At 41.4% G+C, this 121,444-nt stretch overlaps 3 protein-coding genes across 3 annotated transcripts; 1 reads left to right on the plus strand and 2 right to left on the minus strand.

Annotated features, from left to right (window-relative positions):
- Positions 1 to 1,631: 1,631 nt before the first annotated feature.
- RAB1A (RAB1A, member RAS oncogene family) lies at positions 1,632 to 35,284 on the minus strand. The gene is made up of 6 exons (XM_060784383.2): positions 35,052 to 35,284; positions 14,821 to 14,893; positions 12,666 to 12,761; positions 7,418 to 7,513; positions 3,850 to 3,981; positions 1,632 to 3,630 (listed from the first exon to the last, which is right to left on the minus strand). The coding sequence occupies exons 1-6, from the start codon at positions 35,072 to 35,074 to the stop codon at positions 3,433 to 3,435; spliced, it is 618 nt and encodes a 205-aa protein (XP_060640366.1). The 5' UTR covers positions 35,075 to 35,284; the 3' UTR covers positions 1,632 to 3,432.
- A 12,109-nt stretch (positions 35,285 to 47,393) lies between these two features.
- On the minus strand, positions 47,394 to 66,571 carry LOC132780641 (N(4)-(Beta-N-acetylglucosaminyl)-L-asparaginase-like). The gene is made up of 10 exons (XM_067469619.1): positions 66,361 to 66,571; positions 62,601 to 62,739; positions 61,509 to 61,665; positions 58,925 to 58,970; positions 55,584 to 55,622; positions 54,740 to 54,828; positions 53,388 to 53,403; positions 50,282 to 50,349; positions 48,754 to 48,858; positions 47,394 to 47,698 (listed from the first exon to the last, which is right to left on the minus strand). The coding sequence occupies exons 1-10, from the start codon at positions 66,470 to 66,472 to the stop codon at positions 47,609 to 47,611; spliced, it is 861 nt and encodes a 286-aa protein (XP_067325720.1). The 5' UTR covers positions 66,473 to 66,571; the 3' UTR covers positions 47,394 to 47,608.
- A 12-nt stretch (positions 66,572 to 66,583) lies between these two features.
- ACTR2 (actin related protein 2) lies at positions 66,584 to 95,801 on the plus strand. Its single transcript, XM_060784364.2, has 9 exons — positions 66,584 to 66,723; positions 73,051 to 73,161; positions 76,761 to 76,976; positions 80,682 to 80,754; positions 84,384 to 84,520; positions 86,917 to 87,066; positions 87,524 to 87,669; positions 90,648 to 90,780; positions 94,457 to 95,801. Exons 1-9 carry the CDS (start codon positions 66,676 to 66,678, stop codon positions 94,625 to 94,627), a joined length of 1,185 nt encoding a protein of 394 aa, XP_060640347.1. The 5' UTR covers positions 66,584 to 66,675; the 3' UTR covers positions 94,628 to 95,801.
- The last annotated feature ends 25,643 nt before the right edge of the window (positions 95,802 to 121,444 follow it).

A 121,444-nucleotide genomic window follows, 5' to 3' on the forward strand; every position in this document is an offset into this window, starting at 1 on the left:
GATTCTGGCCATGAAAGCCTTCGGCAATACAAACTACTACTGTTTAGCTGAAAGTGTGGCAGTAATCCTGATCCTAGGGCTGTCTGAAACAGGAGATGTGAGCTAGAAGTAGGACCCTCGTTCCACACATCTTAGTAATTTCAGGAAAATAGCTAGAAATGTGTAAGATCTGAAACATGTTTTACAACACTGACAAATTATGGAATTGTTTACACGCTCGGCTTTAGAAGACTTCAAGGCTCAGTTGGGTAAACATTTGTCTATAAACTAGATCAGTTCTTTTTCTGTCTTTTCTCTCTTACTCATAGGCTGGGTCCCAAGTTCTTGGAAACCTGTCCAAGTTAGAACTGCCTCCATAAGTCTGGTGGAAAGGAATTTTATGTACATTAAACAGTAACTAGCAAAGTATAATGTTTATGTAAATGAGAATACTAGGGTTGTATGGTTTCTATCAATTTCTGCTGCATAAGATTTCCAAGAAGTGAAATAGTTATTTGGAATACTGTGCTCAATAAATTTCCTTAGACCAGGGGTGCTCAAACCTTTTAAACCGGGGGCCAGTTCACTGTCCCTCAGACTGTTGGAGGGCCGGACTATATTGTTGTTGTTTTTTTTAAAAAAATCAATAAAAAATTCCTCTGCACATTGCACATATCTTATTTTGCTGTGTGGAAGGGCCCTTAGAGGGGGTTCTTTCTAGCCCTCTTTAGGCAGTAATTCCAGGAGCAGAGAATGGGAAATCTTCCTATTTCTAGTCTGAATAAAATCTGGCTACCAGTATTAAAAAAAACCTCTAAAATTATAACTGTAAATAAAGAACAACACTCAAACACAGGGGAACTCCAGACAAGAAACAATAAGGGCCAGCTAATCACCTCTCAACAAAGGATTCTCCCTAAAAACTGTCAGGCTATGAAATGGTAATCAAGGTGGCCAATTGAAACATTCATACCTACCTCCAACAGACAAGAGTTCTTTCTCCCACCATGGATCTTTCACAATTTTCCTAGTTAAAGGGTTTCCTCTGACATGAAGTCCAGTCGTGTATGACTCTGGGGTGTGGTGCTCATCTGCATTTCTAAGTCGAAGAGCCGGCGTTGTCCGTAGACACCTCCAAGGTCATGTGGCCGGCATGACTGCAAGGAGCGCCGGGGCAGCCTCCCTTGGCTGGCTCACACTGCCCATCGGGCCTGACGGATAGCGTAAGCCTGCCAAGGGAGGAGCAGCCCCACGCAGCCTCCTCGCATGTAAAGCACCTCATGAGGTGCTTTATGCATGAGTAGGCCACGCGGAGCAGCTGCCCTTGGCTGGCTCATGCTGCCCATCGGGCCTGACGGATAGTGTGAGCCAGCCAAGGAAGGGGCACTGTGGGGGGGGGGGGGGGGAGGCGCTCCTCCTCCGTGTGTCGGATAAGTGTCCTTGGCGGGCCGGAAGTGGCCCGCGAGCCGTAGTTTGGGGACCCCTGCCTTAGAGACTTCCTCTTTTATCCAGAGTACCAGTAGTTTCAGAAAGGTCGAAAAATCCTTGAAATTTACCTTTGAATTTTCCAAGGCTGGATTCCTACACAAGATTCATTTTGATCTACACTACAACTCTAAAAGAATGTTATAAATTGACCCACTGAGCATATCTCATTATGAAGTACACTTTATTGTGAAGGTCAAGAGAGCAAATTCCAAGTTTCAATAATTTCAATCTTCTGACAACAATAAGACTTAAGATACTATGTATTCCAGCTGTGGATGCAAATAATTAAAAGTTCATCCCCTGAGAGGGATGGCATTTCCATTTTAGTTATTTTTGCCAATGCACTTGCCTCTAAACATCTAAGTGGTGCATTTTTCAGTCACATTTAGGTATTTTCTTACAAAAAAAACCCTCAATGGCAGTTTGAAATGAATATATTTTGTAAATAAGATTCTTTAATCAGGTCGGTAACTTTAAAATCCAGACATCAGGCACTAGTGGATTAGTTTCTCTGTAGAAAAAGTTCTACATGTGGTCAATAAGTCAAAGCCGCCATTTCTTCACAAACTCACATTTTGTAATTAAAAGTTTCCTCCCTGCAGAGTTACATTGATCTTCTGATCCGTTACCGTACTGCCAACTCCCGTTAACGTCTTTGCACCTTTTTGTGCATAACCAAGCCAACCAATAAATTGCACTAAGTTTTATTAAAGTCAACAGTATTTGATTGTGAGAGAATGGAAGGAACATTATTTAGAAAAGACATAACATACCATCAGTGTTAACATCACCTTGTTAGTTTGAAGTCATTCATATGTTAGGAAAATACTGCTTTCCTCTATGACAGAGCAAGAGACACAAGTTATTTCTAAATGATCGCATTTAGAAACAGACTCAGACACACTTAGGATTGAAGGAGGGGAATATTGTACAATTAGAGGGATTATAATTCTACAAATTGTGTTCCGAGTATAGCATACATGCCAGAAACACGGTGAGAATGAAATCATCGAGGCCATACCTGCTAGTTATTCATTTGCTGGGATGGGAGGGTATGGTCCAGGAAAACAGTTCTAAAGTGCCATTTCTGCACACAAAAAGGGTTCATTGGGGGCACAATGCAAGCCTTTCCCCTTTCGCCAAAAGAATTAAGACAATACTTATCACCATACAGTTGGATATTACTTCCAGTAAGTACAATATTTATTAAACATTTCTTCTGTTTGTTACATATTGTGCAACAAATTACAATATTCCGCAGCCACAAATTATATGTAGAGTATAAAGAAAAACCAGGATCTGGGATCCAAAGAGCTACTATGGGGTTGCAACTTCCCTCTAAAGGGCAACCCTACTCCCTTTGAAATGTTCCTTCGATTCAGAAGAGATCTACCATGGAGGGGCTGTTCAAGCAGAACTCAAACCCACCTTGGATGCCCAGAACATAGCTCTTTGGATCCTGCCCAGAATGCAATCTTTCCAATTATAACTCTACGAGGAACTAGCAAATTAGATCTTACATAGAACATCTTATGGAACTTTATGCATGAGAAAAAGTGACAGACACAGTTGTGCTGTTGAATACAAAAAATTGCTAAACTTCATCTTCAGAAGACTAAACCTGACATCTAAACATGCCATTATGACCAAACCAAAAAAAAAATATTCCAAGTTTAACCAACCACAGGAAACAATCTGGTATAAGAAAAGAAAAAAGCAACAAAGATTACACGCATTTATAAACCAGCACACAAAAAGGTTTAACACATTTCTGAAAATGAAGTTAGCTTTATTGAGTCGGGGGGGAATAAAAAAGTCAGTATTGACCATTTACAATCTCTGACCTTTGTGGAGACGATAAGAATCTGTTTGTAGTGCAGCTACATACAGTACAATTCAGGCAATTTTTTTCAGTTGGGTTCAGATTTCAAACTCACTGTTGAGAAACAAATGGTCAGGAGAGTTTTAGCAGCAACCTCCACTAGACTGCTTGACTGGAGTGCTCTGGATTTTGACATTGGATTTCTCTGCACCGCCGGCTGTTGCTCCAGGACCCATTCGTTTTTTGATCTCAGCAGCCATGGTCATGAAAGACTGTTCTACATTTGTTGCGTTCTTTGCACTGGTTTCCAAAAATGGAATCCCAAGCGAATCTGCAAATTCCTGTAGAAAAAACCATAGCACTGTTATTCACATTATCCCCAAAAAGAATGAGAATGAACCTGTTTAGCTACATACATGCACCAATGCCACCATTATTTTGATTATGTCTCCTTCACATGCCTTATATACTAACAATTGCAACTGTACACCAATCACATATTCAAGAAGCTAGAGGTTTTTGGTTTTTTTTGTTATTTTAAAACAGGTCAATGGACATACCTTTGCTGTTGTATAGTCTACTACTTTCTTTGTGGTCAGATCACACTTGTTCCCTACCAACAACTTGTTGACATTTTCACTGGCATAACGATCTATTTCTTGCAGCCACTGTTTTACGTTATTGAAAGACTCCTAGAAGAAGAAGAAAAAGATAAAATAACTTAAATCTTGCTTTTATTAAATTGTAACAGTTACTTTAGTGCACATGGCCCACGGGATGACTCCATCCTGCTATGTCATTTTGTGAGGCCCTCCAGATGCAGGAGTACTTCTCCTTTTCTCATCATTAGACATCATGACAAGAGCTGATGGGAGTTGTGATACAGTCACATCTGGAAGGGTTTGTTTTGTTTAGTCAGGAAAGGGGTTTGAATTTCAGTACAAGGCTTGTGAATATGATGACTTCAATAATAATAATATTTATTTATTTATTTATACCCCGCTACCTCACCCGCCTCATAGGAAACCTGCTACAAAACAGGAGCTTTTTTGTTGAGTTCCAGGGCCAGAGAAGCAGATGGCGGAAACAGAAGAACGGCCTGCCTCAGGGGAGCGTGTTTGCTCCATCCATGTTCAACATCTACACAAATGACCAGCCACTGCCAGAAGGGACAGAGAGTTTCATCTATGCTGATGATCGTGCCATTACTGCTCAAGCAGGGAGCTTTGAGATGGCTGAACAGAAGCTCTCTGAAGCTCTAGGTGCTCTTACTGCCTATTACAGGGAAAACCAGCTGATCCCTAACCCATCTAAAACACAGACATGCGCCTTTCACCTTAAGAACAGACAAGCATCCCGAGCTCTGAGGATTACCTGGGAAGGAATCCCACTGGAGCATTGCAGCGCACCCAAATACCTGGGAGTCACTTTGGACCGTGCTCTGACCTACAAGAAGCACTGCCTGAACATCAAACAAAAAGTGGGCGCTAGAAACAACATCATACGAAAGCTGACTGGCACAACCTGGGGATCACAACCAGACACAGTTAAGACATCTGCCCTTGCGCTATGCTACTCTGCTGCTGAGTATGCATGCCCAGTGTGGAACACATCTCATCACACTAAAACAGTGGATGTGGCTCTTAATGAGACATGCCGCATTATCACGGGGTGTCTGCGCCCTACACCACTGGAGAAATTAAACTGCTTAGCCGGTATTGCACCACCTGACATCCGCCGGGAAGTAGCAGCCAATAGTGAAAGGACCAAGGCATTGACATCTCCAGCTCATCCCCTGTTTGGGTATCAGCCAGCACGTCAACGACTTAAATCAAGACATAGTTTTCTTAGATCTACAGAGACACTCGTTGGAACACCCCAGCAAGGGAGAGTCCAAAAGTGGCAGGCCCAAACCCAGCACCTCAATTCATGGGTGATACCAGATGAGAGACTCCCCCCTGGGCACTCAGAAGACTGGGCGACTTGGAAGGCGCTGAACAGATTGTGCTCTGGCACCACGAGATGCAGAGCCAATCTTAAGAAATGGGGCTACAGGGTGGAATCCTCGGCATGCGAGTGCGGAGAAGAACAAACCAGAGGCCACCTGCTGCAATGCAACCTGAGCCCTGCCACATGCACGATGGAGGACCTTCTTGCGGCAACCCCAGAGGCACTCCAAGTGGCCAGATACTGGTCAAAGGACATTTAACCAAATACCAAATTTACAAAATCTGTGTGGTTTTTTTTCTTTCTTTTTCTTTTTTTTTCTTTTTAATCTCTGTGTTTGTTTTGCTCTGTTAGAATTGTAATACAATGGTTGCTGATGACACGATAAATAAATAAACCCCGCTACCATCTCCCCAAGGGACTCGGTGCGGCTTACATGAGGCCGAGCCCACAATACAACAGCAGTAAGAGGTGTATTTACGATTTGAAGTAAGAGGTGTATTTACGATTTGAACCACTTACCCTTTTTATTCATAAATATTTCGTAATGCTCGGAACTCTCCCAAGGTTATTTTAATTTTCACAAGCATTAAGCAACTTTTGTAAAGTTTTGCTTCCCTTCCCGGGCGATGCAAAAGGAGGGATGAGGTGGGCATGCCTAAGCACAGCCATTGTTGTAGTTTGTGAAGGGAAGGCCCCCAATGGTAGAGGCTCTGTTGTTACACTACATTTCCCACACTGCCTTGCTGCGCATTAGCCAAATGGCCGAGCAGCAGGCTCCTCCTCCTCCTTTTCTGCATTACCAGCTGGATCCTCCCTCCGGAGCTTGGCATTCAAACTGAGTTTTCATCACTCCCCCCCCCCCCTTCTCACCCCAATCTCAAGGTTTGGAAACTGGGAGTTAAGCCAGGCAGGAGGCAGCCTCCATTCAACAGGATCAAGCCAATGCTGGGTTTAAAAAAAAAGGAAAGGGGGAAGGCAGGAGAAAATGGGGAAGGAGAAAGGAGATGGTGCTTTCTGTCATAACCCTAGGATCCCATAACACTGAACTGTGGCATGGCTGCATCTAATCCAGGCCTGGGCAAACTTTGGCCCCTCCAGGTGTTTTAGATTTCCACTCCCATTATTCCTAACAGCCTGAAGCCCACCCGGCAGTGGGAGCCATGTGGCACCTGAGGGAGCATTGCTGCCTCCTCCTCCTCCTCAGCATTGACAGCCGAGGCAGGCCTGGAGTGGAAGAGCCTCTCGGTCAGGAGTGGCCTGAGTGGAAGAGCCCCTGAAGTTTCCCCAGTGCCAGAGCTATTTTTTCATACTGCGCATGCGTATCTGCCATTAACGAAGCTATTTCGGAAGTTTCGGAAAGTTTTGAAAAAATCATTATTTTTAAAGGAAGTGACTTTAGAATCAGACCGAAATGAGTTTTGAACCATTTTTTTTTGATCAAACAAGCCTATTGACAACTGGAAAACTGCCAGACAAATTAAAGCAGAAAGCTGGGATTTATTTATTTCATGTCAAAAGAATTGCATAAATTTGTCAATTTGTGGAGGGAAGAAACACACGTCCAAGTTAAGATGTTGTAAAACAATGCCTTTTTACAACAAGATTTTTTTTAATTGCTTTGTATTAGTATTTGTATTTTGCTTTGTATTGTAATTGTTATTGCTTGTATTGATGTATTGCGGGCTCGGCCTCATGTAAGTCGCACCGAGTCCCTTGGGAGATGGTAGCGGGGTATAAATAAAGTTTTATTATATTATATTATTATTAAAGCAATGCAAAAAGCTGGGATAGAGTCCCACTATAATGAAGCCACTTTCTTGCTTCCACACAAGGATAGGTAAAGGTAAAGGTTGTCCCCTGACATTAAGTCCAGTAGTGTCTGACTCTGGGGTGTGGTGCTCATCTCCATTTCTAAGCCGAAGAGCCAGCGTTGTCCATAGACACCTCCAAGTTCATGTGGCCAGCATGACCGCATGGAGCGCCGTTACCTTCCCGCCAGAGCGGTACCTATTGATCCATTCACATTTGCATGTTTTCGAACTGCTAGGTTGGCAGAAGCTAGGGCTGAAAGCGGATATCTGATAGCTATGCACAGAAATAGTTTTCTCTAGGACTTGCTCGTAAGTCAGAAATCATTCTGGACACACATGATTCCCTCAAATATACATAAGCACTCACCTGATCTGTAACATCATACACAACTATGATGCCATGAGCTCCTCTGTAGTAACTAGAAGTGATTGTTCGAAATCTCTCCTGTCCTGCTGTATCCCACTACAAAAACAAAAGGGCAACTTAGGAAAGAACTTATAAGTTTGCATTTGTTCAAAGATGCTACTTATTCTATCCTGAAACCTCTGGGCAGACTGAAGTTCTCCAGCATGATTAATGATTCAAGCAATGTTTTATGGACTGCTGTAGATTACCTGCTATAGAAAATACAACAAACCAAACTTAAAAGCAAATTAGGAGTTGTATGAAATGCCCTGGGGTAAAAAGTGAAATCCAAATTCTACCGATCTCACTTTCAATATACTATAATGCCATATGTTGGCAGTGGTGTCAAACTTGTGGCTTTCGTGGTATTCTGGACTTCAGCTTCCAGAATTCCTGACTATTCTACACGTTGCTAGGGCTTCTGGGAGTTGGAGTCCCAAATACCTGGAGGGGTACAAGTTTGACAACTCTGCTTTTGGATAAGAGCTAGATAGGCCCCTTGAAGGACTATAAGAAAGTCAGAGAAAAAACGATCACTGTTACTTTTTTTTTCTTTATTAAAAAACACTCATCTTGCCAGCAAAACAGTTAAGTTTCTCCTCAAAACTCAACTTCTGTCCTTGAAACACCCAGGTATTTCCCTTCCCAACTTATGAATGAGAAGCATCACAACTGATAGGACTGTTCCATCTTCAGTTCTACTGACAATTATACAGAAGCTAGTTTGTGGAAGTTTCCTTACATTCTATGGATTAGAAGAGAGATGCATCAAGCAGAACACTGCAGGTTGGAGAGAGTGTGTGTGAAGACAATCTCCAGTTATTTTTTATCCTCCCTGCTCATGAAGATTTGCTCTAGAACAGTGGTTCTCAACCTGTGGGTCCCAGGTGTTTTGATCTACATTTCCCAGAAATCTCAGCCAGTTTACCAGCTGTTAGGATCTCTGCGAGTTGATGGCCAAAACATCTGGAGACCCAAAGGTAGACAACCACTGCTCTATATCCTCCAAAATCACTTTTTAAAAAAAGTCTGGAGGAGCAACTAATAAAAATACCACTACCCCACCCTGCAGGGACACTCTTCTGGATCCTCGTTCTGTATGCCAACAATGGAAATAAATTTTCTGTGCCATCTGCCTAAGTTGGCACAGGTTGTTAACAGGAGCGGCGCTCAGGGAGCACAAAACCTCCTTGTTGCGCCAGCTCCATTGGCTGCCAGTTTGCTACCGGGCCCAATTCAAAGTGCTGGCTTTGGTCTATAAAGCCCTAAACGGTTCTGGCCCAACTTACCTGTCCGAACGTATCTCCCCTTATGAACCACTGAGGACTTTAAGATCATCTGGGGAGGCCCTGCTCTCGGTCCCACCTTCGTCACAAGCACGTTTGGTGGGGACGAGAGACAGGGCTTTCTCAGTGGTGGCCCCTCGGCTATGGAATGCCCTCTCTATGGAGATCAGATCTGCTTCCTCCCTCTTGACGTTTCGGAAGCAAGTTAAAACGTGGCTATTCGAGCAAGCGTTTACAAATACAGAGTAGCTAATATAGGAAATCGAATGACCTGACAATGGAATTGGACAATGCTTGAGAATAATGAGACACTGATGATGTTGCTTTTATTGCTTTTGTGATGTCTTATACTGTCTAATGTTTTTTATCTATTATGTTTTATGTATACTGATTTGTTGGAAACCGCCTTGTGTCGCTAATTGGCTGAGAAAGGCGGTATACAAATACAGTAAATAAATAAATAGGGCTTCTTAAATTTTCCCCACTACAACCCCTTTCTGCCTGAGAAATTTTTAAGCAACCCCAGGTATTTTATAAGTACAGAAAATAAAATAGGCATAAAAACCAAACATTTACTGATATTAAATAAGCAATTTGGAAGGCTTGCTTTTTTCCCTTTTTTATGAAACATTTTCTGCAGAGTTAACTTTAAATACTGCACGTTCTTGCAACCAAGATTCATATCAATGTCCTAAAACAACCATTAGGTGTATTGTTGCCAAATTTTTCACAACCCCAACATTGTGCTAAGGCAGTGTTTCTCAACCTGGGGGTCAGGACCCCTGTGGGAGTCGCGAGGGGGTGTCAGAGGGGTCGCCAAAGACCATCAGGATACACAGTATTTTCTGCTGGTCATGGGAGTTCCGTGTAGGAAGTCTGGCCCAATTCTATCATTGGTGGGGTTCAGAATGCTCTCTGATTGTAGGTGAACTATAAATCCCAGCAACCACAACTCCCAAATGTCAAGGTTTATTTTCCCCAAACTTCACCAGTGTTCACATTTGGGCATATTGAGTATTTGTGCCAAGTTTAGTCCAGATCTATCATTGTTTGAGTCCACAGTGCTTTCTGGAGATAGGTGAACTACAACTCCCAAACTCAAGGCCAATGCTCACCTAACCCTTTCATTATTTTGTGTTGGTCATGGGCAGTGTGCCAAGTTTGAGTCAATTCCATCTCTGGTGGAGTTCAGAATGCACTTTGATTGTAGGTGAACTATAAATTTCAGCAACTACAACTCTCAAGGTCCACAGAATGAAAATACATCCCACCTATCTGATATTTACATGATGATTCATAAGAGTAGCAAAAGTCCAGCAATGAAGTAGCAATGAAAATAATTTTAGGGTTGGGGGGCACCACAACATGAGGAACTGTATTAAGGGGTTGCGGCGTTAGGAAGGTTGAGAACCACTGTGCTAAGAGGTTGGGGCCCATAGTTTAAGGAGAAGAGGTCTAGAGCAGCCAATCTCACCTACACTGCAGAAAGGATTACTATAACCCATTCAGAAAGCAGAATTCATTTTAATACCATCGAATACTACTACAGAAGCTTGATCAACATCGACTCACTGGCATAGTAGTCTAAAGTATCAATATTGGCTCTTAAAAATGGACGCTGAGAAATAAAAAAGTCATCAGTATTTACACTGTGACTAGCAAGTATGGCTGTGACAGGAAATGAAGCAATCTTAGCCTGAGCCATTCAAAGAGTATAAATTAGAAGTTGGGGAACGACTTTCAAGGGACAATACAAATTAGTGATTTAGAAATTAACTGGTTGAAATTATATAACCATTCAAAGCGGCATTGTAGGCAAGCAACAGTCCCACCATAAAGTTACTTTCCTCTGTCTGATGTTATCCACAGATGCAAGTTCTCCATCTTTTCATGTTTTTTTTTAGTTTGCTTCTCCTTCAGTAGTATCAGAACCATACTTGGCTTTTACCAAACTCAGATTAATGGAGTCTGTTAACTGCAATATGTAATCACTCTCCTCATTTAGTGCATGTTCCAAACATGGAGTATATGCACTATATGTTCCTGGCAATTGGCCAACTGTTTAAGATAGTGGTTCTCAATCTGTGGGTCCCCAAGTGTTTTGCCCTTCAACTCCCACAAATCCTATATCACCAATTGGGAGGCCCCTCCCTCCCTCTGGCACCAACTGCTGCTCTGGCCAGAGTGAAGACAGAGGAGAGCAGAAGACATTTCCATCTTGTCTTTACTAATAATATAATATAGTATAGTATTATATATATATATATATATATATATATATATATATATATATATATAATATTATAATGTAATACAATATAATACTAGTAATAATATAATATAATTATATATTTATTACATGTAATATTACTAATAATATTACAATATAATGATACTGTGCAATATAGTAATATATAATACTGATATTGTACTATGCTAATAATATAATATATTGTATTAATATATATCTTGTAAGCCGCTCTGAGCCCCCTTCAGGGTGAGAAGGGTGGCATATAAATGCTGTAAATAAATAAATAACCTGTGCTGGATGGGGTCGCACTCCCCTTGAAGGCGCAGGTTCGCAGCTTGGGTGTGACCCTGGACTCATCGCTGAGCCTGGAGCCCCAGATTTCGGCGGTGACCAGGGGAGCATTTGCACAGCTTAGGCTCGTGTGCCAGCTGCACCCGTATCTTGGGAAGTCTGACTTGGCCACGGTAGTCCACGCTCTGGTTACATCCCGTTTAGACTACTGCAACGCTCTCTATGTGGGGTTGCCTTTGAAGATGGCCCGGAAACTTCAACTAGTCCAACGTGCGGCAGCCATGATACTAACAGGAGCAGGTCGCAGGGAGCATACAACCCCCTTGTTGTACCAGCTTCACTGGCTGCCGATTTGCTACCGAGATCTTCCGGGGAGGCCCTGCTCTCGGTCCCGCCTTTGTCACAAGCACGTTTGGCGGGGACGAGAGACAGGGCCTTCTCAGTGGTGGCCCCTCGGCTGTGGAACGCCCTGCCCACGGACATCAGATTGGCTCCCTCATTGATGGTATTCAGGAGAAGAGTGAAGACTTGGTTATTCAAACAGGCGTTTGAATAAAAAGTGCAATGAATTTTAGGAAATGGAACTACGACTGACGAGTTTGGATCATGATTCTAGTTATGAGACGCCAATTGATTGATTGTCTATGATTGTTAATTGCTTAACTTGTTTCTGTGTTAATCTGTTTTTAATTACCTGTTGATACCGCATTGAATTTTTGCATTGATTGTTCGCTTTGTTTGTGCTTGACTGTTGTAAACCGCTATGAGTCGCCTTAGGGCTGAGAATGGCGGTATACAAGTGAAGTAAATAAATAATAAATCAATCAATAACAGCTGGTAAACTGGTTGGGATTTCTGGGAATTGTAGGACAAAACACCTGGGGACCCACAGGTTGAGAACCAATGGTTTAAGAGATATTATCTTAATAAAAATGCATTGATGAAAAGAGTTAGACAAATGAGAATGGAAATACAACCCCTTCCCTGGAAGAAAAAGTCTAGCAGTGTTTACTGTGTGCTTCTTTGCAAGTTTTCCTTCCACTCCTCTCTAAGATACTTTAAAACTAGGCTATTTTACCATGGTATCAAGTACAATGCCTACACAGAATTTGAGTTTCTGATCTCAAAGGCCAAAACCTTAATTATATACCAGTGGCAGGTAATTGGTGGCCTAGGTCTTTCAACACTTGTCTTCAAACCCCAGACTTTGTTTTCATTAAATTCGTACAAAGGGCCATTGTTCCTTACAGCTAACTTTAGTAGAAGCAGAGCAACCAGACCATTTGTCCAATTTCTGCAACAACATAGTTCACAGATTTATAGGGCAGCATCTGTTTGTCATATTCTTCGAGATTTACCAAGCAAGGCAGCTCATACTTACTATTTGAAGCTTGATCGTCTTTCCATCTAACTCTATAGTTCTGATTTTAAAGTCCACACCAATTGTGCTGATGTAGCTTTCTGTGTATGTATCATCCTAGAAAAAAAGCAAAAAAAAAAGTAGCATTATGCCAAAGAGCATGAATAGGAAGAAGGGAGCCTGGCCCTTGACAAGAAAGATTAACAGATCATGCCATTAAGGAAACCTGCGCTCTGACGCCATCCATGCACATGGAAAGTGTGTTGCAACTCTATAGGTCATCAGAATTATCAACAGGCATCCTACATACATACAGGGCCGACTTCCCCACCTTGTCCCGGCAGCCTTTGTAGGGCTCCCAGGGCCACAAAGCCCTGCGGAGGCTATGGAGCCCTGCGGAGGCCCAGGGCAGCCCTACAAAAGCTGTCAGGGCGATGTGGGGAAGCTGGTCCTGGCCAATCCAGTGGCAGGGCCTGCCACTAGTTGGCCAGTCAGCCAAGTGGCGGGAAACTTCCCGCTGTGTAGGGGGCTTGTGGGAAAAGAAGCCCCCTACAAGCAGCATGGCCAGTGGGAGGGCGCCCACCACCACAACGGTCCTTGCCTGGTAAGTCTTTTGGCTAAGAAAAAAAAGAAGAAGAAGAAGCCATAATTAAAGCCATCTACTGCCCAGTAAGTCTTTTGGCTAAGTTGGGCAAGGCATTTCTGATTTTAAAACCACAAAATGTATAAAAATAAAAATATTAATTCTAAACCCTAACCACTAAACAGTGAGTCCGCGGAAAGCGAACCGCGAAACAGTAAGGGAACACTGTATTAACCCAAATACAGTTCATTAACCTCTTCACCATAAGCAGATATACAGGCGGTTCCCAAGTTATAAACAAGGTAGGTTCTGTAGATTTGTTTTTAAATTGAATTTGTATGTAAGTTGGAACTGGTACATTTTATAAGTGTAAATCCTGTCTAAGATAGAGAAGATATATAACGTTGGATAGTATGTATGTTTTGCTGCCCGTGCCCCTGTTCAGATTTCACCTCAATTTATGTCCCTGTAATAATTGGATTTTGAAAAAATTGTTTTTTTGTGGAAACAAGGATTGGTGATAAAGCTTCAGTGAAGACACCTTTTTCCCATTATAACTCTTAATTTCCATTCAGAGAGTTAAATTATCTCACTTCCTGTTGCCTCAGTCCTGTTCTTAACTATGAGTTGTTTGCAAGTCGGATGTTTGTCATTCAGGGACTGCCTGTATATCCTGCCCACAGAATCAATCCCAACAACACTTAGTTCACCTTCTGAACTCGATTTAACTTGTTTTTGAATTAATTGTGGATGGGATAAGCTACAAATACAGTATAAGAAAAGTAATGTATTATCAGCTGAGTGAATAACCTATATTGACTATATCAGGGGTCCTCAAACTAAGGCCCGGGGGCCGAATACGGCCCTCCAAGGTCATTTACCCAGCCCTTGCTCAGGGTCAACCTAAGTCTGAAATTACTTGAAAACACACAACAACAACAACAACAACAACAACAACAACAATCCTATCTCATCACCCAAAAGCAGGTCCACACTTCCCACTGAAATACTAAGTTTATATTTATTAAAATTGTTCTTCATTTTAATTGTTGTATTGTTTTTAAGTCTTTTTTTTTTTTTTGCACTACAAATAAGATATGTGCAGTGCGCATAGGAATCCATTCATGTTTTTATCAAATTATAATCTGGCCCTCCAACAGTTTGAGGGACTGTGACCTGGCCCTCTGTTTAAAAAGTTTGAGGACCCCTGGACTATATCTTAACTCCTAATACAGAGCAGAATGTTTCAATAGCTGTTATTTCAAGTTACGAACAGCTGAAGTTATTTTTTGCGAAGTCTTAGCACTTCACAATATTCATCACCATTTTAATCAGAAAACAATGCCTAGATGAATTAAACTTCAATCTGGACTGACAGGCAAACATTTGCCAAGAAACATGTTCTTAGCTATGTGAAAGATATCTACACATCTTACGATGTCACCATGAGACTATCATTCTTGAGTCAGTACTCTGAAATTTTAATCAGATTAAGAATTATTAGCAGGGGAAAAACGGAATCCAGAGCACTCAAATATTAATTTTCAAAAAAGTTCATAATCAGTAAGAACTTGAAAATGCATGAGAACTTACTGCAAACCTAAGAAGAAGGCATGATTTTCCAACACCGGAGTCTCCAATAAGAAGCAACTTGAATAAATAGTCACTGCAAAAAAAAAGAAGAAGCCATAATTAAAGCCATCTACTGTAAAAGGTACAGAAACTGTTACTTCATAATGAATATACTTCTATACCAAATAGGTACTGTGATTTCTTTTGTTCAAGTATGCTAGAGTCTGTACAAATGAGCATTGTATGTGAAATACTGGCTTCCTGCAATGTGTTGTTTTGCGACAAATCAGAAAAAAGACTACACAAAAGGTTGGTAAAATCATTTTCTAATGCTAGGTAATATTAGGACATTGTCAGCAGTATGTTTGTCCATACAGGTTGGGTGTCCCTCACCTGAAATGTTTGGGACTAGACATTTCTCATGTTTTGGAGTATCTGTACTTGCTTATGTTTATATGTCTCCCACCATTTCACAGGTCCATGAGTCTTTCTACGGCCTTTTTTTTTTGTCGTGTCAGGAGAGACTTGAGAATCTGCAAGTCACTTCTGGTGTGAGAGAATTGGCCGTCTACAAGGATGTTGCCCAGGGGATGCCCGGATGATTAGATGTTTTATCATCCTTGTGGGAGGCTTCTCTCATGTCCCCACATGAGGAGTTGCAGCTGGTAGAGGGAGCTCATCTGCCTCTCCCCGGATTCGAACCTGCAACCTGTCGGTCTTCAGTCCTGCCGGCACAGGGGTTTAAACCACTGCGCCACTGGGGGCTCCTTCTGCGGCCCAGCATTTCATTCATAACTCCTGCTATCCATGAGAATGTGTGTGTGTGTGTGTGGGGGGGGGGGGGCTTGTTATGAGATACAACTATAAGGGACCCTATATGATAGATATGGCAGCACCAGCCAGCTACTTCAGAGTCAGAGAAGGGAGAGAAGGGAAAGCAGAGATGGGAAAGGAGAGAAATAGGAAAAAGAGAAACGGATAGGACAAAAGGAGAAAAAAACAAACAAACCAAAAACCAGATCTCCATAATGAAGGCCCCTTCCACATAGCTGAATAAAATCTCACATTTTCTGGAATATATGGCAGTGTGGACTCAGATAATCCAGTTCAAAGCAGATATTGTGGGATTTTCTGCCTTGATATTCCGGGTTTAATTTATTTATTTACTGTATTTATATTCCACCTTTCTCACCCCTGGGGGGGACTCAAGGCTGAGTAGAAAGGCCCCAAGAGAGGCCATGGCAAGAACACTCAAGAGAAAAGAGGGGAACAGAGGGGGGCATCCTAAATCTCTTCAACCCACCTCACACAAACTCAGGGAAAAAACAAGGTAAACAAAAAGCAGATCACACACCCACCAACAACCCCTATCCCACCCCCCATGGGAAAACACAAAAGGGGAAAAGAATGGAGGAGAACTAAGAGGTGAAGAGGAAGAGAAGAAGGAAAGTGGGGAAGAGAAAAAAGGGGGAGACTGAACTTTACTAGCATCAACCCACACCTTCTGCCATTTCACAGTTCAGTCTTTTTTCAGCCTCATGTAAGATTGGAGGGAGACTGAAGGTGTGATCCGAGTACTGCAGCGATTGCCCAAAGAACAGAAGCAGGTGGCTGACATAAAAATAGGTTTTTGTATTTTCAGATAAGAAAACTTCAATATGCACCTGTTTTGTGCATCCGTTTAATGCAATTCATTTAATGCAAATACATTCATTTAATATAAATATATTTCAGTTATAAGCAATCTTGTTATAGGATACTATGTTTCCAAAATAAGAGGCAGTTCTTTTATTCATAAATATAGTATAGGTGCCAATGATTCAATGTTGGGATTTCCCAGAAAAATGAGAGATTTGATTTCCCAGAAAAATGAGAGATTTTTTTCAACCCACAAAAAGAAAATTGAAAGCTAATGTAAAATGTCATCAGAGTTTAAACAAAAACACTATTTAAGAATTGTGGATTGTCAGTAATTTGGGAAACACATTTCCTATTTGCTTAAGGACCAGTGTAGAGCTGGTTTCAGATTCATGTTTACACTTGTGTTTTGATCCTTATCTACACCCAGAGGCAGACTACTGATGTCATGTAATGGTATCTGGACCTTACTCCTATGTGATTAGATGCAGCATTACACAAAGCAAGTTAAAGCACATAGTTCTGAATCTCTAAAATGTCCTAGCAAAATTAACCAATCCAAGCCTTTTAAACTCTATGTTTTAATGCCTGCTATAGTATACAATGAAGCCAGTATACTAAACCAAAGGTTCTAGCCTCAGGTGACCATAAATTCCTTCGAATAGCTCAACATAAACTAAATGCTTATGATGGAAACACTTTGTGTAAGCAACACTAAAATCCTAAACTTATTACTTGGACTGAATTCTATGTAAATAAATAGGATTTATTTCCAATTAGTTTAGAATTAAAATGCAAGAATAAGAGGAATTAGAACACTAAGCCAGGAAAAAGATCCAAATGATATTTGATTCTCACTTTGTTGCTTAGTTCATAGTATTTCAAGAAGAAGAGATAAAATAGGGTTTAGTTGCACCAACCTCCATGAGTATTATCTACTGATATCAACTTTTGGGAAATATGGACAAGATCCTGAGTCACATTCATAACAGTGGACATGTAATAATGAATGCTCTAAGGAAGTCGTTCCCAATCTGTCTTCCTAGGGTTCTGCATTTTTAAAAAACTTTTTTAAAAGTTCATGCCAGAGAAATTGGAATTCAATGCACCCACTGAATAACTATTGAGTAGGACTGATGATATCACACTGGCAACAATGATCTGCATAGTCAAAGCGATGGTATTCCCCGTAGTCACCTATGGGTGTGAGAGCTAGACCTTAGGAAAGGCTGAACGAAGGAAGATAGATGCTTTTGAACTGTGGTGCTGGAGGAAAGTGCTGAGAGGGCCTTGGACTGCGAGAAGATCCAACCAGTCCATACTTCAGGAAATAAAGCCCAACTGCTCATTGGAGGGAAGAACAGTAGAGACCAAGATGAAGTACTTTGGCCACATCATGAGAAGAAAGGAAAGCTTAGAGAAGACAATGATGCTGGGGAAAATGGAAGGAAAAAGGAAGTGGCACCGACCAAGGGCAAGATGGATGAATGGCATCCTTGAAGTGACTGGACTGACCTTGAAGGAGCTGGGGGTTATGATGGCCGTCAGGGAGCTCTGGCGTGGGCTGGTCCATGAGGTCATGAAGAGTTGGAAACGACTGAACGAATGAACAACAACAAGGACTGATGAACATATAGCTGCCAGTAGCTAGAAATTTGAGCAATGCTCCTTTTTATGTTCACCTAATGATGTGAATCAGTTTTTTTTTAGCTTATGCTTACACCAAAAACAAATTTAGGAGTAAGCCAGATGCCACTCAACATTTACCTATTCAGCTGTCAAACATAAAGTCTAATTTCAAAACTATTTTAGGTATCAACACGAAATAATTTCATTCCTCACTTTAGGAAGGAGACCAATATGTTTGTGGTTACATCCAGCATTTTCTTGTACCAAATAAAGTTTTGTGGTTATATTTAAAATGTTTTCTCTTTATTTTTAAACCTACTGCATTATACAAAGCACTCGGGCAATAGGAGTAAATGAAAGAAAGCATTTTGTGAGTTCACAACACTTAGGACAGAGTGAGGGTTCCATGGGAAAAATCAGGGGCAGAGTTTAGGTGGGGGGGGGGGGGGGGAGAGGAGGAGACTTCCCAGGGACTCAATGGCTGAAAAAGCCTGGGAATCTCTGACTTAAGGAATATGACAGAGCCAGCCCCCTCTTTGTTGCACCATGGAGACTTAAGAACAGAAGGAGCTAACTGCACCATTCTGAAGGACCTCCCCCCGCCCAACTCTGCTGCAGACCTCCATTGTACAAAGCGGTTGCCTGAAGGTTAAGACAGGATGAGTGGCATTCATTATAGTGGCAATAGTGCTTTAAGCATGAACTCATAGTATAGGTGACTGTATGGGTCTAGTCTTTGAATCTCTAAAGGCAAAACAGGACACTGCTCAAACTAAACCAAAGGTATTTCAAATGAAACCAGGCTGGTTGGATTTATTATTATACTAGCTGTCCCGCCACGCGTTGCTGTGGCCCAGTCTGGTGATCTGGAAAATAAAGTAATGAGAAAGTGTTGGTTTCTAATATATGTAATTCCTTTATGCTTGTGAGTAAACAGTATTTCGTGTTGTTTCTTTGTCAGTGTTGATGTGGAGAGTGTCTGGTTTGCCTACTCTGTAATATGCAACATATCATAGTCCTTCTGTAAGGGTCTCTTTCAAATCTATGATACTATATCTCTCTGTGTGTGAGAGAATCATATCTATCTATCTATATTTATGACTGGATGGTTCTTTGTCAGGAGGGCTCTGATTACATTTTCTTGCCCGGTGAAGAGAGTTGGATTGGATGGCCTTAAGTATTTTCTGTTGGTCATGGGGGTTCTGTGTGGGAAATTAGTCCCAATTCTGCCGTTTGGGGGATTCAGAATGCTATTTAATTTTAGGTGAACTATAAATCCCAATAACTACAAATCCCAAATGTCAAGGTATATTTCCCTTAATCTCCATCTGTGTTCATATTTGGGCATATGGAATATTCGTGCCAAGTTTGGTCTAGATCCATCATTGTTTGAGTCCACAGTGCTCTCTGGATGTGGGTGAACTACAATTCCCAAACTCAAGGTCAATGCCCACCAAACCCTTCCAGTTTTTTTACATGTCCAAAAGGCTATAGAGTTTAGATTCTATTGTTAAACGTCAAATCAAATTCTTGAGGAGATTGTTGGTCATGGGAGCCCTGCGTGCTAAGTTTGGTTCAATTCCATCGTTGGTGGGGTTCAGAATGTTCTTTGATTGTAGGTGAACTATAAATCCCAGAAACTACAACTCCCAAATGACAAAATCAATTTTTTAAGTGAAGGACATACATTGGGTTGTTGGGTGTCTTGTGTCCAAATTTGGTGTCAATTCGTCCAGTGGTTTTTGGGTTCTGTGAATACCACAAACGAACATTACATTTTTATTTATATAGACTTTTATTGTCCTCTTAAAAAATATTTAAGCATTACTTCATATGATTATTTAAGAGCCACATTGAAAGTTTTTTCTTAGTCACATCGCTGCATTTTTTTAATTGTTAAAGTTTGGTCATGGGCAGCCTACAGCAATCTTTTAGCACACAGCTATTGTTGCTAAAAGAGAGCTGAATTATAAGATTAAAAGCTAAGCTTAATGCTACGGCCCTACGCACACTTTCCTGGGAGTAGGCATCATTAATTACAGCAGGTTTTATTTCCAACAAGCCCATGATTGTTCCTTAAGTTTGCCTCTTTGTTTTCCTACGTTGATTTTTGTCCCTTCTTGCTTTTGTTGTACCCCATATTAAACTGGAAGCTATCTAAAGGGAAATTAAAAATATTCTCTAACGTGCAATGCACATTAATGACACTGCTATTACATTTTACAAAGTCCTGACAGTTCATAGTCACTATTTCATTACATTTAGCACTCACATTATTTGTTATTTGAACAAGGAGCCAAAAACCCCTGCCATATTTTTACATGTCCAAGAAGCTATAGGGTTTAGTTCAGGGGTCCTCAAACTTTTTAAAGAGAGGGCCAGGTAACAGGCCCTCAAACAATTGGGGGGCCGGATTATAATTTGAAAAAAACTTGAATGAATTTCTATGCACACTGCACATATCTTATTTGTAGTGCAAAAAACACTTTAAAACAATACAATAATTAAAATGAAGAACAATTTTAACAAATATAAACTTATTAGTATTTCAATGGGAAGTGTGGGCCTGCTTTTGGCTGATGAGATAGGATTGTTGTTGTTTGCTGTTTGCTGTTTGTTGTTTGCTTTCAAGTCATTTCAGACTTAGGTTGACCCTGGGCGAGGGCTGGGTAAATGACCTTGGAGGGCCGTATCCGGCCCCTGGACCTTAGTTTGAGGACCCCTGGTTTAGATTCTATTGTTAAATGTCAAATCAATTGCTTGAGGAGATTGTGATATGGGAAAGAGGGAGGGGAATCTATTGTTCACAATGGTAATAAAAGAGAAGCCACTGGTTTGCCCAATCCTTTGGGTGTGTCTAAGTAAATAACTAAGTCCATTCTATGTCAAATAAAGTGGCTGCACACACGGATCTCAAGCTTACTATGATGCATGAAAAATTCACTACATTTTGGGCAATTTACTCAGAGTTTTGTTTAAATTAGCAGTCATAACTAACACCATATTTTTCTTTCTGGGGAGTATTTAGCCATTCAAAATTGCAAAGTTAATCTTTTGTTTCACCATTATGGCAGATCAGATGAAATTCTCATTGATTTGTACTCAATAGGGGGAGCACACCACAAAACGGTAACAGCATATCACAAAACAATGTAATAATGCTAAAAATGTAAATTACAGCTCCAGATGAGAAACGTCTTGAGATGCAACTGACCAAATTTAAGCACTTTTGTCTTTAATCTATATCTGGAGTATTAAGCACCTACATGAATGCACTTTCTTATAATTTAACCTTAGATCATCAATACAAGTGTATGAGGACCATCCTAAATTGACCATTAATTTTGGTATTTTATACTTTCTTTCAAAAGAGAGCAGACAATACCACAGAAACAATATAAACATAAAGAACACTAGCCGTTCCCTGCCACGCATTGCTGTGGCCCAATCTGTGTATATGTGTTTTGTGTGTATATATGTGGATTTGCACATGCGTTGTAATGTACTTTTTAATTTTTTGGCTTTTTAAGTCTCTTCTGCTGTGTTTTTCAGTGTTTTTATGAGTGATGGACACTCATTGGCATGATAGGTGTAGTGTGCCTAAATTTGGTGTCAATTCGTCCAGTGGTTTTTGAATTCTGTTAATCCCACAAACGAACATTACATTTTTATTTATATAGATGGGAGATTTTTATGTAGGGCAGTGCCACAATGCACCAAAATTCAGACGCAACATCACAATAAACAATGTAACATTTAAAACAAAACAAAAAGCCAGGCAAGCGTTTTGAACTAAAAGCAGACTGAAGAATAAACTTTTATATTAATGAACTTAAGTACCTTTTGCATAAAAGAGATGGGGAAGGAGCCTAATACGCATCTGATGGAAGAGAGGCTCACAGATGAAGGGCCTGAAAAGGCTTAACATTTGGGTCCATTGATATTGTTGCCATAGTTGCAAAGAGGACCACTTCAACTGATCTTAGGGCATTGGCAGGTGCACATAAGTTCCTTCAAAAAAACTGTCCCAAAACTATTTAAAGCCAATGGCAGCAATTTAAAACTGGGTCTGAAAATGAAATGGCAACCATAGCGGTAGAGAATACTTGATGTTTGCTCCAATTACAGGCATATCTCTATTAACAAAGATGCTCCTTTTTTAAATAAAAAACTTTTATGCTCCCTGCCTTCTTTTACTACTGGTCTTCTGACTAGCTGGATTTTTTTTAAAGCATCTTCATAAGAAGAATAGTGAGGGAGGGTTGGAATAACACATATTTCTGGTGTTAGGTTACAACTGAGTACTTGCATTAAATAAAGCAATAATGCTTCAGCTGGAAAGAATCATATTCTACCCTGACTAACCCTGCTGTAGTTGTGTGTGCCTCTCTGCAACAGGCAAGGCAAACAGCATACTTACTCAGCATGGATGAACAGGGGAATAGAGATAAAAGTGGAAAGCAGATATTTTTCAGCATGTTGCAAAAATCTCCATCTCAAAATACTCACTGAAAATTATCCCCTCTCACCCTGACCCCACCTATACTGACAATTTAATGCAATTTCAAACCAATATTGAGGGAAGTGGCTTCAGTTACATAGGAGATTCCAGAAACCGTTTGAGGCGCTGATGGTGATTACACAAAACACAGAGCACTGATGCGCATTAAAGGTTGTCTTTTGTGCACTTTTGTAACAGTTTACTCCTTGGTTGTTGCAGTATGGAGCCCGCTTTGAACTGCATTAAATGAGCAGTTTAGTAAGTACCTGTTTTAACTAAAGCTGATTTAAATATCATACAGGCACCCCCAAAATCAGTCAGAAAAGTAATCTACCACCACTTTTTGGGGACATCTTGCAGAACATTGTGCCACCATATTATTCCCCCCCCCCCTTTCCCTATGGGAATATATAAGATATCATGGTTAATGATATCAAAAACTATTGAAAATTAACTAGGTTGTACTTTCTCTAGCCATTCAGTTCCTCCCGTAAGTTAGGGAGACCACAGTTCTTTTGTTTCCAGAACCAGGTAAGGAACCAGACTAGAACAACTTTAGTTAATAAGTGTCATCTAAGAATGCCTGGAGCTACAGAGCCTTTGGTTTCTCCATGATTTTTTCATGAATGGGGAGACACGTATCAAATATCAGAGGATCTAGGAATTAGTTTCTTAATAGCTTTCCATGTAATATATATATATTCCCTCTTCCTCAAATATTTAAAAATACTTTCTAAATTATTTGTATTACATTGAATTTGACAACGCCAACAATGTCCGTTGTAAAGCAATGGTGTATGTATATATGTATATACACACAGACATATCACCTGACAGATAATACTGAAATGAATTAAATGACATAATTAGAAGCAGAAGATGGAAAAGCTCAATTCTTTTTGCTAAAACAAGACCAGAAGCAACTTATATCATGGACTATGAAATAAACCAACAATCATTTCAAAATACAAGCTGAAGAGCATCCCCATCTATCTATCTATCTATCTATCTATCTATCTATCTATCTATAAATGCTCTGTGTGTAATGAGTGCCTTAAAAACAAAAAATTACAGGACCAAGTGACCCCAAATTTGGCAACAAAATTCCTCACAATCCAAGGAGTGACCATCACTGGAAAAAACCCCCCCACAAAAACACCTCCCCTGCCCTCCCCTCACGCTGAGGACACAGCCAGCAAGGTCACCTTACTTCCCCTTCCCCTTTGCAGTCCTTGGAAGGTGAGGCGGGAGAAGGGACCTAATGGGCAAGGGAGAGTGGTGGCAGGGTGGCTCATATGCCGTGGTGTCACAAGGAAGAGGAGGGCTCCGAAGCAGCAATGGCGGCAAATGCTACTGCTCTCTGCATGTCTATCAGCCCCTAATTAACACTAAGGCAAGGGATCAAAGGGCAGAGGCTAAGGAGAAGGAGAGAGAGATGGTGGAAAGGAAAAGAGAAAGAGGAAGGCCACACTCTGTGCATACACTCTGACTCTGTCTCCCACACACACACTCCCACAACACAAGGGAAGGAGGAATGTGCCATGATGGGGGTGATAGGGACACACGAAACTGACATTGCTTGGAAAGGAGACCCAAAGACCATCCAGTCCAACCTCATTTGGCAGTAAAAGGAAGACACCCTCAAAGCCCTCACAACAGATGGCCAACCAGTCGGAAGGGAGCCCTAAAGGCCATCCAGTCCAACCCCTTCCTTCCTTCCCTTCTTCCCTTTCTCTACTTCCCTTCCTTGTTCTTCCTTTACTTCTTTCCCTCCCTCCCTTTCCTTTTCTCTATCACTTCTCCCTCCCTTTCTTTCTTTCCCTCCCTTTTTTCCTTACTTTTTCTCCTCCCCTCGCCAGCATCATCCTCCTTTATTAAATCTACAATGTAGATGCACCCAAAGTCACCCCTTCCACACTGCCATGTAAAATCCAGATTATCTACTTAGGACTGAATTATATGGCAGTGTAGACACATGCACATACACACACACACACATATATGTGGATGGATGTTTAATCACTGGTTGGTGATACATATACACACACAATACTTTATATATTATTATTATATATACTGCTATATAATACATACATATTATAATATATATATATATATATATATATATTATTGTTATATATATATATATGTTACTATATTAAATAGACTCAGAATAGAGTTAGAAGGGACTCTGCCATGGTATTGGGGGAGAACAGACAGGAAGGAAGGAGAGAAGAAAGTAGGGAGGGAAAAAGGGAAGGAATGAAGGAGGGAAAGGGAGAAGGAAGGAAGGAAGGGAGGAAAGAAAGAAAGAAAGGGGTACCGAAGGAAAGAAGTATAGAAAGTAGTAAGGAAAGAAAAAGGGAAGGGAAGGCAGGAAAGAGGTAAAGAGGGAAGGAAGGAGAAAAGGAAATAAAAAGTGAAAGAAGGTAGGAAACAGGGAGGGAAGAAAGGAGACCAAGGAAGAAGTAGAGAAAGAGGGAGGGAAGGAGAGAAGGAAGGATGAAACTCAAAGAGCAAAAGGAAAGAGGTAGAGAAGGAAGAAAGGAGAGAAAGGGGGAGGGGAAGAAAAAAGGGGGAAGGAATAGGTAGGTAGCTCTCTTTCATAATAGTCCAGATATCTACCTCTACTTCGAAAACTCTTACTATAGGCCACAGCAACGCGTGGCAGGGCACAGCTAGTAGAATATAAAGATATTGTGACTATTAAAGCCTAATCGAATGAAAGCCAGAAATATCTGGGTTGAAGCCTGGGGCATTGTCTGAGAAGAATGCAAACATACACTATTTGAAACCAAAAAGCAATGAGAAGCTTCAGTAGGTGACAAAAGAAACTCTTCAATTAAGGACAGATAAGAAACAACAAGAAAACATGACACAAATAGGAGTCAGAATACTGGATGCAAAGTGTCCAGTGACTCGTAGACAGTAACAACGTAAACAACTATAATACTCAACAAAGAGTAAAAGAAGATAACAAAAAGGAATAATAAGATACCTCATATTCAAAATATGAGAAATCAAAAGGAAATACAAACCAAGATGCAATGCTTAATGATCAGCAGGTGAACATATTAAATGACCCAGTAGAAATAAAAAGATGATAGAAACAAAACATGGCAGAACTACATAAAACAGACAAAGGGATGACAGATTTGTTGAGGGAAGAGTCATATGAAAATAAGCCTTACATTTTATAAAGTGAAGTGGAAGCTGTACTAAAAACACTTTAGAAGAAATAAATTATCAGGACCAGATGGCATACCCACAGAGCTGACTCAAGCAAGACAATTTAGGCCCTATATATACTGTCATATAATGCAGTTTCAAACTGCATTGTATAGTCAGTATAGACTCATATAATGCACTTCAATGCAGTTAAACTGCATTATATGACTCAGGACTAAAGGGTATTATTAGGACAAAATATGGAATTATTTCCAATTGGCAAAAGGGGGGGGGGGGGATTTTATCCTGCTATCTTCTTAGCTTGTTTGCTGAACGTATACATAAAGCAGTATTAGACTTGGGAGGAATGAGGTGTAAACATTAGATTTAACTATTTAAAATATGCGGATTACACCATATTACTGGGGAGCAGAGACAAAGATTTGGAACAGTAACTGAAGCAAGTCAAGGTAGAAAGTACAAAGGCAGGTTTACAATTGAATGTTAAGAATCTAAAAATAATGAGAAGGGGTTATTAATATAATTTTAAAGCACATAATAAAGAGATTGGATCAGTTCACATTTTCTATACTTTGTTTCAGTCATGAGTCAGAATGGAAACTGCAATCAAGAAACAAGATGTAGATTAGACCTGGAGGGACAGCTATGAAGGAACTAGAGAAGACCCTGAAGTGTCAAGATATAACATTGAATACTAATGCTAGGATTGCCCATGGCTCTATATTCTCAATTCCTATATAAGGTTATGAAAGCTGGATAGTGGAGAAAACTTGGAAGCTTCTATAGATATTGCAAACTTCTGAAAAGATAAATAAATAGCTCCTACAGCAAATTAGGCCTGAACTATTCCTAGAAGTCAATGTGACTAAACTCAGAATGTCATACTTTGGCCATATCACAAGATGATTGACTTAAAAATATATAACAATGCTTGGTAAGGTAGAAAGCAGTAGGGAAATAGACACACACACATGCCGCATCAAGGAAGCTAGGGACCTCATCACACTAGAGAATGAATCCACTTTAAATCTGGTTGCAGCTTCCTGCAGGATTCTGGGGTTTGTAGATTAGTGAGGAGCCTTTAACAGCCTCTCTAAACTACCATACCCAGAATTCTGCAGGAGACAGAAACCGGATTTTAAGTGGATTCATTCTCTAGTGTGATGAAGTAGTAGGACCCTGAGTATGCAAGACCTGAGCAGGGCTGTTGATAAGGTCTCTCATGAAGATCTCTCCTTTGTGGAGTTATAATAAGTCAAAGTAGATTTGATTGCAATTAATAACAGCAACTACACAGAGCACCTGGCATATGGGATCTTGATGCCATATATTTTAAAATGTAAAACTGGGTAGTCAAAATTAGATTATATAACTCTATGCTGGCATTTCCTAAAATAACACTACCCCACTAAATCTTTAGATTTTTAAATTTAGCTCATACTGATGCCTTCTTAAAAAGACAAAGCCAGTTTTCTGTCTCAATATATATCACTGGTTAGTGCCATAACAAGTCAGCCATTTCTAAACTCCATTTTACTGCAGTTCTATATTTCATTTGGAAACAGACCAAAAGTTCTATCAACAAATCCTTTGTTCAGGGTGAGGCAACATAACTTCCTTTTTTCAAAACTTAATAAAATCCATTGTATGAATCAGAATTTTTTTTTATTTTTTTTATAATGTAGGCGCATACCTAAAGTTTTGTTTTATGTACTTTTGAAGATCAAATTAGGTAGGTGACGTTGCCATTCTCCATACACTGAGTAAACCGATTTCTGGCGTTTGTCATGACTCTTACCAGCATAGCAGGCGTTATGTTGGCAATTTCTTCCTGGATGTTGGTTTTCAAATCTTGTAGGGTCCTTGGATGGTTCACATAAACATGGGATTTCAAAAAACCCCACAGAAAAAAATCGCAAGGGGCCAAATCTGGAGAGCAGGCCAGCCACTCCAAATCTGCTCGAAAAGTAGGTCTCAACGGCAAAAGCACGCTCCTCACTGTTCCAACGAAGGATGGCGACTGAACTGTGTCAGGCAAAACTTTATACTCCCGCCTCTCGAACGAGACCACAAACGCTCCGCTACGTCTTCAACCAACTGAATGGCTCACATTTTACAAAAGGAAGTTATGCTGCCTCACCCTGTATATCAAAACTAGTTACAATTCTTTCCAATGCGTGTTATTGAGGGAATTATGTATTTTCTTTCATACCTCTTATTTAGGATGCTGGAAATGAATATAAACCTGATTTTGAATATACTAGTGCCATAAATAAAACTCATGCGGAAATTAGATTTATTGTTCTAGAGTGGCAAAGAGCAAATGTTATCAAGAGATAGCACAAGATCTCTGACAGCTGTCAGCACTGTGCTTAGGGGAAGAACTCAAAGGGTGCAAAGGGCAAAAAAGTTGCTAATCAATTAGAAACCTTTTTAACAGCTAAAGATCAACATTCCTCATTCTTGGCGGCTGCCTTATAGTTTCAGTTTGCACTTCTTAGAAGTGTATCACTGCAATGCAGCTAGATTGCAAAATCGGTGTAAGCCCAGAAAACATTTTGTAAGAATCATGTGTTGAACACATGACCCTCAGCTAAGGGAAGGGTGGATATTCACATTATGCTCCAATCGTAATTGGTTGGAGAGTAAGTTAGATCAACTGTCAGAATGAGGCCAGACTTCACTTTATCCTTTAGAGCTTAAACATTTGGGAAACGAAATAAGCTCTAGTGAATTTTGACACAGAAGAGAAGGATTAACTGGGAAATAAGCTTATAAAACCGAATTTTGCAAAACAGGCCCGCTATATACTCAATCATTTCTTAGTATAATAGACAAAATATTATTAACTTTTCATGGTGTTATAAAATCTTCTTCCCATCTGTGACATTCGCAGTTTGTAACTCAAATGCACAGAAAACACTACACAAGGGTTGTGTTTTTCTTCTTTTTTCATGTGACTTCAGTTTTGTTACATTTTGCAGCATGGTTCCATAGTAATAACAGCAGTCTCAAGAAAGCTAGATTGACCCCCTTCCTTGCTGTCCTGGTGGCAGAGTAAAACCTTTCTTTTCACGCAGGCTTTGGAAGAAGAAAGTTTTTAAGACTAAGACAGAGGTGCTGTGAAGTGTTTTCATTATGTTAATAAGAGTTAATAGTTTTAACTGTTTGCTTTTAGTGCTTTCGTGTATTAATCACTATTTTAGTGTTTGTATTGTTTTTAGGTTTTAAGTTGTATATTGTATTGTTTTTAGTGTTAGTTGCTTTGGATCTACTTTTAGAGATAAAGTGGGATTGAAAGAAGAGGAGGTGGAAGAAGAAGAAGACAACGACATAGTAATGGTAGTATAGTAAATTAGTAATAGTTTCAACGTTGGAATACAACTCTAAAGAGGTTCAAATCTCCTCTTGGCCACAGAAACCTACTGGGTGATCATGAGCAAGTCACACTCTCAACCTTAGATGAAGGCAAAAACCATGAAAATATTGCTAAGGAACCCTATGATAGGGTTACCATAAGCCAGAAACAACTTGGAGAATACAACAAAAAGTTTTAAAACAAGAAACCATTACTTCACTAAACGGGCCGTCCCTTTGCAATTCACACCTGAGTGCCATGGATACAATACTGACTCCTTTTGTACAAATATTGCCTGTAAAGCAAGTTTTTCTGTTTTACTAGGTCAAGTGTTCTAAAAAAAACCTACTCCTTGCGGTCATTGCTGTGTCTTTTTAAGAACAGCTCAAAACTGGCCATATGTCTCAATATTTTTTCCCTGTCTCTCCTTTTCCCAAATTCGAAAAAACATGGTATTTTCTGATGCCATCCAGTCAAATATCTCAGGCTCCCTTTGCAGGACAAATTTCTCAAGGAAGGAAGCTCTATACTGTTGCTGTCAAATTAAAAGAACAACTATAAGGCAACAAGAAGGTTGGAGAGAGAAACAAGCTAAAATGACAGAACTAGGCAAGGGACTGAGAGCACAGATGGGTGTACAGAGACTTCTAGATCAGAAAAGAGAAAGAAATTAGTCTTATGGGTGCATTAAGAAGTTATCAGAAAAATGTAATGTTCCACTCATGAGTAGATATAATCAAAAGATGTGGGTGCTGACTTGCAACTGAGAAAACACACACAGCAAAGATGGAAAAATAAATGCTATTAAGAAACAGTTAAAAGAGATAGAAATTCAATGTGACCTGCAGTGGTCTAAGAAGAGAGTGGCTGCATGCCAAGGTCATATAGTAAAAAAAGGGGAATAAATTAAAATAAAAAACAAGTTAAATAATTGGAATGGAGAAACTGAAAACTCTAGGGGGCTGGACAGTGATCACAATGTATATTCAAATCATTGACTTATGGCCCAACCTCTTTCAAAAAACTGTTGTGAAAATTACAAAAAAAGGGAACCATGTATCCTGCCCAAGATCCATAGACACATGGACTTTTATTTTAAAAAAAGACAGACACTCTTTTCCATACATAGTATCATGATGTAGTAGATCTCTCCTTTGATCTGGGCTTTAGCTGCACGCTGCTATATGCACAGGTATTCCCCAAAGTACAAATAAGACGTGCAGTCTATTTTCTAGTAAGAATACAAAGCCTGACAATTTGTGTGTCAGGGTTTGAGAATGCATGTACAGACTATCCCCAAGTTATGAAGAGGATAACTTTTGTGGGGTTGCTAGGTTGTTGTACGTTTTTTCAGGCTATTTTTGTGGGTTTGTTTTTAAGCTGAATTTGTTTGTAAGTCGGAGCAGGTACATTTTTAAATGTAAGTACAGCCTTATCTATATATGTTTTGGATAGCATAGGGAAGGGTTAACACTATCTGTGGTGTTTGTTTTGCCATCTGTACCCCTGTTCGGTTTTCACCTCACTTTCTGTCCCTGTGAGAAATGGACTGTGAAAAACTTGACTTGTTATGGAAACAAGGATTGGTGAGAAAGCCCCAGTGGAGACACCTTTTCCCCATGATAACTCTTTCAGGAGTGAATTTCCCTTCCTAGAGGTAGATTTCTGTCACTTTCTGTTGTCTCACCCCCCCCCCCGCCCCCAAATTCTTAGCAATGTTTGTAACTCAGAGACAGCCTGTATTTGCATTTCCCTCAGCAAAACAATGAATGTCAATGAAGCAATGCTTCACTCACTGATGTGTTATCTTCTTCAAAAGGACAGTTTCTTTTGTTCCCAAAAAATACCGCTTTCAGAAAAGCACCACTTACATATAGTCTGGTGTTCACATTGCATCATAACTATTTTAACGATACAATGAAACGTTAGTATTTATTTTTTATAAAGTTTCATTTATGCCATATGCCATCTACAAATGATCTCAAGTATATTCCTTGGATGGGGCTAATACTTATTTATGCAGTCCTTATCTTTGACTCAGGCCTCTTCTACACTGTCATGTAAAATCTAGATTATCTGCTTTGAACTGGATTTTATGGCAGTGTAGACTCAGATAATCCAATTCAAAGCAGACAATGTAGGTTATCTACTTTGATAATCTGGATTAAATGGCAGTGCAGAAGGGGCCTCAATTCACTTCAAACATTGATTCCCACAGTAGTCTTGAATCAGTCCTTACTCCTCAATGACATATTCATATACATATTGCAATTAGTTCCTGGAGAGCAAAATAGGCATGCACTAACCATGAGGAGATTGTGTATGAGTTAATCATGGGAAAGTATGGATCACTGTTAGGCCTCTTCTACACTATCATATAAAATCCAGATTATCTGCTTTGAACTGGATTATATGACAGTGTAGACTTGGGTGCCTTCCACACAGCTGTATAAAATCGCACATTATCTTCTTTAAACTGGATTATATGACAGTATAGACTTGGGCCCTTTCCATACAGGTGTATAGCATCCCACATTATCTTTTTTGACCTGGATTATATGACAGTGTAGACTTGGGCCCCTTCCACACAGCTGTATAACATCCCACATTATCTGCTTTGAACTGGGATATATGGCAGTGTGGACTCAGATAACCCAGGACCCTTCCTCACAGCCATAAATCCCAGAATATCAAGGCAGATAATCCACAATATCTGCTTTGAACTGGGTTATCTAATTCCACACTGCCATATAACCCAGCTATGTGGAAGCACTTCCTGTTGTCCCAACCCAGTGCTTAACTATGAGTCATTTGTAAGACAGATGTTTGTAACTCTGGGACTGCTTGTCCTATTTTCAGGAAGGCCCCTTTCACGCAGCTGTATAAAATCCACACTGAATTGGATTACATGGCAGTGTGGACTCAGATAACACAGTTCAAAGCAGATATTGTCCATTATCTGCCTTGATATTCTGGGTTATATGGCTGTGTGGAAGGGCCTGGAATCACGCGTGCTACTCAAACAAGTTCAGGGCAAAAGCCTTCCTTGCCAACCAAACCAACCAAGAGCAGAGCCTGTTTATGAAAAAACTAAAGCCACCACTTGTTTGCTTCCTCCCGCCCAACCTCGCCCTTGAAACCCCTTTACTTCCAAAAGCCTATCCTAGCACTCCAGTTCTCTGGGCCCTTCCACACAGACACATAACCCAGAATATCAAGGCAGATAATCCACAACATCTGTTTGAATGGGGTTATCTGAGTCCACACTGCCATATAATCCAGTTCAAAGCATATGTGTAATTTTATACAGCTGTGTGGAAGGGGCCTCTCACTTCCTGTTGTCTTACCTATGAGTCTATTGTAAGACAGATGTTTGTAACTCTGGGACTGCCTGCCCTATTTTCAGGAAGACCCCTTCCATACAGCTGTATGAAATCCACCCTGAACTGGATTACATGGTAGTGTGGACTCAGATAACCCAGTTCAAAGCAGATATTGTCAATTATCTGCCTTGATATTCTGGGTTATATGGCTGTGTGGAAGGACCTGGAATCACTTATGCTACTCAAACAAGTTCAGGGCAAAAGCCTTCCTTGCCAATCAAGAACAGAGCCTGGATTAATTGAAGCCACAACTTGTTTGCTTCCTCCCGCCCAACTCTGCCCTTGAACCCCCTTTCCATCCAAAAGCCTATCCCAGCGCTCCAGTTCTCTGGGCCCTTCCACAAAGACACATAACCCAGAATATCAAGGCAGATAATCCACATCATCTGCTTTGAACGGGGTTATCTGAGTCCATACTGCCATATAACCCAGTTCAAAGCAGATGTTGTGGATTAGGAGGGATAGCCAATACTCCAGAGGACAGGAGCAGGATTCAAAACGATCTTGACAGACTAGAGAGATAGGCCAAAACTAACAAAATGAAGTTTAACAGGGACAAATCCAAGATATTCCACTTAGGCAGAAAAAACTAAATGCAAAGATACAGAATGGGGGACGATGCCTGGCTCGAGAGCAGTACGTGTGAAAAAGATCTTGGAGTCCTCGTGGACAAGAAGTTAAACATGAGCCAACAATGTGATGCATCAGCAAAAAAGCCAATGGGATTTCAGCCTGCATCAATAGGAGAATAGTGTCTAGATCCAGGGAAGTAATGCTACCCCTCTATTCTGCCTTGGTTAGACCACACCTAGAATAAGGGTAGTGATATATAATGGATTGTTTTAATTGTCTTAACTGCCTAATTGTTTAATTACTGTTTATATGTAATGCAATATAATACTATTAATAATAATAATAATAAGATATTATAATTATATATTTATATTACATGTAATATTACTAATAATATTACAATATAATTGGTATAGTATAATATAGCAATATTTAAAACTGATATTGTACTATGCTAATAATATAATATAATGTATGTATATATACCTTGTAAGCCGCTCTGAGTCCCCTTCGGGGTGAGAAGGGCGGCATATAAATGTCGTAAATAAATAAATATGTTTTATTCTTTTACCTTGTTGTTGTGCCGGCATCGAATTGTGCCTTTTTGTAAGCCGCCCTGAGTCCCCCCTCGGGGGTTGAGAAGGGCAGGGTAGAAGTGCGAGAAATAATAATAATAATACTGTGTCCAATTCTGGGCACAACAATTCAAGAGAGATATTGACAAGCTAGAATGTGTCCAGAGGAGGGCGACTAAAATGATCAAGGGTCTGGAGAACAAGCCCTATGAGGAGCGGCTTAAGGAGCTGGGCATGTTTAGCCTGAAGATGAGAAGGCTGAGAGGAGATATGATAGTTGTGTATAAATATGTGAGAGGAAGTCACAGAGAGGAGGGACCAAGCTTGTTCTCTACTTCCCTGAAGACTAGGACGCATAACAATGGCTACAAACTACAAGTTCGAAACTACGGTTTGGGCCCAGCTTACTTGTCCGAACGCATCTGCCCCTACGTCCCATCTCGCAATTTAAGATGATCCGGGGAGGCCCTGCTCTTGCTCCCGTCAGCAGCACAAATGCGGCTGGTGGGGACGAGGAGCAAGGCCTTCTTGGCTGTGGCCCCCACCTATGGAAAACACTCCCAAAGGAGGTAAGATCTCCTCCCTTGCTCCTGACCTTTAGAAAAAAAATTAAAACCATGGTTCTGGGACCAGGCCTTTGGACAATAGATGTATGCAGCTTTTAGTGGGACAAGGACTGGAACGGTGACTTGACAGATGGGATTGTTTTATGGTTTTAATAACTGATTTGATATTTGATGATGTACGGTTTTTAATATGATTTATGTTTAAAGTGTGGTTTTACCGTTGTAGTTGTAAGGCATTGAATGTTTGCCATTATTTATGTGTAAACTGCTTTGAGTCCCCCTCGGGGTGAGAAAAGCGGTATATAAATGCTGCAAATAAATAAATAAATAAGAAAGGAGATTCCATCTGAACATGAGGAAGAACTTCCTGACTGTGAGAGCTGTTCAGCAGTGGAACTCTCTGCCCCAGAGTGTGGTGGAGGCTCCTTCTTTGGAAGCTTTTAAACAGAGGCTGGATGGCCATCTGTCAGGGGTGCTCTGAATGCAATATTCCTGCTTTTTGGCAGGGGGTTGGACTGGATGGCCCATGAGGTCTCTATGATTCTATGAAAGCAGATAATGTGGGGTTTTATTCAGCTGTTTGGAAAGAGGCCTCTGACAGGGCAGTTCCTTTCCCTGTCCTTCCTTCCTTTTCCCCTCCCAATTAATAATGCCAATTCATTCCTCCGGCCCTGAGTCGACGCCTATCGTTGCGCCACCACTCCCTGCTTGGGCCCTCCGTCCTCCTCCTCCTCCTCGGCCTTGGAGGCAGGCCCTAGCTGGAGCCTTCTTCGCACTCCCCTTCGGCCAGTCCGGCCTCTCTGTTGCCACAACCCCCTCCTCTCCATCCGGGCCACTTACTATTCGGGATTCATGCTGGACATGTCAGCGGGGGCCCCGCGGCCTGTGTAGAGAACGCGCTCGCTCCTCAGGCGGCGGCTCCTCAGGGGTCGGCCTTCCTATTCAGACAGGCAGCCAAGAGGAGGAGGAGGACAGCGCCTTCCTTTCCGCCTTCCCTCACAAGCAGCAGCGGAGGCAGCCTCCCTTCTGCTCCCTGGAACCCAAAATGGCTGCCAGCCCCCGAACCAGGAAACGAGATGCCTCTAGCGGAGGGCGGGGCTTCCAGGAGGGTGGGAGCCCTCGCAGGGGTTGCTGGGAAAGCGAGTTCTTGGGCGCCTCCACGGCCAGCGGCACCGCCGCGGAGCTGAATGGGGGGAAACTCGGTTTCCCGGCAACTCCCGCTACGTCAGGGCGCACGCGCAGTCCGGGCCTTTCTCGCTGGCTTCCCGGTTGACTCGACTTTGAGATGCAGGCAAGGGATTGGCTGAGAGGGTTCAGCCGGCCGGGCAACGTCAGCAGGGAAACGTGGCAGCTCGGGCGAGCCGTTGACCTCCCCGAGAGGAGGGCCGGGAGGGGGCGGGGCCACCCGGACCCATTTTGGCCTGCTCTCAAGCCGCTTCCGGCTGCTGCTCCTGCTGTTGCTCAGGCCCAGGCGTTGGGACTTGATGCCGCTTGTGCTATCAAGTGACAGAAGATCACCAGCTTCTAGTGGGAGAGGTTGACTTAGTTCTGGTGCTCATGTGGGTCCCTTCCACACAGCTGTATAAAATCCACATTGAACTGGATTACATGGCAGTGTGGACTCTGGGCCCTCCCAGACAGGCCCTATATCCCAGTGTCTGATCCCAAGTTTTCTGCTTTAAACTGGATCATATGAGTCCACACTGCTGGATAATCAGAAAACCTGGGATATAGGACCTGTCTGGAAGGGCCCTGCGTGAATCCACACTGCCATATAGAATCATAGAGTTGGAAGAGACCTCATGGGTCATCCAGCCCAATCAAAAAGCAGGAAAATTGTGGTTGCTGCTCAGCTCCAGAGCTTCCTTGATGACATTAACTACCTGGACCAGTCACAGTCTGGCTTCAGGCCTGGCCATGGCACCAAGATGGCTTTGGTCGCCTTGGAGTATGATCTCCACAGGGAGCTGGACAGAGGGAGTGTGACCTTGCTGGTTCTCTTGGACATCTCAGCGACTTTCAATACCATCGATCATGGTATCTTTCTGGGACGCCTCTCCGAGATGGGCCTTGGAGGTTCGGCTCTGTCATGGCTCTGGTCCTTCCTGGAGGGTCGATCCCAGATGGTGAAGCTGGGAGATGCCTGCTCTGACCCCTGGCCTTTGACCTATGGGGTCCTGCAAGGCTCCATTCTGTCTCCCATGCTTTTTAACATCTACATGAAACCGCTGGGTGAGGTCATCCTGAGTTTTGGAGTTGTGTGCCATCTCTATGCAGACGACACACAACTCTACTACTCTTTTCCACCTAACTCCAAGGAAGCCCCTCGGGTGCTAGATGAGTGCTTGACCGCTGTGGCTGTCTGGATGAGAACGAACAAGCTGAAGATTAATCCCGACAAGACAGAGGTCCTCCTGGTCGATCACAAACCAGACCGGGGTATAGGGTGGCAACCTGTGCTGAACGGGGTTGCACTCCCCCTGAAGTCACAACTCCGCAGTTTGGGGGTCCTCCTGGATTCTTCACTTACGTTTGAGGCTCAGGCGTCGGTGGTGGCTGGGAGGGCCTTTGCACAATTAAGACTTGTGCGTCAACTGCGACCGTACCTCGGGAAGGCGGATCTGGCCAAGGTGGTCCACGCCTTAGTCACCTCTAGACTGGATTACTGCAATGCACTCTACGTGGGGCTGCCCTTGAAAACGGCCCAGAAATTTCAGATGATCCAACAGGCGGCAGCCAGGTTGTTAACTGGGGCTCCTTAAGGGAGCAGTCATCCCTCCTGTTCAAGGAGCTCCACTGGCTGCCATTCATCTACCGCACCCAATTCAAGGTTCAAGTTCTTACCTATAAAGCCCTGAACGGTTTGGGATCTGCCTACCTACGTGATCACATCTCTGCATAAGAACCCACACGATCCCTCCGATCATCTGGAGAGGCCCTGCTCACAATCCCACCTGCATCACAAGCGTGGTTGGTGGGGACAAGGGATAGGGCCTTCTCTGTGGTAGCCCCCTGACTCTGGAACTCTCTCCCCAAGGACATCAGACAAGCCACAACACTGGCAGTCTTCAGGAAGAGCTTGAAGACGTGGCTGTTCCGGTGTGCCTTTCCAGAATAGGAAGCTCCTAGCATCATGTCCCAAATGCACTTTACTAGAGATTTAAGATTGTTTGCACACAGCACTACCTCTAAAAACCTATACATGTCACCTGTCATGTCCAGCACTTTTTAAATTTTATTCATTACATTTGGCCCGCCCTTAGTTTTTAAATGCGTTGTGGTGTTACTGTTTTTAATGTTTATTGTTATTGTTTAATTTTTTTTGTTTGCTTTATGAGTTTTATTGTTGTATTTGTTATGCTGTTGTTTTATTGTGGGCCTTGGCCTTTTGTAAGCCGCACCGTGTCCTTTGGGAGATGTTAGCGGGGTATAAATAAAGTTAATAATAATAATAATAACAACAACAACAACCTGGAATCAGATCCTAAGATATAGGGCCTGTCTGGAAGGGCCCTGAGTGAATCCACGCTGCCATATAGAATCATAGAGTTGGAAGAGACCTCATGGGCCATCCAGCCCAACCCCCTGCCAAAAAGCAGGAAAATTGCATTCAAAGCAATTTTCACCTATTTAGAAAGAACATTGCTCCCTTGGGAGTCACAAACACACACTCCATTACCAGAAACGTAGTGCAAGGAGGAGGTTTGGATCCAGTTATCACATCATATTGGATACATTTTGTCAGAATTATTCAGGTTTAAAGTTCCTTTGTTGCAGGAAGCACACTTTTTAGAATGATATAGTAACAAACATGGCTCATTCGGCCATAAAAGTGGTGAAAAGCTACCTCACAAACTCGCTTTCACAACTCTAAGAATCTTATCTATGTCCTCAAAGGGGAGTGAGAAGAAGTGGTTGATGTTGACTATGCTAATTTGGACCGTATTCTAAAGGGCTGCAGTCACATTGTACTAAAGGTGAGCAGTCCTTATCATTAAAGAATTTTACAGAGCCAGAAGAGATCACAACAACCACCCAGTCTCACTCTCTGCCATGCAGGCCTACAGAACTAAAGCACTACTGAAGGATGGCCATCCAGTCTCTGTTTAAAGGTCTTCAAAGATGTGAGTCTAGTGCACAATTTTGCAAAGGCTTTAGAGCAAGCACATCTTAGTTTATTTCCTGGGATTTCACCCTAAATAAATACTTCACCAGGAGAGCACAGTTCTTGTAATTCAGTGGTGGGAATGGGGGGTCATACTTATTTGAGGTCATTACACTTGCTGCTGGATCTATGGAATGCTTGGTCAAACTATTGGGGTTTTCTAAGTACAAGTGCTCAGTCCATATGCTTACAATTTCCTGGTTCCCAGAGTGGCATTGGAGGTCATATCAGCATTCTGCGTTTCTACCAGTACATTAACAGTCCACTTTACTACCACTTAAATCCCCACAACATTCTGGAAATTAAGTGGATTGCCTATTAATGTATGTGAATGGCCCAGAACAAGTTGAGATAGCCCAGAGTTACTATTATGGAGGCTGGAGCATCCAGAAACGGAGACCTACTGTGGCCTCTTAGCTTGTGCGACTGAGAATGACAAATAAGTTTCTTTTGTATACCTCTGTTTATTGTAATGCATATTTTAAAGAAAGCATTTCTGTGCAAAATATATCTTACACAACAGTAATAGCAATTGCTACTTGTTTTACATACTGAAATGACTAAACAAGAAAATATATGATAGTTACCTTTGCCCTACAAATGCTACGAAGACCATGATTACTTTAGTAAGGCATGATTTCTATAAGCTTTGCCTACTATTGCAGTGACTGTCAGCTCTAATACCAAGGGTCAAAATCTACACAGGTTTGCACAACTGGTGTGAAGTCAGCAACTCAGCATGGACTATAACATCATTACTAAGCAGGATAATTATCAGAGAAATATCATCAGTCATAAAGTTTCCATATTTATGTATCAAGGAGTGATTGAATTAAATAATACCAGTATTTTAAAAACTAATATTGTTATACATGGTTTCTGATACAGAAATATACATTTACGAGTATAACTTGACTGGTATATGTAAGAATTCCTCTTAAGTCCAGAGATAAGATGTCTCATGAGAAGTCGTATATTACATTTCTATCAAAAAGATGTTGATCATTAACCACAAACTGAGGCTTAGATAAAAAATGGTTTCTTACAAAAAAAGCCACCCTGGTTGCTTTAAGATAAGTAATATTTTAACAGAACATGTTTATTAGCATAACTCAATTAAGTTTGGATCAGTACTTTGGGATCATTAAGCATGTGGGGAAAGCTACAGCTGCCAAATAAAGTGACACGGATGGGACTAAGAGCTGGGAAGGTGATACTTGAGGCCTAAGTAAGGTTCAGGCTACTAAAACGTAAAGTAGAATGACAGTCCAAAACTGGAAAAGGTGGAGGGGATTTTAAGCATTATTATTTATATATTCAAGAGGAAGGATATAAAGAAGACATTTGGAATGCAGTAGATTTCAGTTCTTGCCTCGGGGTCTTTCTGTTTTGGGAAATTATCTGTGGAAGTCCTTGAAAGTCCCTCTGACCCAATGGTTCTCAACCTTCGTAATGCCGCAACCCCTTAATACAGTGCCTCACGTTGTGGTGACCCCCAACCATAAAATTATTATTATTGCTACTTCCTAATTATAATTGTGTTACTGTTATGAATCATAATGTAAAAATCTGAAATGCAGGATGTATTTTCATTCACTGGACCAAATTTGGCACAAATACCCAACAACAGAACTCCATGCCGTCATGTCAGTCTATGAACAACACCGGCTCTTTGGCCTAGAAATTGAGCACCAACTCCCAGAGTTGGACACGACTAGACTTAATGTCAGGGGAAAACTTTTACCTTACGTTACCCAATATGCGCAAATTTGAATACTGGTGGGGTTGGAGGGAAAATTGATTATGTCATTTGGGAGTTGTAGTTGCTGGGATTTATAGTTCACCTACAATTAAAGAGCCTTTTGAACTCCACCAATGATGGAGGGAATGCCAGTGGCGCAGAGGGTCGGCCGCCATTTTGGAGGGGGCGTGGCCAGCCAATGCAGCTTCGCGACCCCCAGAAATTGGCCAAACGACCCCCCGAGGGATCGCGACCCCCAGGTTGAGAACCAGTGCTCTAATCTTTTACATTGTACAAAGCTTTATGATAGAAAGCTTGGATGGAAAACTTGAGGGTTGTGTACTTGCTGAGAACCCTGACTGAATCAAAAACCAAATAAAAAATCTAGTTACAGGGTAGGGGGTGGAGTAATGATGAAGGGATGAGAAGTAGTGCTGAATCTACATGGAGAATTAGTTTTAACTCAGCCCATTTCCTGTTATAATAAAGGAAGTCTGTTTTACTATCTTGGTCAAGGAATGTTACTTCTAAAACAAAAGGAGTCGAAAGCAATTGATGTACAAACCAGTGCAGAGAGAGGAAGTTCAATGTGGGAATGTTTCTTGGACATCCCTGCCCTTGGGGGACACTGGTGTGGATGTTGACTAGTTGTTTACCTCCCAAGGGCAGGACTACCTTGGGTAATGTTCCTTGGGCATCTCTATCATTCAAAAGTGGCGGTGCAAGGGGTGATGACTTGTCCATTACTACTCATCTGAGGATGGGCAGCCTTGGGTACACTCCCTAGGTGTTCTGGTCTCCGGGAGGCAGCAACATGGGGAGGATCACTTGCTTCCTGTCCCTCTCCAGAGGATGCCTTGAGAATGTTTTCTGTTTTGGAAGGCAACAGCAAAGAGTGGAGGAACTCTCCCCCACCCCAACCTGCAAAGGATGGACCTGCCATGTGAATGTTTACACAGCAGCCCCATCCTTGGGAGCCAGATGCAATGTTATGTCCTAAGGATGGAGCTGCCATTCACATTGCAGGCCCAACTTTAGGAGATGAGTGTTGCTGTGCAAACTCTTGATCAAAAATCTGAATTTACAACTTGCCAGTGTGGAGGGCTAACTATATCTCCAGCCTCTCCCTCCTTTTATTACCGGATCTAGTTCTAATTTCCTGTAGCAACATCAAATCTGAAACTGCCATTCAGCCCGGAAGAGAAAATCTTGGAGTGAATGGCATTAATCTGTCTCAGAAAAAAAAAGTATTTGGGCTGTGCCAGGAGGAAGGGAGAGTGAAAGATTGTCATCAGGACCATAAAAAAATGGGCAAAACAAATTTAAAACACTTCTCCTATTGAACTGTGGTTATAATCCTGCCACATACCCAGCTGCTATGAAAAAATATGGGTAAAATAAAGTTTCCCCGCGTGGTAGGCCTGTTATTCACACCATTGGTATTCCCTGCGCTCGCGCAGGCCAGCAACGGACATTCCCAAGCTACTAACTGACCGTTAGAGAAGCCCCGCCCCTTCCTTTCCCCCATAAATAGCCCTGCCGCGGGGCTACCGGCCAGTTCTTTAAATCCGCCTCAAAAGGCAGCAACGGCAACTCAAGCTATATTATAAAAAGAAAAGATAGAGGCATGACTACCTCTTTTAAAAAGTGCATTTTGTGCCCGAACAAGATTCCAGACAATGACGCCCACACGGAGTGTGTGGGCTGCCTGGGAGAGGCTCATCTCTCTCACGATTGTGAAATTTGTAAGGCTTTTACGCCTCAAACCAAGAAAAATAGAGAAATAAGGCTTAAAGCTGCTCTTTATGAACAAGCCTTGCTTCCCTCAGTCCAAAATGAAGACGTGGGAACGCCAAAACTAAAGATAAATAAAAAGTTACAGAATGCAGCGCGTCCAAAAGGCGCTCAAACTGACGAACTTGCGGTTAGGAAAAAGAAAGGGACCAAGCCGCATATTTCCTTAAGCAAGGAAAAAATGGTGGCTCAACAAATAAAGCCGCAAATCCAAGCGGCTAAAGGCTCCCCGTTACCAAAGGAAAATCAATTAGTGGGCGAGGGGGTGACCCCTAAGCAACCCACGGAGCGGAATAAAGGGGATTGCTTGAATGAGGCAGAGGTCTCCGAGTCCTCAGTAACTCCCCCTGCGCTATCGAAAGCTATTAACGAGGCACAAACCTTGATGGACGCTCTGGCTCCAAAGCAGCCTCTTCTCCAGTCGGGACCGACAATGGAGCCTTCCCCTCGACGCCGAAGGGACCGCCCTCCATCTCGAGGCGTCGGAGCGGAGGGGAAGCGTCGGCGTCGACGGCGCTCCGCATCGAGGAGCACATCAAGCCCCTCCTCTGACTCCTCCTCTAGCTCCTCCCCCGCTCCAAGAAAAGGGAAGAAGAAGAAGGCCAGGAGGGACTCTCCCTCTAGCTCCTCCCCTGCTCCAAAAAAAGGGAAGAAGAAGCAGAGAAGAAGCTCATCCTCTAGCTCCTCCCCTGCTCCAAAGAAGGGGAAGAAAAGGATGAGGGGAAGGAGCGGCAGAGCCAAGCCTCAAGCCCCTTCGAATTGGGTGGGCAGACAGGATGGCCAATTGATTCCTATGCCCCCACAGGGAGGATTTTGGCAGATGACTCCACAAGGGCAAATGATTTACTGTGCAGGTCCTGCCCCCTGTCACTGCCAACCAAGTAACTCCCAAAGAGACCCCCATGGGAGGAATCAACATACACTGAGCCAAGATGAGGACCCATTAGAAGGTCCATCTACACCCTGCTTTCAACAAGAATCAGTACTAGACCAGTCTGATTCTTCTGATGAAAATGCGTTTATTCTAAAGGAACCGAAAGAAACAGTTCTAGATAAATCTAATGCTGAAGAATTCAAAAAATTCAATGCAATGCTGGCCAGAATGATCAAGGCTCTGGATTTACCAACACCAAAGCCACAAGACACTGTGGAAGATCCTATGTTTCCAGCTGAGCAGCAGGAAACTCCAGTTAGTACTGCTCTCCCAACTTTGCCATATTTACTCAAGTTAACAAAAGTACCTGAAGGATCTCCAGCAGCTGCACCAGCAATGCCTAGGAGAGTGGACAGTTTATATAGAGTAGACTTAGCGAACGCTGATTGGCTGGTGCGTCCATTCAGACCCAACACAGTTATTGCAGAAGTGGGTCAGGGGAAAAAACCCAGGAAGACAGCATCAGCCCCAGCAGATAAGGAGGGCAAGAAAATTGATATAATGGGAAAGAAGATGCACATGGCAGCTGGCCTCATTTCGAGGATGGCCCATTACGCTACGTACTTAAGCGCTTACCAGACTTATTTATGGAACAGAATGACACCATACATTACTCTCCTTCCAGAGGATGAGCAACGTTTACCAAGTGCATTTAGCAAAGAAGCCCTTATTGTTTCAAGGTACCAGAAAGACTTTGCTAAACATTTAGCAGAATCAGCTGGCAAAATGTTTGCTATTGCCACGTCAGCTAGGCGTCATGCATGGCTAAGAGCTTCGGACCTATCTGAAGAAGGTAGATTATTAGCGGAGGACCTTCCTATGCATCAGGATGGTTTGTTCAATCCAGTAACAGATGAAAGACTTAAACATAACCAAGAGATGAAAAAGACCATCCAAGTTTATGGTTTTCCGAAGCAAAATAATTATCAACAGAAACCGAGATGGCAGAATTCTTCACCATATTACAAGAGAAACTTCGGTAACTATATGACCACACAACAACGCCAGCAGTCATCACAATATAACAGATCCTTTGGACAACGAAAGCAGTCCTATGGGGCAAAGAATCGCTATCAGCCATACCAGAATAAGCCTAGCCGCCTGGGGGGCCCAAAACAGCGCTTTTGACATTGGTTCCGCTGTGGTTGGTCCAATGGAAGTTTCTCCTGTTCAGGGAGTTGATCCATATGCTAAAGTTCAGAATGTTACTACAGTTACTCATAATTCCTGTTTGGGACTTTTAAGTAAGGAAATACGTGCTAAGGTGCATCCTTTTTTTGAAGATCGCTTAGCACCTTATTTTGACATCTGGTCTGAGATAACTAACGACCAATGGGTCTTAAAGATTATTAAAAGTGGTTATTTTATTGAGTTTAATGAACTACCACCAGTTGGTAGAGTTAAGGTTACAACTCCCTCCCCTTTACTACAGGAGGAGATTGACACTCTATTGTCTAAAGGAGCTATTTCTCCATTACCGCCAGGGGAGCATAGGCTGTGCTTCTACTCAAGATATTTCCTGATTTCTAAGAAAGGAGGAGGAATGCGGCCTATATTAGACTTGAGAGATGTAAATTCATTCATAACACCTAAGAAGTTTCGAATGTTATCTTTGAAAACATTGCTTCCTTTGCTTAATAAAAATGATTGGTTCGCAACAATAGACCTCAAAGACGCTTATTTCCATATATCAATTGCTAAAGAACATAGGAGATATCTAGCGTTTATGGTGGGACATCAGGCTTTTACCTTCAATGCCTTGGCGTTCGGACTAGCTACCGCGCCAAGAGTTTTTACCAAGTGCATGGCGGCAGTGGCGGCTTACCTACGCACCTCTGGGATTACGGTTTATCCGTATATAGATGACTGGTTGGTAACAGCGAAATCTAGAGATAAAATCATAGAGCATATCAACAAAACGTTGTGTTTTCTCCAGTCCCTAGGTCTGATCGTGAATTGGGAAAAGTCCCAGCTCACCCCAACGAGAAGAATACAGTTTATCGGAGCGATTTTGGACTCGCAGTTGCAGAGGGCGTTTCTTCCAGACGACCGCTTCTTAAACCTAGAAAGACTATTACGGGAGTTGCTCCAACGAGACAAAGTACAGGCCAGAAAGATTCAAGTGGTCCTGGGTCACATGGCCTCTACAACAGCAGTAACCCCTCTAGCGAGACTGCACATGAGACCGTTACAATCATGGTTCCTGTCAGTATTCGATCCTTTGGTGCACAGGCCGTACACGCTCCTCTCATTACCTGGGGTGATACGAGAATCCCTATTGTGGTGGTTGGAGCGCGGCAATGTATGTGCGGGACTGCCTTTCCGGGAGTCTGCTGCTTCCAAGGTTGTAACCACGGACTCTTCACTCATGGGGTGGGGAGCTCATGTGGACGATCTCACAGCTCAAGGGAAATGGTCAACAATAGAATCTGTTTTACACATAAACCAACTGGAATTACTTGCAGTAGACAAGGCACTAAAGGCCTTCGAACCGGTTTTAGAAAATCGAATTGTCCAAATTCTCACAGACAATACGACTGTGAAATATTACATCAACAAGCAGGGCGGCACACATTCCCCCACTCTGTTGGCATTGACACTACAAATATGGCACTGGTGTGTGGAGAGAAACATCCACCTCACAGCAGTCCATCTGCCGGGGAAACAGAACACCCTGGCAGATTTCCTAAGCAGAAATCCTCTCAGCCATCACGAATGGACACTACACGGGGAAGTAGCATCCCTCCTTTTCAAAACATGGGGAACACCAGCAGTAGATCTGTTTGCGTCGCAAGAGAACAGGAAGTGTCGCCTGTACTGCGCGTGGACAAGAGGGGATATGAGACAGGATTGTCTAGGGGACGCATTCTTACTCCATTGGGGAATACAGGAGGTTTATGCATTCCCTCCATTCCCTCTGATACTGAGAGTAGTCTCAAAACTATGCCAGGACAGGGCAACGGGAATCCTTGTTACTCCATGGTGGCCTCGCCAGCCGTGGTTCGCCCTAGTACTTCGATTGTCAAGGAAAATTTACAAACCACTTCCTGGCAGGAAGGACCTGTTATCAATCCAGAACAATCAGGTCCTATACCCAGACGTTCAAACCCTGAGGTTGACTGCTTGGAGAATCCTTCCAATTCAAGAGGAATGAATTCGGATTTCTCCAAAGATGTGAAAAGGGTCCTTGAGGCAGCACAGAGGGTATCCACGAGAAAGTCATACATTTACAAATGGTCACGGTTTACGAAATTTGCTCAGGAAAAAGGAACAAGCCCATGCACGGCCCCAACAAGAACAGTACTAGACTTTTTAATGTCACTTGCTAACCAAGGCCTTACCTTGTCCTCATTGAAGTGTTATTTAGCTGCTCTAACATGGTTTCGTAGGAAGGCAGGACTTCCATCTTGTTTTAGCGATCCATTAGTCTCACAATTCATGAAAGGTTTTAGAAATATCAGGCCCCCAGTAACGCCGGTGGCCCCGGCATGGAGCCTTGAGGTAGTTCTCTCGGCTCTGACGAGGCCACCATTTGAACCTATGGCAACAGTAGATCTGTCTTTCCTATCTTGGAAGACAGCGTTCCTAGTGGCTATAACATCAGCACGCAGAGCAGGAGAGATTTGTGCACTTAGACATGACGACCCGTATTTAAGATTGCACAAGGATAGAGTGGTCCTCAGGACTGACCTAGCTTTTCTACCAAAGGTAGCCACGAAATTTCATCTATCTCAAGAAATAGTACTTCCTGCCCTTTTTCCAAACCCAACTTCTCCTTTGGAGAAGACCCTTCACTTACTGGACGTTCGTAGAGCCCTAATCTTTTACTTAGACAGAACCTCAGCTATTAGGAAATCCCCGAGGTTGTTTTTGAAGTACCGTAAGGATACGTTAGGCTTCCCAGTGTCATCCCAACGCCTTTCATCATGGATAGTTTTAACTATACGAAAGGCTTACACTTTGGCAGGGAAGGACTTACCTTTACAGGTGAAAGCTCACTCTACAAGGGCGATGGCGACGTCGACGGCGTTCTTACGTGGAGTACCGTTGGATGCGGTATGCAGAGCTGCAACTTGGTCGACTCCGTCTACCTTTGTGGCACATTATAAACTGGATATAGCATCAAAGAAGGATGCAGCCTTCGGCAGGGCGGTCCTGTTTTCAGCTGTGGCATGACACCCTCCTCCAAGGTTAGCAGCTCGCTAGTCTACCAATGGTGTGAATAACAGGCCTACCACGCGGGGAAAATATGGGTTGCTTACCTGTAAACATAGTTTCCCGAGTGGTAGCCTGTATTCACACGTCCCGCCCATCCTCCCCACACTCTTGGTCATGCCCCAGGGCTTCTGGCTGCCTTTTTCTGCGGCGGAAGAACTGGCCGGTAGCCCCGCGGCAGGGCTATTTATGGGGGAAAGGAAGGGGCGGGGCTTCTCTAACGGTCAGTTAGTAGCTTGGGAATGTCCGTTGCTGGCCTGCGCGAGCGCAGGGAATACCAATGGTGTGAATACAGGCTACCACTCGGGAAACTATGTTTACAGGTAAGCAACCCATATTTACATATTTACACACTTTTGTTCTTGTTTGGCCTTGGAAAAAATAACCTTATCTCTGCTGAGGCTGAAGCACTCATACAACTATGTGACTGGATGCAAACCTAAAGAAACTTGTGAATATACCTCCCTTCAAACTTTATATAAAAAAATCAAGTATCATGGAAATGGCTCCAAAGATGATCACAAAGATACTTCGATTCTGTCAAGCTATTATTGTTTTAGCAATTGTTCTACAGAATCCTTTCCCTGAGACCAGATGCAATATGGAAATGACATTGATGAAGCAGCTCCAACTTCTCCCTAACATCAGAAATCCAGGGAAAAAAGACAAATGAACTGATTATAAATTATTAAAAACATTTAATCGCCAGTGGGTCAATTATTACTGCAGCAAATCCAGCCTTATCCCTTCTTTAGAGAAAGAAATGAGTGCTAGGATTTATCTACTACAGTCAGCCCTCTGCTATTGTGAGGTTCAGGGAGCAGGATCAATGTGAAAATGAAAAAACTGAGTATCTCTAGGCCCCCAAACTGTATTTAACACACACTAAATAGCATCTGTACTGGCGCAGCTTTATTTGCATTCTCTCTCATGTTCACTCACTTGCTCAGATTGAGTGAGTGCAATGAGGGGAGTTGGAGGAGGGCAATGAGCAGTGCACAACTTCCCAGAAACAGACCCTCTCCCTTGTGCTCCCCCATTCCATCCCATCTCCCACCCACCTGAATGAGTAATGTATGTATGCATCACACACTCCCCTGCCTTGTTCTCTTTCTGTCTGCATTAGTGAGTGAGTGAAGAGCACAAGGGAACATGTAGATGTCTCATTCCTCCACACTCTCCCCTATCCCATCCCCTCAAGTGAATGAGGGGACGCATATGTGAACCCTCTCTCCTTATACTCCCCTCAATCCCTTCTCTTCCCGTTCCCCTAAGTAAGTGAAGGAATGCATGAACGCACATTCTCCCTCCACTCTCCTGTTCCATTCTCTACCCCCCACATCACCTGAGTGAAAGAGTGAATGTGCAAGGGAATGCATGTCCACATTTTCCCTCTTCATGCCTTCCCCATTATATACCTCACTTTTTCTCCCTCACTCCCTCAGGTGAGAAAGCAAATGAGTGAGGGAATGTACATGCAGCTGGACCAAGCCACCTTGTCAGTTTGATTTCCTCACAGAAACCAAAGATCTGACTGCTAACTAAACTTAAATTAATTGAACACAGATCAGGAGGAAAACTGGTATTATCAAAGTCCCTATTAGAGGAAGGGGCAAATAGTCCACAAATAACAAAATCTAATTATTATAATCTTAATTAATCAGGAAAATATGAAAATATGTTTGTGCTGTACCTTCATATTCATTGCAATTATTCCAAGTTCAAACATATTTTCCTTTCCTATTCGCTGGAGGATATCCTGGACAACATTCTGGCATGCATCCATAGGAGACAGACCCTGAAAGGGAAACACAAAATCCAAACCAAGTTTACACTTTTCTGTTCCAACTCGTTGAATCCAGATTTACGCAAACCATACTTAACTCAGATCCACTGCAGGTCATGCAACTAGTTAGCCGTGATTAAATTAAATCTTTTCATTTCACTGTGTCCATAGTTGAACATGTCCAACTACAGGTTTCTATGAAAGTTCAGGAGAGAATGCTTCTGGAACATGACCATACAGCCTGGAAAACTCACAGTTCTAATTCATTCATCCTTAATGCTGTGTAAATAAACGAAAATCAGATGCATGTTGCTCCTTTTGTTTATGTCAATATAGATAAGTATAAAAGACTTCAAAATATGATTGGGATTATATAGCATGAGTAACATGTTCTGGGAAAATGTTATCTAGGTAAAGGTTTCCCCTTGATGTTAACTCTAGTCGTGTCCAGTTCTGGGGGGTGGTTTTCATCTCCATTTCTAAACCGAAGAGCCAGCATTGTCGGTAGACACCTCCAAGGTCATGACTGCATGGAGCGCCATTACCTTTCCACCAAAGTGGTACTTAATGATCTACTCATATTTGCTAGGTTGGCAGAAGCTGGGGCCAACAGTGAGAGCTCACCTCGCTCCCTGGATTTGAGCCATTGACCTTTTGGTCAACAAGTATAGCAGCTCAGCAGTTTAACCCATTGTGCCACCTGGGGCTCTACCCCTCAAGTGAATGAGGATTTAGACAATATAATGAATTACAGTATATTCTGGCGTATAAGACTACTTTTTAACTCAATAAAATCTTCTCAAAAGTCAGGGGTCGTCTTATACGTGGGTGTAGTCTTATGCATGGGAGTCGTCTTAACTCTATATTTTAACTGGAAAAGTTGGGGGTCGTATTATATGCCAAGTCGTCTTATATGCGGGTAATTTCATATGTCAGCATTGTTTTTATGGTTTACTGGCACATGTCAAATCTTTACTTCAAACCCCTACAGTGAATTACAACTGTAGCCAATTCCATTTTGTTCAATTGTTTAAATCTTTAATTTCAGGGGAGTATTGTGGGTTCCCATTTGTAGATGACTGGTTTGTAGTCTAATAGTCATCCCATCTATTCATATGCATTTTTATAATATAAATGCATGTACAGTTGTTAACTTGCTTTAAGTCCTACTTGTTTCACTACTTTACTGCTCTCTGCTTGAGTTCTGTATACACAGTAAACAGGTCTTAAGTATAAATGCAAACATTCTAGACAAGCCTAAGCACGGATAAAGAAGCTCCCTCTGTAGCCTGAAATGCCCACTGAAGCTGAGAGAACAATCTCTGACAGTGCAGACCTTAGGCACTTTGAATCTCAGTCTCCTTATCTTGAATTCTCCAGTTTCGCTTCAAGCTACCTAGCTCAACATTCACTGACCAGAAATTAGAAAGCATACCTGTTTCATTAATAGGACTACATGAAAAGTGGGACTGAAGCACATGATCATGTCTCCATCACCAGTAGCTGACAACAAGAAGAGAGAAAAAATGTTTTTATGAAACTCAGTGTGAAACTCTGTTGTTGCTATGGATAAGGGAACAAGGTTGCAATACACCATATATATAACATTCTAGTATCATATTTTCTGAGTAAAAACCAGTGGGGGTTTAAGTGGGATATACAAACGAAAAACAGTACTGGTTTTCAATTACTTTTCCACAGAAAACTCAGAAAACGTTAAGCTGAATTCAAATCACTGTTTTGTGTCATATTTAGAGATGCAAATACACATTGGATGTGCATGTGAAAACACATCATTATCCACACTGCATTACTTTAAAGTGGTCATAAATATGAATGTTTATCCTTACTATATCTGAATATTATTAAAAGTAATCATGGCTTTTGCATTCAGGTGTATGTTTAATTTACAGTAGCAGATCCTAACTCTCATGTGAACATATTGCAACCAGGACAATCACATTTTGATAATACTCTTAATAAAATGTTAGATTCCCTTACTAGGAAATGGCAACAATAGTGGTGACTCTTTGTAGCATCCCACAAAAGCAGATTTATTTTATGTTCTCACAAGACTAAGCTCTCAACATTTTCTAGAAGCAGATGGTAAGGAAAAGGGCAGTGGCAGCCAGGGGCAACTGGCCCCAGAGGTGGTTATTGGTGCTTTCCCCTCTCTGCGGAATGACAGACTCATAGAATTGGAAGAGACCTTGTGGGTCATCCAATCCAACCTCCTGCCAAGAAGCAGAAAAATTGCATTCAAAGCAACCCCAACAGATGACCATCCAGCCTCTGTTAAAAGCGTCCAAAGGAGGAGCCTCCATCACACTCTGGGGCAGAGAGTTCCACTGCTGAACAGTCCTCACAGTTAGGAAATTCTTCCTAATGTTCAGGTGGAGTCTCCTTTCCTGCAGTTTGAAGTCATTGTTCCACGTTCTAGTCTCCAGGACAGCAGGAAACAAGGTGCTCCCTCCTCCCTATGACTTCCACTCACATATTTATACATGGCCATCATGTCTTCTCTCAGCCTTCTCTTCTTCAGGTTAAACATGCCCAGCTCTTTAAGCCACTCCTCATAGGGCTTGTTCTCCAGATCCTTGATCATTTTAGCCGCCCTTCTCTGGACACATTCCAGCTTGTGAACATCTCCCTTCAACTGTGGTGCTTAGAATTAGACACAGTATTCCAAGTGTGGTCTGACCAAGGCAGAATAGAGGGATAGCATGACTTCCATTAATCTAGACACCATACTCCTATTTATGCAGGCCAAAATCCCATTGGCTTTTTTTAGCCATCGCATCACATTGTTAGCTAATGTTCAACTTCTTGTCCACAAGGACTCCAAGATCTTTTCCACACATACTGCTGTTGAGACAGGCATCCCCCATTCTGTATCTCTGCATTTCATTTTTTTATGCCTAAGTGGAGTATCTTGCATTTGTCACTGTTGAACTTCATTTTGTTAGTTTTGGCCCATCTCTCTAATCTGTTGAGATCATTTTGAATTCTGCTCCTGTCTTCTGGAGTATTAGCTATCCCTCCCAATTTGGTGTCATCTACAAACTCGATTATAATGCCTTCTAACCCTTCATCTAAGTCAGGTGTCCTCAAACTGCAGCCCTCCAGCTGATTGGGTCTCCAACTCCCAGAAGCCCTAACAAGCTCCCAGGAATTCTGGGAGTTGAAGGCCCAAACAGCTGGAGGGCCACAGTTTGAGGATGCCTGATCTAAGTCATTAATAAGGATGCTGGACAAGACCGGGCCCAGGACGGAACCCTGTAGCACTTGATCCTTGATTTATCTCTGGATCACACCAAAATCTACAATTTTGATCCCCAAACCTGCCCTTACTTCATACATGAGGTCAATTTATTCATCAGAATATATGGTACTTAAGCAATTGATGTACCCCACTGAAGGGTTCTGAATCTAAGTTTTACAATTAAAGCAAAGCACAATAACTACCAAGTGGGTGATATCAGAATCTGTTTCTAGCTAACTGATATGCAGTAACTAAGTACACAGTTTAGAGGACACACATTCTGCTAGATGAGATATACATTCTGAAAAGCATTGTGTTGGCAAGCAACCTTTTTAAGAACAATGCCTCATTGGGCAAGATGTCAATGATTCTGACATCTTTAAATTGAAAGGTCAGTGCAAGATATACAGGCAAGCATATGGACAGAATCATATTGAAAGTTAAGATTGAATTAACTAGAACTGTGTTGCTTCTGAATCTAATAAGCAATTAATATAGCTAGCCATACATCATGTTGTTGTTAATTGTCTTCAAAGTGACTTCGCCTTATGACTATTCTCTGAATGAGATCTCCAAGTTACCCTATCCTTAACAGCCGCACTCATCTCTTAGAGACTCAGGGCTGTGGGTTTTCTGAATGAGTCTATCCATATGGAATGTGATATCCTCTTTTCCTACTGCGCTCTATGTTATCAAGCGTAATTGTCTTTTCTAGTGAGTCATCTCTTTACATAACTTTAGATGATGAAGACATTGAAATAGTTCCACATTTCTCATACCTTGGTTCAATCTTTAATCATTACTTAATACATCTCAACCCTGTACTTTTTCTGATGGTCCTCTAATGCTGGTTTCAATAATTCAGAAAACCATAGCAGTAGCAGAAGGCTGTGCATATGCTTAAGTGCCCAGCTGACATTTTTTATGTCTATATAATTAAATACCTGTGTCATATAAAAAATTATTGGGCTCAAAGAGGTCATGAGCAGAAAATTTTAAGAAACCCTGCTTTAGAGGGCAATTGACTCATGTAAAGTAAAATCAAAACCTTTCACCCAAATAGACAAGTCACCAAGCAATAATTCCTCTATGTCAGGACTGAATATCATTTTGTTTACCCTCATCCTGTCAACTACTGCATTCAACATTGGTGTTTTCAGAATTGCAAAGATTAAATTTTCCAAAACTGCATGAATTTAGAACAGTCTAGCTCCTGTATGTGCCTCAATACATTTAAACACAAATTCAAAAATTCATAGGTCTTTAGAAAATGACATACCTGCTGCAGCTCCTACCTAGAATAAAAGACAATATTATGTAAGAAATAACAGAAAACGATTTGAATCCATTGTTTCCATGATGACTAAGAAGTTTAGACATTAAATCTATATAAATAAAAATGTAATGTTTGTTTTTGGGATTAACATAACTCAAAAACCACTGGATGAATTGACACCGAATTTGGACACAATACACGCCAACAAGTGACCATCACGTATCAGGCCAACAAGTGACCATCACTCATAAAAACACTGAAAAACACAGTGGAAGGGACTTAAAAAGCCAAAAAATAAAAATTACATTACAACGCATGCGAAAATCACATACATACACATATAAACATACATACACACAAAACACATATACACAGACTGGGCCACAGCAACGCGTGGCAGGGGATGGCTAGTTCATTAGTAAAATTCTATCTTTTAAAACTATAGCACATTAGTTTTGTTATTTTGTAACATTGCATTTTTCACTGCCTTTGAATGAGAAAACAACAGAAGTATTGAAAATTTAAACAAGTAGGGTACAATACATAGTCTACACTGGTTAATTGCACCCTTTCCAATAACACTGTAAAGGTAAAGGTTTCATCTGATATTAAGTCTAGTTGTGTCTCACTCTGGGGGTGGTGTTCATCTCCATTAATAATCCGAAGAGCTGGCGTTGTCCGTAGACACCTCCAAGGTCACGTGGCTGGCATGACTGCATGGAGAGCTGTTACCTTCCTGCAGAAGCGGTATCTATTGATCTACTCACATTTGCATGTTTTCGAACTGCTAGGTTGGCAGAAGCTGGGCTTAACAGCGGGAGCTCACCCTGCTCCCCAAATTCAAACAGCTGAACTTTCAGTCAGCAAATTCAGCAGCTCAGCGGGTTAACATGCTGCGCCACCAGGGTTACTCTGAAAAACATGATCTTCATCTTTCTCAAGGGGTGTATCTCTGAATCATTTCTTATTTCTGATTATCAAGCTATTTACATTTATAGAAATTATTCTCAATGAATTCAAATATTTTTACAAGTATTTGGATTGTTATGGTTCTCACATCTAGAACAAAATGTTTGAGATGCATGTAACTATCTATATGCCAGTCAGTCAGTAGCCTTTATTTTGGTCAATAAACCTTTGGCTGAAGTCAAGTGGGAATAAATTACAACATTTGACTATCTACATGCAGTTTTCCAAAGTTACCATTAATGCACCTTGTACTGTGGCTCACACTGTCCGTTTTTGAAATCTAGAACATCTTTTTGCGAGCAACAAATATTTGCTTGGTTCTAGAATCTACGTTGCATTTTTACTATGCCTTTATCTCATAAAATTCACAGGAGAAATTGGCATACCTCTTTATCTGCATAGAGCCCACAACCTGGCAATGGAGAATCTCCCACTCTTCCCGGATATTTGAAAGGTGCCCCAGAAGTAGAAACCCCTAAAGATTAAAAAAGAAAACCTGTATATTAGTACGTATTCTTATTTGCTAATAGCTTATTTTTGAACACTGAAGTGAAGCAGTTTAGCAAAGGATTTTGTCTTAAATTCAAAAATGATGCTACCGCAACCTGCATGAATGTTGAGAAATTGTGCAATGTTTCTACAACACACAAAATGATTAAATATATGGCGATAAGGTTCCCATGCTCTAAAATGTGTATGGAGATTCCAATGTCATATCCTTGCTCTGGCTTGTAAGCAAAGATTCAGGTAACTTGGGATTTTGACAAAAACCTTATGAGACTGTAGGAGGAACAGGGTGAGCCACAGATGTACAGACCAGGGCTTCTTAAACTGTGGGTCCCAACCCCAAATGAGGTCCCATCGGCTCAATGCTGGAGCCACAAAAAAATTCTGAACACCATCTAGTGGCTGTTTTAAACATTTACCCAACTTTGTTGTACAATGCCAGCAGTGGACTCTGCAAAAGATGCTTCAGTTATACTTCATTAAAAAAAAATCAGCCTATTTGTCAAGCCTTGCAAATGCTGATTTATGATCAATATAGGCCTGATTTTTTACTACTATTTCTTCTATATACCTGGAATCATGTCAAAATTTATTCGGCAAAGAGGTGTCTTGAGTGAAAAGTTTAAGAATCCCTGGTATAGACAACAATGTTGCAATGACAAAACATTAATAGGTGGGTGGTGGAAAGCAATCGGTTGTTAGGTTTGTGCCATTCTCACTTACCAACTGTTATGTTTCCATAGACATCCAAGGCAATCAAACCTGTTGAAAAGATAATAATGGAATTTCATGTTCTGAAAAATATGAATATATTGTAAGCTTCTGAAACTAAACATCATGAAATTTCATGAAAAAGTAATATTTTTCTGAAATGTCCTTGGAATTCCACTGAAATCTTGGTGGCACCCTCTGTTTATCCCAAGCTCACTAATCTAGTGATTCTTTTATTTTAAAAATAATGTAAATAGATAAGTATGACCTATCTGGACAATTTGAATGATGAGGTGGGGAGAATGCAGAAATTGAGATGGGGGGGGGGGGGACAGATCCAGATTTGCATATTACATACATTCATTGTGACATTCAACAGTCATGACTTCCACACGAATCAACTTTTGCATTTACATGTCACTTCACAACTAGATGTCTAGTAAAAATACATATTTACGCTCTAGCTAGTATATAGCAGAATACACTTTGAGACAAGCCACACTAATATCACAAACCCTGCATGCTTTTTTGTGTTTGTGCTAACATTGGTCTTATATGTGTTTAGATGAGTAGATATGCTTTTTGGGTATCAATGCGGCCCAGAAGGAAGTAAGTTATATCATATGAGAACAAGCCCTATGAGGAGCGGCTTAAGGAGCTGGGCATGTTTAGCCTGAAGAAGAGAAGGCTGAGAGGAGATATGATAGCCATGTATAAATATGTGAGAGGAAGCCACAGGGAGGAGGGAGCAAGCTTGTTTTCTGCTTCCTTGGAGACTAGGACGCAGAACAATGGCTTCAAACTACAAGAGAGGAGATTCCATCTGAACACAAGGAAGAACTTCCTGACTGTGAGAGCCGTTCAGCAGTGGAACTCTCTGCCCCGGAGTGTGGTGGAGGCGCCTTCTTTGGAAGCTTTTAAACAGAGGCTGGATGGCCATCTGTCAGGGGTGATTTGAATGCAATATTCCTGCTTTTGGCAGGGGGTTGGACTGGATGGCCCATGAGGTCTCTTCCAACTCTTTGATTCTATGATTCTATGATATGCAGACTCTTGGGAATGTCACTGGATTCACAGAACTTATATTCAAGTAAAAATGCACAAAATTTGAGGTCATTTTTTGAAGTTGGTCTAGCAAAGTCTAAATCCAACCCAATTAGGAACCCATTTACACAGACCATTCAATACAGTTTCAAACCACTACTGAAGAAAGTGGTTTTGCCGTGCAGATGATTACAGAGGAAGTCCTGAAACCAGGGCTTTCTATTGGTCGCTTTTGTAGGAGTTTGTTCTCTGGCCACTAGTATTGAACTATATTAAATAGTCTGTGTAGATGGGGTCTTAGTCCATGTATCTGAAAGACCCACTGAACTCAGTGAAAGTGCTGGAAAATATCTACAAGATTATACTGAAACTCTACGCATCATCATGACAAGTTCCACAGAAACAATTTCTACATCAGTAAATACCGAGGAAACATAGAACTGAATAATTGTCTATGACAATGTGAGTGGCTTTATTCAGCAGCTTCAAAGAGGTAAGAAATGATATATTGTGTATTGTAAACTATTGTATATGAATCCTCTGTTGTGAACCGGCCTGAGTCCCTCGTCGGAGGTGAGAAGACCGGTATATAAAAGTTATAAATAAATAAATAAATATATTAAAACAAACATAAAATTAAATAAACAAATTCAGATACAAAAAGAAGTATCTAGTATTCTGTTGAAAAGGGGAACACCATATATCAATAAAATAAATAAAAATCAAGTGTTTAGGGTAAAAGTTTCTCTACATTTTCAAATCAGCAAATGTACTTGATTTGTAGACAGAAGCTATGAGTTACATCCCTCTATTTACTTGCTCTCCTTTACATACATATTGCACTGAATATTATCGGAAATACTGTTAGGAAAGAGTTCATTCTCCACACTGTTTCCTTTACACATAATGTTTAGTTTTCTATTTAGATTGAACTATATTAAGTCACAATACCCTCTTGAGGCTAAATGAAGAAATTAAAAGAGAAGAACACAAACATTTTCTTAGGGAATGGACTTTGCAATCATCATCAGTTGTGAGGTTTATTTCTGAGGATAGATTCTTTCTAATGCAAAATAAAGCTGCACAAGTTTGCTTCAACTGGCATGCTTTCCTGTTTCAATCACAAAAATGTGTTTCTCACACTTTTTTGAGGCAGTGCCTCATAATGGATAGGAACACACCATTATCAATGAGAATTGGGTGGTGTAATGCCATATGAAGATGTCAAACTATACTGTCTGTACTTTATTGCTTTGTTTCTATTCAAATCATACTTATGGGGGCTGGTTTTAGTTTTAATCTACACCCATTTCCTATATTCACTCCCAAAGCAAAATGTAGATGATCTGACCACACCATCAGTTTCCTTTCCCTGCATGCTTTCATTTTCTTATAAAAAGCCTACGAGCAATGAAAGCCAATGTGACATATTTTGTAACTTTTAATTGGGCTAACAGAAATGCCACCACAAAAGAGACTTTTAAATTTGTTTTGTTGTTGTTTTATGCTGAACATAGTTTCAACTTTTTGTGCACAACAAAATCTTAGTAACATTTTTAGAATGAAATTCTAAATACTACACAAAGAGTGACTTTATCTTTCTGGAGGATCTTGGGTATATGATCTATTGAAAGCATGACTTTGGTGATTCCAAAAAATCCTTAATATAGTATTAACGATTGGGCTCTTGAGCCCTGAAAAGAGTGGATAGGAGAATAAACCAGATATCATCCTCACTGCCTTGTCTCTGCGTTAATTTTGCCAGGCCCCACGTATCGAAAGCTCCATGGCTATCCTCATGAAGATATATATTAAAATAAGAGAAGATTAAAATTGTTTTGTGTAAGTTATTTTGCCTATACAGATATATGAGGGGAAATTTACTTCTGCTGTACATTATGATCTGAGAATTTTACAGATCCATTTCACTATGTCTTTTAGTGTGTGTTCATGGTGTTTGTATGTCTGTATATAGATATCATGAAAGACACATGTGTTTACCTCCCATGCACGTTAGCCTACACAAAGGCCTACATACTTGCTACAAGGAAGTTCAATATGGATAGAAAAATTCATATTTGAAACAGTCCAGAATGTGCTGTCCCAACATTTACTTCACAAAATCAACAATGCTTACTATCATTAATTCATCGCTACTCCATGTATGTATGTATGTATGTATGTGTATTATGAACTATCCAAAAAAGTATTTAAAATGTCACAGCAATGCGTCCAAGATTTAAAAATAATGTTGGAAGATTTGTCTTGTGCCATGAAAGTATTGTTTTAATAATTAAAAAAATATTTACCTAGTGTATCATGTTTTTTCACAGCTTTTCCCTTCTCTAAATATTCCTATAGAAATTCAAAGACTATAATTAATTATGCATTCAAATATTACCAAGATCTAATAGTAGTTTTATCTACAAGTAAAAACTTAGTTGGTAATGAGTAATTGTATATGCATTGGCTACATATTGAGATTGTTTGTCACATTGTTTCTTTTGCAGTATCTTAATCCTAGACTTCTGCCTAAATTGAGGATTAGTGACAGAGGTCTATCAACACAGATGATTTAGTGCAGTTTGAAGTTTTAAACTGCAGTGGCCAGACAACAAACTGCCACAAAGGTTCATTAAATAAAGCCTTTTATTCATATTAGTTTGAAACTAAATTAAATGGTGAGTGTAATGGGGCCTAAGGGCACATCCACACTGATACTTGGATAAGTATAGGCCTGGATCAGCTCCATGGAAGCCAAACTGATTAATGCAGCTCAACACAGTCTTGCCACATATAATCCAAAATTTGGGGATAGTCCGAATTTTGGCTTATTGGAACAGTTGGGCCAGTTTGAGGACAGAACTGGTCACAACTGTCCCATGCTTCCTGGGCTCAGGCAGCCTGGGATAAGAATGGAAGTGACTGCCCCGGTCTCCAGTTACAACACAGGTCCTACTTGTCAGCTATTGCCTGCATTGACATCAATTGGAGCAATGAGGCACTTTGGGAAAGAGGAGGGATGGATTCTGGATGACATTACTGCCACAACAGCCAATAGGTAGAACCAATGCCAGTGACTGCCATGACATGGAGGGCAGGAGAGGGCAGTAAGGATGGGAGAGTCCTTGTGTGACCCAATCTGTACAACACTCCAGACTGGCCTTGGATTAACGCAGATCCACCATAAGAAGCAGGGGAAGGACAGTGACAGGGATTTCCCACTACTTTGAATAGAAGCATAACTTTCCAGATAGCTTTATCAGAATGGGTAGAAGCAGCATTAAATCTTGATAGAGGTTGATAGAGAAATAGGCAGAAGCTTGGCTTATTTTTAATTCCTTCCGGTCATCAACTAAGCTAAGATTTAAAAGGGACATGCCCAAGAAATGAGAAAGAGGGAAATCACCAAAGAGAAATTCAAATGGATAGCCAGCATATGTAAGAAGGAAATCGGAATATCTATAGTGCAGAACAGGCTCAAACTTGCCTGTTTGAGCCTGTTCTGTTTTAAAAATAAAAAGAATAGTTTATACCATTATAGAAGAACAAAGAACTGGTATGGCCACGGCATGAAGATGGTGAAATGCTGACAAGAGACAGAAAAAAGGCAGAACTACCGAACACCTTCTTGTCAAAAACCTAATATCACACTACAGCATGGATCCACTTTAAATCCAGTTGCTACCTCCTGCAAAATTCTAGGGTTTGTTGTTTAGTAAGGCCTAGGAGGAGCCCCACGTGGTGCAGTGGGTTAAACCTCTGAGCTGAACTTGCTGACCAAAAGGTTGGTGGCTCAAATCTGGGGAGCGGCGTGAGCTTCCGCTGTCAGCCCCAGTTTCTGCCAACATAGCAGTTCGAAAACATGCAAATGTGAGTAGATCAATAGGTACCGCTCCAACGGGAAATAAGGGCGCTCCATGCAGTCATGCTGGCCACATGACCTTGGAGGCATCTATGGACAACACTGATTCTTTAGCTTAGCAATGGAGATGAGCACCACCCTCCAGAGTCGGACACGATGAGACTTAATGTCAAGGGGAAATCTTTACCTTTACCTAAAGCCCAGGACCCTCCTGGCTGAGCACTTTAAATGTTCCTTCCTAAACTACAAACCCCAAAATTCTGAAAGATGCAACAACCAGATTTAAAGAGGATCCATGCTGTAGTGCAGTGGTTCTCAACCTGTGGGTCCCCAGGTGTTTTGGCCTACAACTCTCAGAAATCCCATCCAGTTTACCAGCTATTGAGGGCCAAAACATCTGGGGACCCACAGGTTGAGAACCACTGTCTAGTATGATGAGGCACCAAGTGGAGTTGGCTTTCTCCCAAAACAACCTGGGAAAATACGGCAGATGATGAAGTACAGGAAATGCAGGACAGAATAGGTAAAAAGTTAGGCTAACCTAAATGAATTCAAATCAACAGGGCCAGGTGAATTATATCCAACAGTTTTAAAAGAACTTTCAGAAGTAATTTCAGAAGCAATGGTAATATCCTTTGAGGATTTGTGGAAAAAAGGGAAAGCCCTCGCAGACTGGAAGAGGGTAAATGTTTCCCCAATCTTCAATAAGGGAAAAGGAGAGGACTCAAACAATTGTTGGCCAGTCAGCCTGACATCTGTGCCAGGAAAGATTTTTATTAAACAGATAATCTGTAAGCACTTATAAAGTAATGCAGTGATCAATAAATATCAGCATGAAGAATCTAGACATCTTTGAGCTGAAAACTGGCAAATCATCTGAAAAGTACTATATCCTTTTTGTAAATATATGTATTGATGTTAGGCCCACTTTATATATGTAAAGACATAAAGGATTTATTTCTAGGTTCAAATCTTTTACCTCCACACAAATTCATTCATATCAATATTGATCCAAAGTAGAGCATTACCTTATAAGCTTCAGTACTCTGTGTGCTCATCATACTTCTGTTATCTTCCACAGCAAAGCCTTGTTCTTTTGCAAAATCCACAGCCCCATCTCCAACTAGAAAGTTGTGAGGAGCCTCATCCATGACTTTTCGTGCTACTGCAAGAGGAGTTCCAATTCTTTAACAGTAAAAAGAGTATGATTAAAAAACAAGTGTCATGGTTACCTTTAAGAATACAGTTAATAAATCTAATATTCAAAATATGAGATGATAAACACGAGAAGCTACTTGGGTCTCAGGAAGAACACTATGCTCCTAAAAATATGGCAGACAAATAATGTAAACTAGTAATAATAAGCAACATGCCAGTCCAACCTGAATCCCATTCCTACCACAGATAAATGGGGAAAGGATGAATAAATTTTGGGCTTCCATAAATATTCTTATTCATATTATTCTTATATATTTATACACCACTTTTTATCCACCAAAGGAAACTCAAAGCCGCTAACACTGAAAACTATAACAAAGTGTGAATTAAAACCTACTGCATAGAAACATTAAAATAGAATTAAACATAGAAATATTAAAAAACATAATTAAAAACAATAAAACCATTAAACATATCTATTAAATTACATAGAAAACAACATCTCCTGGTTCGGTCTTAATAACTCTACTACTATTACCCATGCAAATTCTTGTTATCAAACAATATTGTTGTTCAAACTTGAAAACAATACATCTCTTAAAAGAGATCAGTATGTTTTTTTCTGTGTGTTTATGTTTTTATACAGAAGTCTCTTTAACATAGTATAACTGCTATGGAAGAAAATGTGGGAGTGGAGCTCAAATAGTGACTCCCTCGTCATGTGAACTGCAGATTACATCCCAAAAAAACCTATCTGTGAGTCACTGCAGGTATTTTTTTTACATCCCTACCATAAATCTACAAAGTGTTATTATATCATAATATATAGACAGGAGAGTAGGATGCCAAGGGACATAGTCATGACCTGCCTAATACCAAGTAACACATTTAGAACAATTAGCTTTAATGTGCTGAAGAATATCTAACTTAGTACAAGATCAGTTTCTGAGTAGAATACTTACCCATGCAAAGCTGCTACAGCTCCAAAACGCCCAGGCTGTCCTTCCATTATTGCTGCATCACACTGGATTATACCATCTTTGTTAGGGTAGCCCCCTCGTCCTATTACGAAGGTCCCTGTGGCTTCATCATTCTCAATATCTACAGATAAATTCAAATAGTAGAGTTCTATGAATAAGATGTTCAAGAATCTTGAAAACTCACTCTGAATTTCCTTCGGGATGAAAAGGGCAGAATATATTGTTATGTCTTATATTGTTATGTATTCATATGTTTTACGTAATTATGACGTTATTGTTTGCGTTTTTGGTTGTGTCTTGATTTTCATTGCAATTGTTGTTCGGGTCTGGCCCCATGTAAGCCGCTCTGAGACCCCATTGAGGAGATGGTGGTGGGGTACAAATATTTTTTATTATTATTATTATCATCATCATCATCATGCGTTGGAACAGTGAGGAGCGTGCTTTTGCTGTTAAGGCCTACTTTTCGAGTGGATTTGGAGTGGCCGGCCCACTCTCCAGATTTGACACCTTGTGATTTTTTTTCTATGGGGTTTTTTGAAATCCCGTGTTTTGTGAACGGTCCAAGGACCCTACAAGATTTGAAGACCAACATTCAGGAAGAAATTGCCAACATAATGCCTGCTATGCTGGCAAGAGTCATGACAAAGTCCACAAATCGGTTTACTCACTGTATGGAGAATGGGGAATGGGGGACGTCACCTACCTAATTTGATCTTCAAAACTACGTAAAACAAAACTTTAGGTATGTGCCTACATTATAAAATAAAAAATAAACTTTCTGATTCATAGAATGGGTTTCATACAATGGCCAGGGAGGGGTTGGCTGACTGGTTTGTGTTGATCATTAATGCATCATTGGAGCAGGGAATTTTTCCATCTCGGCTAAAACAGGCTGTGGTTCGACCACTTCTAAAAAAGCCTTCCCTTGACTCCACGGTGCTGAACAACTACAGACCTATCTCCAACCTCCCTTTTCTGGGCAAGGTGCTGGAGGGGGTGGTCGCCTCTCAGCTCCAGGGATTTCTGGATGACATCAATTACCTGGATCAGTCACAGTCTGGCTTCAGACCTGGCCACGGCACCGAGACGGCTTTGTTCGCCTTGGTGGATGACCTCCGCAGAGAACTGGACAGGGGGAGTGTGACCCTGTTAGTTCTCTTGGACATCTCAGCGGCTTTCGATACCATCGATCATGGTATCCTTCTGGGACGGCTATCCGGGATGGGCCTTGGGGGCACAGTTCTATCGTGGCTCCGTTCCTTCCTGGAGGGTCGTTCCCAGTTGGTGAAGCTGGGAGACACCTGCTTGGACCCCTAGCCTTTGACCTGTGGGGTCCCACAAGGTTCCATTCTGTCTCCCATGCTTTTCAACATCTACATGAAACCGTTGGGTGAAGTCATCCGGAGTTTTGGAGTTGGGTGCCATCTCTATGCAGATGACACACAACTCTACTACACTTTTCCACCTAACTCCAAGGAAGCCCCTCGGGTGCTGTACGAGTGTCTGACCACTGTGGCTGTCTGGATGAGGAAGAATAAGCTGAAGATTAATCCCGACAAGACAGAGGTCCTCCTGGTCGATCGTAAACCGGATCGGGGTATAAGGTGGCAACCTGTGCTGGACGGGGTTACACTCCCCCTGAAGTCACAGGTCCGCAGTTTGGGTGTCCTCCTGGACTCATCACTGCCGCTTGAAGCTCAGGCGTTGGCGGTGGCTAGGAGGGCTTTCGCACAATTAAGACTCGTGCGCCAACTGCGACTGTACCTCGTGAAGGCGGATCTGGCCAGGGTGGTCCACGCCTTAGTAATTCCAGATTGGACTACTGTAATGCACTCTACGTGGGGCTGCCCTTGAAAACGGCCCAGAAATTTCAATTGGTCCAACGGGGGGCGGCCAGGTTGTTAACTGGTGCCCCTTACAGGGAGAGGTCAACCCTCCTGTTTAAGGAGCTCTACTGGCTGCCATTCATTTTCCGGTCCCATTTCAAGGTGCAGGTGCTTACCTAAAAAGCCCTAAATGGTTTGGGACCTGCCTACCTGCGTGGCATGCATCTCTGTGTACGAAACCACACGATCTCTTCGTTCATCTGGAGAGGCCCTGCTCACGATCCCACCTGCATCACATGTGCGATTGGTGGGGACGAGGGATAGGGCTTTCTCGGTGGTGGCCCCTTGACTCTGGAACTCTCTCCCTAAGGACATCAGGCAGGCCCCGTCGCTAGCGTGAAGGAGGAGCTTGAAAACATGGTTGTTCCAGTGTGCCTTTCCAGAATAAGGAAACTCCTAGCATTATGTCCCAACGCATTTTATCAGAGATCTAAGATATCTGCATGCCCATCCCACTCCCCCTCCAAACACCCCACCTTGTCATGCCCAGCACTTTTAATTTTAATTATTACATTTGGCCCGGCCATTGTTTTTAATTGCATCATTGGGTATTGTTAATGTTATTGCTTTGTTGTTGTTTTTTTTAGTTATTGTGTTGTTGCTGCTGCTGTTTTTATTGTTGTATTTGGGCTCGGCCTCTTGTAAGCCGCGCCGAGTCCTTTGGGAGATGGTAGCGGGGTACAAATAAGGGTTTATTATTATTATTATTAAGTTATCACGGGGTGTCTGCGCCCTACACCACTGGAGAAATTACACTGCTTAGCGGTATTGCACCACCTGACATCCGCCGGGAAGTAGCAGCCAATAGTGAAAGGACCAAGGCAGAGACATCTCCAGCTCATCCCCTGTTTGGGTATCAGCCAGCACGCCAACGACTTAAATCTAGACATAGTTTTCTAAGATCTACAGAGACACTCGCTGGAACACCTCAGCAAGCGAGAGTCCAAAAGTGGCAGGCTCAAACCCAGAACCTCAATCAATGGCTGATACCAAATGAGCGACTCCCCCCTGGGCACACAGAAGACTGGGCGACTTCGAAGGCATTGAACAGACTGCGCTCTGGCACCACGAGATGCAGAGCCAGCCTTCAGAAATGGGGCTACAAAGTGGAATCCTCGACATGCGAGTGTGGAGAAGAGCAAACCACTGACCACCTGCTGCAATGCAACCTGAGCCCTGCCACATGCACAATGGAGGACCTTCTTGCAGAAACACCGGAAGCACTCCAAGTGGCCAGATACTGGTCAAAGGACATTTAACCAGCTACCAAACTCACAAGTTGTGTATTTTTCTGTTTGTTTGCTTTGTTCTGTTAGAAATGTAATATAATGAACTGGTTGCTCTGACACGACAAAATAAATAAATAAATAAATATTAAGTTTTGAAAAAAGGAAGTTATGCTGCCTCACCCTGTATTATGTTTGAGAGCTGTTGCTTCTATTAACTTCACTCTATGTGAATACACTGAACTATATCCTGAATATCATATACTTTATGCTCCTTGAATATTTTTTCCTAACATAGATTACTTTGTGTATTTTGACACCCTACAAGTATTCTGGGATACAAGGATTTTCTGCCTTGATATTCTGGGTTATATGACTGTGTGGAAGGGCCAGAGAAATGGAGCACTAGGGTAGGCTTATCTGAGTCCACACTGACATATATTCAAAGCAGATATTGTGGAATTTTCTTCCTTGATATTCTGGGTTATATGTCTGTGTGGAAGGGCCCTAAGACAATGCATTACAAATGACCAAACCAATATGACCTAACATCCAAAACCAAATAATCCGGGCATCAAGCTAATGTCTGAATAAGTCCTGCTCCTGCTCTAGCCCCGCCGTGGTCACCTGCCATGGCCTCCTGCAGGGCGTCCGTGGCTGAGGCCTTTAGGACCAGCCTCTCCCTCATCCTCTGCAAGGCGGAGAAGGAGAAGGCCCAAGTCCCCGCCGCCGCTGCCATGGCAACAGCCGAACCCTAGCTGTGCGCGTGGGGAAAGGGGCGCATTCCGTCAAACTCAGAGCCCCGGGTCCTGATTGGACGGCAGTGAAGGCGGAAGTGGGCGCGCGACCGCTTCCTTTGGCGTCACTTCCGGGGGAAAAAGGGAGCAGCCTGGTGGAGGCAGCCGGGGTGGGGCCGTCGTTCACTCTTGTGAGGGAAGGAACATGGACACTCTGGGCAGGAAGGTGGTCGTCTGCGACAACGGCACCGGGGTGAGGAAGAGAAGGGGGAGGAGGAGCAGCGGAAGCTTGTCCTCCTTTCCTCTACCGTCTTTTTTTTCGTTCAAAAGGCTCCGGGCCTTGTCTTTTCTGCCAGGAATCCATCTAGTCGGCATTTCCCGCTCTTGCTGTGTTTGATTGTGGGCCTGGGCACAGGGTGAACGCTTCTCTGCACCTTTCCCCCTCCTTTTCAGCCCATATATCCCAGACCCTCTTCCACACAGCTGAATAAAGCCCCACATTAATCTTCTTTGAACTGGGATATATGGTAGTGTGGACTCAGAAAACCGAGTTCAGAGCAGATATTGTGGGGTTTTCTGCCATGATATTCTGCGGGGTGTTTTTTTTTTGTCGTGTCAGGAGCGACTTTAGAAACTGCAAGTCGCTTCTGGTGTGAGAGAATTGGCTGTCTGCAAGGACGTTGCCCAGGGGACGCCTGGATGATTTGATGTTTTTATCATCCTTGTGGGAGGCTTCTCTCATGTCTCCGCATGAGGAGCTGGAGCTGATAGAGGGAGCTCATCCATCTCTCCCTGGATTCGAACCTGTGACCCATTGGTCTTCAGTTCTGCCAGCACAGGGGTTTAACCCACTGCGCCACCGGGGGCTCCATATATTCTGTGTTATATAGCTGTATGGAAGGGCCCTTACTTCCTGGAGGATCAAGTAATTTATGTGATAGGACCAGAGCCAAAAAGTAAGAAAGCCTGTTAGAAACTAATTTGGGCACTGTTCCCTTATCCAGATGGAGGCCAAAAAGGGACGCTAGAGAGAGATGGATCATTCATTTTATAGGATGGGGAGTTAAAGGAGGAAAACCATTCCCCCCATTATGGCTGGTCATTTCCCCCCCCCCCCTTCTCATATTATAAACAAGGGCTGTTTCCACAAAGGGGACATGGATGGGGGAAATGGTTTTCCTCCTTCAACCCATCGCTGGTGCTCCTTACAGAGAGAGGTCAGCCCTCCTGTTCAAGGAGCTCCATTGGCTGCCATTCATTTTCCGGGCCTAATTCAAGGTACCGGTGCTCACCTACAAAGCCCTAAACGGTTTGGGACCCGCCTATCTGCATGACCGCATCTCCGTTTATGAACCTGCATGCTCCCTTCGATCATCTGGAGAGGCCTTCTCATGATCCCACCTGCATCGCAGGCGCGTTTGGTGGGGACAGGGCCTTCTCTGTGGTGGCCCCCGACTCTGGAACTCTCTCCCCAAGGACATAAGACAAGCCCCAGCGGTGGCAATCTTTACAAAGAGCCTGAAGACCTGGCTGTTCCAGTGTGCCTTTCCAGAATAGGAAACTCCCGGCATCAAGTCCCAAATGCACTTTGTTAGAGATTCAGGATTATCTGCACATTGCACCTACCTCCAAATACCTCTACATATTACCTGTCAAGTTCAGCACTTTTAAATTTTGTCTATTACATTTGGCCCGGCCTTTAGGTTTTAAATTGTGTCACAGTTTTACTGTTCTATTGTTTGCCTCAGGTTTATTATTTGCTTATGAGTTTTATTTTATTTTTTATGAGTTTCATTGAGTATTGTATGTTGTTGTCGGTGGCCTTGGCCTTTGTAAGCCGCATCGAGTCCTTTGGGAGATTTTGCGGGGTATAAATAAAGTTAATAATAATCGCCCACCCCATAATATGGAAGGGCCCCCCAATAGATAGTGAGGTGCAGACACTTCCTCGCGCGGTTTTTGGGTTGGCTCACCGTGTGTTGCGTCACTAGGGTCCCTCCCCGCCTGTCCCCCAAAGGCCCACCTTTCCCCCTGTTTACATGCCACAAGTCTTAGGGCCCTTCCACACAGCCATATAGCCCAGAATATCAAGGCAGATAATCCAACTTCGAGAATTCCCACCTACAGAACAAGTTGGCCAGGGCTACTGGGAGTTAGAGTCCCATACAGCAGGAGGGCCACTGTTTGAGGATACCTGTATTTGAGAAATAAGGGCCATTTCCACATTGAACTGGATTCTGTGGCAATGTGGACTCAGAGAACCCCATCTCAAAGCAGATATTGTGGATCATCTGCTTTGATATTCTGAAGCCCCCTCCACACAGCTGTATAAAATCCACATTGAATGGGATTACATGGCAGTGTGAATGCAGAGAATTCAGGACCCTTCCACACAGCTTACCTATCCAAATGTATCTCCTCCTATGAACCATTTATGAGCTTAAGATCATCTGGAGAAGCCCTGCTCTCTATCCCGCTTGCCTCATAAGCATGATTGACAGAGACAAAGGACAGGGCCTTCTCAGTAGTGACCTCCCGACAGTGGAACTCCCTCACCAGGGGTATTAGATCGGCCCCCTCCCTCCTGACTTTCTGGAAAAAAGTAAAGACCTGGTTTTTTGAGCAAGCTTTTGAGAATGCAGTGGAATAGATAACACGGAACTATGAATGATGAACATGGAATGGCCAGACAATGTTACTGGATACCGTTTTTAGCAGAATGACACTGATGATTATATGTTTTAATGGTTTTTATATGTTTTATATTGCCATGTTGATGGTTTTTAATTGCACTTTTATGAATGCCTGGCATCAAATTATGCCAATCTGTAACTTGCCTTGAGTTGCCGTATGGCTGAGAAAGGCAGGCTATAAATATCATAAATAAATAATCCAGAATATCAAGGCAATCCACAATATCTGCTTTGAACTGCCTGCACTGAGTCCACACTGCCATAGAATCCTATTCCATGTAGATATTTTTACAGCTGTGTGGAAGAGGCCCTAGTTGGGACCTGCCTGAATAATCTAAACATCTAACCTTTTTTGCTGCATTCTTCCCTTTGTGCCTCACCACAGCCAGGAAGTACTTTTTTATCATAACATTTTTTCCTCCTCAAAGGCTTACTGTTAGCAGTAGTCGACACTCAGGCCCCTTTAACATGGCCATATAATCTAGATTATCAAAGCAGATAATCCGGATTTTATATGGCAGTGTAGAAAGGGCCTTAGAGGCATCCATTCTTGAGAACAGCACCTTAGGTTACTGTTCCATTATCTGGGTGGAGGCTAAAAGGGGGCTCTAGACAAAGAAGTATAGTCCATTTTATGGGGGTGGGCGATGGGTTGAAGGAGGAAAACCATTTTTCCCATCCATGTCCCCTTCGTGGAAAGCTATATCACCCAGAATATTGAAACAGATAATTCACAATATCTGCTTTCAAGTGGGTTACCTGAGTCCACACTGCTATATAATCGCTTTCAATGTGGAAGGGACCTAAGATCTTTAGAGCATTAGGGTGGGATCCTTCCCTTGGTCTTCTCCCAAAGAGGTGACCTATATTGTAACAGCACATCATTGTTCGCTTCCTTTTTTTTTTGTTCTCCATTATTTAGTGCTCATCATCACCTAGGTACACATCCATTTTGAACTGGGCTGTGATTGGTTAATTGGCATCCATGGGGATTGGTAGATGCTGAATGATTGTAGTTGAAGAGAAGTTGGCTGCTTTGAAGAGTAGGTTGAAAGGAGACATGATAGCCATATATAAATATGTGAGAGGATGCCATATGGAAGAGGGAGCAGGCTTGTTTTCTGCTGCCCTGGAAATTAGGACTCAGTGGCAGAATGGGTTCAAATTACAGGAAAAGGGATTCCACCTGAACATTAGGAAGAACTTCCTGACTGTAAGAGCTGTTTAGCAATGTAACTCTCTGCCTCTGAGTGTGGTCAAAGCTCCTTCCTTGGAAGCTTTTAAACAGAGGCTGGATGGCCATCTTTCAGGCGTACTTTGATTGTGCATGGCAGCAGGTTGGACTAGAATGGCTCATGTGGTCTCTTCCAGCTCTACGATTCTATGATTCTATTCTTAAAAATAGGCCTAATATAATATAACCCCCATACCAGAGCTTTCCAAACATTTCAAATCGGTGACACGTTTTTAAGACATGCATCATTTTCCAACACAGTAAATCAGTTTTAGTAGAAACCAGACGTTTAAGAGAGACTGAGACATACTCAAATTGTAATAATGAAATGTGTGAGGGATGCAACATAGTGCAAGAAAATATTTTGTTTATATTTTTTAAAGGTGTGATTTTTGAGATAATAGCATACATTGGCACATTTTTTTGCCATTTATGAGTAACAATATGTAAATACCTGCAATTTTTTAAAAATGTATGACATGAGCAAAATAGCTACTTATCATTTTAATGTTATGTGTGAGACTGATGGGAAGAACACAGCTTTTGAATATGCAGCGGAATATTAGATAAAGATGCATGCATTTTGTCATCAAGCATTTTTAAGCTTCCACATTTCAGTGTTATTGCTTCTTTCACATAGGCACAAGATACTTTTTGTTATAGAACCACACTTTGCAGCCAACACAGTAATGTGTCATTGTTACACAGTTTAGAAACTCTGTCTTGTACTATACCATCCCATAAACTTTGTACTGCTGTGATATTAATATTGAAATATAGTACCACATTTCTTCAATTCTAAGACATTTTTCCCCTATATGGACATCTCTAAAAATAGGGTCCCTCTTAGAATTGCAGGTGTATTTTGTGTATTTTTATTGTTTTTTATTGGTACTAAAATATTGTGAATCTTATAATAGATGGTGCCTTACAATTGAAGAAACTTGGCAGTTAAAAACAAGGACAAATTTAACATAACACAGTTTTACTGTATTATAAAATAGGCTTTTAAATTTAAAGTGTTCTTTAATCTTATTCTACTGATTGCTTGCGTTAACCTAGTTATACTGTAATAGTAAACATCGCATGTCTCTTAATGTATATTCAGTAATAACACTATCTGACTTAAATCGCCTTATACCATAAATTGGCATATATAATTTATATTTGCTAACACCCATATAGTGTTGTAAGACTAGAATTATTGTCCTCTTTAAAAAAACAGCCATATTTGACAGAACAAAATGTTTCTGTTGAGGAAATTTTCTGTTGATAGAATTATGCCAATGAAAGGCAACGGGCCTGGTCCTCAGAAATATGAGCTGTGCTAAGCTACATTAAATTATGATTACTTCAGTTCAAGAGCAGTAGGTCTCCCCAAATTAATAAAGGAATAGAGTTTGTTTATTTGGGACAGGGATCTAATCCTGAATTTTAGTTTTATAGTGGAAAAGTCATATTGAAATATTCATTTTGTATTTGAAACAAAGCATAGCTTACTTGCAGCTCAGTTCTTTTTTGTTTCCCGAGTGGAAATGAATTGCTATTAGCCAAGACTTTCTCCAGCACTTTTTTTTTGGGGGGGGGGGGGGGGCATGGAGGGGAATTTTTTTTATTCATTTTTCTTTTTTCTTTTATAATATTTTTATTATTTTATCATAATTATTACATTTATTATACATTTGTTTATAGCAGTTACATATTATTCAACACCCCCTTTAACATATAATCTTATTTTTCTGCTTAAGCATTTTATTCCCCCCCTTTTTCCCCCACCACTGTGCTCCCCTCCCCCCCATTTCAAGACACAACTTTTACATATCATCCGTCCAAAATCTCATATTTTCTTGTGGCGGTATCCTTCCTTCTTTATTTTTTAAACTATTTACAACAAATTTACCCCATACAACATCAAAATCAATTTGTTTCCATATACCTTTTTTAACTTTTAATATACATGTCAGCTTATCATTTATTGCCAGTTTCCATGCTTCTTTGTACCACTCCTCTATTTGTATATTTATTTCTTAAATCCATAATTTAAAATAAAGAGATTATTATGGTTATCTTTTTTCCTACTAAAATCACTGAACAGTTGCATTTTCTCATGTTCCCGTACTCATCTTCTTTAGAGATTTCCTCAAGAATTGGCAACACAAGTTTTATGACTTTTGTTAAATTTCTACCCACTTTCCTAAAACTTTTTAATGACAGCTTATTTGGAATGTGTTTAAATTTTTGATTGTGCATAGAAATGTAGACTACTATCAACCCAAAGCCTTATTATTTGGATTTTGTCATTTTGAAAGTATATACAGTAACCAAAACAGCTGGAACCTACTAATTTGGTTATAGCTGTGAACTTTTATGCCACTGTAAATGGAAAATCAGAAGAAGTGCACATGTGAAATCGTTTAAATGATCTGGCCTGTTTATTTTGTCTCTCCATAGTTTATATATATAAAAAACCAGGTTGTGATATGGTGAAGCATTTTTTCCAAGTTTAATGTGGTGAAACATTTAGGAAAAGGTCCAGCTGCTTATAATAAATGTCATGTTAGATTTATACTAATATAAAAGAATAGCGCTGCTAAGCCATTATAATGTACATGCAAATCTAGAAACTAACTTGATTTTTTTGTGTTTTAAATAGTTTGTGAAATGTGGATATGCAGGATCCAACTTTCCAGAACACATTTTCCCAGCTTTGGTTGGAAGGCCAATTATTCGCTCAACTGCAAAAGTGGGAAACATTGAAATCAAGGTAATATCTAAGGAATTATTTGTTTTGTATGGTAAATTGTAATGTGTAGTACTTTGCATGGAACTTTGCAGATAGGCTCACAAAAATTACTTGCTTGAAACAACAAAAACTTTAAAAAATATTGTGTAGTGTTTGGGAGTACTGAAGCAGTACTCTTTTCTTTTACTATTCGTAAAGTATTCTGAATTCAGAGCATTTCTATCTCTTCCTGCATCTGTGTTTCTACTTTATTTATCTTATGTATATTTGAAATACGTTGAATACAAATTTCACCTGGGCCTCTTCTGATTCTCTTACTTCTGCATTTCCTTCATCTTTCTTGACCTGTTGAAGTAGAATAACAAAAAGATGGTAAGTGAGGAGACCCATATGCTCTCATTCACTCTTTTGCTTGATGGGTCCTTGTAGCCTCTATAACGCTTTTTCATTTTGTCCTCTTTATGTTTGTTTTAATCTATCTTCATTGCTTTGATTTGATACCTACTATTTCCTTCACATTATCATATGCATTCTGCAAATATGACGTGACCGAGCTCTATATATCTAGATGCAAAGCATCAATAGGTCTAATTGACAGTATGATATTAATATTTATGTTAGGGATCACTTAAGAAAAAATAGTCTAAGAAGATGCTTTTTTGCCATTTTCTGCACAGTACACAGATGTTAAAAGAATAAGAACCCATTCACTCATATATCCTAGACTTCCTTGCTTGTTTGCTCATCTGGCCCTCTTATTATTCCCATGTATATAGATTACATGAAGAACTGCATGAGATTACTTGGGGATGTAGTAATTGCATGTTTATGTGAAATGGTCATGAACTGTACACAGGTAAATGAGGATAATTTCAGCAGGGATACAGCAGTTTCTAAAAACTGCGGTTGCTGAAATTATGACATTTAAGTTCTTGTAGGGTAGTATTTGTTTCAGTATTCCCCCAAAAGACTGTGCAGTTCTATATACATTGATTGCTGTGAGGGGTTGTGTAGAGAGGACAAAAACAGCCAATTTTCCTATTTAATAGGAACTTAGTATGTTCTGTTCCCACATGACAAACCTTATTTAAATAAGGTAAATTAAATATGCAGTTCAGTATCATTTTCTTCATGCTTCTAGCAGGCAGTTCAAACAAATTATGTTTTAAATGTAGCATCGTAGGATTGGTGCACCATTGGGGTGAAAACGGAGAATAATAATAATAATAATATTAATACAACTTTATTTATACCCCACCACCATCTCCCCAAGGGACTCGGAACGACTTACATAAGGCCAAGCCCAACAACACATCAAAAACAACAAGCAGTAATAAAATAACAAGCAATAAACAAAGTAAACAGAGTATTTGCAGGGGATTGTTTCCTTTATTCAGGGAAGGCACACTGGAACAGCCACGTTTTCAGGCTCCTCCTAAAGACTGCCAATGTGGGGGCTTGTCTCATATCCTTGGGGAGTGAGTTCCAGAGTCGAGGGGCAACCATGGAGAAGGCCCTCTCCCTCATCCCCACCAATCATGCCTTCGAGGGAGGCGGGAGCGAAAGCAAGGCAAGAGATCATGTGGGTTCGTACACAGAAATGCGGTCACGCAGGTAGGCGGGTCCCAAACTATTCAGGGCCCGCCTACCTGCGTGAGAACCTGCACCTTGAATTGGGATTGGAAAATGAATCCACCATAGACCTCTCAAAGTTCAGCCAGCTTTGCTTATGAATTGCAAAAATTAAAAACAGTGAACAGAGTATAAGTGTCAGCATTTTAATCAAAAATGTACTGTATAAGTGTCAACATTTTAATCAAAAAAGTCATCTCTAAAAAGCTGGATTGTCTTACCTATGGGCCAATGTGAGTACGGTATCCTGAGTCCTATCAAAAATAGGAAATAGCTCCTTGCAAAAAGTAATAGGTTAATTGTTCTGGAAAAAACTAAAAGAAGCACTGTCCCTCTTTTTGAATGCTTGGGTGATAAATGGCAGCAGTGTCCAGGAGCACCTGATCTCTTGAGAGAAGCATGGACACTTTCCCCTTCCACTAAATAACCCTCTACTTATCCATGGATTGTGTCAAAATCCATGATTTATGCCCCAAAACCTGTCCTCAATTTTACACAAAAACGACTTATGCATGAGTTTATATAGTAGTAACAATCTTGAATGGTATAATATTAAATCTTATTTGAAGAGGGTGTACATATATGGGTGGAAGTTAAGATAAATAAAACACGTATTTTGAAATTGTGTACATGTGTTTGAAGCTTGACACAGTGGCACAAACTTTGTATTATTTAAATAGATGAAGATTAGTTCATCTTTTGTATTTATATGTATAATATTGTTGTTGTATAAGTAAGGGGCATTTTAGCTTGCATTGCTATTCATTGGGGAGCAGTAACTTCAAAGTGTAAGGACAAACAACATGCCATAATTTTAATACCACATTATTAGGATATTGATGGAATAGAAAATAGACTATAGGTTTGTTGTCAAAGGCTTTCATAGCCGGAATCACTGGGTTGCTGTGAGTTTTCCAGGCTGTTCTAGAAGCATTATCTCCTGATGTTTCACCCACACCTGTGGCAGGCATCCTCAGAGGTTGTGAGTTCTGTTGGAAACGAGGCAAGTGAGGTTTATATATCTGTGAAATGTCCAGAGTGGGAGAAAACTCTTGTCTGCTTGAGGCAAGTGTGAATGTTGCAATGGCCACCTTGATTAGCATTTAATGGTCTTGCAGCTTCAAAGCCTGGCTGGTTGCTGCCTGTGGGAATCCTTTGTTTGAAGGTGTTAGCTGGCCCTGATTGATTCATAAAACTAAGCAACTATAGGTTGCTTTGTTTTATGCCCATATTGTAAGAAAAGGGCATGTAGAGGTTGCACCACTGACTTGAATGTGTTGTGTCATTTCAGGACTAGTTAATTGTTTGGCAAATGTAAATGACAGCTAAGGAATGAAATTCGAATTCGTGGGTTACAGAAACTTCCCTTGCAGGCATGAAACAAATGGCTTTTACTTTTCAGAGACCACTTTACTGATACAACTAATATCAAACATCTCTTACTCTTCAGCCAGTGCACAACCTGCAACCCATTTGCTTTTGCTACTTGTTCTCCAAGCTTGTGCAGCAATCGTTATTCCCATTTAGGAATGTGCACAGACACACAAAGCATGCATAGAAAGTATTTTCTGCTAAAATGACCATTCTTGTAATTCCACATCACTGGGCCTGTTCACATAGAAATGTTTAACAGAATAGTTTTGGAGGTGTCATCAAGGGAATCTGATTATAAGCTCAGTCCTTGAATGTTCACTGGTTTCAGGGGCTACTTGTTTATAGTGCAGTGCTGCTTTCAGAAGGGTAGGTCTCTCAAAATTATTCTTAATTATTCTCAGGTTTACAGCATGAGAATAAATCAGAATTCATGAATGTACGTACAATACCTTGGTCAAGTTAAGTTAAATGCTTAAATCTGCTCATCCCTTTAAACACTTAAGGTTTAATTAAAAGAGATGTGTATTTCGTATGATTATTTTTAAAAAATAAGTCAGATTCTGTAACAGTGTCTTGAATACACCCGTTTACCAATTTCCATTTATAATTTCTAGGATCTTATGGTTGGAGATGAAGCAAGTGAGCTGAGGTCGATGTTGGAAGTTAACTATCCCATGGAGAATGGCATTGTCCGGAACTGGGATGATATGAAACATCTTTGGGACTATACTTTTGGACCAGAAAAACTGAATATTGATACAAAGAACTGTAAAATCCTTCTCACGGAACCTCCAATGAATCCAACAAAGAATAGAGAAAAGATTGTAGAGGTAGGCACCCTTTTCAGGCTATGCTATGCTACCTGGTCTGCACCCAGGTTTTTCGAAGTGGAACAAGCACTATCTTTTGTGCAAAGAAATGTAAGGGGAAATCAATCTGTTAACATTCATGAATTTAACCTTAATAGTAGATGGGATGCAACAGTTTATTAGCACTATATCTGGAAACTGCACTTGATCTGCTTTGGGTGACTGTTTTTCAGGGGGGAAAAAAGTGCTCTGTCCAGAAGCCTAAAACTCTTCTAACATTTTATTTGCAATATGAAATTTTATTCAATGTTTTATTTCAATTTCATGAAGAGTCTGTTAAAAACCATTGAAATGATAGTGGAAATTCTGGTATTTGCATATTTCTTCAATGAAGTTCAGTGTGTGTTTTTTTAGATGTCCATCTGCCAACCCCACCCCCCTAGGCATGGCTGGATAGCAGGGCAGACTCATTGGTCTCCTGCGAGAGGTAATTGATTACCTCTACTTCTACATGTCACTTTCCCTTTATTCCCACCCTCTGGTGCACTGACGTGCATCTCTCTGGGAAATCTCTATAAATAAAAATGCAATGTTCGTTTGTGGGATTAACATAACTCAAAAACCAATGGACGAATTGACACCAAATTTAGACACAATACACCTATCAGGCCAATGAGTGTCCATCACCCCTAAAAACACACAAAAAAAACCCAGCAGAACGAACTTAAAAACCCCAAAAATAAACTATATGTACATATACACATACACTCATATACACATACACACACACACACACACATATTTACATATATATATATATATATATATATACACACACACACATACACACACACATATATACAAAAGCACACACATATACTCAATATACATATACACATATACACATATAAACACAGAAATACACAAATATATACACACATATACACCCATCTATCTATATATTTGTACATATATTTATGTATATGTGTATATATGTGTGTTTGCATAGATAGATAGAGATATATGTGTGTTTTGTATGTATGTGTGCATGTGTATATGTACATGAGTGTATGTGTATATGTATAGTTTAGTTTGGGGGTTTTTAAGTCCGTTCTGCTATGGTTTTTGTGTGTTTTTAGGGGTGATGGACACTCATTTGCCTGATAGGTATATTGTGTCCAAATTTGACGTCAATTCGTCCAGTGGTTTTTGAGTTATGTTAATCCCACAAATGAACATTACATTTTTATTTATATAGGTATCTATCTATCTATCTATATATATGCAAACACACATATACACACATATACACACACATAAAACATATATACACACTCGGCCACAGCAACACGTGGCAGGGGACGGCTAGTGGGAAATAAAACTCTGCAAAGCTATTTGAGGTAAGGGTTCTGTGCTCAATGTAATCACCTTCCTGACTTCAAACTGATTCTAACCTGTAAATCTAATCCCCCTACAGCAAAACTGGTTCCTTTTGAACCAGTCACAAGCTAAATTATACTGTGTAGAAGTGCCCTCACTACTCAGTTTCCGTTATGCAGATAACCAAAGGGGAAAAATGTATAATGGAGACTTACAGGTGTCTCTACCTACTTATTTTCAAGTGTCATTATCTGGCTATATATCTTTTAAGTTTAGAGTGCTTCTGTTTATGGCTCAAAATACATTTGTTAATTGTTGTTGGTATTGAATATGTTGGAATGTTTTGTGTCCTTAAGATGTCGCTAATACTGATAGAATTTCATGGATGCACAGGATGTAATCCTATAGCATGAATGACTAATTCATCAGATGTGAAAGCTGAGATAGTCTGGCTCTTTTTTCACTGATGTTTCCTAGTGCTATTGTCTCTGGTGTGGCCTAAGGCTTTGAGGCATGTGTAAGAAGATAATGAAGCAAGAGCTGGATTTTGCATTTTTATAGAGCCTCAGAAATTACTCGTGCTTGAGATCTGTCTATTCTTCAGTGAGGGAGTTCCACAGTTGTATGCATCCACTGAGAATTGCTTTATGCTCAGCATAAACAAAAAGACACTCATGACTGTACCCCTTAAAAGAGATGTGAAGGGAGGACAAGAGATTTGATCTGTCTTGTTGGCATTGAATGTTTCATTTTTTTCTGTTGAACGCCCCCCTGAGTCCCCTCAGAAAGATAGGGCAGGATAAAAATAAATTATTATTATTATTGACACAAAAGCACACTATGTCACAGCAAACGAGATCTATATGCTGGATTTCATAGCACAAAATCACAAGTTGAACACTTCCCAAGCGTCTAGGACTGTGTGATGTATTTTCGAATGATGCGTGCAGATCCAAGTCAGGTGGCCTTTTGCAGTTGACAGGTCGCGATTTTGTCGATGTTTATTGTTTCCAAATGCCAGCTGAGATCCTTTGGCACGGCACCCAGTGCGCCAGTGACCACAGGGACCACCTGTACTAGTTTTTCCTGTTGTTTTTTTTTTCTTCTTCTTCCTCTTCCTCTTCCTCCTCCTCCTCCTCCTCCTCCTCCTCTTCTTCTTCTTATTATTATTATTTAGGGCTTTTGGGGTCTTAGATCGTTTAGTGAAATAGGTGTAGAGCTTGCATGCTTGAGTACTCATGTGATTTGCTATCAGCAATACATTTGTATCATTGATTTATGGTGTGACATCTAGAACTTTTGAACAAGCCTGAAGGGTATAATCATAATCAATGTTGCTTTAACTTGTGAAAACATAACAGGGGAAGAAAGTGATCATATACATTGGTTGAACACATTATTGTTGTGTGCCATCAAGTAATTTCTGACTTATGGTGATTGAGAACCTCTCTGAAATTGAAATGTGCCCTTTTCTAAAATTGGTTCCTCAATCTTTATTGTAAAATTTGGTGTTTCTATTTCTCCTTTAGCTCTGCAGAGGCTAACTAATTACCTTGATCAAAATCTTGGTGGGATTAGTTTAATTCTAATAATATGTAATTATTTGTTCAAGGTGTTTGCTACTCTGTCAGAACTCTTTGAACAAGTACTTAATTTCAAGTTTTATGTTAGTAGCGAATCATTTGTTTTTATTATATTTTATTGTACACTTTGTTAAAATTACTGTCATGGTAACATCTGTGTTTCAAGACAGTGTGCTTGAGACTTCTTTTGCTTCATGTTTTATAAGCCAATAAAAATACTCTAGTTATTTTTACTAACACTTGCACAGCATCTTACAGAAAAATAATCAGAATAATAAGCCCCAAACAATGAAGTAGAGCAAAAAAAAAAAAAAAGGCTTGAAATTAATTAATTAATTAATTAATTAAAATACTATTTGCCTAACTGTAATGTACAGGCCAGCCAGCTGAAACTAACCAGAATAGTTTTCATTTTTCTGTTTAGTTATTCTTACAAGAAGAAGTCCCGACTCTCTTGCTATATAAAATTAATACCAAACAGTTCCAAGGATAAAACAGGTTAAGCCATCCTGCAAAATGTAGATATAAATATTATGGAATTATAGGAGTGTCTTTCCACATTGCATTTTAAATATAAAACAGTTATTTTATTTAGTTTTAAAGAAGTTTTAAAGACTTGCAGGAACATCTTTGTGACTTATGAACCACTTCTTAGCAAGTACAGAACACAAAATTAGGAAATTGTGATTATTAACACAAAGACATCATTGCTATGAAATTTACAGTTAACAATTGTTCAACAAGAGATCATTTTATTTTCCAGGTAATGTTCGAAACATACCAGTTTTCTGGAGTCTATGTAGCTATTCAAGCAGTTCTCACTCTGTATGCTCAAGGTAAGCAAGTGTGGATATGACTTATTATTTATTTATTATTATTTATTTAGAGCTTTTATAACCCGGTCTTCTCAACCTCCGAAAAGGGACTCATGCTGGCTAACAGCAGAAAATTCAACACAAATATAGTAAACATAATAGCATCATAATACGTTAATACAAAATACATTAAAATGCAGATCATACAATATCATACAATTACAAAACCCAGGTCGTCAGAATAAAATAGCAAATTCATCACTTGGAAATGCATGTGCCATCAAAAAAGATCCAAGTACAAGCTGCTCTTAGATTGAACATTTCCTGACAGAGCAAACTAACAAACACAGTGGTTAACATATCTTTTTGAAATGCCCTTCTGCTCTTCTTTAGGGAATAAGTAAAACATGTTTAGCATATATTTTTTAAAGTATAGGGGGTCCGCAAGTTACAAACAAGATAGGTTCTGTAGGTTTGTTCTCAAGTTACATTTGTTTGTAAGTCAGAACAGGGATATTTTTAAGTGTAATTCCAGCTAAAAAGATATCTATTTTAGTTTTGGAGAGCGTAGAGAAAGGTGGTGTTTGTTTCTCTGGCTGTGACCCTTTTCAAAAGATTTCACCTTCCCTTCTGTCTCTGTGATAGATTTTGAAAAATTCAAGTTTTTGTGGAACTAAGGATTGGTGAGAAAGCCTCAGTGGAGACACCTTTTCCCCATGATAATAACTTTTCCAGGAGTGAATTTCCCTTCCTAGTGTAAATTTCTCTCACTTCCTGTTGTCTCACTCCTGTTCTTAATTATGAGTCATTTATAAGTCAGACGTTTGTAACTTTGGGGACTGCCTGTATAGTCCTTTCTGCTACCATATGAAAAGATCATGATTGAAGAGTACGGAGCCAGAAATCTGCTTCGGTCAGCTGTCTTATTGCTAGGTTTTGCGATTTGTAATGCTTCCTGCAAGCTAATAAACTGTTTTATATATCGATTTGAAAGGCTGCATGCCTGTTCTGTTGGCTGCTTCATTTCCTGAAACAAGAGAGATGGCTTAACTTTTGAAACTCGGATAGAATAAAATGTGCCTCAGATACAAATGGAACAACAAAGGCTTAGATCTAAATGCTAATACCCTTTCGCTCTTCCTCCTTCAGTTTTGGGCCCCCCCAAAAACTAGATTTTGAAGATTTCCTATGCCTCTAGATTGGTTGTTTGTGAGAGTTGATGTGAGGAAAGGTGCTATCATTGAGAACGGCAATAGTAATTCCTAAATTCATTTAAGCCTGTTGCTGGGAACTGGTCAGTAAATTTATTTATTTATTTATTTACAGTATTTGTATACCGCTTTTCTCACCCCGAGGGGGGACTCAAAGCAGTTTATACATAAGTAATGTCAAAAATGCAATGCCAGTACAAACAATTACAATTATGCACTACAATTAGACATAAATCATATTAAAAATACATCCATGAGCAATAAAACAATCATTAAAAACAATAAAACAGTCTCATCTGTCGAATCGCCATTCCAGTCATTGTCTTTCCAAAATGCTGCATACATTTATTCTACTGCCCAAAGGCCTGGTCCCAAAACCATGATTTTAATTTTTTTTCCCTAAAAGCCAGGAGGGAGGGAGTGGATCTTACCTTATTTGGGAGTATGCCCCATAGGTGGGGGGGGGGGGGGGGAGGCAACCGAGAAGGTCCTGTCTCTTGTCCCTGCCAGGCGCATCTGTGGTGTTGACGGGAGCAAGAGCAGGGCCTCCCCGGATGAGCTTAGGTTTCGAGGTGGGACATAGAGGTGGATGCATTTGGACAAGTAAGCTGGGCCAGAACCGTATAGAGCTTTATAGGTCAAACCCAGCACTTTGAATTGGGCTCGGAGTGGAGCTGGCATAGTAGGGGGGTGGTATGTTCCCTGTATGCCGTCCCAGTTAGTAATCTGGCTGCCACCCGTTGAACTAGCTGAAGTTTCCAAACCGTCTTCAAAAGCAGTCCCATGTAGCGCTATTCAAGCAGTTCTCACTCTGTATGCTCAAGATAAGTAAGTGTGGACATGATTTGTATCTTCAATTAAATAGAGTCATCTCAATAATGGTGGACTCAGATTGTTATTGTATTTGAAGTAACAGCAAATGAGGGATACAAAGAATATTGCTGCTATCAACAACAGTTGTTGTATTTGTTAACTAAAACGAATTTCAGATCCATGTATGCACAGCAAATGTATACACACAGCTCAGTAGAGTAGCTAAATAGTTTGTATCCATAGTTTTCAAATACTTGTCTTAAAGGAGAAAAAAGTACTAATTGTGCTTGCCTTCAAAGGCAGCCACAAAAAAGGAGTAAACAAAGAGAAAGGACAACGTAAAAGAGTCTGCTAGGATTTAGTTGATCTATTTATGATAGTTTTCTTCTTTATCTTGTATTCTGTTTTGAAGAGGAAGAAAAGGCTTAATCCAAAACCCCATTTATGACAGGATACACAACAGGATGTTGTAAAAGTTAGATTGCTGGCATGAAGTCTGTAGATTTAGTTTTATATAGCTATTTGTTCTCTATTCACTGTTGCTTATTGATTAGGATGGTTTGGCTAGGAAGACTACTTCTCAGCTATTCCCAAACAATTTGACGAGAAATTGAGCAAATTTTGTGGTTTTGGTTGTATGGTTTGTCTATTTTTGTTACATTTTTTGTACAGAACCAATGAAAAATGCATGGAAGTGGAAGATTAGAGTAAAGTAAAAGAACTTTTCTCCAAACATATTTATCTTATCCTTTCTCTCTTAATACTCTTGTCTTCTAGGGAGAATTCAGGCTTGGGACCCATAGATTTGTCTTTTTAGCAGTCCACAATATGTGTCGAAATCTCATTCAGCACATTTGTTTTTCTCTTTATCAGCACTCTTCTCTTTCCAGCTTTTTCAAAAGCTGGAAATGGGAAATATTATGGCAAGGGCGATCTTAACTTTAGTTTTCAGTGATGTTCAGAAAGTTTGCCTGATACTAACGTATCATTTTCTTATGGTGTGAGGTTAGTATTTAATTTTTCTTAGACTCCCTTTCATGCCACTGTCATGATGGTTTTATTTCTTTATTGCACTTGCTGCTCACCATAGTTTTTAGAACTCAGAGGGCCCTTCCACACAGCCATATAACCCAGAATATCAAGTCAGATAATCCACAATATCTGCTTTGAACTGGGTTATGTGAGTCCAAACTGACATATAACACAGTTCAAAGCAGATAATGTGGAATTTTATACAGCTGTGTGGAAGGGGCCAAAGTTTTTCAACATTAAGTTCTTTTCAATGTGTAAGTTCCTCTAGGAGTTCTGCAATGAAGGGCAGAACATGTATGTTAAATAAGTTCATATATTTTACAACTAGATCAAGACAAAACATTATGTGATTATTATTTGGCTCTTGTACCACCATATTCAAAAAAAGTCACAAGCCTAAGTAATGGCCTGGCTGGAAGGGTGAATTTATTTATGTTGTCAAAAGTCACTGTCAGGACAGTGAGCAAGGGCCATGCTTCCTTAGTCCTTCCCCCAGCGCAGGTATTAGGGCAACCAAGGCAATTTCAGCTCTGGAATTAGATAGCGCTAACTACACACTGAACGTTTCATCTGCTTTTCGCCCTTCTTCTGCAGGTTTACTCACTGGTGTTGTTGTGGATTCTGGAGATGGAGTTACTCATATTTGTCCAGTCTATGAAGGCTTCTCTCTCCCTCATCTCACCAGGAGACTAGATATTGCTGGTAGAGATATTACCAGATACCTCATCAAGGTAAGTTAGAGAACATGTGCCCGTTTCTCAGGAAAGCTAAAGGAGGAACCCACAACAGTTGGGTTAATTTTTCGTGCCAGTTGATCAAGGCAGGTGTGAAAAACCCTAAAATCTGCATTGCTTTATATGGAGTTACTCTTGCTCCTCCCTTTAGCTTTTCCTTTCATGCTTGCCAACTGATTGAGAATCTGTCTATCACAGTGATTTATTCTAGAATTTATAGAGTATAGGTAGTAATTATGGCAGTACCAGAAGACTTGGTTTAAAAGAAGGGAAAATTAGGATTCTGTTATTTGGGGGAGGGGAAGCTCTGGAGAAGATTTTAATGGAAGCAGAGGACAAAGCAAGTTCTTCCTTCATTGCAAAAAAAAACAACCGCCCAATATTTTTGAGGGGAGACAGCAACTCTATCTCGACTCTTAAATCTGATGTACTTGTGCAGGGCATCTTGGTGTCCTAATATCAAAATCAATCTTGTATTTCTGTTTGAGACTGATTAGTATAGTAGGACTTTGACAGGCACAGGATTTCACATCATTTATCCTGTTTAGTATAGTTGAGAAGGCTTAAATATATTTTCTTGTTTAAAGGAGACTTTCTGTGAGATAGAGTAGCCGCTGTGGATCTTTTTGGAAATAACTGCAGTAAAATCTGCTTTTAAAAAAGATCTAAAGAATAACTTTGCATATTGTTTTTCTTTCTCTGACCATTGTGGGAGTAGAGACCTGTTCCCATAAAACCACAAAAGTATCGACTGCTATCGATATTCTGAACTTAGTTATGTGCTTATGTCATATCAGTAGATTAGCAAAAATAAATATGCAGACAATCCCCGAGTTACAAATAACCTGATTTACATACATACGATTCCTAGTTACAAACAAGGATGACACAGTGGGAAGTGAGAAGAAATTACCCCCAGGAAGGGAAATTAACTCCTGTACAAGTTACCATGGGGAAAAGGTGTCTGCTGAAACTGTATCAGCAATCCTTATTTCCATGACAAGCCAACATTCTCAAAATCCAGTTGTCTTAGAGACAGAAAGTGTGTTGACATTTTCTGAACAGAGGCACAGACAGCAAAACAAACACCTCAGAGGTGTTAACCCTTTCCTATGCTACCCCAAACTAAAAAATTGGCTAGAGTTACACTTTAAAATGTACCTGTTCTGATTTACATACAAATTCAACTTAAGAACAAACCGACAGAATTTAAAGAATTTATTGATACGTGTTAAAGAAAATTATTATAAATTGGTCTGGAAATGATAGTTAACACCAGTGAAGATTGCAAATATTAATAGGAATGTCATAAAAAATTGTTGGAGAGGTTGCCAGGAGGTGGGTACATATATACATATGTGGCGGCAATGTAAATACATAAATTAATTTTGGGGGAAGGTATTTGGAGAGATGGAAGTTATAATTGATATGAAGATAGGGAAAAGTGCAAGCATTGGAATGTTGTTACTATATAATGTTAAGAAATTGAAAAAAACAGAAAGATGCAATAGATAACATGTTAACTGCGGCAAGAAAATAGCAATAAACAATAAATTGACATGTAGGATAAGAGTCAGGAAAGGGGTATGGAAAGAAAATGACTTTGATAAAGTTTGGGAAAAATTTATCGAGAATGGCTTAAAAGAAGTAGATGGGAAATTACCTCCACAAGAAGAAATGGTATTTTGGAAAGAGAATGTAAATTGAAGTGGCTCAGAAAGGGGGGGGGGGCACAGAGATGAATATATATTATAAATGTAATGTTCGTTTGTGGGATTAACATAACTCAAAAACCACTGGACGAATCGACACCAAATTTGGACACAATACACCTATCAGGCCAACCAGTGACCATCATTCATAAAAACGCTGAAAAGTGATTTTAAAAGCCAAAAAACAAAAAAATACATTACAACGCATGCACAAAACAACATATATACACAAACACACACATATACACAATATATATACACATATGCATATATACACATACAAAACACATATACACAGAAAGAGGGAAGGAAGGCGACAAGAAAAGGAGGGAGAGGGAAAGAAGGAGAGAAAGAGGGAGAGAAGGTTGGCCACAGCAACCCGTGGAAGTACAGCTTGTGTGTGTGTGTATGTGTGTGTGTGTATACATACACTTATAGTTGATGTAATGAATTAAGGATGGAATATAAGAGTATTGAAGGCATTGAAGTATTCTAAGAAAACCAATAACAAAAGAATAATAATAAAAGAAGAAGAACAAACCAACAGAAACTATCTTGTTCAAGACTGCCTGTAATGGTGATTGGTATCATACAGAAATATTGAAGCATCACTACAGAAGAGTATGTCTTTTAAGGAATATTACCTAAATTGCTGCTAATAAACATTTTTTTTAATAACAGCTGCTTTTACTACGAGGCTATGCCTTCAACCATTCTGCTGATTTTGAGACCGTTCGTATGATCAAAGAAAAACTTTGCTATGTGGGCTACAACATAGAACAGGAGCAAAAACTGGCTTTGGAGACAACCGTACTAGTTGAGTCCTACACGGTGAGTATACTTTAAGAGCTAAGCAATGGCAGTCTTAAGCTGTAGCATATCAACATTAACCCTAATGCTGATTTGAATAAAGCATTCTATTCTTAGTTTTTTATTACTATTTTTTATTCCAGTTAGTTGCTTTAGCCCCAAATCTGCTCTGATCAATGTATATGTGCTAAATAAAAATGTATGATCGTTAATGGAAATTGATTATCTGACAGTGGGAGATAGTTCAAAAATGACTTGTTGTCTGCCTGATAACAGTTATACAACTTGGCTGAAGAAAGTTTAAAGCTAATATTTACAATAAGGCACTGTTTTCCTCAGCCTCTTTTGCCTTTTTATGTTGCTTTTATGCACACTTGAAGCAACTTTGGACCTGCTTCTGAAACAGTTTTCCAGTGATAACAGGAAATGTGTCAGAATCTTCTGTATTTTCCTAGTAACTAGATACTCTGTTCTCCAGCTCCCAGATGGCAGAATTATTAAAGTTGGCGGTGAACGGTTTGAAGCCCCAGAGGCTCTCTTCCAGCCTCATTTGATCAATGTGGAGGGGGTTGGTGTTGCTGAGCTTCTTTTCAACACCATCCAAGCTGCAGATATAGATACCAGGTAAGAGAACATCTGCAGTTCTTAGCCTGTGTAAAAGTAGACGATTGGATGACAAAGAGTCACTTCCTTATTTTTCTGTATAAACTTTCAAGAAGAGTCTTTGAACAGATAGTTAAAACTCAAGGGTTAGAGCAGTGTTTCTCAGCCTTCCTAATGCCTCGACCTCTTAATATATTTCCTCGTGTTGTGGTGACCCCCAAACCAAAAATTATTTTCATTGCTACTTCATAACTGCAATTTTGCTCCTGTTATGAGCAAAATCTGATATGCAGGATGGGTTTTCACTCTCTGGACCTTGAGAGTTGTAGTTGCTGCGATTTATAGTTCACCTACAATGAAAGTACTTTGGCCACATCATGAGGAAACAGCAAAGCCTAGAGAAGACAATTATGCTGGGGAAAGTGGAAGGTAAAAGGAAGAGGGGCCGACCAAAGGCAAGATGGATGGATAGCATCCTTGAGGTGACTGGACTGACCTTGAAGGAGCTGGGGGTGGTGACTGCCGACAGGGAGCTCTGGTGTGGGCTGGTCCATGAGGTCACGAAGAGTCGGAGACGACTGAACGAATGAACAACAACAACACAATGAAAGAGCATTCTGAACTCCACCAGTGATGGAATTGAACCAAACTCGTCACACAGTTCTCCCATGGCCAACAGAAAATACTGGGCATTGACTTTGAGTTTTGGAGTTGTAGTTCACCTATCTCCAGGGAGCACTGTGGACTCAAACAATGATGGATCTGGACCAAACTTGGCATGAATACTCAATATGCCAAATGTGAACACTGGTGGAGTTTGGGGGGAAATAGACCTTGACATCTGGGAGTTGTAGTTGCTGGGATTTATAGTTCACCTACAATCAAAGAGCATTCTGAACCCTACCAATAATAGAATTGGGCCAAACTTCCCAACAGAAAATACAGTGTTTCCTGATGGTGTTTGGTGACCCCTCCGACATCCACTCGCGAACCCCCCCCCCCCCGGGGTCCCAACCCCCAGGTTGAGAAACACTGGATTAGGGGAAAGAGTATCCAGTTATCCCACCAGTCGTGCTGTCAAAATTGAAGGAACATCCCTCCAGAATTTAAAAGTTCATAGAAATAATGAATTTGCACTGTTCAGCCATAAGAACCGTAGATTGAAACTTAAAAATATTATAAGAGAAGAATGCAAAAAGATTGCATCTGTAGCCAAAAAGGAAAGAAGTGCTTTATTGTATGACTAACAACTCTTTAGACAAGAATAGATAGATGAGAAACAAAAATAAAAGGTAACAGAAATAGGAACAATCCTGAAGGTGAATTATATGTTGGGACAAAGTGAAATATTATCATAATCAGTGCAGTGAAACAAGAAAACAAACAGAAATGTAAACCAAAAGTAAGAGTGTTAAACATGGGAACAAGTTATAAGATCAGGACAATATAAAAAGGAAGATGGTAGAATTACACAAAATAACTCCACAAAAGAGATGAAAAGATGACAAAAGTCCTCAAAGAAGAAACTTTTGGTGACAAATTCGCATTTTTAGAAAGTGAAGTAAAATTTGTTCTCAAACATTTAGAAAAAAATCCAGATATGGATGGCATACTAAGAGCTCTTTCAAGCTACAGACTAGATCAGGGGTCCTCAAACTTTTTAAACAGAGGGCTAGGTCACAGTCCCTCAAACTGTTGGAGGGCCAGATTATAATTTGAAAAAAGCATGAATGAACTCCTATGCACACTGCACATATCTTATTTGTAGTGCAAAAAACACTTTAAAACAATAAAATAATTAAAATGAAGAACAATTTTAATTTTAACAAAGATAAAATTATTAGTATTTCAATGGGAAGTGTGGGCCTACTTTTGGTTGATGAGATAGGATTGTTGTTGTGCTTTCAAGTTGTTTCAGACTTAGGTTGACCCTGAGCGAGGGCCCGGAAAATGCCCTTGGAGGGCTACATCACGTCCCCGGGCTGTAGTTTGAGGACCCCTGGACTAGAGAATAGTTGGTGTGGATTAAACCATTAACAAAACAAAGTGTCACTCTTTAAGACACTCCTCTAGACAGTTTTCAGTTTTGGAGTATTTTGAATTCCAAATAAAGGATGCTCAAGCTGTATTGCTGTGGAGCAGGCATGGGCAAACTTTGGCCCTCCGAGTGTTTTGGACTTCAACTCCCAGAAATCCCAGCCAGCATACTGGCTTTTAGGAATTATGGGAGTTGAAGTCCAAAGCACCTGATGGCCAAAGTTTGCTCATACCTTCTGTAGAGATTACTAGTTTTTGTTTGGGGCTTTGTTATTGTATTTTAATGGTTCTTTTGGTTACCCTGTATGTACGAGGGGTATTTTTCAAGTAAGGTCCGTTTGAACATAAGTACACAATGAAAGTTTATTTCAAAAAAGTAAATTTATTTTCAGAAAGTACATACTTCACTCTATTTTTCGACATAGTTGCCAAGTTTGTTCAAACACTTATCATACCTCTGAACCATATTTAAAATACCCTCTTCATAAAAACTTGCCGCCTGTTCCGATAACCAAGAGTTCACTGTAATCAAAGAAGGGCGACCGGAGCGGTCCTCATCATGGACGTTGTCACAGCCATCTTTGAATTGTCGTACCCACTTACGCACTTTGCTTTCACTCATAACAGTATCACCATACACTTCAAAAATCTGTCGATGAATTTCTGCAGCAGGCAGGTTCCTTGTTGACAAAAACTGTATCACTGAGCGAACCTCACATGCGGAGGGTGAGTTGATAGTGAGTTGACAGAACCGTACAGGTTAGCTACAGAGCGGAAACTGAGCACAGTTGTTCCCAAGGCATGCCGGTACACGACGCATGTGCTTATTGCGGTATGCGCGTGAATTACTAGTGTCTACAACAAAACGGACCTTACTTAAAAAATACCCTTCGTATTGACACAATGGAGTTGTTGCATCGATGGTGGTTCTTCAAAGTACAAGAGATATGTTCTCTCTTTAGATCTGAGTTCTATAAGCATATCGTGTTATCTGGAGGTTCCACTATGTATCCTGGGCTGCCTTCACGACTGGAACGTGAACTTAAGCAGCTTTACCTAGAACGGGTCCTGAAAGGTGATGTCGAAAAACTCTCAGTAAGTAAACCTTCACATTGTTCCTGCCTTAATTCGGTCTTATGCACGGCTGTCACTAGGGGGAGCAAGGTGGCTAATAATAATAATACCGTTCGACCATCTTGATAAAACTTTGTAAAGTTTGAATAAGCACCTTCAGATAGAGCTTATTGTAGTTCTATGCAAAAGTGTTTTTCACAGCTCATTGCTTAGACCAGGCATCCTCAAACTACGGCTCTCTAGCTGTTTGGGTCTTCCACTCCCAGAATTCCTGACAATTGAACAAGTTTGTTAGGGCTTCTGGGAGTTGGAGGCCCAAACAGCTGGAGTTTGAGGATGCCTGCCTTAGACTATAGTAGATGTTGAAATAAATATGTTCAAGATCTATCCAAAGTTTATTTATTTATTTATTTCATGTGTTTCTGCCCTGCCCTTGTGTGAGGGAGGCTTCACACAAGCATCATATGATGCTATCAGCATATAAACAATCAAAAATTACATTAAAATCATTAAAACACATTATACAATTCATTAAACAATAAATTAAACAAGCCGATTAAAAAATAAGGAGGAAGTGGTTTGTTCATGCTTCATGGCATACATTCATAATAGTAATAATAATAATAATAATAATAACAACAACAACACTTTATTTGTACCCTGCTACCATCTCCCCAAGGGACTCAGTGCGGCTTACATGAGGCTGAGCCCAAACACAACAATACAAGCAATAATAACAACAGTACAAGCAATTTAAAAACACATAGACAATAAGATACACAACATTATCAATAAAACAACACATAATTAAAAATGGTGGGAAGGCCAAATGTAGAGTTAAAATTGGAAATAATGCTGGGACATGAACGGAAGGTGATACTGATGTTTGTGGAAGGGCATACGAGCAGACTTAAAGAAATGTAAAGTGCTTTGGAGGACAAAGTGCTATGGGGTCATTATTCCGGGAACAGGAACAGCCACGTCTTCAAGTTCCTCCTGAAGACTGCCAAAGTTGGAACCTGTCTGATGTCTTTAGGGAGTGAGTTCCAGAATTGAGGGGCCACCACCGAAAAGGCCCTCTCTCTGGTCCCCACCTATCACACCTGCGATGCTGGTGGGATCGAGAGCAGGGCCTCTCCAGATGATCGAAGGGATCACATGGGTTTGTAAATAGAGATGCGATCACGCAAGTAGGCGGGTCCCAAACCGTTCAGGGCTTTGTAGGTAACAACCTGCACCTTGAATTGGTTCCGGTAGATGAATGGCAGCCAGTGGAGCTCCTTGAACAGGAGGGTTTACTCTTATTAACTATTATTTTTCCTGAAATCTTTCGATTCTGATCATATAATGCCTGCTTATAACAATTTTTCACTTCTGGGCACTCATTGTTCCCTTTTTGCTGTTGAATGGAACAGTGTTGAGTGATCAGGGTTGAGTGATCAGAACAGCAACTGCGGTCATTATATTATTGTCATCTATTTTAGGGAAAGCTCTTTGTCTCCCTGTAACACATTAAATGCCTACTAATGACCAGATATGTTCCAAAATGACACTTTACCACCATTTGTCTTACGAATTGGTAAATTTCAGGTTTGTAGGCTGAACTTTGATTTCTTTACTAGGATGCTGAAGTCCACCAATTTGAGCCATGTACAACTTAGTAGCCAAGGGTAGTGGTAAGATAAGTTGTCTGCTGTCCCCATAGACTTTGAAGTGGAATGATATACATTTAAAGTACAAATCTATATTGAATTACTACAGATGAGGAGGGAGGAAAAAGTAGTGCAGATGTTTTGGGTTTTTTTAAAAGGGGGAACCAGAAATCTTTGCTACTGAAAATAAATCTAGTGAACTGTCTCTTGACCCAAATCTATCTTCTGCCCATCCCTGGTCTAATTTGTAGACCTTTGTTGAAATAATTGTTTACAATTTAAAGTTCTAATCAATGCTTTTTACAAACCTCTAACTTAATAGTTTTTTAAAAAATTAATAAATTACTAAGGACAGGGCAATGAAGCGGCAGTGGGAAAGATGACAGGGCCAATTGGATTTGATGTGGATGGCTAGGACGGTTTTAAATGGTGTATTTTAATATTTTGATAAATGTTTTTTAATGTTTATGTATTGTATGTGAATTTGTGTCCCGGCATTGAATGTTTGCTGTGTATATTCTGTGCTCCACCCTGAGTCCAATTCGGGGTGAGAAGGACGAAATATAAATGTTTTAAATTTATATTCCGGCTTCTCGCAGGGGTCCCAGCGAGGTGTCATATCACTCCAATCTTGCAGCAACTGCACTGGTTGCCGATTGAGCACTGGATTACCTTCAAAGTGCTGATTCTTGCCTTTAAGGCCTTATATGGCCTGGGGCCGGAGTACTTGAGGGACCACCTCACCCCCTACCAACCCCCGAGATCACTCAGTTCAGACAATCAGAGTCTCCTTGAAGTTCCCAATTTTAGGACCTTTCACCTGATGTCTACTAGGTGTAGAGCATTCACGATGGTGGCTCCTTACCTGTGGAATGCCTTGCCAGCGGAAACACGAGCTCTCAGAGACTTACTATCTTTTCGTAGAGCTTGTAAAACGTATTTATTTAGGCTGGCATTTGAATCTTGCTGACTGAAATTTTTCTTTGATTTTAAATGTAATGTATCTCATATGTATATTGTAAACCGCTCCGAGCCTTTGGGGAGTGGCGGTATATAAAATTAAATAAATAATTGATTAAATAAATAAATGATTAAATAAATAAATAAATAAACAAACAAGATAATCAAAAGTGATGGGAGTTGTCATTCAGTACAGGCATGTAGCGGGGGGGGGGCCTCGGGGGGCTTCAGCTCCCCCTGAAATTCTCATGGTGGTTCGCGAAAAGGCCTTACTGGTGCATTATTTAAACTGTTATGTTTATTCATATCATGATCTGATCACCATACTCAATATATCCCATATGCATGGGGGTATTGGGGTAATGATACAAAAAGTTTGCTAGGCTAGACCCTCTTTCACTCAGACTCAGCCCTCCCCCGAAACTCAGCCCCCCGAACCCCCCCCTGAAAAAAATTCAGCCCCCCCCCCCCCCCCGAAACGAAATCCTGGCTACGGACCTGATTCAGTAACAACTAAAGACCCAAATTGGGTAAAAAATTTAAGAGCATTGATCACGATGTAAAAAATTATATAGGCCCTCTGTATCCACAAATTCTTCATCCATGGATTCCACAGCTCTTTGAAGGCAACCATAAAACTGATGTGGCCCTCAATGAACATGAGTTTGACACCCCTGATCTAATGCCTTTAGAATAATATAAATGGATATAATGGATATGTCAATGATTAACATCTGATTGATGTACCAATACCAAAACCCCAATAAAAAATATTTAAAAAATAGAATAATATAAAATTAGATTCCATTCATTACATTTCCCATGTTAAAAGCAAGATCATTAATAAATCCCCAAAACCAGTAAGGAACAGCAGCTGTCTTGGAACTTGACTTTGACAGTGGGAGATGGGAGAGCATGGAATTCTGCAGATGTGGCATCTCAGCCGATGTCTGTTAAGCTGTGGTAGCTCTGTCGCTGCCAAACCCACTAAAGAGATTTGTATGAATGTCAGTTATGCCGTTGTGTTTGTTTTTACCATTCTGATCAGCAAACTGCTAATGCCATCCATTATCTCTTTGTGTAAGAAATTTAAGATCCGTATTGAAGATCCACCTCGTCGAAAGCACATGGTGTTCCTCGGTGGCGCAGTCCTTGCCGATATCATGAAAGACAAAGACAACTTCTGGATGACCAGAGAGGAATACCAAGAGAAGGGGGTGCGTGTGCTGGAGAAGCTTGGTGTGACTGTTCGATAAACTCGGAGGCTTATTCCCGTTCTGGCTTTGATGCTCTCATTCCTTTCTTTCCAACCTTTGAACTCATGCAACTACATGACATGGAAAGGCCTGTCTCTGCCCTTCGACCCAAAGGCCGGGTTTTGTTCTGGTCCCCTTTGTTAGATATCTGATAACATAGCTATATTTGACTGCTTAATTGGACTCCTTCTTTGCAGACAAAACAAGGGCAACAGTGGCCTGTCTACTGCATTGTTCCTTCCCAGTAGGCAGTTGAGTAATTCCACTAGGCTTTTCCCTCCTCTTTCCTTTATTGTTGTAATGCGGTTGGCTTTTGTCTGTAGCCCATCGTGCAAGGAATCCCTTTCTTAGCATGAGAGAACCTACGGACATTATTCTGTGGTTGTTGTGTCTTATCTTTCCATCCTTTTGCCTTCGGTGTCTTTATATCTTACTGAAAACTCTGAAATTAGGTCAAACTGCTAGCTTATTTTTTTTAATTCTATTTCATAGAATTTTGAATTCCATTAAAGAAAAAAAAAGGATTCTGAAAACCAACCAAATTGGAAATTGGGTGTTATAAATCTTTGAGAAGGAACTATTATATTGCTTTTCCTAAAAGAGCAGCAGTTTGAATGGATCTTGCTCCAGGTCTCAACCTCCTGCATTTTTGTGTCATAAATGTATATGCCTTTTTTTTATGGTTTAGCGATAGATAATCTGCATATTTAGTGTCTTCCAGACTTTTTTCCTTCTGTTTGGGCACCATGTTTTCTTTCATTGCCATTGGGTTTAAGGGTTGTTGTTTTTTTTAATGGGCAATATTAGAATGTCATCTGGGACTGGATTTCCTGGATATAATCTATTCAAAGGAGTATGTTTTTAAAAAGTCTGAACTTTAATTACTGGTACAACATGACAAGAAAAAAAGAACTATATTAACTTTTGAACACACTATAACTCAGTGCCAAGTAATTATAGAAATTTTTATATAACTGTTAAATCTTATTTAAAAACACCCAGATATTTATATATGGAATTGTTGGTAGGTTGTGAGGAATGGGCTATAATTTGTAACAGTTCAAACAATAATCGGAATCATAATCTTGGAATGTAGGGTTTATTGTTAACTGGTAAATTGACCTGTCTAATTGTGACTTTGGAATGAAGAGAAATAAAGCAAGTCTATGAAATACTTTTTCAAGTAATGTAAATGTGCCATTATAAAAAATACAGGGTGAAGCAGCATAACTTCCTTTTTTTATGTATTGTCGAAGGATTTCATGGCTGGAATCACTGGCTTGTTGTAGGTTTTTTTGGGCTGCATGGCCATGGTCTAGAGGCATTCTCTCCTGACGTTTTGCCTGCATCTATGGCAAGCATCCTCAGAGGTAGTGAGTTCTGTTGGAACTAGAAAAATGATTTATATATCTATGGAATGACCAGGGTGAGACAAAGGACTCTTGTCTGCTGGAGCTAGGTGTGAATGTTTCAACTGACCTTTTTAAAAATGCGCACCATTCAGTCGGTTGAAGACGTAGTGGAGCGCTAGTGGTCTCGTTTTAGAGGAGGGAGTATAATGTTTTGTCCTGACACAGTTCAGTTGCCATCATTCGTTGGAACAGTGAGGAGCGTGCTTTTGCCATTGAGGCCTACTTTTCGAGCGGATTTGGAGTGGCTGACCCGCTCTCCAGATTTGACCCCTTGTTATTTTATTCTATGGGGTTTTTTGAAATCCCGTGTTTATGTGAACCGTCCAAGGACCCGACAAGATTTGAAGACCAACATCCAGGAAGAAATTGCCAACATAACGCCTGCTATGCTGGCAAGAGTCAAGACAAACGCCAGAAATCAGTATACTCAGTGTATGGAGAATGGAGAAGGTGTATACACACCTCTTCTTCCAGCCAGTGGCAAAATATGTTGCCTGGGAACTTAGTACTGGAAGCATCTCTCTGAAAAGGAATTCACAGTAGTTGGTCAAATTTATATTTAAAAGATCATCACTACTAATGTTATTTATTTATTTATTTATTTATTTATTTAATTTACTTCATTTATATACTGCTTTTTTCAGCCCTTGGGCGACTCAAAGCGGTTAACAATAGCAAAATTCAATGCACAACATCATAAAAATAGTTTAAAAACAATTAAAACAATGACATAAACAATCAATTAAACATAACTATAACATCTCAGCATCTCATAGGTAGAATAAAGATCCAATCTCATCATCCGTTGTTCCATATTCCTATATTCATTACACTGCCTATTCAAATGCCTGCTCGAACAACCAGGCCTTCACTTTCCTCCGAAATGCTAATAGGGAGGGGGCCGATTAATTTCTGTAGGAAGGATGTTCCACAGCCGAGGGGCCACCACTGAGAAGGCCCTGTCACTCATCCCCGCCAGACGTACTTGTGATGCAGGCGGGACCGAGAGCAGGGCCTCCCCAGATGATCTTAACTTCCTAGCTGGTTCATAGGAGGAGATGTGTTCGGACAGGTAAGTTGGGCCAGAACTGTTTAGGGCTTTATAGGCTAATGCCAGCACTTTGAATTGTGCCCGGTAGCAAACTGGCAGCCAGTGGAGCTGGCGCAACAGAGGAGTTGTATGCGTCCTGAGTGCTGCTCCTGTCAGTATCCTGGCTGCTGAACGTTGGACCATTTGAAGCTTCCGAACAGTCTTCAAAGGCAACCCCATGTAGAGAGCATTGCAGTAGTCTATACGGGATGTAACCAGAGCGTGGGCTACCGTGGCCAAGTCAAACATCCCAAGGTACGGGCACAGCTGGCGCGCAAGTTTAACTGTGCGAATGCTCCCCTGGTCACCGTCAAGACCTGAGGTTCTGGGCTCAGCGATGACCACACCCAAGCTGTGAACCAGCGTCTTCAGGGGGAGTGTAACCCCATCCAACACAGGCTGTAACCCTATGCCCTGTTCGGCCTTGCGACTGACCAGGAGTACCTCTGTCTTGTCTGGATTCAATTTCAATTTGTTCGCCCTGTGCTGTCGCGCCTGGGGGCTATAACTCTTAGTGAAAGAGACATAGACATGACATCTTTCCCCCAGGGGATTGCTTCTTGCCTTCCTTTAGAGAACTGGAACTCCCAAGGACCAAAACGCTGTAGATAACTCAAAATAGGTTTTATTGTTCACAAAGAATTATCCCTTTAAGGCAATAAGCTGGAAGTTTCAAAGGGGTAAAGGAAATATACATTACAGTCTCTGGTTGTCTTGGGCCCAAAGAGATTTCGCAGCTGAGAAGCTTTTCAAGGTTCCCTCTTTCTCAATGGCTGCAAATGCCTGAACATTCACAGCCCCAATCCAAATGGCCTATATTTGAAGACACGAAGCCTTCCTCTGGTGCCACAGGACTGGTTTGAAGGCGCTTGGGTCTCCTCAATGTTGTCCAGGGCGATATGGGCATGAAGTATGAGTCCCAAGGGTAAAAACCTTAGAATTGGTGATGAGAGGTAACTTAATTAAGGGCTTTAGAGCCAAGTCTCTTTCTCACGTCTATCTGATAGAAAGTTTGATGGTAGAATGGAAAAGGAAAAGCTCTGCCCTCCTCCAGGAAGAGGTGGAGCCAAGCAATTGAGCTGAGGAAGAAATATAACTGGTGCAAACAACATTGATTGACAGCTATAAATAACCAATCAATCCAACTATACATGGTTCATAGCAGGAGATACTATGAACTGAGTATTACTTGAACTGGTTGACCAATAGGAGTTAATGAGCTTCTTTTGATTCTTCAGATTGATCATAATTCAGGAAAAAGAGTCAGTAATATGTTCTACTGAAATGATGTATTACGAGGGATAGGAGTGAACTTCCAGCTCTTGTAGCCTAGAGGCAAAAAACATGGCAGATCATTTCAATGGAAAATCCAGGAACTATTAAAAGAAACCAGACAAGTTTTCAGAAACTGGTTAATAAATTTTTATGCATTTAAATATCAGATGGAATATTAAAAGTTAGATAGTTTGGTGCAACACTTCTGCTCTCTGGCAGAGAATTGTAAATACCTTCTATAACTACAAATCTGAGGATTTTACGATATAACCATGGAAACTAAAATTGAATAAAACGTATAATTGTTCAGTGTCAAAGAGGCCTGAATAGTCTCTCTCAAAACATTAAGGTAAAGGTAAAGGTTTCCCCTTGACATGAAGTCTAGTCGTGTCCGACTTTGGGGGGTGGTGCTCATCTCCATTTCTAAGCCGAATAGCCTGCAGAGCAAGTGGTACTTATTGATCTACTCACATTTGCATGTTTTTGAACTGCTGGGTTGACAAACTGGGGCTAACTGCGGGAGCTCACCCCGCTTCCTGGATTCAAACTGTTGACCTTTCGGTCAGCAAATTCAGCAGCTCAGCAGTTTAACCTGCTGCACCACCGGGGGCTCCTCAAAACATTAAAGGGAGGAAAAAGTAGGATGTTACTATACTTTTAAAAATTATTCCATAGGAGATATTGGGAGTTATTGAGCAATTTTACACTTATAATAATAATAATAATAATCCTTTATTTATACCCCACCACCATCTCCCGAAGGACTCAGTGCAGCTCACAAGAGGCCGAACCCAAATACATCAGTAAAAACAGCAACGACAGCAATACAGACAATACATAAACTCATAAACAAAGCAATAAACAGTAACAATAACACCATGATGCATGAAAAACCTATGGCAGGGCCAAATGTAATAATTAAAAATTTTAAAAATGCTGGGCGTGACAAGGTGACATATAAACTAGGATAGGTATTTGGAGAGAGATTGAGTGAGCAGACAATCCTAGATCATTAGTAAAGTGCAATTAGGGATATGTTGCTTAGGGTTTCCTTATTCTGGGAAGGCACACTGGAACAACCATGTTTTCAGGCTCCTCTTAAAGACTACCAGAGTTGGGGCATGCCTAATGTCCTTGGGGAGCAAGTTCCAGAGTCGAGGGACTGCCACCGAGAAGGCCCTGTCCCTTGTCCCCACCAATCGTGCTTGCGCTGAAGGTGGGATCGTAAGTAAGGCCTCTCCAGATGAACGAAGAGATTGTGTGGGTTCGTACACAGAGATGCGGTCACGCAAGTAGGTGGGTCCCAAAACGTTTAGGGCTTTGTAGGTAAGCACCTACACCTTAAATTGGGACGGGAAAATGAACGGCAGCCAATGGAGCTCTTTAAACAGGAGGGTTGACTTCTCCCTGTAAGGAGCACCAGTTAACCACCTGGCTGCCACCCGTTGGACCAGTTGAAATTTCTGGGCCGTTTTCAAGGGTAGCCCCACGTAGAGTGCATTACAGTAGTCCAATCTGGAGGTGACTAAGGCATGGACCACCCTGGCCACATCTGCCTTCAAGAGGTATGGTCGCAGTTGGCACACAAGTCTTAGTTGTGCAAAGGCCCTCCCGGCCACCGCCGACGCCTGAGCTTCAAGCGTAAGTGATGAGTCCAGGAGGACACCCAAACTGCGGAGCTGTGACTTCATGGGGAGTGCAACCCCGTCCAACACAGGTGGCCACCCTAAATCCCAATCTGGTTTACGATCGACCAAGAGGACCTCTGTCTTGTCGGGATTAATCTTCAGCTTGTTTGTCCTCATCCAGACAGCCACAGCAGCCAGGCACTTGTCCAGCACCCAAGGGGCTTCCTTGGAGTTAGGTGGAAAGAGTAGTAGAGTTGCGTGTCATCTGCGTAGAGGTGGCACCCAACTCCAAAACTCCGGATGACTTCTCCCAGCGGTTTCATGTAGATGTTAAAAAGCATGGGGGACAGAATGGAACCTTGCGGGACCCCACACGTCAAAGACCAGGGGTCCGAGCAGGCATCTCCCAGCTTCACCATCTGGGATCGGCCCTCCAGGAAGGACTGGAGCCACGACAGAACCGTGCCTCCAAGACCCATCCCGGAGAGTCGTCCCAGAAGGATACCACGATCGATGGTATCGAAAGCCGCTGAGATGTCCAAGAGAATCAACAGGGTCACACTCCCCCTGTCCAGTTTATATATTGTTGTATAGGCTTCCATATTGTAATACAAATAAAGGAGTAGTGTAACATGCAATACCTACAAAAAGTTGAAAAAATAACATTTCATAGGTTTTCTGAAACAAGGAAGTAGACTTCCAGATATTTCACAAAGGGGGAATCTAGTAAATGTCCTGATTTGATGCCATAATTCCTGTCTTTTTCTGATCTGTTGTCAGAATACAATTACAAGTAGCGCTTGCTGACTTTTTCATCGCCTCAAGAGCCCTTGTAGGCTGGTAGGTGGTACAGAAATCCTTTAAACAAACTTGAGAATAGTCTCATCCAGAATAAGTGTCTGTTGACTGTGAAGATTCAAAACAACATTTCCGACTGAGCTGAGATGTTATTTGACTGGTGAAGGAAAAGGCTTAAGATCTGTAAGCCACCCAGCATATAATAGAAGATGTATTACAACAAATTGCACATTTTATATGCAAATGGATTTTGTGGCAACTTATACATTAATTGAGAGAGCAAAGTGAATAACAGAAGCTTGGGTTGACTATGTCAACTGCCTCAGATGCATCTTGAGTGAATAACTCCATTCTCTCTCTAAAGTGCTACAAGATCCTGTTGCTTACTGGTGTTCCAGTCTATGGCAAAATAGCCTGGATTCTACCCCCATTTTATATGTTTGATGTTACAAGGCAATGACTCTGCCACAACAGCCTCAAAATATTTACATATTAAAATGCAGTTAACTGGAGGACAGTTTAATGCATGGGAAATGTTTTGTTTTCATATACTGACATGACGCCTGCAGAGAAACGATGCTCAAAAACAGAATGAAGAAGCTTTGAAGAATTATAATGTCTCAATTTGCTAAAGGAAAGGAGGGTGGTGAGCCTATGAACCGTCAGATGTTGTTGGGTTTGGATTACAACTCCTATATCCCTTTTAGCCAAGATGGCTGGGGTTGGGTGTGTGTGTGTGTGTGTGTGTGTGTGTGTGTGTGTGTATGCAAAGATATCTGGAAGTTCATAGTTTCCCAGAGTGAATGGAAATTGCAGTCAGAACAATTATCTGCCAAGTACATACATACTTAGTTACTTACACAACCCCGAGTAAGATAGTTTTCCAGAATCAGTGTACTGGCAGTGGGTCCGTAGGGGACTGTGGAGCCCTATTCTTGATCTGCATCTTCTCCCGCAGTGAGGGCATTGGTTTCCAGGTGGAAGGCAATCCCAATCGGGGTTAGCTTGACACACCTTTCTCTTGGTACATTTCTCTTTTTCACCCTCCATTTGTGCCTCTTCAAATTCTACAGCACTGCTGGTCACAGCTGACCTCCAGCTGGAGCGTACAAGGGCCAGGGCTTCCCAGTTCTCAGTGTCTATGCCAGAGTTTTTAAGGTTGGCTTTGAGCCCATCTTTAAATCTCTTTTCCTGTCCACCAACATTCTGTTTTTCATTCGAGTTTGGAGTAGAGCAACTGCTTTGGGAGACGGTGGTCGGGTATCTGGACAACGTGGCCGGTCCAGCAGAGTTGATGGCGGAGTACCATTGCTTCAATGCTTCTTCCAGCATGCTGACATTTGTCTGCTTGTCTTCCCAAGAGATTTGCAGGATTTTCCAGAGGCAGCACTGATGGAATAGTTCCAGGAGTTGCATGTGCCGTCTGTAGACAGTCCACGCCTTGCAGGCATATAGCAGGGTTGGGAGGACAATAGCTTTATTGGTATCCCTACGGATGTCCCGGTCCTCAAACACGCTCTGCTTCATTTGCAGAGCTCAGTTGGTGTTGTATTTCAGTGTCAATGTTGACTTTTGTGGAGAGGTGGCTGCCAAGGTAGCGGAAATGATCAACATTTTCTAATGTTACACCATTAAGCTGTATCTCTGGCATTGAAGAGGGATTGGATGGTGACTGACACTTTGGTTTTCTCGATGTTCAGTGACAGGCCAAGCTTCTCATATGCTTCTTCGAAGGTGCTTAGAGTGGCTTGTAGGTCTTCTGAATGCACACAGATGACGTTGTCATCAGCATATTGTCATCAGCATAACGGATGTTGTTGTAACCTTGGTTTTAGCTTTCAGTCTGCTGAGGTTAAATAGCTTGCCATCTGTCAAGTACTCCCTGCACTTGGACCTACCTCGTTCTTGGAGTCACTGCTTGCCCTTCTTTCTTGCCAGTGGTGGAAGTGGGTTTCGGGCTTCTAGAATCATAGACTATGAGTCGGAAGAGACCACAAACACCATCCAATCCAACCCCCTCCTGCCATGCAAGAACACACAATTAAAGCACTCCTGACAGACAGCCATCTAGCCTCTGCTTAAAACCCCATAGAGAAGGAGACTCCACCACACTCCAAGGCTGCATTTTCCATTACCAAATAACTTTCTGTCAGGAGGTTCCCTCTAATGTTTAGGTGGAATCTCTTTTCCTGCAGTTTGAATCCATTGCTCCATGACCTAGTCTCTAGAGCAGCACAAAACAAGCTTGCCCCCTCCTCAATCTACTCAGAAGCAAATTCCATAAAGTTCCATGGAAATTAATAGCAGAAATATTTGAAGAACTGTAGCCGTTGAGGTTTGAGTTCAAAGTGAAAAAAGAAATGTACAGTTGTTGAAGGCTTTCATGGCTGGGATCACTGGATTGCTGTGAGTTTTCTGGGCTGTATGGTTATGTTCCAGAAGGATTCTCTCCTGATGCTTTTGCCACATCTGTGGCAGACATCCTCAGATATTGCGAGGTCCTTCATTCTATTTATTTATCGTGTCAGGAGCAACCAGACAGTTGTATTACATTTTTAACCAAACAAACAGACAGACAGACAAAACACAGAGTTTGCAAGCTTGGTAGTTGGTTAAATGTCCTTTGACCAGTACCTGGCCACTTGGAGTGTCTCTGGTGTTGCTGCAAGAAGGTCCTCCATTGTGCATGTGGCAGGGCTCAGGTTGCATTGCAGCAGGTGGTCTGTGGTTTGCTCTTCTCCACACTCGCATGTTGTGGATTCCACTTTGTGGCCCCATTTCTGAAGGTTGGCTCTGCATCTCATGGTGCCAGAGCGCAGTCTGTTCAGCGCCTTCCAAGTCGCCCAGTCTTCTGTGTGCCCAGGGGGGGAGTCTCTCATTTGGTATCAGCCATTGGTTGAGGTTCTGGGTCTGAGCCTGCCACTTTTGGACTCTTGCTTACTGAGGTGTTCCAGCGAGTGTCTCTATAGATCTTAGAAAACTATTTCTTGATTTAAGTCATTGACGTGCTGGGTGATACCCAAACAAGGGATGAGCTGGAGATGTCTCTGCCTTGGTCCTTTCACTATTGGCTGCTACTTCCCAGTGGATGTCAGGTGGTGCGATACCGGCTAGACAGTGTAATTTCTCCAGTGGTGTAGGGCACAGACACCCTGCAACAATGCGGCATGTCTCATTAAGAGCCACATCCACTGTTTTAGTGTGGTGAGATTGTTCCACACTGGGCATGCATACTCAGCAGCAGAATAGCATAGCGCAAGGGCAGATGTCTTCACTGTGTCTGGTTGTGATCCCCAGGTTGTGCCAGGCAGCTTTCGTAAGATATTGTTTCTAGCGCCCATTTTTTGCTTGATATTCAGGCAATGCTTCTTGTAGGTCAGAGCACTGTCCAGAGTGACTCTCAAGTATTTGGGTGCGCTGCAATGCTCCAGTGGGATTCCTTCCCAGGTGATCCTCAGAGCTCGGGATACTTGTCTGTTCTTAAGATGAAAAGCACATGTCTGTGTTTTAGATGGATTAGGAATCACCTGGTTTCCCCTGTAATAAGCAGTAAGGGCACCTAGAGCTTCGGAGAGCTTCTGTTCAACCTTCTCAAAGCTCCCTGCTTGAGCGGTAATGGCACGATCATCAGCATAGATGAAGCTCTCTGTCCCTTCTGGCAGTGGCTGGTCATTTGTGTAAATGTTGAACATTGATGGAGCAAGCACTCTCCCCGAGGCAGGCCATTCTTCTGTTTCATTCTATGATAATGATAGATTTTTGAATTGCCAAAAATGGCAGTTAGACTTGGGCTGTGGTCTCGTCCAAATCTGCACTGTCTGTTATCAGAAATGAGGAGATATAAGTCCTCTGAAAGCCACCACTTCTGCCTGCTCTTTGTTTAAGTATTATTGGTTTCAAGAATATGAATGGTCTGTTTTCTTCAGACTTGTCTGGTAAAGTAATTATCTCTGAGACAGAGAGTACAGCCTCACATCTGCACGGGGCACAAGAGGGAGGAACGGTGGAGGGAATCCCAGCTAGAATCCCAGTGTATGAAAACAGACTCACACTGATTTGGGGGGAAAGGCTAAGGAAACTACAGTTGGGAATAGTCTCACATTTGGGGAGAAGGAAGGAAGGAAGGAAAGAGGAAGAAGTTGAACGCAGTGTTTTGATCTATAGTAGTTCTGTTTCAGCACATCAGCAGAAGTGAATAGTGAAAGAATTCGCCAGTCTATCATGGAAGTATGAGGAACTTTTCCTCCTTCGTTGCAAAGGCCTGATTGTCTCTGTTTGTGGGTGAAATTCACTTTGTTAGTTGCAGTCTATGAAGTCTGGGGAATAGGAGATATTGACAAGCTGGAATGTGCCCAGAGGAGGGTGACTAAAATGATCAAGGGTCTGGAGAACAAGCCCTATGAGGAGCGGCTTAAAGTGCTGGGCATTATTATCCTGAAGAAGAGAAGGCTGAGAGGAGGCATGATGAAGGCCATGTATCAAGATGTGAGGGGGAGTCATAGAATCATAGAATCAAAGAGTTGGAAGAGACCACATGGGTCGTCCAGTCCAACTCCCTGCCAAGAAGCAGGAATATTGCATTCAAAGCACCCCTGACAGATGGCCATCCAGCCTCTGTTTAAAAGCTTCCAAAGAATGAGCCTCCACCACACTCCGGGGCAGAGAGTTCCACTGCTGAACGGCTCTCACAGTCAGGAAGTTCTTCCTCATATTCAGATGGAATCTCCTCTCTTGTAGTTTGAAGCCATTGTTCCACGTCCTAGTCTCCAGGGAAGCAGAAAACAAGCTTGTTCCCTCCTCCCTGCGGCTTCCTCTCACATATTTATACATGGCTATCATATCTCCTCTCAGCCTTCCCTTCTTCAGGCTAAACATGCCCAGCTCCTTATGCCGCTCCTCATAGGGCTTGTTCTCCAGACCCTTGATCATTTTAGTTGCCCTCCTCTGGAGTCATAGGGAGGAGGGAGCGAACTTGTTTTCTGCTGCCCTGGAGACTAGGACGCGGAACAATGGCTTCAAAGTACAAGAAAGGAGATTCCATCTGAACTTTGCTCTCACTGCCTCAATGTTCTCAGGAGATCTAATGGGCCCAGGGACTCCAGTTCATCGTCTTGTCGCACGTGCAGTTTGTCTGAATGTAGTGACCCACGTCATAATTGATTTCTGGTCCGGGACAGGGCCCAATGGGGCTAAATTAAAGCAACTCCGAAAGGTGTGCTGGGTTGCGATCACAGACCATCTGCTCGAAAAGTAGGCCTCAACCGCAAAAGCACGCTCCTCACTGTTCCAACACATGATGGCGACTGAACTGTGTCAGGACAAAACTTTATACTCCCGCCTCTCGAACGAGACCACTAGCGCTCCGCTACGTCTTCAACCGACTGAATGGCACGCATTTTAAAAAAGGAAGTTATGCTGCTGCACCCTGTATATATTCTTTTGCTGCCTGGGAAGAGGAGTTGGAAAAGTTGCCTGTTTATATTAGAATTCCCAAAATCTCCCAGCTTTTGGTCATGTTAGCTAAGGAATTTTGGAAATTATCCCAAATAACGACTTTTCCAATCTCATTTGAAAATGCCACTGAAGTCGAACATGACCCCCCCCCCCCCCCATAAGAGATAGTAACTTATAGTTTTGCTAAGGGCAAGGACGCCAGGCTGGATAATAAGGGTTAAGCCTTGGTCAGTGTGGTGTGTATCATTTAATCAAGGCTTTATGCTCTATTTTCATATGTCTACAGCAGAAAGTAACCAATTTATTATTGAAGATCATGCCACAAAAGTATTTGAATTTTCCCATCTGAGGCACACCTGGGCTCCTGATGGTCCCCCATCTCACAAACAAGAGACTCTCTTTCCCCCTTATGGATATATTTCCCCTTATGGATATATTTCCCTTTATTCCTATGAATAATATGAACTATGGACACTGGGGGAAGGTAGTTGGGTTTACTCTCTGTATTATGATTCCTATATTTTCATATTTTCTCCTGTATTTCTATATTTCCCCTCATGTTTTCTGACCTTGCCCTGAACCCTTTGCCCCCTTTCCCTCTCTTTGGGGGAAATCTACGAGGAAGCTGCCCTGCCTCTGGAAAAGCTATCAGTGATTAGGAAAAGACCCTTATCTTTTGACATTTTTTGCATGGACAATAGTAAAGGAAATCCTTTTGTCTTCGGAGTTAGGCCACCATTAGGATTTCTGTTCGGCAGACTTTTTAATCATATAACAATGGGGGGAATATGACCTTAGGAAAGTCCTCTTTTCCTCCAAGCCGTTTTTCTTTCAAACTTCTCCACAAAGAACTTCCACCCAAGTCTTCCCTTTTGTGTCATATCTGACGGCGACAGAAAAACTCGGATTTCTTTAACATATGTTTATTGCCTTCACTCATGAACACAATAGAATGGCTTGGCTGGCAGACCCCCACCCAGATCTCGCTAAGCCTCAGCGACAATCTTGTCATAATCCAATCCAGAATGCATTGTCTCCCTTCATCCCGTCTCCCTCCCTTCTGATTCGCTGGAGCGTCGAGGCAGCAGGAGCCTCCAGATAGGCTCTGGTGCCCCATGAAAGCCCTGTGATTGGCCCTGATGCATGGGGGATGGCCAAGCCTCCTCCCAGCTGTTTGTGCATCAGCCAATCCCCTTCGAGCTGGGCGGGAGGAGGGAGTGGGAATTTTGAAACTCACAACTCTGTATTTTCTATAAAAATGGCCTTTACTTCTGTAACCACATGCTCTGCTTGGCGAATGATTGCTGCTCTGCATCCTTTTCAGCTGAATCGCAAATAAAACATCTCGGTGGCACTTCCTTCAACTTGGTGAGACCTTTTATTGGGGAAAATCAGGGATTGGGTGCTTCTCTGTCTCGCCAGGGAAAAAGAACTCTTTGATGAGTCTAATTGGTCTCTGCCTCCTGGCAAAGACCCCTAAATTCCTGCTCTATAACACCACAAACCCTACCACCAAGATTCCCGCACCAATGTCCCCTCCAAAGAGAAACAAAAGACAGGAATCTTTGTATGACGCTGCCCACCCCGAAACTTTCCAAAATCACTGCTTTACAAGCGGTGATAATACCCATTCCTTGAATCAGCCCTCTGCTCCCATTCCCAAACTAAACAGATACCTCACACAGACTTTCTGCTGAATGTGGGAGAATGATCTGGGAAAACCTTTGGAAAGATAAAGAGCAGCAACTGTGAACATGGATGCTTAAGAAAAAGTTAGTTCTTAATGGAATCCAAATAGGTTCCATGCGAGTAAGTACAATTACAGCTTCTAACTTCTTTTCAAGATGAATGAGCTGCAGAAGAAATCTTTCTCCCTGTGCATCCCCCTCTCCCTTTGTATGTATGTGTATATATATATGCATATATTCATAGCAACAGGGATGCAAACGTAATGGAAGGCCCATATGTTGAAAGACTAATTGCCTGTAATGAGAATTGCTGCATTTTGGGGGCAGTGCAATGGGACCGATAGGCAGCAGCTGTGGCTGACTCGAGGAGCAGCTAATTTCGCAAGCTGAACTTAAACATATTTCCCAGAACTGCAAAACAATGAATAGCTGCATTGTTCAAGATCACCATGGAGGGCTTACATCCTTCCCTCGCTGGACACAGTGGGAGGAAGCCTTTATCTATGCTTCTGGGGCAGAAGCGCATGGTTCCTGGATGGTCTATCAGACGTAGCCCCAGGGGAAGGAGAGCAGAGGGCTCAGACTGGAGGAAGGAAGTTGTGCAGGATAAACAAAGACAGTGCCTTGGGATGAGGAGGCTAAGAAGACCTAGTTCTCCCAGAACCTATTTGAGTTTTAGCAACATTAACCAGTTTTAGAAAGCAGTAGAGGAGGGGGAGCACTAAGCAGGCGAGACTTCATCTAAAAGTGTCTGCAAAGCATGCTGGCCTCGTGTTCTATATATTTAGATCATCTTCTAAGCTGCTGTATTTGTTGTTTTGAATATAAATAGCATGTGTTCAGAACACAAGGGTCCGAGTTAAGCTTCATTTAACAGGGCTTACGGAGTGTTTGAATTTTTGAAAGAAAGATGGGGTTGAAGCTGAAGGCCTTTGAGAACTGGTGCGATGTATCATGGTGGTGACCAAAGGTGTTTGCTGGGAACTGCAGTTCATATACGGTGATACTGTTATGAGTGAAAGCAAAGTGCATAAGTGGGTACGACAATTCAAAGATGGCTGTGACAACGTCCATGATGAGGACCGCTCCGGTCGTCCTTCTTTGATTACAGACGATTTGGTGGCTTCAGTTGAAGCGAGGATTTGTGAGAACAGGCGCTTCACAATAACAGGTCTCTCAAACGAATTTCCTGACGTGTCGAGATCAGTGCTTTACAACATTGTTTCTGAACACCTAAAGTTTAGGAAACTGTGCTCCCGCTGGGTCCCGAAACTCCTAACAGAGGACCACAAAAACCAAAGATTTGAGTGTGCGATCAAATCAAATCGTCTGTAATCAAAGAAGGGTGACCGGAGCGGTCCTCATCATGGACGTTGTCACGACCATCTTTGAATTGTCATACCCACTTTGCTTTCACTCATAACAGTATCACTGTACACTTCACAAATCTGTCGATGAATTTCTGCAGCAGGCAGGTTCCTTGCTGACAAAAACCGTATCACTGAGCGAACCTCACATGCGGAGGGTGAGTTGATAGTCTTAAACATTTTTAAAGCACAAAACAGAACCATACAGGTTAGCTACAGAGCGGAAACTGAGCACAGTTGTTCCCGAGGCATGCCGGTACACGATGCACGCACTCGTTGCGGTATGCGCGAGAACTACTAGTGTCTACAACAAAACGGACCTTACTTAAAAAATACCCTTTGTAGTATCATAGATTTGGAAGGGACTCCTAAAGTAGGACAATTATGTGTTACATGTTCCAAAGTAGGCAAACCATACAATCTTCACATCAACACTGACATAGAAACAACAAGGAATACTGTTTACCCACAAGCATAAAGGAATTACATATATTAGAAACCAATACTTTATTTTCCAGATCACCAGACTGGGCCACAGCAACGCGTGGCAGGGGACGGCTAGTATTAAACATATAATGATTACATGTATAAGCATTCAAGTTGCAGTCAGAACACCCACAGTACAATCAAATGCAACAGGATGTAACAGCCTTGAAAATAAGTCTACAAAAGAAGCTTACTTCAACTTCCCTAGCTCACCTGATCAGGTGCATCTGTGTAAAGTAATCTACTATAGACAGATTCCAATTAACCTTTGCCATTGCTTGTTTAAAGCAAGTGGATTATCACTGGTGGCATACAGTTATTACTCCTGAATGGACATATTCTCCAATAATTAACTGAATGAAGAAAATGTGTTGCCTATGGAAACTTATACCAGTTTTCCTTTAAATTTTCTGACTATCAATAAAAGGGGAGAGCTCCAATGTTAAAGGAGAAAAATGATGCTATATTATTTATTTTATTTATTATTTACTTTGCTTGTATACCGCAGTTTCTCAGCCCGCAGGCGACTCAACGCGGTTCACAACAGAGCAAAAGACAGTCATATCAAAATATCAATAACAATTTAAAACCATGAGAGCAAAATATACAAATAATGGCACATCAATAACAACACAATAGCGTCTCGTAACTAGAATCGTGATCCAACTCGTCATCTATAATTCTGTTCCTATATTCATCGTATTCATTGCACTATTTATCTGAATGCCTGTTCGAACAGCTAGGTTTTTAATTTTTTTCGAAACACCATTAACGTCGGAGCTGATCTTATGTCCATGGGAAGGGCGTTCCACAGCCGAGGGGCCACCACAGAGAAGGCCCTGTCTCTCGTCTCCGCCAGCCGTGCTTGTGAAGCAGGCGGGATCGAGAGGAGGGCCTCCCCAGAAGATCTTAGAGTCCTGGTGGGTTCATAGGCAGAGATACGTTCGGATAGGTAGCTTGGGCCCGAACCGTTTAGGGCTTTAAAGGCCAACGCCAGCACTTTGAATTGAGCCCGGTAGCAAATCGGCAGCCAGTGGAGCTGGTGCAGCAGAGGAGTTGTGTGCTCCCTGCGCTCCGCTCCTGTTAGTATCATGGCTGCCGAGCGCTGGACTAGCTGAAGCTTCCGGGCCGTCTTCAAAGGCAACCCCACGTAGAGAGAGTTGCAGTAGTCGAGGCGGGATGTAACAAGAGCGTGGACTACCGTGGCCAAGTCTATATGCAGAATATTCCTGTTGTGATGCAGATGGCATAGCAATGGGCAGATTAGAGAATAGTCTTGACTTATTTTCACAGGCAGCTATTTTGTAGTCCGCAGAAGGAGCGACTACAAATAGAGAAGAGCAGACAGGACACAAATTGCAGTACCGACTGAAAGAAGAATGCAGATCATGTGCTCTTTAAAAAGGCAGGCCAGATGTCTTGAGAGATGTATTCAATAGTTATATCTCTGCCCCAGGAGTGAGATGCAATCAGACACTCCTTCAAGGCAGCTTCCCAAATGGTTTTCCCTCCACATTTGAAATAAAAGTCAAGCACGTGGGTGAGATCTGATAATCTGTTAATGTTTATGGACAGAACAGGCAACCCAGCTCCCTTCAGATGCTCCAGAATACAGCTCACATCTTTCTTGACCAGTGGACATGGACATTGATGTTGATGGAAAATGCAGCCCAAATATGAGCATGCCTGCCTCTGGTTTGTTTCTTTGTTTGTTTGTTTGTTTGTTTGTTTGTTTATTTATTTGGGGCATTTATTTCCCATCCTATCTCACCTCCGCAGAGGGACTCATGGTGGTTAATAACCGGCACAGCACAGTGCCCACAATAAGAAAAGCATAAATATACATCTCTATATATAAAAATGATCTGTGCATAATGAGTACCTTAAAAACAAAAGAACCAATGAATGAAATCACACTAATTTGGCAGCAAAACGTTTCACAACACAAGGAGTGACATTCACTCAAAAAAATATGATTTTGTCATTTGGGAGTTGTAGTTGCTGGGATTTATAGTTCACCTACAACCAAAGAGCATTCTGAACTTCATCAATGATGGAATTGAACCAAACTTGGCAAACAGGACTCCCATGACCAACAGAAAATACTGGAAGGGTTTGGTGAGCATTGACCTTGAGTTTGGGAGTTGTAGTTCATCTATATCCAGAGAGCACTGTGGACTCAAACAATGATGGATCTGGACCAAACTTGGCACAAGCACTCAGTACGCCCAAATATGAACACAGATGGAGTTTGAGAGAAACCTTGACATTTGGGAGTTGTAGTGACTGGGATTCACAGTTCACCTACAATCAAAAAGCATTCTGAACCCCACGAACAACAGAATCGGAGCAAACTTCCAACACAGAACCCCCATGACCAACAGAAAATACTTAAGGCCATCCAGTCCAACTCCCTCCATCAGGGCAAGAAAACGTAATAAAAATTCTCCTGACAAAAAGCCATCCAGCCATAGATAGACAGACAGACAGACAGACAGACAGACAGATAGATAGATAGAGATTGATAGGGAGTTGTAGTTGCTGGGATTTATAGTTCACCTACAATCAAATACCATGATAGAATTGAGCCAACCGGGGCACACAGGACTCCCATGACCAACAGAAAGGTTTGGTGAACACTGACCTTGAGTTTGGGAGTTGTAGTTCACCTACATCCAGAGACTACCATAGACTCAAACAATAATGGATCTGGACCAAACTTGACATAAATATTCCATATGCCCAAATATGACCACAGATGGAGTTTGGGGGAAATAGACCTTGACATTTGGGAGTTATAGTTACTGGGATTTATAGTTCACCTACAATCAAAGAGTGTTCTGAACCCCACCAATGACAGAATTGGATCAAACTTCCCATACAGAACCCCCATGACCAACAGAAAATACTCAAGGCCATCCAGTCCAACTCCCTTCACCAGGGCAAGAAAACATAATCAAAGCCCTCCTGACAAAGAGCCATCCAGCCATAGATATAGATAGATACGATTCACACACACACAGATATAGTATCATAGATTTGAAAAGGGACCCCTGAAGAAGGACAATGATATGTTGCATGTTCCAGAGTAGGCAAACCAGACACTCCCCACATCAACACTGACAAAGAATCAGCAAGAAATACTGTTTACCCACAAGCATAAAGAAACCAACACTTTCTCATTACTTTATTTTCCAGATCACCAGACTGGGCCACAGCAACACGTGGCAGGGGACAGCTAGTAATATAATAAAAACAGTATAAAAACATTATAAAAACAGTAAAACACATCTCCGAAGTCAGACGTCATCCTAAAAGCAGTCCATCATAGTCCATTAAAACTGTAGCTTTGCCAGCAAGTCAGTCTAATCGGCAAAGGATGATGATGATGATGATGATGATTATTATTATTATTATTATTATTTTACTGACTCAAAAACACAATATGTCACAGTAAATGAGATATATATGCCGGATTTCGTATCACAAAATCACAAGTCGAACAGTTTCCAAGCATTTTGGGTTGTGTGATGTATTTTACATTTGGCCTTCCCCCTGTTTTGAATTGTGTGTTGTCTTATTGATAATGTTGTATATGTTGTATATTTTATTGTTTATGTTTTTTATTTTAATTGCTTGTACTGTTGTTATTATTGCTTGCATTGTTGTATTCGGGCTCGGCCTCATGTAAGCCGCACCGAGTCCCCTGGGGAGATGGTAGCGGGGTACAAATAAAGTGTTATTATTATTATTGAATGATTCACGCAGATCCTAGTAAAGTGGCCTTTTGCAATTGACAGATTGTGATTTTGTCAATGTTATTGTTTCCAAATGCCCGGCATTGGCATGGCACCCAGTGTGCCGATGACCACTGGGACCACCTGTACTGGTTTATGCCACAGCCTTTGCGGTTCGATGTTGAGGTCCTGATAGTGGCTGAGTTTTTCCTGTTATTTTTCCTCAATGCGACTGTCACCTGGAAAAGTGACATCAATAATCCAAACTTTTTTCTTTTCCACAATCATGATGTCTGGAGTATTGTGTTCCAAAACTTTGTCAATCTGGATTCAAAAGTCCCACAGTATTTTTGCGTGTTCATTTTCTACTGCCTTTGCAGGTTTATGATCCCACTAGTTCTTTACTACTGGCAGGTGGTACTTGTGACATAAGTTCCAGTGAATCATTTGGGCCACAGAGTTGTGCCTTTGTTTGTAGTCCATCTGTTCTATTTTCTTGCAGCAGCTGAGGATATGAGCAATGGTTTCATCAGCTTCCATGATGATGATGATAGTAATTATTATTATTATATTAATAATAATAATAATAATAATAATAATAATAATAATAAAAATTGGTTATGTCAGGAGCGACTTGAGAAACTGCAAGTCACTTCTGGTGTGAGAGAATTGGCAGTCTGGAAGGACGCTGCCCAGAGAATGCCTGGATGTTGTGATGTTTTAACATCCTTGTGGGAGGCTTCTCTCATGTCTCCGCGTGAGGAGCTGGAGTTGACAGAGGGAGCTCATCCGCACTCTCCCCGTATTTGAACCTGCGACCTGTTGGTCTTCAGTCCTGCTGGCACAGGGGTTTAACCCACTGCGCCACCGGAGGCTCCTAATAATAATAATAATAATAATAATAATAATAATACACTTTATTTATATTATGCTTTATCCCCTTGGAATGACTCAGAGCAGATTACAAAACACATATGAGGCAAACATTCAATGCCTTTTAACACACACAGTGAACCACCACATTCCATACTGCAATATAATCCAGTTCAAACCAAATAATCTGGATTTTATATGGCAGTGTAATAGGAGTTTATGATTCTATTGATGGAAGAAACTTATCTATACATGCAAGATTTGGGTTAATTCCAATTAGAGTAGACCCATTCACTCAGTTGTCGAACAGTAAATCAGCACATGTGTAATCCTATAACTCAGAATTATAAAATTATTTAGACCTCTGGGCACCACAATTCAAGAGAGATATTGACAAGCTGGAATGTGTCCAGAGGAGGGCGACTAAAATGATCAAGGGTCTGGAGAACAAGCCCTATGAGGAGCGGCTTAAGGAGCTGGGCATGTTTAGCCTGAAGAAGAGAAGGATGAGAGGAGATATGATAGCCATGTATAAATATGTGAGAGGAAGCCACAGGGAGGAGGGAGCAAGCTTGTTTTCGGCTTCCCTGGAGACTAGGACGCGGAACAATGGGTTCAAACTACAAGAGAGGAGATTCCATCTGAACATGAGGAAGAACTTCCTGACTGTGAGAGCCGTTCAGCAGTGGAACTCTCTGCTCCAGAGTGTGGTGGAGGCTCCTTCTTTGGAAGCTTTTAAACAGAGGCTGGATGGCCATCTGTCAGGGGTGATTTGAATGCAATATTCATGCTTCTTGGCAGGGGGTTGGACTGGATGGCCCATGAGGTCTCTTCCAACTCTATGATTCTATGATTCTGTAATTCTCTGGTCTAATTGCAATGCATTTTAATAGACCTGTGTGGTCAGTTCCCGGAGATATTAGAGAGTTGGTTTCTCAGCTAAATGATGTCACACATTTAAGGTGTGTACAAATTTGTTCATATCATTCATTTGTATATCACAGACATCAAGGTGGTGCTAACTCGGTCATTAAATCATCTGTGATGATAACCTGTAATGGAGATCTACAACACTATGGGAGGTCAGTACTGAAAGGTGAAGCCAGGACAAGAAGCAGGCAAAAGCAAACTTACACGGGAGAGAGGCCTGGGCAGAAGTCAATGCTTAATATGCATGTATGCAACTTGTTAGTAAAAACAACACGGATTTTTAAAATTAAAGATAGTGGAACCGTCTATCAAGCAAAATGTCACCTGATACCATAATTGAGGTGGGTCCAGAAGAACTGGAGTCTGGCTTCAAGAGAGAAAATACACACTGCACAGTGTAAATGTACAAGACAACCTGATGTCATAAATATGATGTATAGTTTGAATGAAATTGTATGAAAAGAGTAAGGTTGGGGTCTATAGAGGCTAGTGATGCCATCCTAAGAAATGAAACCTGGAAAATTACAAATGGAAAATTAATTATTTGTAATTAAAAGTTGCTAAATTGCTGACATTGATGACCACTTCACTTCACTTCACTTTATTTCTTAATTAGTCGCTCTCCACCAAGGTGCTCTGAGCGACTTACAGTCTAAAAAACATTCAACATAAAAACATTCAACAGTGACTATTTGGCAAATTAGATCTGATTACTTAAATGCACAACCAAACAGCCAAGTCTTGAGTACCTTTACAAAAGGTTGCAACTCCGACATTGCTCTACTGCAGTGGTTCTCAACCTGGGGTCCCCAGATGTTTTTGGCCTACAACTCCCAGAAATCCCAGCCAGTTTACCAGCTGATAGGATTTCTGGGAGTTGAAGGCCAAAAACATCTGGGGACCCCAGGTTGAGAACCACTGCTCTACTGTATGGAGGCAATGAGTTCCACAGAATTGGAGCATAGGTCGAAAAAGCTCTACGCCTTGTAGCTTCCAGGTATACCTCCCTAGGGCCTGGTATGTATAGGAGATTTTCCTGGGTGGATCGAGGTGACCACTGATGGAGAAAAGGAATGAGGCGGTCCCTAAGATATAAAGGTCCTTGGCCATTTTGAGCTCTAAATGTCAGGATCAGTATCTTGTAAGAGATCCGATGTTCTATTGGTAGCCAATGCAGTTGTTGCAGAATCGGTGTGATATGGGATCTTATAGATGATCCCGCTAGCAGCCTGGCTGCCGCATTTTGGACCATCCGAATCTTCTGGGTCGTTGACTTCGGAAGGCCGGCATATAAGGCGTTGCAATAGTCCAACCTCGTGGTGACTGTTGCGTGGATTACTGTTGCCAATGCTTCTACCGAAAGGTAGGATGCCAATTTCCTTGCCTGGCGAAGATGAAAAAAGGCCTGCTTACTTATGGCAGTGATCTGGGCCTCCATCATCAGCGATGAGTCCAACACAATCCCAAGCTTTTAACAGTGGCAGACAGAACCAGAGCTTCCCCATCGAAATCAGGCAGAGACTGGATTAATTCTGGCGGCTGGCTGGGCCAGAGTATCTCAGTTTTTGCAGGATTCACTTTTAGTCTGCTTGCTCGCAGCCAACTCATCACTGCTTCCAAACACAGCCTAAAGTTCTCAGGAATCGCAGTTGTCCCAGGTTCGAGACGCAAGAGTAGCTGGGTATCATCTGCATACTGGTAGCACTCTATGCCAAAGCTCCGCACCAGTCCAGCGAGTGGCCGGACGTAGATGTTAAATAACAGGGGTGAGAGGATAGCACCCTGGGGAACTCCACAGCAAAGGCAGGAGCTCTCAGAGCTTTGGCCTAACCACTCCACCCTCTGTCTACGGTCCCGGAGGAATGAATTGAACCATTTCAGGGCTAAACCTCATACACCAGACATAGCCAATCGATGAATCAGCAAGTCATGGTCCATGGTGTCGAATGAAGCTGTGAAGTCCAAGAGTACCAATAGCGCTGATCCGCCTCGGTCTAACTGACGACGAATTTCATCAGTAATAGCTACCAAGACAGTCTCTGTCCCATGACCTGAACGAAAGCCTGATTGAAAGGGGTCCAAACCCACAGTCTCATCTAAGAATTGCTGACCAGAGACAAATGATTAACTTTTTGTGGAAAACAACATGCTAAATTAGAGATGGCATCCCTCAAATGCGAACTCCAGGTGCAGCTCCTGAAACAGCTTCCCCTTTGCTTGGGGTAAGCATTAAGATCACCATATGACACAAATCTAATGTGCACCTTAGTTTTGGCACAGTAATTTAACATTTGTTGTTGTTGTTCATTCGTTCAGTCATCTCCGACTCTTCGTGACCTCATGGACCAGTCCACGCCAGAGCTCCCTGTCGGCCGTCACCACCCCCAGCTCCTTCAAGGTCAGTCCAGTCACTTCAAGGATGCCATCCATCCATCTTGCCCTTGGTCGGCCCCTCTTCCTTTTGCCTTCCACTTTCCCCAGCATAATTGTCTTCTCTAGGCTTTCCTGTCTCCTCATGATGTGGCCAAAGTACTTCAACTTTGTCTCTAGTATCCTTCCCTCCAGTGAGCAGCCGGGCTTTATTTCCTGGAGGATGGACTGGTTGGACCTTCTCGCAGTCCAAGGCACTCTCAGAACTTTCCTCCAGCACCACAGCTCAAAAGCATCGATCTTCCTTCTCTCAGCCTTCCCTAAGGTCCAGCTCTCACATCCGTAGGGAATACTATGGCTTTGACTAGGCGGATCTTGGTTGCCAGTCTGATGTCTCTACTCTTTACTATTTTATCGAGACTGGACATTGCTCTCCTCCCAAGAAGTAAGCGTCTTCTGATTTCCTGGCCACAATCTGCATCTGCAGTAATCTTTGCAGATACAAAGTCTGTCACGGCCTCCATGTTTTCTCCCTCTATTTCCCAGTTGTCAATCATTCTTGTAATTTAACATTAGATTCAAGTAAATAAGTTACTTTCTAATTTAATTTAATTTCTAATTTGAATTTAACATTAGATTCAAGTAAATAAGATAGTAGAAACAGAACCACAGGAACACAGACATACTCAGTGGAAGTTGTGAAATGAAACACCACTGGCCAGTGTTTACATCATCATCAATAACAACTGTTGCTATCGTTCTTACCGTTATTGGTTTTTCAAAAGAGAGAGATGTGGAGACACTTCTGTAAAGGGGTTGCTACATCTTAGAAAGAAACTTTCTGGGAGGTCAGTGAAGCAGGAAGGTGGAGCCAGGACAAGAGGCAGACAGAAGGGAAGCAGTTGCTTTGTGGGAGGGAAGCCTGAGCAGAAGATCCCTGGGAGTTAATGTGCAATATATATGCAACTTGTAAATAAAAAGTAGACAACATTTTATCAAGCTCTCTAGAACCATCTGTTCTGCAAAACATCACATGAATGTCACCTGCCCTTTAGTCAAAGTAATAATTTGGTGGTTTGTCATCAAGTCTTTTCCACCCACTTTGACAAAGTTTTAAATGAAGGTTGAGCATCCCTTATCTAAAATGCTTGGGACCAGAAGTGTTTTGGATTGTTTTCTGGTTTTGAAATTCCCGTTGTTGCATACACATACCTAATAAGATATCTCATTCAAGTCTAAATGTCAAACTCATTTATGGTTCATACACACCCTGTACACATAGCCTGAAGGCAATTTTATACAATTAATTGTGCCAATATTGAACCATCAGAAAGCAAAGGCGTTACTATCTCAGCCAACCACGGGGACAATTCTGGATTTGGGAGTATTTTGGATTCCAGAATTCCCAATAAAAAATGTCCAGCCTGTATTGGTTTAATTTGATGATTTGTTGCAAAACATAAACAATCAAGAGCAGCAACAATATGTAAAAAATAATATGAAAGCAATACATTGGGAAGTCTGACTTGGCCACGGTGGTCCACGGTTTGGTTACATCCCGTTTAGATTACTGCAACGCTCTCTACATGGGGTTGCCTCTGAAAACTGCCCGGAAGCTTCAATTAGTCCAACGTGCGGCAGCCAGACTACTAACAAGAGCAGGGTACAGGGAGCATACTACTCCTCTGTTGCGCCAGCTCCACTGGCTGCCAGTTAGCTTCCGAGCACAATTCAAAGTGCTGGTCTTAACCTATAAAGCCCTAAACGACTCCAGCCCAATTTACCTGTCCGAACGTATCCTCCCCTATGAACCACCAAGATTGCTAAGATCATCTGGAGGGGCCCTGCTCTCGGTTCCACCGGCCTCACAAGCGCGTCTGGTGGTGATGAGGGACAGGGCCTTCTCGGTGGTGGCCCCTCGACTCTGGAACTCCCTTCCACTGGAGATCAGAACTGCCCCTTCCATCTTGCCGTTTAGAAGACTGGTGAAAACTTGGCTCTGGAAACTGGCATTCAACGAATGAGCCACGATCCCGTGATATGGGTGGATGATGACGAACAATGATTTTTTGATGACGACTGACCATTGTAATTTATATTACTGTATTTTGCTATTTTAATGTTTTAATGTTTTAGTGTGATTTAGAATGTGATGTTTTTAATTACTGTCTGTAATATTGATGTTGGAAACCGGCCTGAGTCCCTCAATAGAGGTGAGAAGACCGGTATACAAAACTGCTAAATAATCAAATACATTACTGTTCTGTGAATTGATCTGTGAACATAGGGATTGGCCCAATGTGTCTTTCTGTAGGTTTTCTGTCTTGATCATTATACGAGCAAATAGGAACTGTGACAATGTTTTTTTGACAGCTCTATTTGGCATCAATAAATTGGACCCCACATAAAACTGTTCTGTGTTCACAATTGTGGTATGTCAATACTTTGGAGTGTTTTGGCTATTGAGAAAAGACCTCTGGATCTGCCTTCTACTCATCTGTGTCTGATTTGGCCTTCTGGAAGGCTAGACACACTATGCCTCCGAACCCGTGGATTTAGCAGAGCTGAAATCACTCACCATATCTACTACTCCACTCTGAGATAGGAAAGTTATTTTAAAGACACTTGTTTTGAAACTCATTTTGACAACCCTCAACTCATTAATGGTATAAATACATAACATTGCTAATTTGTTGTTATATTATCTTTCTGGGGGAAATCCAAATAACTAAGAATATAGTCAAATCTGGAGGAAATCCTCTCCATATGCCACCCAAAAGCATTCCCACCACCACTAATGAGTACAAGGAAGTAGTAAATATTTGTTTCCTGTGAAAGGAATAATATTTCCAGTCAATTGCTGAGATCCTGGTGTTATACTCCACCGGTTCCTCTCTCTTAACCATTGTCAGTCATAACTTGGTGGGCACTGATATTAGGAGAAGGGGAAGGTACAAGTGGTGACTAAGCGGCTTCCAACTGCATCTGGGAGAAGAGGAATGAGGCCAGTCTTCCATAGCTTCGGTATTTATTTATCGTGTCAGGAGCAAACCAAACAGTTGTATTGCATTTTTAACAAACAAACGAACAAACATACATACATACATACATACATACATACAAAACACAAATTTTGCAAGCTTGGTAGTTGATTAAATGTCCTTTGACCAGTAGCTGGCCACTTGGAGTGCCTCTGGTGTTACTATAAGAAGGTCCTCCATTGTGCATGTGGCAGGGCTCAGGTTGCATTGCAGCAGATCTGTAGTTTGCTCTTCTCCACACTCACATGTCGTGGATTCCACTTTGTAGCCCCATTTCTTAAGATTGGCTCTGCATCTCGTGGTGCCAGAGCGCAGTCTGTTCAGAGCCTTCCAAGTCGCCCAGTTTTCTGTGTGCCTAATTCTTCATTAGCGGGAACAACATATGACAGAGGACAATGAATATGTGGAAAGCTGCGGTGTAAGTAGGCTTGGAATTGGATTATGCAAAGATGAAAGGTTACTTGCTTGGCCATGGGAAACTGATTTTTGTTATCTTTTGTGTGAAAGCCAAAATAGAATTGTCCTATTGTAATATGCTATTCCAGTGATGAAATATTTCCAGCCTACGAATGGTGGAAAGGGAAGCAGATGACAGGCTTCATTTTACAAGTGATTGGCCCATGCTTTCCCATTGTAATCCCAAACCAATTAGGTGGCTCTATCTTTAG

The sequence above is a fragment of the Anolis sagrei genome, chromosome 1 (genome assembly GCF_037176765.1).
Source record: "Anolis sagrei isolate rAnoSag1 chromosome 1, rAnoSag1.mat, whole genome shotgun sequence".
In the NCBI taxonomy this organism is placed as follows: domain Eukaryota; kingdom Metazoa; phylum Chordata; class Lepidosauria; order Squamata; family Dactyloidae; genus Anolis; species Anolis sagrei.

Excerpts from the sequence above, each read along its gene's own strand:
- RAB1A (XM_060784383.2), bottom strand. The coding sequence starts at position 35,074 with ATGTCCAGCATGAATCCCGAATA. Across the intron at positions 14,894-35,051 it reads TCCAGCATGAATCCCGAATA|TGACTATTTATTCAAGTTGC; the intron begins GTAAGTGGCCCG and ends TTTTTTTTGCAG. Across the intron at positions 12,762-14,820 it reads GCCTTCTTCTTAGGTTTGCA|GATGATACATACACAGAAAG; the intron begins GTAAGTTCTCAT and ends CTTTTTTTCTAG.
- LOC132780641 (XM_067469619.1), bottom strand. The coding sequence starts at position 66,472 with ATGGCAGCGGCGGCGGGGACTTGGGCCTTCTCCTTCTCCGCCTTGCAG. Across the intron at positions 55,623-58,924 it reads GAAAAAACATGATACACTAG|GTTTGATTGCCTTGGATGTC; the intron begins GTAAATATTTTT and ends TCTTTTCAACAG. Across the intron at positions 48,859-50,281 it reads TAGTCCTATTAATGAAACAG|GGTCTGTCTCCTATGGATGC; the intron begins GTATGCTTTCTA and ends TTTCCCTTTCAG.
- ACTR2 (XM_060784364.2), top strand. The coding sequence starts at position 66,676 with ATGGACACTCTGGGCAGGAAGGTGGTCGTCTGCGACAACGGCACCGGG. Across the intron at positions 84,521-86,916 it reads TTACCAGATACCTCATCAAG|CTGCTTTTACTACGAGGCTA; the intron begins GTAAGTTAGAGA and ends TTTTAATAACAG. Across the intron at positions 90,781-94,456 it reads GTGATGTCGAAAAACTCTCA|AAATTTAAGATCCGTATTGA; the intron begins GTAAGTAAACCT and ends TCTTTGTGTAAG.